Source organism: Rosa chinensis, chromosome 2, assembly GCF_002994745.2.
Source record: "Rosa chinensis cultivar Old Blush chromosome 2, RchiOBHm-V2, whole genome shotgun sequence".
Taxonomy (NCBI): domain Eukaryota; kingdom Viridiplantae; phylum Streptophyta; class Magnoliopsida; order Rosales; family Rosaceae; genus Rosa; species Rosa chinensis.
In genome coordinates, this window is record NC_037089.1 from 15,270,975 (window position 1) to 15,415,153 (window position 144,179).

The 144,179-nt window shown below is 40.0% G+C and overlaps 5 protein-coding genes and 2 long non-coding RNA genes across 13 annotated transcripts; 4 read left to right on the top strand and 3 right to left on the bottom strand.

Moving 5' to 3' along the window:
• The first annotated feature begins 2,485 nt into the window (after positions 1–2,485).
• On the top strand, positions 2,486–7,427 carry LOC112190201 (salicylic acid-binding protein 2). Its single transcript, XM_024329624.2, has 3 exons — positions 2,486–2,987; positions 6,753–6,878; positions 6,981–7,427. Exons 1-3 carry the CDS (start codon positions 2,523–2,525, stop codon positions 7,251–7,253), a joined length of 864 nt encoding a protein of 287 aa, XP_024185392.1. The 5' UTR covers positions 2,486–2,522; the 3' UTR covers positions 7,254–7,427.
• Positions 7,428–9,012: 1,585 nt separating this feature from the next.
• LOC121051405 lies at positions 9,013–9,962 on the top strand. Its single transcript, XM_040513720.1, has 2 exons — positions 9,013–9,197; positions 9,293–9,962. The coding sequence occupies exon 2, from the start codon at positions 9,362–9,364 to the stop codon at positions 9,860–9,862; it is 501 nt and encodes a 166-aa protein (XP_040369654.1). The 5' UTR covers positions 9,013–9,197; positions 9,293–9,361; the 3' UTR covers positions 9,863–9,962.
• Positions 9,963–22,313: 12,351 nt separating this feature from the next.
• Positions 22,314–75,394, top strand: LOC112183555. 3 transcript variants are annotated; one of them, XR_005807451.1, is made up of 5 exons: positions 22,314–22,586; positions 22,681–22,813; positions 23,018–24,773; positions 74,506–74,565; positions 75,024–75,394. It is a non-coding gene; the product is annotated as an uncharacterized LOC112183555 (long non-coding RNA). The 3 variants fall into 3 exon arrangements; XR_005807450.1 differs by having other exon boundaries at positions 22,685–22,813; XR_005807452.1 differs by having other exon boundaries at positions 22,685–22,813; positions 23,107–24,773.
• On the bottom strand, positions 25,887–30,512 carry LOC112183554. 4 transcript variants are annotated; one of them, XR_005807449.1, is made up of 7 exons: positions 30,176–30,502; positions 29,889–29,938; positions 28,947–29,201; positions 27,544–27,618; positions 26,855–26,901; positions 26,269–26,750; positions 25,887–26,134 (listed from the first exon to the last, which is right to left on the bottom strand). It is a non-coding gene; the product is annotated as an uncharacterized LOC112183554 (long non-coding RNA). The 4 variants fall into 4 exon arrangements; XR_005807447.1 differs by having other exon boundaries at positions 26,855–27,618; positions 30,176–30,510; XR_005807448.1 differs by having other exon boundaries at positions 26,269–26,901; positions 30,176–30,506.
• Positions 75,395–109,561: 34,167 nt separating the features above from the next.
• Positions 109,562–110,908, bottom strand: LOC112189829 (methylesterase 10). Its single transcript, XM_024329187.2, has 3 exons — positions 110,501–110,908; positions 110,155–110,295; positions 109,562–110,027 (listed from the first exon to the last, which is right to left on the bottom strand). The coding sequence occupies exons 1-3, from the start codon at positions 110,864–110,866 to the stop codon at positions 109,752–109,754; spliced, it is 783 nt and encodes a 260-aa protein (XP_024184955.1). The 5' UTR covers positions 110,867–110,908; the 3' UTR covers positions 109,562–109,751.
• Positions 110,909–119,940: 9,032 nt separating this feature from the next.
• LOC112190736 (autophagy-related protein 101) lies at positions 119,941–123,645 on the bottom strand. 2 transcript variants are annotated; one of them, XM_024330214.2, is made up of 7 exons: positions 123,422–123,645; positions 123,290–123,326; positions 122,551–122,636; positions 122,092–122,187; positions 121,689–121,854; positions 121,434–121,599; positions 119,941–120,336 (listed from the first exon to the last, which is right to left on the bottom strand). In XM_024330214.2, the coding sequence occupies exons 1-7, from the start codon at positions 123,452–123,454 to the stop codon at positions 120,261–120,263; spliced, it is 660 nt and encodes a 219-aa protein (XP_024185982.1). In that variant the 5' UTR covers positions 123,455–123,645; the 3' UTR covers positions 119,941–120,260. The 2 variants fall into 2 exon arrangements, with proteins under 2 accessions (XP_024185982.1, XP_024185983.1); XM_024330215.2 differs by having other exon boundaries at positions 119,941–120,396.
• Positions 123,646–133,700: 10,055 nt separating this feature from the next.
• LOC112190550 (dof zinc finger protein DOF3.4) lies at positions 133,701–135,242 on the top strand. Its single transcript, XM_024329984.2, has one exon. The coding sequence runs from the start codon at positions 133,985–133,987 to the stop codon at positions 134,960–134,962; it is 978 nt and encodes a 325-aa protein (XP_024185752.1). The 5' UTR covers positions 133,701–133,984; the 3' UTR covers positions 134,963–135,242.
• Positions 135,243–144,179: the final 8,937 nt, after the last annotated feature.

Genomic DNA, 144,179 nt, shown 5'->3' on the forward strand with positions numbered 1-144,179 from the left:
TTATAGCATAAATTCTAGATTGAAAATTCAACCTTTCATTTCTTAACCTTCTGTAGCAACATAAATTCTGAAATCCCGACGAGTTCGTAAACACCCTATGCAGATCTGGTCGCCCTCCTCCTACTGGTGTTTCCCATTGATCTACCGCGGATATCATCAACGATCTATTCGACGCTTAACATCAATCTTTAAGACGCTTGTTATGTTCTTCTGATATTTCAACTTCTTTTTCTTTGAGGTTCGCCTTGAGGAAGGCATGGCCTAACCGTTGGCTTGGCTAACCTTAAAGGGAGGTGTTACTCCTATCGCTGATGCTGATGGTGAGGTCTAGCTACAGATCAGTTGTCCAGCTTCTGTTGGTGGCGCAATGTTGCCTGGCAGGTCCCAGTCTCGATGTTTACAATTGTCGGGGTTGCAATGGACGTAGATGATGGTGGTGGCCAAGTGCTGAGACTGGGTGCCCTGATCTTGGTTGTCCAGATCAGTGTGGTGGGTGATTAGTTTGGCCTGGCTTTAGGCCCATATCTGAGCCTAGTTTTGGTGTGTCTCAGCCACCGGGAGAGTAGTCTCCGGTCATATTCAAGGGCAAGGAAGAGAAGATTGTGCTTGGGTCATTGGGCCTTAGTTTGAATGTGGTGGGCTATCCAAGTGCAAGCTTCAAACAGTGGACTGGTGGCTTGGGCTTGTTTTAGGCTTATTGCATTTCGTGACCTTTTGGATCTTACATTTGTGGGAGGCTTTTTGCAAGCTACTAGTATTTTCGTACACCAATTGAGGTCTCTAAGCGAGCTTAATTGTTCAGTTGTTTCGAGTCATGTATTATTCACTAGGTTACGATATTCTCTTGTTTGTCTCTTGTTTAGAATAAGTGAGTTCATTTTGTTTGCTATGAGAATTACCTATCAATTTGTATGGCGGCTTGTGCCTTAACAAACTCTAGTACAAGTCAATAATTGATGGACATGCCTTCTAGTCATGGATAAGTAATGAAATTATCTATTCTTTCAACAACAAAAAAATTCTAAAATCCCTAATAATTAAATTCTAAACACACTAAAATTGTTCCAAGCAATAACTCATAATTAAACCTCCACAGGTCATAAAAGATTTCAAATCAGAAAATTTCACGCATTAACTCCTAATCAAACACCCACAAAGTCATAATAAATTTCAAACCAGAAAATTCTCTTTCCAAACATAATACTACCCGGAACAAAAAAATAAATAAATGAAAAAAAAAAAAATAGGGATAGGTTATTACAAGAGTCCTCTATTCATGTGAGATACTAGGGTTTAGCAGAGTGAGGCAACATCAGAAGTTTCGACTGAAGGCGCAAGTTGACATAGCGACGGCAAGGCTTCTCGTTATGGGGCGTGGTACCACAGGCTGCTGGGCGTGAGTGCTTATGCAGGTACAAATCAAAGGTGAAGGATCGATCTTTGGTTTTGGTGCAATCAGACTTGTTGTCGAGTCAAGGTTGAGCAGCGGCATTCCAAGGAGGCATATGAGGTTACACCGACTTGAGCTTTTCGGTCTTGGTCGAGCAACGAGCAGCATGTTGTAGTTGCCATCTTGGAGGTGCGGCGCATGGTTTGGTGTTGGTTCTCGTCGGTAGATCCAAATTGACCTGCAAGTCGAGCAGTCCTGGTTTCATGCTTGGGCAGCGGACCATGCAGTGTTGGAAGGGAAGGTTGCCGGAGATGATGTCGATGCCATCATAGGTGGGTTGATAGCGACGTAAAACTTCTAACAGCCTTCTAGCCTAGGCTTGGGTTTTTAGCTTTGGCCCTGGGCTGTGTGGGTTCAATCTTTTATGGGCCCAATTGCATGGGTCTAATTCTATTCCAATTGGGCCAGTTTGGAGGGTGCCTTGACACCCTGATTCATTACTTAGTGTCTTAGGCTGGCCTGGCCGAGAGTTTGACCTCCTTGGGTGATGGTGGGCCTTTAAGGTCTTTAAGATGTCAGTCGTAATTCAGATCATGCTTCTACGAAATTGGTAATTATCTTGAGTTGGACTGGAGAAAACGGTTTATGGATGAGGATTAACTCCAATTTGTTTGCTGGGAAGTAGCTTTCTTTTAGTACCACAATTGCGTGCTTGGCGGATGAGGGGCTAGAAGTTGATTTTTCCTCAGAAGACACGGAGTTGTTCTTTGTTTATGCGTTTGCTTTACAAAGCGGGCTCAAATTGACTTGTAATGAGTTTATTAATTAGATAAGAGCTTGGTCGTTACCTCGTTATTTTTCTGTTTTTAAGTGTATGTTAGACCCTGACAAATCAGGAGGGTGAATAATACATGATGCTGATCGATGAAATTTATGCCACGTGCAAATCAGGAGAGAAGGTTTCTAACTTTGCTACGCTAAAGTTTAGCCCTACTGTACTGCTGAACCAAATTTACAGTAAATGTACTCTTTCAAATGTCAAACTCAGTACGTGGCCTTAGTCTTTATGATTTCTCGAGTACATTGTCTATAAAACCCAGGGTGAAACTAATAGATGGAAAGCAATTAAAAAATGGAGCGGATAAGATCTGTGAAGGAAGTTGTGTATTTTCTTATATTTCTTAACTTGGTAGCAAGTTGCAGTCCTATTAGCGCAGCTTCTTCTTCCCAGATCCCAGCTGGGAAGAAGCACTTTGTGTTAATTCATGGAGCCGGACACGGAGCGTGGTCTTGGTACAAGGTGGCGACTTTACTGAAACACTCGGGTCATAATGTAACGGCTCTGGACTTGGGAGCATCTGGAATCAACCCGATCCAGGTTCAGCAACTCCCTTCGCTCTCCGACTACGTTGAACCGCTGACGAAGCTCATGGTGTCTCTGCCACCAAAGGAGAGGGTTATTCTGGTGTCTCACAGCATGACTGGAGCTACAATAGCAGTTTTCATGGAGAGGTTCCCTGAGAAAATTGCGGCAGCCGTGTATGTCTCTGCCTTTATGTCGGGTCCTACTCTCAATTACTCCACCATTTTTACAGAGGTAATGAGTTTCACACTGGCACATGTATCCAACCCTCAGTTCTTTTCTTAGCTAATGACGATTTTTATAAAGATGATTATGAGAACCCTTATTAGTATATGTCTCTGCCTTTAGTTCTCTTCTGCTATTGCAAACTTTAGTCTCCCTTCAACTAGTACTATCGTTTGGTGAGACTCGCCTCCAAATTATGTTGCTTCTCTTTACAATTGAAATTTTAAGGGGATTCTTAGTTTTCGTTTTCGGTAGAATGTTTTTATTTGGATTTTTTTTTTTTTTTTGAAAGGTCGGCTTTCTTTTTTAGGGGTACGGTTTCATGTTTCCTAGTCATTTTTTCTTTCTTATTCTTAATAAATTTAGGGGGATGGATAAAATTTGGCTTTTCTCATTTAAAAAAAAATGATTATGAGAATAATAAACTAGCCAAACAATATTGGAATTTGTTTAATTTTTTGAAAGTCCATGTTCAGAAAAGACATATAAACAAATTAATAATGATTTAAAACTAATTTTTTTTTCTTTTTAAATAAAGATGATCAAAGTGTTTCACTCCTGCCCTCATGGTAACTTAAACTCATGACTTCATATATAGGTAGTAGGTGCTCTAACCACTGAGCTAAGGGGAGCAAAAAAATTACAAAAACAATTTTCTTTTTTGAGAATAACAAAAAAAAATTTGTGGGGTTTGTAGACTGAAAAAATCTCATTCAATTTTGCTCTTCCTCTTTGCTTTGTGGAATGAAGACATTAATTTTGGTAGGAGGAGAGATCAATATTTACAATTAAATTAAAATTAAATATTCAACTTACAAAAAAATTTATGTGGGAGTAGTAAAAGGCAGAAGCAAAGAGATTTGAAAGTCATTGGGGTGATGGAGTCACATATTTCGGAGATGGGGGCACATATATTAATGTACGAAATATAATAAAGGGAAAACGTCACAAACAGTACCTCAACTTAAAGTCATTCTACACTTTGGTACCTCATCTTCTAAATATATCACTTTGATACTTCAACTTATTATTTATGCATAAGATTCATACACGCCATTAATAACACCGTTAACTCAAGTGTCATGTAGCTTTCTGTCATGGGTATTTTCGTCAATTTATATTTTCCCACCAAAAATCTCATGTTATTTGCCATTTAATAAAAAATCACTCCGTTAATTCATATTTATTTTTATTAAAAAACAAAAACACAACAAACATCTTTCTTCATTGCCGATGAAACCAAATAACCATGGATCTATATTTAAAGAGTAAGCAAATAACTACAACAACCATAAATACTAAAAGTTTCAAGCAATTTCTACAACTCTACTAGAGACAATCTGCTATGATTGGTATTGAAATTGATTATGCATAATGAATTGAACAAACATTTTTCCTTCTTTGTCTAAAGAGTTCTTCAATTAAAAGGGGAAAGACTCAAACCCTAAACTTGAAAGAAAACTAGTATCTACCCAACAAATTACATTTGAAGAGCTAAAATAAGATGCTATAGAATCAACAATTAATAAAGCTAGCAGACAATTTGATCTTATCCAAATCACTCTCTATTTGTGAATTAGCAGGCTCAAAACGATAAATCTCTCACCTCTTCTCATTTTAATTATTATGTTTCCTGTGATCATAACAATAAGTCAAAATTTCTAGTACAATAACTTAAATTGATCTTCCATAAATCCAAATATAATATTTTCCTTGATGACAGATTTATTTTCAGCAAAAAGAAAGGAATTTTAGATCATCTCCCATGGAATTTTTTGTGGGAAAACATAAATTGATGAAAATACCCATAGCAAAAAGCTACATAACACTTGAGTTAACGGTGTTATTAACGGCATGTATGAATCTTATGCATAAATAATAAGTTGAGGTATCAAAGTGATATATTTAGAAGATGAGGTACCAAAGTGTAGAATGACTTTAAATTTGGGTACTGTTTGTGACTTTTTCCCTATAATAAAATAATAATCGTAGATGATTATGGCTCGCTCTGGTCCCAATCGCCACTGATACAACTAGATGATAATACATACTGATTATACGTACGAACACATTATAAATATTTTTAGATTGCTTTTGGGCTTATATCTAAACTTATATGCACTTTGTGAATACAACAACAAAACAAAACAGGCACATACTCTAATGCATGATATCAAAGTATAGGCAAAATACCTTCAGTATATTGACTTTGTTATAATTCATATCTGGAGAGAGGCTAACTTCGTTGCGGATGCTCTAGCGATTCTTGGTCAAAAGGTTGATGTTGCTAGTTGGCATGATAAGCTTTCCTTAAGTGTTCTTTCTGTTTTTTGTTTTGATCTCTATTAGTAAAGTTGAAATAGGGGTTTTATTTTATAATTTTTCTTTTTTCATCGAAAACAAAAACAAAATAGGCACGGTAATTGAAAAATACAAAATAGGCACTATAATCTGTGAAGGGATGAATCTCACATACCCTACAGGCCTACGTGGTGTCAGGTCCATTAGTGATGTGTTTGGTTTACGATAATTTTATCTAATTTGTTATTTTCATTATTATCTATTAAAAATGTGATCACCGATTAGTAAGACGCATGTTTAAACTAGATACAAACAAAAACAAAAGTGAGAATTATTACCCCCACCTAACTTGTAGTCGTAGTTAATACCAATGTTTTAAATATTGGTATTTTATATATATCGGTACTTTGAAAAAATGAGATATTAGAAATATCGGGGATATAGGGTAACAAAATGTCGTTTTTGAAAAAAGTCAATTTATTAGAAATTTAGAACTACAAATAAATACATATGAATATCAACTTCATCTACATCCAAAAAGAGACTCTATGCGGTTGAAAAGCCGCTCGCTGGTCTACGAAAATGCAATAATCAAACCAAGACATATATATGACCCATATAGTACAAAATGTAATGATGAACATGATAGTTATAGATCTCTACACTCACAGACTATACAGTAGCTTCGTTATTCCTCACTTTTTGAAGATACATAGACAAAATTTAATATTCCGTACTCTGCACTCTCTTTCCTCATGTCATCCATATATGGTTCCTTAACTTCCTTCTGCAATGTCATTTGGCCTCATTTGAATAATTGAACCTTTATGACTTTATCTTCTTTCTTTTGTTCAACTACAGAGTTACAAACTACATACAGAGTTACAGACATAGTCACAGACTACACAGTACCAAATCTCTCCTCACACAGATTTGCATTTAGACTTTTAGAGAATTACTTCTCACCCAAAATCGCCTTGAGAGTATTTCTCCTCACCTAGATTCGCCCTGAGGAGATTTTTTTTCCTCATCTAGATTCGCCTTGAGGGGATTTTCTACTCACCTAGATTCACCTTGAGGGGATTTTCTACTCACCTAGATTCACCTTGAGGGGATTTCTCTTCACTCATATTTGTCTTTAGGAGATCTCTCTTCACACAGATTTTCATTTAGAGAATTATTGAGTTTTTTTTAATTTTTGCCTCAAATTTTACAGATATTTCTTCACTTTATCGGGGTTATATCACAAATATCTAATATATCAGGGATATTTGACGATGTCGGAGAAATTTAGCAGAAACGGTAAAAGATAAGATATTTACCCCCTAGATATATCGGTCTGTCAAAAAAATGAGATATCGGGGGAGATATCAGAAATACCTCAGATATTTAAAACCTTGGTTAATACTTAATACTATCTCCAATGTAGGGATATAGCTAGTTTAAAAATAATTACTTGTCGGAAATGTGCAGATAAACAAACGATTGGATTATATGGATTCTGAATATAGATATGATAACGGGACCAACAATTCTGCAACCTCCTTTCGCTTTGGGCCTAAGGTCTTGGCAGCAAGCTTATACCAGCTATCTCCAGAGGTAATTAGTCTTGATTATAGAGTGCCTAACTGCATTCAACTCTTAATTTATCTAATTAGCTTTCATTTGATTGATGCATGTGAATGTATTATTGATGGACAGGATTTAACACTAGGATTGTCGTTGGTGAGATTTTCTCCTCTATACAACTACGATCTTATAAAACTCACTGAGGAGAAATATGGATCGGTTCCGAGAATATTCATCGCGGCAGATCAAGACCATGCAATAGTTTTAGACGTGCAAAATTTCATGATCAAGAATAATCCACCAAATGAAGTGAAAGTGATCAATGGTGCTGATCACATGGTCATGCTCTCTAGACCCGTGGAGCTCTTCTCCCACCTCCAGAACATTGCTGAGAAATATTCTTAAGAAGGAGCATCTTGCAAACTACCACAAGCCCATAATTTCCTAAGAAAATAAAACCATTAGCTAGGTTGGTCTCAATTCTTATATATATCCAAGAGTTTGTATACCAATTAGCAAAGTGCCATTTCAACAAAATGATAAGAGTGTGTGAAATATCATAGTGGGCAATTAATGGATATATCATCTTGCAAAATACCCAATCTAAATGCTAAAAGGCCTATTATAGGCTATGTTTGGGGGGGTTTTTTTGCTCCCCTGCTTATAAGCATAAGAGCATCATGTGTTTGGTGATTGAGCTTATTCTCAGGCTTTGAAAAAAGCTGCCCTAGCTTCTATCTAAAAGCAGAAGCTGACTCCCCCCAGCTTTTAGAAGCCAGAAGCTCGGTCGGTACTGTAGCAGTAGTTACTGTTCATTAATGAATTTTTAAAAATCATGTTTTGTATCCTCCGTTGGCTGAAACAATTACAGCCATCTGCCACCCACCCTCTATCAGTCTCTCGATCCCATCTCCCATCTCCCATCTCCCTCTGCTCGATCCCATCTCCCATCTCCCTCTGCTCTCTCCCATCTCCCTCTGCTCTCTCCCATCTCCACTCTCCCCCATCTCCCTCTGCTCTCTCCCATCTCCACTCTCCCCCATCTCCCTCTGCTCTCTCCCATCTCCCATCTCCCTCTGCTCGATCTCCTCTGCTCGAACTCCGCTCGATCTCCTCTGCTCGATCTCCCTCTGTTCGATCTCCCTCTCACAGAACCCATCCAATCACAAAACGCATCTCGGCCTCACTTGCATATGAAATTGAAGCCTCAATCAAGCAATTTTTGAATCAAGCAAGTCAGTCTCTCTCCCTCTACTTCGTTCTAATTGTTGTTATTTTCGTAGTTCTTGTTAAATTCGTAGTTCTGCTTCGTTCTATTGTTGTTCTAATTGTTGTTATAATTGTTGTTATTTTCGTAGTTCTTGTTATTTTCGTAGTTCTTGTTATAATTGTTTGTCATAACCACTTAACCAGAATAGCAGCCAACCAGAACAAGTCATACTAACATCATCATACTTGAATTTCCACTATATGATTAGTTCCGATAATAGACTACAATCCTCTTTCTGCTTTAATGGACTAAAATTCTAATTGGGTGTAATGAATTTGATGCCAGATTCTAGAAGGTTACATCAAGTATAAACATTTTGGTTTTGTTTTGCTGTGTACATTGGGACTTTATTTACTTTTGAATTTTGATTGTGTTTTGAGGTGCTAGCTGTATGCAAGTGTTTCTTAATTTTGCTTGAAATCCTTGAATGTCGTTGACTGGCAGAGCTTAAGAATTTAGTTGTGAGTTGTGAATTATGACTGTATGAGATAGTTAGCAAAAACCTTAGAAGGAACCAAGAAAAACAGAACAGATGGACGTGGTACTATTAGCTTTGTTGTTTGTTTCAGCTGTACAAATGGTTGGGGCTGTTCAATCTACTTTATTCATTTTCTTATAGCTGCCTTTTTTTCTTTGTATGTTGTTGATGTTTATGTTTTCTTATCACTGCTTTAGTTTCTTGTTATTGCATCTAAAGCTTATCTTCATATCATTGATTATGCATTGGGGTTGGTACTAAAGCTTGAACTGTAAATTTTTGGCGTTTTTATCTGTGCTAGATGGCTGTTTGGAATGATGGTTTAGTTGATGTTTTTTGTGACTTATGTATCAAGGAGGTGGATAACAATAATCGTCCACATACTCATTTTAATCCGGAGGGATGACTGAATATAATCAATAATTTTTCTAAAGAAACGAGCAAAGAATATACTAGAAAACAACTGAAAAATAAATGGGATTCCCTCAAAGATCATTGGAAATTATGGAAAGAATTGAAGGGAAAAGAGACCGGTCTTGGGTGGGATCACAGGCATCAAACTATAGATGCATCCGATGAGTGGTGGCGCCTCAAGATTGAGGTATGTAAATCAATTTAATTATTTTGGTTAACAATTTTACTTCAATTGAGATACATTGAACATTGTTTGATTTATTTATTTATTTTTTTGTCTAGAAAAACAAGGAATATGGAAAGTTAAAGAAAAAGGGAATTGCACCCGATTTTGAAGACAAGTTGGATAAGATGTTCATGGGTATTTCAGCCACTGGTCAGCATGCATATTCACCATCTTCTGCACTATCTATCCCTAGAAGTCCACAGCAAGGTAACAATGAGGTGAACCTTGAAGGTAGTGGTGACTCTGAGGACAATGATGATTTGGCCCCCACTACGCCCAAAAGAAAAAGAAATGAGAGAGCTGAGAAAGGTAAAGGAGTAGTACCAAAAAAAGAAAAGGTGGGAGGTGCTGCTCATTTGGCTAAACAAATTAATCGAATGTGTGAGGCAATTGAGAGTAGGAGCACAGCAACTTCCATGATCAATAAAAGTGTAGAAGGTGGAGGCACCAGTATTAAGGACGTGATGAAGGATGTCACCTCATTGCCTGGTATCGAGCAGGGTAATAGGTTGTGGTTTTTTGCCACTCGACTGTTTTTAAGTCAAGAGAAGAGAGAGATGTATTTCACTATGGAAGATCCTAATGTGAGGTTGGAGTGGCTGAAATTTGAGATGAACGAAAATTAAGCTTATCTTGTCTTTGGTTAAGCTTATGTTATGTTTGAAGTTTGAAGTTTGTTGTTTGTTTCAGCATTGTTTTTAATTATGAGAATTGAATGTGATTACTTGTTTTTCATCATGTGGATTATAAAAATGGAATTTGGTGAATTATTTTCATTACTGCTTGTTAATGATTTAGTTTATATTTATCATATTTACATTTAAATTTGCAGGTTTTGGATTGAAATATGAACAATTCCGAAGTAGATGAAGTGGAGGAGGAGATATTCTTACGAAGTGTACAATTTAATGCTTTGCTCATTCAACATTATTACATGAACTATGTTTATAAAACTCCTTGCATGGTATCTTCTCAAACAGGTAATAAGTGGATAATGGAAGTATTACAAGGGAATGACAGTCGGTGTTACAATGCATTTAGAATGCAAAAGGAAGTATTTTATCGTTTATGTAGTGATTTGGAAGTTCAATTTGGGGTGTTGGGTTCAAATAGAACAAGTCATATTGAAGTTATGGGAATGCTATTGTGGTGCCTAGGACAGGGATGTGGAATTAGGTTAGTAGCAGAACGATTTCAACATTCTAATGAAACCGTTTCTAGATATTTAGGACAAGCACTAGATCATGTGTGTAAACTAGGTAAACATATAATGAGGCCTTCGGAGAATGAATTTAATGGTGTTGCATCAGAGATCATGAGGGATAACAGATACATGCCTCATTTTAAGGTATTTGTCATACGTTACTAGTAAATTATTTCACAATTTAGTTACTTGTATTAATTGACAAATAACATCATTATTTACAGGATTGCGTCGGTGCTATCGACGGAGTGCATATTCCGGCTTCTATAGCTCCTGAAAAACAAATACCGTACATTGGTAGAAAAGGAATACCAACACAAAATGTTATGGTAACATGTAATTTCAATATGCAATTTATCTATGTATGTGCGGGATGGGAAGGGTCTGATCATGATACGAGAGTGTTTCTATCAGTACTTCGAGATCCCGAAATGAATTTTCCTAAACCTCCACCAGGTAACTATATTTATTTATAGTTATTTTTAGATCAAATTTTATGATGCTTTGAATGAAGTTTTGTTAAAATTTGACATTTCTTTATTTTACAGGAAAATATTATGTTGTAGATTCCGGATAGCCTCAAATGAATGGGTTTTTGGGACCTTACAAAGGTCCGAGACAACATTTTCAACAATACCGTAGGCAAGAACCAGGAAATGAAAAAGAGGTATTTAACCAAGCACACTCTTCTCTTAGAAGCGTTATAGAACGCACATTTGGAGTTTGGAAAAAAAAGTGGAAGATTTTAAGGGACATGCAAGGTTATTCATTTGAAAAGCAAGTGAAGATTGTCATTGCTACCATGACACTTCATAATTATATACGGAGACATGCACATGGTGATAGACATTTTGTCCGCAGTGAAGAAAGAGAAGGTTATGGGTCAAGTGGTGAGATAGAAATGGATGATGATGTAGAAGAAGAATATCATGGTCACGGTGCACAAGAAATGGAAGCAATAAGAAATAGCATTACTCAAAGTTTGATGAATGCGCGTAATAACGTGAACATTTGATGTGAACTAGAAACCATGATTTATAATAATATAGTCACCATGATTTATAATCATATTGTCCCATATTAATCAAATAGTCACCATGCTTTATAAAAATTCAAAGTTAACAAAAATTAATACGGACATAATAAAGATTAAAAATAATAACAAGATCATTTGAACAACATTGTTTTATATACAATTAATTAAGGCAAAATAATCTCTCATGTCCAATTTGGTCATTCCACAAATAAAAAGCACAAGCCAGTTTGATTTACCAAACACTTTGCCACTGCTTCTGCCACTGACAGCTCTTATAAAAAGCCAGTTTACCAAACACTCAGCAGCTTTGCTTTTCAGCCACTTATTCTCAAAAATAAGCAGAAGCCAGCTTTTCTGAAAAGCCCAGCCCTACCAAACATAGCCTATATACTCCAACCACAATTTCCATTTCAGCCGGAATGCCGTAATGGAATCTTTTCTAGCTATATACACGTCAAAATATAGTGTTCCTTTTCAACCAAAGGAATTATGAGACCTAGCTATTCTCTTGACATATAGTAAACATTCTTTTTAATTTATGGAAAATTCTTCAATGCACCAGTAGTGCAAGCTAGTGAAGCAGCAAATCCAGCAAATCTCAGCCGGTAATATTTATAGGTAAACTTTTTTTAATAACAAAAACAAGGTAATTGATGTTATCTAACCATCCATTTATATTGGTGTAAGTGCACGTCAGTGCACTGAATACTTTCTTATCTGAAAATTCATCTCTGCATTGACAGTGTAAATGACCCAGCACTTATAAGTAATGCCGTCTCAATGCAAATGGAGACCTAAGGCTAAATTTAAAAGGAGTCTTCCTATTAGGAATTAAAATTTTATATTTTTAAGTTTCTAAATACCTTTTAAAATGAAAAATTACTAATTCAGAGTTTTTAAACATAGGGAAGTATGATTTGATGAAAACAAATGTTTGCATATGTGAATTCAAACTGGAAGTGAACAAAAATTAGAGAATTGAGAAGAAAAAGAAAATAGTATTCTAGAAGTGAAACGAGGAAAGCCTAGGCCGTTCTCTGTTTTGTAGAACTAGGTGGTTGATAAAAGAAAAAACAAAAATGAAAACAACTAATATTCAAGAACCTGTAATATTCTAATTTGAAGACTTATAGGGATGTGTTCATCCTGTGAAGAGGCATCTCTATGATGATTTGGGCCCTACTTTTTTCTTTTTGGGTGTTCTATTTTAAAAATTACTTGAGCCTTCAATTCAGGCTTAGGCTTTTTATCATGTGAGGCTTAAGACGACCACCTTGCTCGCCTTGAGTTTGGGTCGGCCTTGTGTAGAATGGTATTCTTTTCATTCTAATAATTTTTCTTTTTTTTCTAGATGTATTGCTTTACATCTTTAAAGTGCTATTTCGAACCATGCATGTAGTAAATAAAATCGAGTAAATTCAATGCTTCAGAATAAAATCTGAAATTTATTAGTAAATCAACGATAATCCAATCAAGGTCTTGTTCAGAAATCTAATTTATCAAACCATTATTGAAATAAACTTTAAGACCAAGTAGTAGTCTAATTAAAAATGAGGCATTATGCCTTCACAACTGTTTTTGGAAAATAAAGCAGATCAGTCAAGATTGAGAGCATCCATTGACTTAGCAAGTTCCTCTTTACCATTGAAGTCTGCAATTGTAAGGTTGACGTCTAGGTCATGACCTCCTTCTTCCATATAGTGAGCCTCTTGTTCTTTAGACTCTCTATACCACTTGTAATTGGCTACTACTCTGTTGTTTGCTTGGCAGTTCTTGTACCAATACCCAATGAATCCACACCTATAGCATGGTTCATTGTCAACTCTTTCCTTTTGCATCTTGTTTCCACGATCCCCATGTCCCTTTCCACGTGGTGCATTGTTGTCACGTGGGTAGGGATCAGCACGTCTAAACCCCCTTGCATTGGAGTTATTTCCACCTTTCATTTTTCCATAATTAGCCCTGGGAATTTTCTTTGTCCTAGTAGGCCTGGCATTGTTGTTCAAGAGAACCTCATTATGTCTTTCAGCCACTTGCAGTAGGCTGATCAGCTTATTGAAGGTTGTGATTCTTTTGTTGTCATACTCCAGCCTATACTAGTCCGCTAGTATAAGCGCTGAAGTAGGAAAAGTGGAAAGAGTCTTTGTAGATCATATCATCTTCTGTGATTTCCCTTCCACAGAAATTGAGACGTGCCTTTAGGCGCAACATGTCCTTGTTAAAGTCATTGACCCTTTTGTAGTCAAGCAAGTGGATTTCATTCCACTGAACGGCCAGTTCTGGGAGCAAAGTGTCATGAATGTTCCCAAAACGTCCCTTAAGGGCATCCCACAGTTCTTTGGGTGTCTTCAACTGAAGGTACTCCCAGCGTAAGCTAGGATTAATATGTTGCCTCAGAAATATTAAAGCATTTGCTTTCACCTTATTAGATAGTTCATCATCTTTGGGGTCGGTAATGGTGGCAGTGCAGTCTTTTGCCACAAAGGCAATTTCCACATCGGAAACCCAACGGTGGTACTCAAGTCCTTCTGAGTCCAAAATGTCAAACTCAGGTCTAGTTGGATTAGCCATCTACATAAAACATGAGAAGAGATAAATTACGCAGTCATAAAGACATCCACGTAAATTATTTTCCAAACGTATGAATTAGATTTCAAGACCAAGATTCGTAATGGTCACATTTTTTTTCGATGCTATGTGAAAATACTTTATCACAGTAAGTGTGTGTATAATGCGCATGTATAATGGCAAAATGGAATTTTATATGTTGTATTACAAAAATAACTATAACACATTTAATAATAAATAAAACATAGCATATATAAAAATAAACTACATGACATGCTCAAATAGCACAAATATACAACAAAATATATGCTACATATATCATGCGTAAAAATAAAATATAAATAATAGCATAATATAAAGGCATCATTAGGAATAATTATATAAACGTGAATAAAAATCACAAAACATGCTCAAAATTTCATAAATATATAACAAAATATAAACAATAAAATATATAATCATATTTAAAGATAATTATATAAAGCATAAATAACAAGACATGCTTTAAATGGTAAAAATTATCTAACTAAACAAACTCAATAACAAAATATAATAAACAATAAGGTATAAAGCATGCTTAAAAAAATATAAAATATAAGTAAAATTCACATGCTTGATTAAAAAAACATACTTGATTTCGAGAAAACAAAACGATCCTAGCGTACGCGTGTGTTGATGCAGGCGGCGTAACGATGTTTTTGGCTTGAGAAAAAACTCGGCCGCTTGCTTTTTTTTTTTCAATAGTGGGTCGGAGTTTTTTTTTTTTTTTTTTTTTTGTCCCTTCTCTTTTTTTCTGTTTTTTTTTCCTGTTAATTTGGGCCGCGTTTTTACTTTGGCCCGGTCACCCCTTTTTTTCTGTTTTTTTTTTCCTCTCTTTTGGCGTCTTCTTCTTCCTTCTGGGTTTGTTTCAAGCTTTGTCAGCCCGTGGGTGAGTGCTGCAGCGATGGGTGTTTTGCAGGGAGGCTGAGGCCCGTGTGGGTTGGTAGGGACGGGGGATGAGTGGGCTGAAATTCTGGCAAATCTGGGCAGGTTTTGTCTAGGTCTGTTGACAAGGTGGTTTCGGCTGTCGGAGCACCAGGTCGTCTGGCTTGAAGCCTTTGGATATGTCGGCGAGTCAATCTGGGAGAAGACATCGGGTCTAAGGGTGTGGGGTTTGAGATAATGATGTCGGGGTCTCTGGGATGCGGCGTTGAAGGTTCAGCGGTCTGAATGCAGAAGCAGGAGGCCGGTCTGGGGCGAAGGGTTGCTGGCAGAAGATGAAGGCCGGTGAAGGGGAGAGGACCTGTGAGGCAGTGCCGGTGGAGATGCTGTTGTGACTGGCCTAGGGAATTTTTTATTTTTTTTTATTGGCGGCGGCAGAAGAGAAAAAAAATTTCTCCACGGTTTTGGGTTTTTTTTTTCAAAGCTAAAATTTTCTTTCTCTTGGCTTATTTTCTCTGAGCGTGCTGATAACGTGTTAAAGTAAAATGACAATTGGAATTGGTCTTCTCATTTCATAGTCCCTTTATATATGGATAGAATTACAACGGAAATATCGATTACATTAATGATACTAAATGCTGATTGAGCTGTGATTGTAATTCCTTGATTCCCTCCTCGTCAGTTGCTTTGACGAATGCACATAATGTGTTTTTCCTTTAACAAAAATGTATTTAATGCAATCTAGCTATTCATTCATGTTGGTGCAAGTGCACGTAGATATTTTGAATACTCCCCCAAAATCATATAGTTAACTAATCCTAGCCTGCGAGATGCACCATGATTAATATACACACACACACACACACACACACACACACACACACACACACACACACACACACACACTAATATTGAAATAAACCTAGAAAATGGTTCAACCTAATTGGTGCAAATTTCTTCTATCAAAACGTACTATACAACTATCTAAGTGATAAGTCATATTTTCAATAAAATTGTGATTGTCAGTGTACTTAGTCCATGTAAATTACGTTTCAAGACAAATTTATGTCATTTTCTTTAGTTTCTATGTACTCTTATATTTTTTTGTATTTATATAAGGGGTTGTGACCACTTACCCAATTTTAATCTAAAAATTGTCCACTTATTACTCCACTAAGAGTTTTTTAACCTCATTTACCCAATCCAATAGTCTTTGACAGTATTGCCCTCATACTCTCTCTCTCTCTCTCTCTCTCTCTCTCTCTCTCTCTCTCTCTCTCTCTCTCTCTCTCTCTCTCTCTCTCTCTCTCTCTCTCTCTCTCTCTCTCTCTCTCTCTCTCTCTCCCTCCTCTGCTTCCCGAGCCCATCGCTGGAGCCCTGCATACTAGCCACCGGCGCTGGTCCTCCTCACCGTCCCAGTCAGCGACGACTCTCCTCCTCCGCAGCAGTCCACGGCTCGGCTTCCCTCGTGGTTCGATTAGGTTGCTATTGATGATCACGGAGCCGAAATCGCCGCTGTTGCCGTCCTCGTCTTCGAAGTAGTTAAGGGAGGCGCCGCCGCCGAAGTCCTTGGGAGGAGTTTGAGGAGCGAAGGGAGGGAGGATCTGGATCTGGATTCATTCGCTTCTTTCGGTTCATCAAAATCAGCAGAGAAACGATGCCGTAGAGCAAGCAGTGACTGGAGAACTCCGACAAGATGGTGCCACTGGAGGTGAGCAAAGCGCCATGAAATCAAGTAGCCGCACATCAATGTCTAGTTCGAAATCAAGCAGCCGCACATCCAAAGCTCCATAATGTCGTCTGTATTGGACGGCGTCGTTCTGTTTTTTTTTGCTAAATTTGGCAGAAGGCTTATAAGGAAAGAAGAAAGAATAATGAAAAAAAAAAAGTTTTATTGAGTAGTTATACATCTCTATTGTCGGGCAATAATATGATTATTGGGAGGCAATAATGAGTATTGGTGGACAATCATATGCATATAAATTGATCAATTGTGCATGTAGTGTATTCGTTTTGGTTTTGGGAGTTTATGCAAATTACTGGAGGGCAATAATATGATTATTGGGGGGCAATAATATGATTATTGGGGACAATAATATGATTACTGGGGGCAATAATATGGTTACTGGGTATTATTAGGGAGCAATAAATTCATACACCAGAATCCGGTCACCAGTCCAGTAGCCTGATTCCGGTGACCGGAGTCCTGATTCGGGTCATCGGTTGTCGGATTCCGGTCGCCAGAGTCCAGTCACCTGCCGTCGGCGTCGGATCACTAGTCGCCGGAGTCCGCCACCGGAGTCAAGCAAGGTCTCTCATGATTTCTTTCTCAAAGTGACAAAGAAGGAGATGGCAAAATTGTCCCAAAAATAAATAAAAATGAATTAAAAAAAAATACATAATTGGGTATTAGGGAAATAATCTTAGAGTGTTTGGGTAAGTGGGCAATCTCTTAGAGTATTTAGGTAAGTGGGCAATTTTTAAGCTAAAATTGGGTAAATAATCATTTCCCCTTTATATAAGCAGCCTGATTAATAAAATTATTATTTTTACGTAAAAACAAAAATAAACAAATAAAAAGGCACGCTTGCTCACTTTCCTATCTTTGTGCTAATATTAGGTGGCCTCCAACCCTAGGCTAAGGGGTTGGTATAGCCCAAAAAACACCATTTTCCATCTCCAACCCAAGGCTATGCTATAACAAAAATTGATTTGGGGGGCTAAAAGGGCCAAGGGTTGATCTAAACATAGCCCTTTGTTTAGCCATTGGGCTTATTCTTCGTGGGACCACGCTGGTGGCCCAAAATTCTGATCAACAAAACCAATGGCTGAAATTAAAGGGCAAACAATAAAATAACATGATATTTAAACTTATAGTCATAAGGGTTGGAGATGGTAGAAATTATAGCCCTCACTATTTACATGAATAGTGATTATCGAGGGCTAAAATTTAGCATGGGGGCTATTTAACCCCCCATAGCTGGGGATGGCCTTACATCCAAGTTTCAAGTTCCAACCACATTTTTCTTTATGTGCATTTTTATTGGAGGCCGCCTAATTATGTGTAAAGTAGGTACCGTCCTGCCAGCCAGAAATTCTGATCATGGTGAAAATGATGAAAACCTAAGCTAAAGAACCAAGGAAGAAGACGAAGAAGAAAAGAGAGAAAATAGATATTGATACATTGAGAATAGTAATTGTACAGGCTCTAACAACTTTTTTAAGAGATTACAGAAGATGATCACAATTAGCCTTTTATACTTTCTTCCTAACTAATATCTCTAACTCTCCATTGGATTGCAACATGTGTCACAATGAAAGCCTCTATTGACTTAACATCACCCCTCAAGCCAGTGCTTCGTGTACTAAGTACTAGATTGCAGCAGAGGGATAATTGTGCCGTGTAAAGTCCTTTGATATAAAAGGGCCAGCAAACGGACCAAGAACAAGCTAACCAGGATGAATGACGGGAAGTAATTGCCTCCAATCCATAGGATGACAATGTTGCCTACAATTCATGAGATTTATGTTTGGAGGAGAAGAGAGCAGACTAGTGTCTGATGTCGGCAGAGCTACTATTTTCTTAAGTGCTTCTGCAAAAGAGAGTGACTAGGAATTGACAATGAAGTTGCATGAGCAACTTGCAGAGAAGTGACAACTTGTGACTGAGAAGAATTGTTATCTGCCAAGGCAAGACAGAAACTTGGTTGAGTGGAAATGGAAGCAGACAAAGCTTAGTTGTTGTAGAAGTTGTTGGTTGAAAAGCATTAGGATTTCCAATGTAATTAACCATCTTAAGTGCAAACGTGCACCTTGAGCTTGGATGTTGTTATGTGGAGCAGAAGCTAGCCCAGGTAATCCAAAACTATTGAAAAGGCTTGGCTTGTTAAAACCATTTAAGGGTCTAGAACCATTTGTAACCTTTACCCAACTGATCGAGTAGAACTAAAATTGAATGTATTTGTGTGTCTACTCCTCTGAGTAAAACCGTTAGTGATGCTTGTAAACTAATTTTGATCATCAAGTGTACTATATGCCCCATTAGACCCAGAATTAGATAACCGGACTTCATGAGTTGGTGCAGTACTGCAGTATTCTCATAGCTACTGATTATTCACATTCTATTCATGTAATTGTATTTAAAACACGAGAATTAAGCTAATCTCCAAACTAATTATTATGTAATTAATCTATTTTTATTTATGTATAGGAAATAAGCGGAATTTGGGAAATCAAGATAAAATGGTGTAAAAGTTGAGCAAATTGGAGTCCCGACAAAGACACGAAATGGTCAATGCCGATCAATATCAACAAAAGTGTGTTACCCAACATCATGACGGGTGCAAGGAATAATTACGGCTTATGGAAAAGAAAAGAAAAAAAGGGTAAAAGAAGAAGAAGTAAAAAGTGATTGTTTGATTAATTAATCAATATTGATTGATTAATTAAACATGATGTTGCACGTTTAGCCTAGTTAATGGGCTCAAAATTTAATTAAACATTGTGGTTTGGTTAAGATGGAAACCCACGTGCCAACAACCATATCACTTTAACACTTTCTCTTCTTTTCCTTTTTCACTCTAGCCAGTCACACGCTGACACCTCACCATACCTTATCTATCATTCTTTCTTCTTTGTAGGCCAAGGCACGGGTCGGGACTGCATGTCATTTTACTAGCCCCGGGACCAAGCCCGTTTTATTCGGGCCGGGCTCAAATAAAGTTTTCCAGTTATAGGGACCGTGAAGGCCCGGACCGTAATTGAATGGGCCGGTCCTGCCGGGTTTTCGGGCTCAAAAGTCCAATGTTGACATTCTTCATTTTCTTCACAATTTCATCAGGTTTCTGATCTTCTGGGTTCTTTTAAACATCATACACATCAGTGTCAAAAACTAAGGTACAAAATGAAGAGAATAACATCCAAACTTCATAGCTTGTTCAAAGTTCAAAGTACAAACAAATGAAGTTTCAAAGTTTAAATTCAAACCGTATGAATGAAGAATTGAAGAAGTGAAGTTTCCAACTTGGAGAGTTCAAACTTCAAAGTTTAAATAAAATCAACTAAAGAACTAAAGTAATAATCGAATTATAGACCAGATGAAGTTCCAAACCAAATAGGCAAATAAATTATTTCTGACCAAGTAAAAAATAAAGTTTGAAACCAAATTAGTTTGCTTCCAAGCCTCTAGCTGCCGCCATCAAATGGTGTCCAGCAAGCCATGTTCATCCTACAACCATTTTACATTATGCAGATCACATTATTAGTCAACCATCTCACATCATTATGCATACTTATTAAACAAAAGAGCAAATACAACAATACCAAATAGTCAAATAGATGCCCACATGAAAGTGACAGAGCAGAAGCTGAAAACCAAAGCTCATAAACAAGAAAAACATAGAAACAACCAAAAATAAATATCAATCACCGCCCTCAGATTGGCTGGAAGCTACCACCAACTCGTCCCCACAAACTGCAGCTGCTTCGGGTTCCATTGCCAAAGACCGAGAGGCTTCTGGTTAGTTTTCGAAGAAGGCTTGGGGTTTCGAGTTAGTAATCGAAGAAAGCCAGAAGGAATTGAGGGCTAGGGATTGTTGGGTTTCTGGAAATTGGGGTTTTCGAATTCGAAATTGGGAAATCTAGGAATTCGAGTAGGTTTGAGCAGATCGAAGAAGGGCAGAAGGGATTGAGGGCTAGGGATTGCTACGTTTCTGGAAATTGGGGTTTTTGAATTCGAAATCGGGAAACCTCCCGAGCTGGATTCGAGGCTTCGAGCTGCTAAAGGAAACTGGATAAGTGAAGCCGTGAAGGGTTCTTGTTGCGAAGGGAATCGGAAAAGTGAAGAAGTGATTCAACTGAAGAAGGCTGCAGATTCAATATTTAGGAAATGGTCGGGGTTGCGTTTGGCGGTTTGGGAAAGGATTGAGGTCAATTTCCAGAAAAAGGCTGTGATTTTGAAGTCTCTTAGTTGAGGCAGTATAGGGTTATAATGTTATATGACTTCGGGCTTTTCTTCGGGTTTTCAGCTGTTTGAATTACAAGGCCAGGGACCGGCCCGTTTAAATGCAAATGGTTCGGGCTTTATTTTTTTGTGTTTTTTTTTTCCTCAAAGCCCAGCCCGGACCTGAAGGTCCAGATCGATTCGGTCCGGGTTTTCGGGCTAAAATGCCCAGGCCTACTTCTTTGTAACAGCACCACACAATTAAAAAGGGTCTGAGCCCATTCTTAGAAGGGGAAGAAACATACGACGCTGCACCACCAAAACAGAGGCAGCCCTTTAGGTTGCTCTCTTTCCCATCCTTCTCCATTTTTCATATTTTCTTTAGTTCTATTTTAGAAATTTGAAGGATTACTCGCCCAAAATCTTCAAGGATTCATCAAAGGCTTCATTCTCTATAAGATTCAAGACTTAGGTAATTGTGGGAGTTGTGGGAGTTGTAATTCAAGACTAATCATGCTAGCTTTTTAGCAATTTGTGACTATTCTTGTTTTCTCCTACACTTCTCTTCTTTTTTGTATTTGAATTTTATAATTTTGATGTATATGATTATGGGTTGTGAGTAATTTTCTTGTTGGTGGTTAGGGTTGTGTGCCCTAATCCAAATTTTGTGTAAAAGTTGTTTAGTTTAATGTAATGATGCAATTTTAATATGATGGATGCTTATATCAATTATTGTTGGGTTGAAATGCATGTCGAGGAGCGTAGTCAACTCTAGAGTGTGTATTTTGAGCATGTCTAGGACGGAGTTAGAGACTTGACCCCCTCTAATTCCCAAGCTAGAAACCTTCAATTTCGTATTTGAGGGGTTATAAGCATGGTCATTTACACATGTTGCGTGATTGCACGGGTGGGTCGCTTAGTAGTCTAATTCCTCGATCTCTAGGCCTCTTGATGTGAATTAGGGACCCTTGAACTGGCTTTAATTCATGTCAAGTGAATTCCTACGACCCTTGAACCGGAGTACACTACATCAATAAACTTATCAGACGACAAAACGATTGTTTTTTGTTGTCTAAATAATTTTTAACGACATAATGAAAAAATTCTATTATCTGAATATAGTGTATATCATGGTAAATCAGTTTTCTGAAAAATGTTCTATTTCAGACAATAGATTTCTATTGTGCATTACATTGAGATTGATTTAGTTTTGGTTGTTTGGGTTTTTTTTTTTTTTTTTCTTGAAAGGAACTGTTTGGAAAGGGTTATGTTTCAAACAACAGATTTCTGTTATGCATTGAACTGACTTTGGTTTTTTTTCCCCTCCTTTCAGTTTGGTTTTTGGCACAACGTAAAGATATATCCGTCTAACACTTAATGAAATTTTGGCCCGACAAATTTATCAAACTGAAAGAAACCTAAAAACCTTCTCTCAACTCGCTCTCACTCTCAAACCCATCTCCTCTCTTGCTCTCGCTTTCATTCTCGCACCCAACAGAAATCTTCGAACTGAAAACCCAATCCATCATCAATTTCTTCGAATCTGACATGGAAACTGAAAACCCAGAATCATCTCAACCATCTCACCTCACAAAATAGAAAACCCCATTCTAGCCAAACGATGTCTGTCTCAATCTCAATTCGTATCTTGGTCTCAGTCTGAGTTCGCATCTATCACTGGTAATCCCCTTGGTTAAGTGTTAATTGATTTAGGTTTTTGTTGGATTGGGTATTTTGGGTTTTCTCAATTAAATGTTCATCTCACTTTGCCTAGCTAGGCGATTGCATTGGGTAGCAGCACAAGCGATTCAGGCTGAGGCTGTTATCTCTTTAATCCAAAATAGGAAGAGGAAAGTTCAAGGGCAAGCCCACGGGTCACTACGACTTCTCCACTCACGAAGAGATGGGTATTCAATCTCTCTTTCATTCTTTCACTTTTTCCTCTATTTCTATATCTATTTGCAAGGTCTCAGTTGCTTGGTGTTTTCTCTACTCACGAAGAGATGGGTATTCAATAGATGAATTTGCAAATGTTTTGCGTATTCTAATTTTGAATTTGGGGTCTTCATCTAAAAGTTCGTACTTCTTTCACTGAAATTTTGTTCCTTTAGTGAAGTTTGGTCCAGTAAAGCAGTGAAGATAAGTTATAGGCTTCTGGTAGTGATTTGGCTTGAAATCTGATAGTGATTTCGATTTGCAGCAGTCAATTTGAAGGTATTGGAGTTCGATTCGTAGTAGGTCATTTGAAGGTATGATTCCAATTGATTTCATTATAAATCTGGGTTTGAGTTGTTCCGTTCTGACAATCATATAGAGTAAGTGTCTATGCTTTTTTGGGGAATCTTTGTGGGGTATTCCAACTGCTATCCTTTCACTGATGAATGGGAAACCTCCGATCTATATGAAGTTCCTCCTTCTGCCAATGAAAAAGTCGAAAATGTTTTATCTGGTCATTAGAGTATATCATTATAAATTTAGTTGCTGGGTTGATTTTCAGGTGATTGTGTTTATAGTGCAAGTGATTGTGTTTAGTTGCTGGGTTGGATTTCATTTAGAATTTGTCAACAGTATGGTTGTTGGCAATGTATGAACTGTTTTGATTGTAAGGAAAACTTGATTAAGTTTTGATAATTGAATTGTGGAGAGCATGAACTGTTGGTAATGTAGCCATTAAGAGTTTAATATACTCGCCGGAGTTTGATCGTGAGTATTAGCTTTTGCTCACATGTATTAGGAGAATCCATGATTGGGAATGCTTGTCATTTGGCCTTTTCTATTTTGTTAAGAAACTGAAAATAAAATAATTTTAACAACTTGCATCATCCTGCTCCAGCCAAAAGTAAAAGCAGTTTCAATGTTGGGAAATCACTTGTTGGAACAACATAGTGGACATCATTGTTAGGTCCCCCATCAAATCGTTTATCGTATTCAGCTGTGCTTTGAAATGGTGTCATTCAATGGTCTTTTTGAATTGCGATTAGATTGTGGATTTTGATTTAGCCATAAGTTGCAAAGCTGGGTTTCCAAGTTTTGAAAATAGCCCTTAGAAAAGATGGGTTGGTGGAGGAACTTTATGTTGACCTTGCTTTCTAGTTTTAGTACTATTTCAATGTCTGTGTCTTCTTAATTAAAGTTTTTGTGATTGAATTGGGTTGGTGCAAGTTCCCCTTCTTGGTGGAGCATTTTGCGCATGTACTTGGCATTTCTTTTATAACACCGAGTCTCTTGAGGTAAGATCATGTTTAGTGCAGCCGTAACTGTGGTCAGAAAGTCTACAAGGAAATATTTTCCTAGTCTCTTGCTTGCATGATGGCCGTTGTCCTCTTGTTCTCTCTTTCTCTAGTGTCTCTTTCTCTCTCTCCCTTTGAAAGATATGACGGCCTTGAAGGCATGTGTGAATTTGTTCTATTAGAGAGACTGTTACTCAACATAGTTATTATGGAAGAGATCAAGAAAAGGCCAATATGGGTAGGCATGGAATAATTGCATATTTGCTTTATATGTATTTTCTGTCCTGCTTGTTTTTGTGCATCACATGCATTACTCAACTCCCTGGTTGGTTGTTTTTATGCATCACATGCTTCCTTATGTATTAGTTATTGTGTGTCTTGGTTTCTTTATGTGGGTTGATGATGAAACTCAGCAGTGACTACTACTGCAACGTGGATTTCAGTGTTTTGTAATGCTGTGTTTGTGGAAGTATGTGTATATGTTCATTCACTTTGGATTAATTTTTACTGTTTTCTGTCAATTCAGATTATCCACAATGAAAGGCTTATTAGTTAGCTCAAAGTGAGATCTGCTATTGGTCATAATCAGCGTCCTCATCATAGTTCTTCTTCAATCTTCTTCTATTAGTACTAACAAGTACATATACTACTCTACTACTACTCCTACTCCATTTCTTTATATCAACTGGTAATTTTTTTTTTTTAAATTAACAGTACCATATAATTTATTATTTATATGGTACATATTTTCCTATGTTGATCTCTGTGATGCATTTTAAAACTAGTTTCTGCCCAAAATATTTGGGGTTTGTATTTTATTCTTGCATGTTAATTAATTATATATTCTGGTGGGATCTGGTATCATAAATTTCATATATATATATATATATATATATATATATATATATATATATATATATATCGACCTAACTGGCTAATTTGCATAAATGGTTAATTTAATAATAAACAAAACAATTCATACAAAATGGGTTTGGAAGTTGTTAGTTGCCTTTTCTTTTGCTATTCGATCACTTTATAGATTGGTCTTTGATCATCCCCTTTATTTCTCCAGTTCTTTATTAAGTAAATAGTTATTTTTCTATATTCTAATAGATATGCAAGTTGTTTGATCTCTTTGCACTACTAGAAAAATGATCTTTTACGGCCCACAAAGAACGCCGTAAAAGACAAATTACGGCACACAAAAAAGCGCCGTAAATGGGCATGTCGTAAAAGACCAAACTCTTTTACGGCGTGTTTAGAGAAAGCCGTAAAAGACCCCGCCTGCACGCCGTGAAAGGCAAATAAGAGCGCCGTAAAAGAGTTTCAGAGAATTTGAATTTCGATTTTGAAATATAAAAACGCGCCGTAATTGACCAAAAAAGTGCGCCGTAAATGATCTCAGAAGCACGCCGTGATTGATCTTAGAAGCACGCTGTAAAAGACAAAAATGGCGCGCCGTAAAAGAGTCCTATAAATTATTTATTTCGATTTTGAAATATAAAAGTATGCCGTAATTGACATCAAAAGCACGCCGTAATTGACATCAGAAGCATGTCGTAACTGATCTTAAAAGCACGCCGTGATTGACTAGCAAGCAGGCCGTAAATGTGGGTCCTGTTTACATAAATGTTTTTGAAAATTTGTGGCGGGTAATATTTGCGCCGAATTTTTTTTTCCTGTAAATTTTGCAATACCATTTCAAAATCTAAATAAAACTACACAAGCTTTTGAGATAAGAATGTAGATAATAAACTGGAAGTATGAAATTACTAAATGTAAATTAATTGCCAATAGCAATTCAATACTGTATAGAATTGAAACAACTTAATACCAACAAATTATCATCACAATGGATGCCAGAATAGAAAACATTCTAGATTACTAGAGAGCATCTTAGATTAGAATTGTCTTTGTTCATTGCAAAAGATAAATCTATAGTGATCCATGGTTTGACCTTTTAAACATCTTCATACTATGCATGGTGCCAATTTTTACCTGCATAACCAAAACAAACACAAAAAGAGCAATGAAATGTAGCCTGTCATATTTGTTTTTCATTCAAGGAAAAAACATGCAGCTAAAGTTCTAATTTAGCAATTAATGTATCATAAGAAAATAGAAGCAATTACCTCCAAAATGCCTAATTCACTTTGATGTACTTGATAGGCCATGCAATCATACTTCCTGTGGATGCATAAAGTTTACTAAACTCGCTTGTTGGGCGATACAAGGCTATATCATGAAAAACTTCATGCACCGATACTTTCCAACAATCATGGCCAAGAGGCACATGATGCACCTCAACTTCTGGATCTTTTGATATAATACTAGCACTTGCAACAACCACTTCTTCTTTAGCAAACCAACTTAACAACTGTACTTGTTTCCCCAAACCTGTCTTCTGGACCTTTTTGGGGTTATCTTGTTGCTTCTTTCCATTAAAACTTTGCTGAATTGGCCTGCCATTTTCTGTCTCATTATAAGAACTTCTAACACTTGCATCTTTCTGTTTGCTCTGTGCTATATCACTACCAGTACTTCTAACAGTTGGATTTTCTTTACGTTTTCTATTTCCAATCTCAGTAACATATTGTTGTGCACTAGTGTGTTCCTTTAGTGAAAATCCAAAAAAAAAAAAAAACAGTCAATAATCTAACTACATGTATCAAAAAGAGGTGAGATATGTACTGTATCAAAAAGAGGTGAGATATGTACTGTATTAGCTCATGTCCTCCAATGGCCTTCTTGGCTGTTCCTGAATCCTGACTCATTTTTGTATCAGTATTATAGAATCAAAAGCTTTCTGCAAGTGGCTTACTTGTGACTAGCTTACTTACATGAGAACGTGAAAACTGAATTATGTTTTTTGGTAAGTAAAAATATTAGGCTCGTCCTCAACTGCTTATATACCAGAGCTCTCTACTTGTAACAAGTGCCAACTTCCAACCATTATTTGATAATAAAAAAATAATAAAAAATCTCATATTCTCTAGAGTTGAGAACCAGCTGGGCAGTCAAGTTACTAGATTTATCGCCAATATAGTTAGCTGACTTAGCTCAGTTTACCTGTGATGATCAAAATTAAGCCGATAAAGCTAGAAAGCAAACAGATTGTAGCTTGTTCTTCCTACAATACGTACACCTTCAAGCTAATGAGTTTACATTCCAAATTAATCTACTGAACGACAATTCATCTTGAGAATCAGATATCCAATCCAGCAATGTGTTTAACTTCTCAACTAATCACATTAGATCATGTTGGCATTATTTATATACAATGCCTGCACACATACAAAATTCTAACACCCCTCAAATAAAGAGTATCAATTTAAATTATGGCTATATTATATAGGTTTCAACCTTGAAACCAACATCATACAATAATTGGAATTAGAAAAGCTTACTATATATCTGGATCAAAGAAAAAGACATGCTCCTTGCCATTAGGAAGTGACCTAAAAAGTTTGGATTCCCTTTTCCTGCACAAGCATATTTCGACTCAGACAACTCTCGTCGAATAGAAGAAGAAAGATTAGATTAATGAACGACTTGCCACAGTTTTGAACCATGGTTGACCCACATAACCAAATTTGTCGGAAATTGTTATTTGCAGTTATCTGGCTATATATATGGGAGAAACAATCTGAAAGATGAATTAATCTGGGTGTTTGGATGTAAAAATTTAGGGGGTATACGAACTTTCCAACTATGCTTTCAAAAATTCCAACCATAAACAATTAAACAGCAACAATTAGATACAAAATTCAAGTGGTCAGCTATGAATGTTGAGGTAAACTATGTGTCATTAGTCAACCATATCATGTGTGAAATAATATAGAGTCCTTGGGTAGCTAAGGAATCTCACATTTCCATAAAACAGTTGCAGTTATTTGATATGGAGGCAGTGATATCTCTGAGAAATATTTAGATCAAAGAATCCAATTGACATTTGATAGCCAATAATAGGTTTATAAATTCACGTCACTCGAGTATAGAATGGTACCTAAGCAGTGCATGGATTGGTCTGTGATGCTCCTGGCTTAAGGATCAAGAGTTGCAATTTTATTGCACAGAATTGTTCATGTCCAGGATACATACTAATCAGTATAATTTGGGACAAGGTCTAACATTGGCCATGGTTTTTTGTGACACTTTCAATGTTTTCAAGGTTCTTTGCCTATCTTAAGGTCTCAGTGAACTACACAAACTACAACTCTTGTTGAGGCCAAACAAATGAAATCAAACAGTAATAAACATCAAATGAAACTCCAAGCCATACAAAATCCGAAAGGTTAATCTGAAAAAGGATGCATGCCTCGAGTGTTTGCACAAAAGATTCGAAATTGGAGACAGAGAAGTAGATATGGTGGCCTCTGGGAAGGTGGCTCGGGTCAGTAATCGGTGACGTGGTGTTGCATGGTCCTTCAGGAAGCTGGTAAGTTTGGTTCCTCTCAATAAGGTGCATAGAAACTACTCAGTGCAAATTCAGCCATATCAAATTCAATTCCCAAAAGTTTGTTAATAAGCCTATCTTAAAGACATGCAATCATCAGATAAAAGCTTAGCCATCTCCAATTAGCAAAGAAACCCCAAATTGCTACCGAAATCCCCAAACTTCAGCCTCATACATGACACATCTAATCAAAATATCACAAATTATCACAACCAAAAACAAAACTGAAGCTTATCCTATAAATTTTCATACAGTTACACAATTTTGTTCCCATACAAAATAAATCACCACATATTCATACAGATTCAACCATATAATTAAGCGTTGGAAAATTAAATTGGAAGAGGGACTTACCAAAGCAGCGGATGCAGGTCACTCTTGTTGTTGTTGTTGTCGGCCTGACACGATATGCGTCAAGTCTTGAACACAAGTGATATGAAATAGAGAATCTTATTGTAGGATCTAGATTCTTTTCACAACAATTTACAAAACTGTCTTTTGGCTCCAGTCCTATACAATCTGCAGTCCCCAAACACAAAGTTACAGAAAATCCTTCTTCACCATACTTCCCGACAATACCAGCCTTCTTGGTTCTCTTTGTCTGTATAGCTAATCAGGAATCAAGGCATCAGACCCACGAGCATCTCAATGGTTTAGAAAAATAAAAGAAAAAACAATAGCAGCATCGATAAAAGCTGCTTCTATCCAGGATTCAGTTTAATTGCGATGTCATAATCACAGAAACAAAAACTGCAGATTGTAAAAAATAGAGGTCCACCTCCACTTTCTTTTCAGAAGCCGAATAATAGAAAGACAAGGCACTAATCACAGAAACTACATGATAATTTGAATATGACAACCGAAAACAATAAAATTACATCGAATTTCCCTTTTCAATTCCCCTGTGAACTTAGTATGAAACTACATAAAACTGAGAAAAGAACGAAAACCCTGTATAACCCACATGAAGTTCTATTTATTAAGGTTTATACGTAGCTAGATGCTGTACATTTGAAACGGTTTGCAAACTACACACAATGAGTCATTTACTTCAAAGCTTGGTATAAATGAGCAGCAACAGTTCAATCAAGCAATTTATTAGTAAAAGAATACCGAGATTTCAAGTCAATCTCTTCAAATGGAATACAGAGAAATCTATAAATGCAAAATCAGTACTAATAACAAAAGTACGGGATCTTTGGATTGCAATAGTTAAAATTGAGAAATTAAACAACGTAATTTGAACCAAACCGCTAGATTCAAAGGAGAGTACAAATTAAGTAGTGTGGTACTCACTCAAGCCACGGCTACAGAGGGTCATCTCATCAATTGCTTGATTCAACCGCCTAACCATTGAAAACAAAAACAAATCAAAATGAAAACTAAATGGGCATACATACTATAGACAAAACAAGCGAATGAAGATGAATTTTCGAGAAGAGGACCTCCGTTGTTCAAAGAGGGACTTCTTGAGTTGGTTATCAGTTTGAGATTTGAGAGCGTCGTTTAAGATTTCAACAAAATCAAACAATAGAGAACAAAAATTTCCAATTATTGCAAGGAAGAACATATAGGAATCATACCCAGAAATAAGCGGTGGCCATTCTTGAAATTGTGCAATAACTTTTCTAGATCTAGCGGTGGATATCGGTGCAATCGTCTTGAGCAAGTTCGATTCTTCTGCAATCTTGTAGATTCGGCCGCTCTTCAACTCTTCTCAATGTAGATTAGGAGCAAAGCGTCTTCCGCCGCTCGTTCTTGCCTTTTCTCTCATCTCAGTTCTTTCTTCTTTTTTTTTTTTTTAAGAAACAGACATCCGATAAAACATATTCACTTATATATCAAGTTAGTATTTGGGAAAGCTGGGAAAACTGGAAGGAGGGAAAAGCTAAAAATTTTCCCGCTAATCGCAAAATTCACGAACTCATTTACGGCGTTTTCACAAACATGTCGTAAAAGACTCTAGATTACTCATTTAAGGCCTGCATACTGTGCAAGCCGTGAATGAAAAGAGATATTTACAGCGTATTCCAAAAGCATGCCGTAAATGAACTAATTCATACATCATTTACGGCCCACATAGAAGTGTGCCGTAATTGATACTCATTTACGGCGCACATTGAATGCACGCCGTAAAATGTGCGTCGTAAATGATCAATTTTCTGGTAGTGTTGGCATGTATTATAGAACCAGTACAATACTGCTGTCGAAATTTGGCTAGACAACATATGTATATTTACTTCCACGCACACCATATTATATAGGGGTAATTCCCGCATACCCAAAAATCCTTGGTATTTTTCCCAACTGCCCAACACTTTGGTATTTCACTATTGACAAAAGACAAAGACTAACATGGATAGTTTTAACAAACAAATGTCCTTTGTATCCTATGTTGACCTTAGATTCTTCTACCGTTCTATTCAGTCAAAAGGAAACAATAAAAAACATTAAAACAAAAACAAGACTAGCCTTCAACATGCCACATTTCGCCTAACGACTTCCTGTCTAAACGGCTACTCACAGGGCGGAATCACTGCTGCTTGTCCTAATTTTTCTGTTTTAAAACTGATTCTTTTGGCTGAACAGTAAAGCTTTAGAACTTTAGCTTTCCATGGGATGCATGCATTCGAATATTAAACTTTGACATAGTAACTTATGCATGATAAAGATGAATATGAAATGTAAAGATAATGACATAAATATTTTATAAGTTAAAGAAGTGGGTGAACATCCATCTGAATTTATTTATTCAAATATACATACAAACTTTGAACAGTCAGAGCCTCATTCTCAGGTAAACAGCAAAAGCTGTTTAGCTATCCATAAGAATGAGACCAGTTACTTACTTGTAATGGAAGCACACTACTTCACACCTGGATAGGAAAGGAAGCACACTGCTATTCTACTATTTTTATTATCAGAGGAGTTTTTCTAATCTAAACTTCGAATGCCTTCTAAGAGAAGCTGAAGCTCCTTATATAGGGAGCGGAACTCAAACTAGAATTCAAAATACAAAAATGTACAGGACAACTCTGTGACTTCTGCTTTTCGTAGTGCTCCTGCTGGTGGAGGTCGGTCAGGGAAAAGCAAAAGGAAAAAGTGAAATGTTTTTCACTTAACCTTTTCTTTTTGAAAAGGAAAAAGCAAAAATAGCTTTAGAAAAGTCTAAAGTTCTACAGTTGCTATTTTGGTGCTGATTCTTCACCTGTAGCTTCACATGTTCTCGTCCGTTTCAGAATGGTGGCCAAAGACAAAGGAGTTGTTGTCTGTCTGGGCCATGCGAGTTGTTGTTGCATTATCCTCGACGTCTGTATCAACATACATCTTGTAGTGGTTGTCATTTTCAAGCTTTTCCACCCAACGCATGCATGCCATTGTCGAGTCTATCTCTTTTCTGGTTAGAGATAGGAATATATCGCTGCTGACTACGTCAGGATGATCGTAAGCAGTGATAATTGTCTTTTCTCCTGCTGCCAGGAATGTGTTGTTGACGTCTTCAGAGATGATCTTTTTGATGTAGTCAAGAGCCATGGCCTTCATCCAGGGAATGCTAGAATTTGGTTGGCCGTTGTATGCTACACAGGCTGGTTGAAGATATCTTCTTTGAATAATTCTCACATAATGATATGGAGGAATATATTCAACTTCACCATCTGTCTTCTGGATCCATTCAGGAGGTGTGGATCTGAACTTCAGACGAAGCATACCGTTGTCTTTTCTGATGTTCTTGACCGTATTGACAATAATAGGCGGCAAGCCTCTTAGATCATCATTAGTTTTAGTCCATAAATTATGGACAAAACCATTTTCAACAAGCCATAGCTTGTGTTCTTGAGGATGTTCACTCTGAACATTTACCAGGTATCTTCCAACATATGGTCCTGAGACAATAAAGAGGGTTGGAGGAACTAGGTTTTCAGGATTGTGCCTTCCTATCAGATCATGGAATTCATACCAATCTGATTCATTGAGTGCTATGATAGGGACCCTAGCACTTTCTGGACTTTCAAGGAAGGATAGTTTTTCTTTCCTTACAGCACTCTGCTGTGTATGAAGCTCTTCACCTTGTGGTCTACCATTCTCGTAGAGTTCTTCAGCTAATGCAAACAGAGCTGGGAACATTAATCCACTGCTTCTTTCTTGAAAGGCAAATAAGAGATTATCCAGGATTGCCTTCTGGTGATACGCTAGTCTCCTGCCAGTTCTGAACACAGGAGTATCAAAAGTTCTTAATTCGTAATTAAAAACATTTATAACTCCACTAGGAGTTGGTCTGCTTTTTGGCAAAGCAGCAGCCGTCAACGGTCTTGATGTGCCTTTACCGTCTGCCGTTTGAGACGGGCTAGCCAATCCTTTACCCTGGGATTGATCAGTTGAGGCCAAGCCTTTTGAGCTTAGCAGAAACCTTTTAAGGATTTTCTCCTTGGTTTCTTTTGGATCTTCTTCAGATTCCTGTTCTTTCCCAGTCCTTCTGCTTCTGGGATTACGACCTTCGTCGTCTTCTCTTTGGCTGAACATTGCCAGTTCTCTGGTCAATGCGTCTGGAAGATAGTTCTTGTTTCCTGCAATTAATTCAACAGTATAATCATATTGGTTAAGAAACAATTGCCAGTTGGCTAATCTTCCTCTATCAGCAGCTTTGTCAAGTTTAAAATTTTTAAAATTCTTTACTCTAGCACAATCGGTGCGGACAGTAAAGGTTTTTCCCAGATAAGCTGGAGAATTTAAAATTGTTTTCTTGACAGCTAAAATCTCTTTTTCCCCTGTGGGATAATTCAGTTCTGCAGGGCTGAACTTGCCACTACAAAATTTGCAGATCTTTTCAATGTTAGTTCCAGGCGCTCTCGCCAGAACAACACCGGACCAGTAATTATCACTCGCATCTGTCTGGAGGATAATTTCATCATTCTCTTCTGGTTGTTGAAGAGGAGGGAGGTTCTTGCAGAGGTTTTTTATCTGCTTCACGATCTTTTCATCGTATTCTGTGAAGTTCCATTTCCTTTTGGAACTTGTCTTGGGAGATAACATTGCTGTTAACCCTGAGATTCTAGGGATGAAATTTCTCCCATAATTTATGACACCAAGGAATCTCTCTAGACTCTTAGCATCAGGAATTTTGTCTGGGAACTTCCAGATCTTTTCAAGGATGTGAGGTTGGAGCTTTATGACTCCATTCTTGATGTTTATTCCTAGGAAATCAACTTCATCGAGGATAAAGAAGATTTTCTTCTCACCTAGGATAATTCCATGCTGGACTATCAGCTTTGCTACCTCGTGGAGGTGCTTCATGTGTTCTTCTCTGTTTTTGGAGAAGACCAGGATGTCATCTATGTAGACGACGCAGAACTCCGCTACATGCTTGAAGATGTTGTCCATCTTTCTTTGAAAGATTGAGGGAGCTTGCTTGAGACCAAAAGGCATTACTAGCCACTCGTAATGACCTTGTGGTGTTCCAAATGCAGTGAGAGGTACACTCTCAGGATGCATCTTGACCTGCCAGAAACCCGACTTTGCATCGAATTTCGAAAAGACTTTAGCTCCTCTGAGCTGGTTGATCAGGACTCTAACTTGAGCGATCTGATATCCGTCTTTGACAGTCTTCTTATTGACATCTCTATAGTCAATAACCATTCTAGCTTTTCCTCTTAGATTCTCTGCATGATTTCTCACGTAGAATGCTGGAGCATGATGAGGGCTAGTGGAAGGTTGAATTAATCTCTTCTTCAGGAGATCTTCAATATCACTTCTGAATTCTTTCTGATCTTCCTCTTTGTACTGAGGAATGGCTTTGACATGGCAGATAGCATTCATGTCATGCAATCTCAATTCACAGACCACTGGGTCTTTTTCCCAAAACTTTTGAGGATTTGTATCCACATTCTGCTCGAGTAGTTTCTTGATTTTTTCAAGAGTGGGAATTTGCTGAGACTCAAGCTTATTCTGAAAGTGCTTGAGGTTGTGTTCATGGATGAAACTAGCTTCTTCATCTTCACTGGCTTCTTCTTCTTCTTCTGAAGATTCTTCAACAAGCAGTTCTTCTTGTTGTTTGATTTGGAGTATGGGTTGAAATTTGGGTTTGTAGGGGGTAAGATCACCACTATTCTGTTGCGATCTCTGATACTGAGTAGTAAAACCGGGACCGGTCACACTGAATGCATGTGGGAGGCGGTCAGCCCAGAACACCCGTTCTCCTTTTCTGAAGCCTATCGCTTCTTCATCCTGAATGAATCTTTGTTGGAGAATAAAATCATTGCCCAACAAGAAATCAGATCCTTGGCCTTCAGATTGCCAAACATTCTGGATGATAAATGTTCCTCCACCAATGGTGATATGAACATTTTTTGCTACTTTCTTCATGGTGAGATGGCTTCCATCGAATGTAACACCAGTAGCTGTCTTTTTCTTGTCTTCGTTCCAGAGTTCTTCTGGAATTGCAAATCTCTTTGCAACAGTAAAGCCTGATCCATTATCTACAAAAGCATGTAGATGATATTTCCTGTGATCAGGGAACTTGAGTCCGATCTCTATGTAGTTGCTGTATCTACTTGTAGAGACGGCTTTCGATTGGTGAGGCTCATTTTCTTGAGCTTGTTCCGTTGGAATGAACGGTTTACATTCTTCTGGAACATTTTCCTGAGTGGGTGATTTGTCATCATCATCCCAATCTGTAGGAGTTATCTCTTTGCTGTCTGGATTACTGAACCAGGGGGGAGGATCATATCTGACTTTGTAATCAAACTTGCCGGAAGGTTGGCCAAGTAGATCCCATGTACCAGTATCCGCAGCTATCTCTTGCCTTTCTAAGAGATGAACCTTTTCTGGTATTTCAACCAGTTCAATATCTTCATCGATTGTTTCTTCACCGATGATTTCTTCCTTTATTTCTGAGGAAGAAGGTTGTTCCATAGTCGTTTCTTGGACTACAGTTGTTGCAACATTCTTTGTTTGTTCCATGGTTTCCTGGAACAGAGTTTCAACTTCTTTCGCTTTTTTCTCAGCGAAATACTCTTCATATTCTTGCTCAACCCATTGGCTGACAAGACCATTCTTGGTTTTTCTTCTTGCTTCAGCTATGAAGCATTCTTTGTGATACGTCTTTTTAGACTCTTCACAGAACATAGGGAGACCATTCTTCTCGTGACATAAGCAGTAGTCACAGACGAATGAACCAGGGTTCACCTGATAAGAAGACACGAAGGATTCTGTCTTGCTTTCTTCCCAGTTTTTGACTTTCAAAACGTTCATTTGTCTGGATTCGAAGTACTCTGCTTCAGAATCTATCTCAGACTCTTCTGATGAACTTTCTTCTTCTTCAGACCAGGCAGAATAGACTGACCTGTCGTCATCTTCATCATCAGAATAGGCTATTTCGTAGCCTTTCATGTTTGCTACCTCTACTATTTGCTCATATTCTTCAAAGAGAGCTTTAGTAGATCTGTTACCCTTTTCCGGGCATTCATTGGCATAGTGCCCTTCAGCTTTACACAACCAACATCTGCAAGCTTTCTTGCTAGGTTGTTTATGCTGCTGAGTATTCTTCTTTTTCTTGAAGAATTTCTTTTTTGGATCTTCATCCTGTTGCTTTTTGTAATTGGAACTTCTCTTGAATTTCCAATTCTTCTTCTGATTACTCTTTTTAAATTTTTTAGAGTAATATTTTTCTTTTTTCTTCTTTCTGTGGAATTTGGAGTCATGGCATCCCCAGTTTGTGGGCATATCCAGTATTCCGTAACAGAAATTTTCAACTCCTTTGAGTTGTTTCTTGGCTATCTTAGCTCTAAGATTGGCTTTGCATTGCTCTTTCAGTAATTGCCGGATTCTGTCGGCAATCCCTCCAACTGAAAATCTTTCAATTGGTTTTTCAGCTATGCTTTCTCTCACAGCTGTTCTCCATGGTTCAGGGAGTTTTCTGTGCAACAGATTAACTAGATCAGTATTTTCTAGTTCACCAATTGTACAGTAGTACTCTTGAAACTCATTCAAGTATTCTTCGAAATATCTCATGTCACAGATTTTAAGAGCATAGATATTCGATTTTGCCGTTTCTTTGGCCTTTTCACTCAGATTTGAAAGATCTCCACAGAATTGATCGTACAGGGGTACTGCAAAATCATACGGAGACTTTGAATTTTTTTATCTCTTCAAGCCAGTCTCTTCCTCTGGTAGTTTCCTTGAAAGATAGGTAGTACTTTTTTGCTACTCCGGTGAGAGTAGTTTCATAGTACACCTGCAAATCTGGTGCTTCAAATTTTCCAAGGGTCAGTGCAGAAGCCATCATCAGGCTATCTACCCATTGGTCAATGGTTTTTCTTTTGTCTAGACTCTTGTCTAGATTCAACCAGATGCCGTAGTTCGTGATTGGAACTCTTGGCAGATTGTCCTCGGGGACGAATCTTTGAGAATTTCTTTCTCCTTTTTTACCCGTGGGGGCTTTCTGAACTGGGAGTTTCATTTCCCTTGTTTCTTTTTTTATGAAAGTTCTGGAGCTTCCTCCTTCTTCCATTTCAACATCTTGGTAAGGAAAGACTTTTCTTGTCTTTCTGCATTTGAATTCTTTCATTTCCTCGATTAGTTTTTCTAATCGTTCAGGACTTTCACAATTCTCAGCTTCTTTGTAAAGATCATAGAGCTTCTCAGCTCTGAGCATATGGACTGGTCTGCATAGATCAGCTTCTAGATCTTCTTCTGATATTGGTTCTTCAATAGTGGGTTTTGTACCACTGACACCGGCTTCTCTGGTGCTGTAGCTTCTTCTCAGAAGACTGCTGTTTATCCTGATGTTTTCAGGACAGACATCACTTTTCCTGTGATCTTCAAAGTTGAGGCTGATTTCTCCAGTGCGTCTACTCTCGTAGATCTTTGCTTTTGCTCTTTCCGGCAGCTTTTTTGGACCGGACAGTTTCCATTCAAGAGGAAAAGTTACTTCATTCCAAGCAACCTTGTGAATCTGCTGTGAATGGTTCTTTTGGTTGGTGAGGAATCCAGTAGTGAGACCAGGGATGTTGGAGATCCTTGTCTTTGGTTCCACTGTGGTGCTCATCAGTTTGTAGTATACTCTGTATACTATTGCCAATTCTTGCATTTCTTCTTTCATTGAGATCCCGTCTGTCTTGACTCTCAGTCTGAGGCAGTGGGCTGCATCTTTCAAGCTGGTTGAAAAGTTGGGGAAGCAGTTGAAATATGCTACCTGGTTGCATAGTGATGCTTCTAGAGTCCCAAACAGACTAGCTTGGAAGTCTGTCAGTCTGTTGTCTTGCAGGACACATAGGACTGAACAGTTGATGCCTTCTCTTGCCAATAGTTTTATGCCGACTTGGACTGCTCCAATGTGCATAAATTGGTATTGCTTTGCTTGTGCTCTGGCAACTTCAGCAGGGGTGATCATCAAGAGATCTGTTTCTCCTGTTGTTGAGGGGGTTGTGAATTCAAGTATTTTGAAATGATGGCTGTCCATCAGGTCAAATGTTCCCCGTCGGTAGATCTGTTTGAAATCTAGCTTTGGAATTGAGGAGTTTTTTACCTCATGCTCGATTTCATTGTATTCAAATTCTTCAGAATTTAGGAGTTGAACTCCTTTCTTTTTCCAAAGATGCTTAACATCTTCATTTCTCTTTTTTCTGTATTTCCCGGATTTTCATACCGGATACTAGACTGACTAGTAGATGGTTCCAGAAAAATCATGTTAGGAACACGATTTGAGTCTGGTTTCTCTAATGGTTTGAACCCATTAGTCTTCTTTTTTACTGTAGGCAATTTCTTGTCCTTCAGTATAGTTTCCAGCGTTTTTTGCTGTTCTTTGATTTTTCTACTGACACTTGTCAGTCTTTCTTCTTCCGTTTTTGGAAGATCTTTGATATAATCCAGTTTGTTTTCCAATCTTTCTAATTGGTGGATTATAGCAGGTATTGTTTCTAGTGTCGACTGACATCTAGATATTTCTAGTAACATCTTCTGATATTTCTCATCAGAAGCTTTTAGTAGAGAATTTATTTTCTCTAGTAACAATTCGGACATTGTCCCCATTAAGGAGGGGTTCTCCTTTGAGCCTTTTACAAGCTCTGATACCAGTGATGTGCGGATCTAACCAATGCTCAAATAATTCAGAGGTTTTTGTTCCTCTTCCAGAACATATAGGAGATTTTCTATCTCTTCTTCTATTTTATAGATTCTAGTCTGAAGTCTATAAATAATATCCCAGTAATTGGGAGATTCTCTATCAAGGCTGTCTCGATAGGTTTTTAATTTTCTCAGTTTTTCTCTCTCTTTCTGCAGTTCTTTAGTAGTATGTTTGCATATAGCAACAAGCTCAAGTCTGTCTACAATTGAAATTATGAATAGTAAATTGTACTGTTTACCTTTCGAATTAGAGGATGACTGTCAGCTTCATACATATATTCAAATGAAACAAACTCTGATGGGCCCACCACGTTTCTAAAACAACATATATAAATTTATGAAAGAGACATATGCAGATGCAGACTCTAACAGACCAAAACAACAAAGGGGTACTAATGGTAGGGATTTTGAAAAGACGGGTAGGTAGGAAAGAAAGTGAGAAAAAGTTGTGTAAAAGGGAACAAAAATAATACACTGGGGTGTATGAGAAGTATTTTCCCAAATTTGGGGTGTATGAGCATTAACCCTATTATATATGTACAATCCGAATCGAAATACTTTGCTACATGTCTAATAAAAGAGGCACAGAGAAAAGCCAGCTTGCTTTATATTATAATAATTAAGTTGGTACAAGTTCTTTATGACATTACCAATTTATCATGCAAATATTTAAAGCTTTCCGCCCAAATTATTGGTCATCCGATATATCTAAACATGTTCTTGTATGCAGGTCTATTTGATACTTGACGATTCAGTCTTGCTGGAGAGCTTCAAGAAACAAACAAGAAGGTGAGATTATTTGATCTACCCTACAATCTTTCCTCATTTATCTTTTTTCAAGTTAAAGATAAGTGACTTAAATCATAAATTGACTTTGTCTAAAATAAATTTAGGAATTATGAGAGCATGTAGTGTTTTTAATTTGCTTTTTCTAAAATGGTCTTCTTTGCTAACAAAGAATATTAATAATCTTGATAGATCTGGGAAATGTATAATTCCAGGAAAGTATGCAACTGAAAAATATATGGTATGCAAAATGTGTTGAAGTTCCTAACATATCTGTATTTTCCTCTTAGTTTAAGTATATATCAAAATAACCACTGCAAGTGGCCTAGTGGTTCTTGCCTAGTTAGGTGTGCTCCCCAACCTAGGTTCGAACCCCGAAGCTGTCAAAGTGGCCAGGCACTGTGGTGCAATGTACAGTTGGAGCATTTCACATGCGCCGAAGGGGTTTATCTTGGGCCTAGGAAGCCTTTGGGTTCCCCTTGACAAAGTCAAAAAAAGTATATATCAAAATCTACAATGCGAACAAGAATAAGAAAGGGAGCAAATTAATCCAGTGGAAAAATCTTGCTGTAAGTTGATAAAGGGATTTGAAGTATCTCAGCCTCGTAATGTTTTACGTAGTAAGTAGTTCTTCTGATATGGTGCCTTGTGTTATTTTCAGGGCATTCCTGAGCAAAATGGTGGCAAGAGTTGGATCATGCGTTACATGAAGGAGATTGACAGGACCCGCCCCGAATTTCACCCTGAAATCCGAGGTGGCCCTGTGGGGCCCACCTTAGGAATAACTCTACTGAAAATTCAGCAGAGTCACCCCTAAAAATGGACTACCCAAAACCTGTAGAATTACATTCACACTTCTAATAAACCATCATTATTCTTCTGGAGCCACCCGGCTCCCCGAAACACAACAACTCCACAATAAGTAACTGAAATCCAAAAAATAACATATTCTTAATTACACCAAAGTAACTTCCAAAATTTAAGATATTTAACCCACAGGTTATCAGAGCAATCAAAAAAAAGAAAAAGAAAATAAAAATACAGGTAGGTTCAACAGTTTACCTACAATGAAAACAATAGCAGCAGATGCTATGCCTCGAATCCTACTATGCCGAACCAGCTACTCTGCAGACTGGGCAAAAGAAACCGAAGGGCCCAGGGGGAAAGTACATAAAAACGTTAGCGTGAGTGGACAAAAGTAAGTAATTGTAAAGAAAATGGACTTTATGCTTTCCCACATTTATTCCTTTAAAAATCTCGATGCATGCAAGAATGGTAAAACATTTATCTTTAAAAATCGAGAACCTCGAAAAGACAAGCCAGGGAAATCGGACTAGCCCCGCTAGTGAAAATAATATAATAAATAAGGGAAGATGATAGCCATACGAGTGAGCCTCCCAGGCTAAAGTACTCCCATATACTCTCGTATACCCTTACGCCACTATGGGTGGCGATTAGGATACTGGGCTTCAGTATTACTGTCACAAAGATAGTAACCAGTGCTACAAAGGCGGACGGGCTTCCGTGATCCCATCACGTCGCCACAAAGGCGGACTCAATGCTAGCATGATAAAATCACCCCAAAGTATGGTACAAGAAAACATATTCGAAAATCCAGTAAATCCATAAATACATAAGGCTTCCCCATCTCTCGCAAATGAATTTCCAACGACGTGTCCCACACGCCAAGATAATCTCAAGTTCAAAATAAATAGGTGAGAAATAATAATAAAACATAATCTCCATAAACCCAAACAAAACCACTTCCAAAATCATCATCAAGGCATTCCCAATGCCAAAACCAAAAGTCGATAAATAAATAAGAAAATATAACTCCATCGAAATCCCATTTCGAAAATCCTTTAAAAATCTCAAATCAATGAATAAAAACATAATTAAATAGTATAATTCCGGAAATCACCTCAGAAATAAATAATTTGTCAAATAATAGTATAAATCATAACCAACTTCGGAAACAAATCATTATTGAAACTAATTCCACGAGATAAAGCGAAATCAATCTCCGAAATTAAATCATATGCATGAAATGTAATATGATAAATAACTAGAGCTTTACTTTAAGAAATAAATGCATGCATCATTATTTAAAAACAAAAGTCCACTCACAGTATACGGCTAACGTGGTATCAAAGCGTAAGGATCCTCGTCGAGTGATGAGTCAGTACCTTGTCCTGTACACAATTATATTCCGTAAACAACAATTCGATAAATGAACACGATTAAAAACAAATCCCGAAAATCCCACGTTAATCCAACATCTCCATTTCTTTCCGGATTCAAGCCAAAATTCACCATTAATATCCATCCGTCGATTAAAGCATTCCATAGCGGAATAAGGGAAATCTGAAGGTCGAATTCCCACAAATCGACAACCGAAACTCCCAAACTTCGGAAATTCACAATCAATGTTAAACTTCTCCCAAAATTCACCAAAATCACATATTCAACCTCCAAAACAATTATAGAATTTAATTAGCTAAAAATCACAATTAAAAAGCTGCCCTACGCACCGCCGCCACCGCCACCAGCTCCAATGGCCACCAAACTTTGGTAGCAGCACTTACTCAACAGACCCAACAACTTTCTCAACTATGACAAAGTCAGAAAATGAGTAGAAGTACCTCAGCAATTAACGAGAAGTTTGAACCCGATTTGTGAATAGTGACCCCAAACTTCAAACAATCAATTCTTCCTCCACGCTTCAATTCTCGGCAAAAGCTTTGGAGAGGATGCGCGCTCTTCGTCTCAATGCGCTCCTAATGGACCTGATTTCACCGCCGGAAGTGGCCGCAAAATGGGGAATTTCACCGGAGACCAAACTGCTACAATAACGGTTTTGGCCAAAATTGATGGTTTTCTGGCCAAATCATCATGACCCACGGCCACAGCCGTGTAGAGGAGGAGGAAGCGGTCCTAGCCCACCCGGTTTTGCGTCGATTGGTCGCCAAATGGCGAAGAAATCCAAGAAAGAAAAACGGAGGCCAACGCGGAGGAGAGGAAGAAAGAGAGAGAAAGCACAGGGGAGAGGAGAGAGAAGGAGAAAGAAAAGTTACCCGGCCCAACATTAAAAATTCAAATATATAGTACTTACCATGAACATTAACTTTTGTTTTTCACTTATAACTTTTGCATACGAACTCCAATTTTTACGAACCACATATGCACGCTCTCGGTTTAACGTTCTCTACAACTTTCATGAAAGAAATTTTCTCAAATTTTGACCCAAACAAAAAGTCAACTTTTAGGGCCACAAAAAGTATCAAAACAAGTAAAAAGTGAAAGTAATTGTCGTTTACCGTCCAAATGACTAGTAAATGGTTAAATTTAGGTTCGGGACATTACAGAGATAGTGGAAGACACGAATTTGGAGTTTGCTATTAAGGTATTTCAGCAGCTTCCAATGCCATAATATACTTTATTCCATGGTTAGATGAATATAATCTTCATATATCATATATACTATGGTTTTTTTTTTTAGTTTTTTTTTTTAGCAAAGGGATAGAAGAATAAATCTTGTTTACACAGAAACGAATATTGATGAAGTTCGGGCTGAATGGGAAAAGCATGTTATGAAGTTTGCACAAGTGTAGTGCACACAAAGAGGGTCTGTGGTATATGCATAGTTAGGGCTAGCTGTTTTTGTGCATATTGACATTGAATGCATAGCTAGATTATGGACGGTTTTTTTGCCCAACCAATATGATCGACTTTTGCCTTATCGATCATATTTTGACCTCCTAACAGATTACTCAACTTTTAGGATGGATTGATGGTAATGTTGAATGAATATTGATGTAGTTTGCTGGCTGATTTAAATGAAATGGCTTTTGACTTGTTATAGCTGGATGTTGTTATTGTGCTTGCCTGTCAACACAGGTTTTTCAATATATGTTGCAGTTACAATACAACTCATACAACATAAATACCCAAAGAAGCTGACGTTGCACCAAACATCAGACAACAGAAAGGCCTGGTTATAAGACAAATCATACAACATAAAAACCAAATCAAGCTGATGTTGAACAAAACATCAAACAACAAATATATGTGGTTATAAGACAACTGAGATAAAATAAATAACCAAGAAAATTATACTATACCTACCATCAAACAACAGAATTTAACCAAATATCTGTTATTTGAAACAACAGAAGACCACAGAAGAAACAGGCCATCTATATTCTTTATGACAACCAGACAACATAAAACCACAAAATCCATTGCTCAAAGTTAATTACCACAACAAAATGTACAAACCAATGTTGTTAAAGCAAACTCAGAACGACTACATCGACATATATCTGTGGTGTGAAACTCAGTCAGACAACAGCACAACTCAAGAATCTCTTTACTCACACGATTTAATTATGTCGTTTGAATATAAAAAAAACAATAGAACATAATAAATATATGTTGTCCACAATTGATTTACACAACAGAAAATAACCAAGATAGATCAAAACTCTATATATTCACGCCACAGATTTCTATCGTGTTAACTAAATACATACGATAGAGTTTTATGAATGGATGTTGTCCAGAATCTTTTATAACAACATATTTCTGTCGTTTGATTACATATTCAACCTCAAAAAGTCATAATTCGGCATATCTCGACACAATCAGACAACAGATTATTGGCCAGCCTATGTTGTTTGAGTGAAATATAGATCACGGGTAATATCTGTCATCTGAAGGCCTAAGAGATATCAGGCTACTAGACAACAGAAATTTTCTAAATCAGACAACAGTCATCGGCTGTTGTCTGATGAGTTTATTGACATGGTGGTAGGAATACCATGAAAGGAAATTTCGGTCCTTGAGCCTTGAACCACCTTGGATACGACTACCGCCAAAGTAGGAGATTTGCATCTACATCAGATTAGCTTTTCCACACATAATATTTGAGTGAAGGAACCTCCCTAGCACCCGACATTGCCATCTATTCGGTTTACACTTTTATTAATTTCTTTGTATTTTTACTAATTGCTTTACATTTCATTACATTTTGTTAATCGAAACTCATCTCTCATGATAAAGTAATCTGGGATTCACATCCAAAACCAATTGGCAATGGATGGAGTGGCTCAAACCCTTATAAACCCATAGGCAAGGTCCCATTTTTCCCATGTGGGATGTATATATTCTCAACATGCCCCCGCACGTGTGGCAAATTTTTAAGCCATACACGTGGACAACTTTGGGTGACGTGGAGCCCGTGTGGCCGCGAGACATGCACACTTGGGTAACCTGCTCTGATACCATGTAGAAATTGAAATTGATTTCCCTTTTGATACTGAGCTATTACATTCTATGCATTATATAGTTGTGAGTATTGACCGTTACAAGAATCAATAAGATTGCATTGACAACAGAATCAAAACTGAAGCATAATCTTAGGAAACCGATAAAGTGGCAGTAGACAAACTAGAGGAGATTCTGGGAGTGATTGAAGGAACAGATTGATAATGTATAACAGCCCCCCTCAAACTTGGCGGTCCTGGACGGACAAGTTTTCAGAAAAGAGAAGATGGCGGGACTTGTGAAGTGGCATAGTGAGTAAATCTGCCGGCTGATCCTTGGATGGGCAGAGACGGACGAACTTGGGTAGCAGACGGCGACCGAGAAGACTCCAGGCCGGATGCGTCGGCTGGGGCCGATGGTGGAGATCTTGGGCTGGAGGCAGTGTGAGGCGATGAAGGAACACGCAAGGAAGACAGCGTGAGCTCTGTTGGGTTGGTGTTAGTAGAAGATGGTAATGGGCTCGGCAAGTGGGGCAAAGCGATGCTTGGGAAGTACTGCGGTAAAGATAGCGGCAACCCTGACAGCAGAGGAGACAGGGTGAAGACGTGGATTAGTGAGCAACTAGTTCATGGTAGATAGTGAAAGTCTATGTCAACATGCTGTGTTCTAGTTGGGAGAGATAATAGAGAAGAAGTAGACAAACACAGTGGCTGAAAACACATAGAAGAACCAAACTTAATTTGTGTACCAGTGGAACTGAAAAATGGAAGAATAGAGAGAGATTTGAGTTTGGTTAAGGAGGAGGAAAGACAATAGTCACACATGCATAGAAGGGAAGAAAAAGAGGTAAAGCAGGGCAAAACCCACAAGAGATTGATAGAAAAGGCAAAAAAAAAAGGCAGTCAGCTTGGAAGTGAGATGACGAGAACTATGCCTTGGAAGACTGAAATATGTTGGCTGGGTTTGGCATAGAGGTTTGAACAAATCGGGACAGAAAACAAAAGCATGGAAAAGAGAGACTCAGCCAAAGTAATAGCAAGAGAAGAGCAAGAAAGAGTTGGCAAGCATGGGAAGAAGAAATTGGAAACAAAGGAAAAGGAAAGATGTGGGGAGAAGGAAAAAAAAAGAGAGGAGGGAATAACTATTAAAACAGATACGAAGTTGATGGCAGAACAATGATTGATGAGAGAAACTCAGAACTAAGGGAAGAGAAGAAGCAGATACGAAGTTGATGAGAGAGAGAGATGCCATTACAGAAGAGCGACAGATGAAGAAGAAAGATGCAGTGATGCTGATGTAGAAGAGAAAATTGCTGTTGTATAATCAAAAAGTGAAAGAAGATCGTGGTTGCTATGCAGCAAGAGGTGGAAGAGAGAGCAAGGAGAGAAAATCATTGTCTAGAAGATGGAGAGTGCTTGGAGCCTTGGACGCAAAAAGAAGAGCTTGATCATCAGGAAACAACAAATTATTGCCAATGAGTGGTATGAGAGGCTTTAGGAGAGAGAGTAATATGTTGAGAGAAGGGAGGGTGCCATGAAGGGGAATCAGATAGCCAAGAGTTCTAACTGAATGATATTTTCTTTTGTAGAGAAATGAAAAAGAGGTAGTTTGTAGGAGCAGAGGGAGTGAGAGAGCAAATGAACAGAAGAAGATGGTTGCTATTCTCCAAACAAAAATCTAAGCTTAATTGGAAGGAAGCTATGGAGGAGAAGGGTTGTTGGGATACGGTGGGGAATTGAAACATGTTGCTTCTGCCATGATGGTGCTAGAAAAGATAACAAGAGTGTGAAGAAGAAAGGAAACTGACTTGAATTGAAAACTGAACTAAGAAGAAGGATTCAGAGTGCTACAATCGGTTTTAGACCCGTGGGTGTATGGAGAAATTTTTCTCCATACACCCAGGGAGAGTTTTGGAGTTCACAGGATCAAGAGCTGTTAGGCAGATTGCTCCTACTCATTTGTGCATATCCACCACTAGGCTTTTAGTTTTGATTAGGCTTTGGTGAAAACCAAAGCCAAGCATTGCTAAGGCTTGGAGCCTTAGATTAGCCTTTTTATTTGTTTTATTACCTTTATTTGCTTAGTGACTTTAGTTTCGACTACCCAAGGATTGTGGGTTAGCCACAAATTCCTATGGTATAATAATTTTGGGCTTAATATTTTCCTATCTTGACACGATTCGTACGCTTGCGAGAGTTTATGCATCAAGTCAGCTAGCAACCATTCCAATATGTCCATTTGCTTGAGTAGAATTTGCCTAAGGTATTCTGTATTGATGGCTTGTGGCCGAATAGCCGAGCTTCTTGCAAATTCGAGACTCAATGTATGAGCTTGATGCTAGATTCTGAGGTATTGAATTTCTATGGTGGCACTTAGAAGCTTAATATTCAGGTTTATCACAGATTTGGCACACAATATACCTATTGTTGTTGTAGCATGGTCTAGGTTTGTGATTGAAACTTCTATCATTGTGGCCATTGAAGTTTATGTTGTAGTTGGACTTGTTGTATCCCTCATCTAAGTATCCCGGATTGAAATTGTAACCATCATCAGGATAGTGAGATAAAACCCTCATTTTAACTATAATTGCCATTAGGATAAGATACTCCACTATTTTGCTCCATAAAACCACCATTGTGTTGAGCAAAGTTTCTTAATTGAGTTGAAAAACCATGACAATTCTGTTGTTGAGAGAATGCATCAAAGGACTATGACATACTAGGCTGATGTACATATCCACTAGTATTGACTTGAGAGAAGCCACCATATATATAGAAAAGGTGCAGGATTAAAGGATGTGTTGTGACTAGGAACAAACCTCCATTCTGAGCCATAAAACCATATGCAGACTACTGTAGGTTATTAACTGACATTTGATTCATTCTGGTGAATGATGTGGGCTTGAAACCATTTTGTGGAGTAAAGACATGTGGTGCTTGAGCATTATTCATCATAAATGCAGACTGAGATATACCAAGACTTGGATTTTCTGCACCATTAAGCACATGAAGGATGCTATGATAATATCCATTACGCATCCTATTAATATGATCCATCTGAGGAGATGATGTCCCTGTACTTGGTATCCCATATTGCATACTTTGAGAATAATTGGCAAGACTATTTTTTGCAATCATAGTAGCAAGAGAGGATAGTGACGAAGCTTTATGCTTTTAATTCAATCTCATACTCTGCAGATAATAACAAAGACCTAACTTCCGATCCATTCCAATATCATTTTTCTCTTTGATAATCTATATGTATGACCATATTCAATAGGGAGACCAGCAAGGATCAAAACTTTAACATCTTGATCATTCATTGTAACTCATGCTGCAGTCAATTTGTTTCTAACAGATTTGAAGTGCAACAAGTATTTATCTATCGAATCTGAGCCCTTTTTAATGTTTTGCATTGTAGACTTTAATTGCATAACATGAAATTCTGAGATTGTACCATACCTTTGCTTAAGAGTAGCCCATACCTCCTTCGAAGTTTGACATCAAATAATGAGAGTAAGTGCGTCAGCAGAAAGTGTGGTTGTAATTATGGAGATAGTTAAACTATCTTATTGCAGCCATTTTGCAAAAGCTTTAGATGAGTTGGTGGTGAGTGAACCATCTTCAGCAATAAAAAATTGAGGTGGACATGGAAATGAACCATCCACAAACTTCAATATGCCATGACCACAAAGGTAATGCTACATTAGGAACAGCCATGTAGGGTAGTTTGTTTCATTGAGAGACGAACCCAAACTATGTTGCTATAGGTTAAAGATGCCATTGATTGTGAGCAAAACGAAGACTTTCTTGACATCGACTAGTAACAGAAGAGTATTTATGACGAAAGATTGATGTAATTGATCTTGTGACTTTGGCTTGTAATTGTAGAGCGAACTGAAAAATTGATTCTTGATTTTGATGAAGAAAATCTCGATCTTGGTAGTTGCACAACAACAATGAAAAAGTAAAAGTAATCTTGGTATTTTGACTGGTAATTGTACATAAATGATGAAGAAGATGCAATTTCTAGGGTTCTTGATCTAGTAATTTGGGAATTTCTGTTGGTAATCAAACAAAAAAGGAAAGTTGCAGCAGAAAGAAGAGAGATAAACACTGGTCAGGCCGTCATGGGCTCTAATACCATGCTAGAAAGTCTGATCATGGTGAAAATGATGAAAACTGAAGCTGAAGAACTACGGAAGAAGACGAAGAAGAGAACAGAGAAAACTGATACTGATATATTGAGAATAGTAATTGTACAAGCTCTAACAACTTTTTAAAGGGATTACAGAAGATGATCACAATTAGCCTTTTATACTTCCTTCTAGGCCTCGTCAACGGGCCGGGCCGATTCATAGCGAGCTTAGGCCAGGCCTTACTATATTTTTAAATAATGCCGGGCCGGGCTTTATTGTAAATCAAATGATCTAAGCCCATCCATATAAAGAGGGCCTTGCGGGCTTTTTCAGGACGGGCCTTGTGGGCTTTATTTATAATAAATATTTAAAGACACTAATTTTTTTATAAATCTATATTTATATATCATACATTCCAAAGAGCAACCTTTATCAATTCAAAGAAAATAGGAAAACCAACCGTTGGATGTGATTATTACAATAAATTATGTGTGTGGTTAAAAAATTAGTCAATTTCACCATAGTTTCAAACCCGATCGGACTGGTCAACTGTAATCATTTGTACGTTTTCTTGGTTGACCGATGACGTGACGATCGCGAAACGTGCTTATTTTTTTACATCATGTTTGTAAATATTTCATCGAAGGATGTGCGTGGACATAAGATAAAAATTTCAATTTTAATTACAAATACGTTGGTCTATATCAATTTGCCTCCTAAAGTTGTATAACTTATACATTACATTTAAATTGTTGAGCATCATTCTAAAGCAAACATGAAGTGGAAAATGAATTCAGAGAAACCAACCGCTCGATGGAGAGATTGTAATGTTTTATGGTGGTTGTAAAAATTTCAGCCAACTTAGTTCTCGTTTCGAATTCGATCAACTAGGTCAAACTTAGTTAATCCTATAAACCTATATTTATATATCATACACTCTAAAAAGCAACCTCTATCAATTCAAAGAAAATGGAAAAACCAACCGTTGGATATGATTATTACAATAAATTATGAGTGTGGTAAAAAATTTAGCCAATTTCACCATATTTTCAAATCCGATCGAATTTGTCAACCGTTGTCACTTGTACGTTTTTTAGTTGACCGATGGGATAACGACTGCGAAACGTGCTTATTTTTTCACATCACGTCTGTAAATATTCCATAGATGGATGTGCGTGAACATAAGATAAAAATTTCAATTTTAATTACAAAGACATTGGCCTAGACCAATTTGCCTCCTAAAGTTGTATTGACTTATACATTGCATTTAAATTGTTGAGGTTCATTCTAAAACAACCATGAAATGGAAAATGAATTCGTAGAAATCAACCTCTCGATAGAGAGATTGTAATGTTCTATGGTGGTTGTAGAAAATCTAGCCAATTTGGTTCTCATTTCGAATTCGATCTGCTAGGTCAAACTTAGTTACTCTTATAAACCTATATTTATATATCATACACTCCAAATGGCAACCTCTATCAATTCAAATAAAATGGAAAAACCGACCGTTGGATGAGATTATTATAATAAATTATAAGTGTGGTAAAAAATTTAGCTAATTTCACCATATTTTCAAATCCGATCGAATCGGTTAACCATAGTCATGACATATAGAATATATATGTACATATTCTATATAGAAGTATGAGAACGTCCAATTTCACCATAAGCCAAATTACAACAAATTCACACTCACAAAAAGAGACACACACACACATATAATGATGATGTGACACACTGAAGATTTCCAAATATATGTGCTAGGCCGTCTAGACATAAACTTGTAAAAGATGTTGCAGATTCCAGTCAAAGCTGAACTGTCTTCACTTAAATTGCCATAACTTCTTCTAGAAAAGTCGAAATCATAAAACGTAAAATTCTTCAGAAACTAGACACATGGGGCTTTCCGTATATATAGGGTACAACTCCTAATTCTATCCTAGTTGTTCCTAGTAATTCAGCGAATTTTAACATGAACTTCTAAAAGATGTTGCGGATTCCTATCCAAGCAGAACTGCCTTCACTTAAATTGCTATAACTCCTTCTACAAAAGTCAGAATCGCAAACCGTAAAATTCTTCAGAAACTAGACACATGGAGATTTCCTTGCATATAGGGTACATATCTTAATTCCATCCGAGCAGCTCCCAGTAATTCAGCGAATTTAGGTGTTCTGCACAACAGTTTTTGTGTTGAAGATTCTTGTTCAAGCAGAACTACCTTCACTTAAATTGTTATAAATCCTTCAAGAAAATTCGGAATCACAAACTGTAAAATTCCTCAGAAACTAGACACCTGGGGCTTTCTATGAATAAAGGGTATAGCTCTTAGTCACATCCGAGCTGTTCCCAGTAATTCAGCAAAGTTAGGTGTTTGCACAACAGTTTCTGTGTTGTAGATTCTCGTTCAAGCTGAACTGCCTTCACTTAAATTGCCATAACTCCTTCTAGAAAAGTCAGAATCACAAACTGTAAAATTCGTCAAAAACTAGATACATGAGGCTTTCCATACTTATAGGGATAGCTCCTAATTCCATCCGAGTAGTTCCCAGTAATTCAGTGAAGTTAGGTGTTTTGCACAACAGTTTATGTGTTATTTATATAATATTTTTTGTTTGCGGGCTTTTATGGGCAGGGCTTTGCGAGCTTTTGGCTGGCCCGGCTGCGTATCAAACCCCTAAACCAAGCCCGGTCCTCTACCCACCTGGCCGGGCCTATGGTGGGCTTTTTGACGGGCCGGCGGGCCTTCATCGGCCCACTTGATCCGCAGGCTTTTTGATGAGGCCTACTTTCTTCCTAATTAATTTCTCTAATTTTTTAAAGAGATCACAATCAAGGCTTGAGGGCAACCACACCAGCTCCATTTCTAAAATATATATATATATATATATATATATATATATATGTCTCTCTCTAACTCTCTATTGGATTGCAACACATGTCACATTTAAAGGCTCTATTGACTTAACTTGATAAAGTAATTTGGGATTCATATCCAAAACCAATTGGCAACGAATGGAGCGGCTCAAACCCTTATAAATTCATAAGCAAAGTTATATTTTTTCAATGTGGGAGTTATATTTATACACATTCTCAACACACCCCCGCACCTGTGGCGATTTCTCAAGTCATACATGTGGACAAGTTATATTGGGTGACGGTGAGCGCATGTGGCCATTGCTAAAACCAAACACGTAGGTAAACCCGCTCTGATATCATGATAAAGTAAGTTTGGGTTCACATCCAAAACCAATTGGCAATGGATGGAGTGGCCCAAACTCTTATAAACTCATAAGCAAAGTTATATTTTTTCAACGTGGGAGTTATATTTATATACACTGTCAAAACTGTCAACATTGAAAACAAAAGGCAGATACAATTATGAATAAACCCACGTTTAATTTTCTTACCGAGCTTCATATCCCACCCATATGGTTAGACTGACTTATGGGACCTATCACCTATATATGTCTCACTTTTTTTTTCATTATTCTTCAGAATTCAGCTATAAAGATTCCTTGGTCGACCTAGATTGCTGCACTCGATCTTTGTTACAAATAGAAGGAAGATAGTAGAATGGGTGGTTATTCTTTCGTTCCTATCCAACTTCATCATATGTTGTGCTTGTAACTATCAACTTCACCACATTTTGTGAATCATTATACATCTAATTCATTTCACTTTGTCTGTTGGGTCATTGTTCACAATCATCCACCACTGGAATTCTTCCTTCATTGCCGCATCTTCTTCACACACCACATAAACTCTCTTCAGCAACCCGAATTTCGCTTCTGTTAGCAGGCATTCCTTGCTCAACTCTTCCATGAACATCCCAGATGACCTCATCAACAGTTTGGCTAGTTCCAGATCCTGCTTCAAACATAAATATATCAATACACGTCTCTAAGATAAGAAAATATGCGCAATGTTATTCTCACACCCAGTTTTGTCTTTGGTTTTATATATAATCAATAGCACTCTTTTCCACTTGCCTCTAATTTACAGTTCTGGTACAGTTTGACAACCGTATGTTGAGAATATATACAGTTTTTTCTGATATTTCATTACACCCATTCTGTGGTGTATATAAACAGATTACAATCGTACTATAATTATTGTGTACTACTATACTACACAACATATACAAGGTAAGTAGTTACAATAATATATTCCTTTGTTAGTCTAATCCTAATAGGGAACTATGACTCACACTAACACTTCCCCTCAAGTTGGCGCATATACATCAACCATGCCCAACTTGCTTAGTGAGTCATAAAACGCCGTCCTGGAAACTCCATTGGTAAGTACATCTACAAGTTGCTCTTCAATTGGAACAAAAGGAAAACTAATAATTTTGGCATCTAGTTTCTCCTTTATAAAGTGACAATCAACCTCCACATGCTTAGTACGATCATGTTGTACTGGATTATGTGATAAGATTGGGCTGCCTTGTTGTCACAATACAACTGCATGGTACTCTTGAGTTTGAAACCCAAATCACGTAACAAATTTCTCAGCCACAGCAATTCACACACTCCGTGAGCCATACCCCTAACTCAGCCTCAGCATTAGATCGTGCCACAACTTTCTGTTTCTTACTCTTCCATGTAACCAAATTACCTCCCACAAAGGTAAAGTAACCCGATGTTGACCTCCTGTCTGTAATGTTTCCAGCCCAATCTACATCTGTGAAGCCACAAACCTCAAGAATGTTGTTGTGTTTAGAAAATAGTACTCCCCTTCCTGGAGCTGACTTTAAGTACTTCAAAATTCGCATAACAGCATCCATGTGACTCTCACTCGGGTTATGCATGAACTGACTCACCACACTCACTGCATATGCAACATCTGGTCTAGTATGAGCCAAATAAATCAAGTGCCCAACCAACCTCTGATAGCGAGCTCGATCAGTAGGTACCTGATCTGGATACTCAGCTAAACAATGGTTATGCTCAATAGGAGTATCAATAGGTCTACAATCCAACAAACCTGTCTCTGTCAGCAAGTCAATAACGTATTTCCTCTGGCACAGATACATTCCTTCTCTCCCCCTGGCTACCTCAATTCCTAAGTACTTAAGTTCACCTAAGTCCTTCATCTCAAACTCAGAGGCTAGCTGTCTCTGCAGTCTATCTATCTCAACTGTATCATTGCCAGTGATTACCATATCATCCACATAAATAATTAGAGTTGTTACCTTCCCTTGTTGATGCTTAAGGAACAAGGTATGGTCTGAGTTGCTCTGTCTGTAACCAACCTTCCGCATGAACTGTGAAAATCTTCCAAACCAAGCACGAGGTGACTGTTTAATACCATACAGAGATTTTCTCAATCTGCATACAAAATCACTAGGAGAAGTAACTACATACCCAGGTGGAAGGCTCATTTACACTTCCTTGGCTAACTCTCCATGAAGAAATGCATTCTTGCCATCAAACTGTCGGAGTGGCCAGTTTAAACTAGCAGCGAATGAGAGCAGAACCTGAATAGTGTTCATCTTGGCGACAGGAGCAAACATTTCATTGTAGTCTATACCATACGTCTGAGTAAACCCCTTTACTAAAAGGCGTGCTTTGTACCGATTCATTGATCCATCTACATTATGCTTCATGGTAAACACCCAACGACAACCTACAGCCTTCTTGCCTTGTGGTGGAGGCACAAGTTGCCAAGTATTGCTCTTCTACAACGCCTTCATCTCTTCCTCCATTGCCTTCCTCCACTTTAGATCCCCCAATGCATCCTGCACTTTGTAGGTACTGATACAGCAGATATTTGATTCACAAAAGATTCATGTGACTTAGACAACCTCCTAGTGGACATATAATTGGCTACTGGGTATTTTGATTTGGCAGTAAGAGTAGGTTCATATCTTTTGGCTGATTGACCCCGAGTAGTCCTATTTGGTAACACATATTGCCCAACATTAGACTCATTACTACTAGTACTAGTGGGTGGACATATCTCAAATGAGTGATCTTCAGTACCAGGAAGCTGTGGGTCAGGGGTAGAAGCAATGGTAGGAGGGACAGTTGTGTCTTCAACATTATTTTCAGCTATAGAGACTGGTGCTTTGATGTTTGGAGTTATATCTTCAACATCATTTTCGGCCATAGAAACTGGTGCTTGGATATTCGGAGCTTCTGCTTCTGGAGGCGGCAAGCTAATGCTCTCAACTGGATCCGTCAAAATACCACCTGCTTCTTCTAATCCTTCTGATTTCTCCCCCTTTCCATGATACAGCTCTTCAAAAAATGAATTCTCCCCCTGAAGAGCTGTATTTGAAGAGGAAAAATAACTCATGTCCTCAAAGAAAGTAACATCCATAGTGATATAGTACTTCCTGGTAGGTGGATGAAAGCACTTGTACCCTTTCTGATACCCTCCGTAGCCAACAAATGCACACTTAAGTGCCCGGGCATCCAATTTAGACCTCTAGTTCTTAAGAACATGGACAAAAGCAACACAACCAAAGACACGAGCTGGAGGATTATGAAATGAAGGTAAGGAGACATGAGATGCAAGAACCTGTAATAGAATTTTTCCCTGAAGGAAACTAGATGGAAGACGATTGATAAGATAGGAGGAAGCATACGCAGCATCGCCCCAAAGATACTTAGGCATATGGGCACTAAAGAGAAGGGCACGAGCCATATCAAGTAAATGACGGTTTTTCCTTTCAGACACTCCATTTTGTTCAGGTGTTTGTGGACATGTGGTTTGGTGAAAAATCCCATGGGTGTTAAAAAACTCTTGGAAAACATGATTAACATATTTCCCCCCATTGTCAGAACGAAGGATTTTAATGGTGCTATGGTATTGTGTTTGAACGAGAGTACGAAAAGTTTGAAAAGCTGGAAAGACTTCATCTTTGGTTTTAAGAAGAGCAACCCATGACAATCTCGTACAATCATCAATAAACAACACAAAATATCGCTGTTGATGCTCAAGTCCGGCGGTAGCCGAATCCTTGTTTAACGTGGGTCCGGTGGGCGGACCGTTACTCCGAGGATTAGATGATCTCCGTTTACTGCAACATGAGAGACAGGGCTTCAGAGGGAGACCGCGTTGGGCGGTCTTCACTTCTCCGATGCCTAAGTCAGTCACTGTATATGTGCAGCATAACAATAAATGAGTAGTAATTGCGTAATTAATGAGGAGAGAGGAGAGAACCTTTTATAGGTGAGGAAGAGGTTGGTCTTCTTCTTGTTTCCGATGTGGGACTGATGTGCTTCAATTCCCAGCATCTGGAGCTTCTGATGCTATCTTGACTCGGCGCGTCAGCGGTGATCTGGGGGCGGTCCAGGGCTCAAGCGGTAGCCTGCCTGGCCGTGCCTTCGCAGGTCACCCCTTTGGTGGGAGTCGGTACCTCTGGAGGTACAATGAGCGTGGCTCATTATAGCTAATTATGCTCGTTCTGGCACATGTAGGTACAAGTCCCCCAAGTCCCCAGTCAAGGAGGGCAATCTTGGTTGGGGAGTTGATCGACGGTGTGATGCGTTACTTCCGCTAGACTTGCAACAGCATAATTAGCGTCAGTGCGTTGTCAACCATGGATTTACTGAGCGAACACTTTATACCCTTCCGGGTGGGCCCCTGCTAAGCCCGCTAGGGAGTCCCCACTCCCTAGCCAAGACGGACCTCCGGATGGTCGGCAAGTTGTTTGTTGAGGGGAAGCTGCGCGGAGCAGAAGGTGTTGGGTAGCGAACCCAATCTTAGTACCCAAGTGACGGGGGTCAACGTACTTGATCAGGGTCATCGTAGACTGTTGACAAGTCCTCGTGTCCCGTAGGGACTATCTGACCGTAACGCCGCGTGGCGGTTGTTGTCAGAGTGAGGCGTAGCCTCGGGATTCCCCTCTGGCGGATACCCCCCGCTGGATGTAGCAGGAAACAGCGTCGCGTAGACGTGTTCGGCGGTGGTTACTGAGCGGAGTTGCGCTCAGCAACGGACGGGGTTTGCAAGATGGAGGGGGTTATGCCGGCAGTGTCACGTATAGTTGAGGCTGCCCCTTGCAAATTGACAAGTGGAAGTTTTGCTAGTGGGGATTCGCTCAGCGGACTTCGATACTTGGAAGATGACAAGTGAGAAGTTCCGCTAGCAGGGTTTCGCTCAGCGGTGACTTCAACACTTGGAAAGTGACAAGTGAGAAGTTCCGCTAGCGGGGTTTCGCTCAGCGGTGACTTCGACACTTAGAAAGTGACAAGTGAGAAGTTCCGCTAGCGGGGTTCCGCTCAGCGGTGACTTCGACACTTGGAAAGTGACAAGTGAGAAGTTCCACTACCGGGGTTCCGCTCAGTGGACTTCGGCACTTGGAAAGTGACAAGTGAGAAGTTCCGCTAGCGGGGTTCCGCTCAGCGGACTTCGGCACTTGGAAAGTGACAAGTGAGAAGTTCCGCTAGCGGGGTTCCGTTCAGTGGACTTCGCCGACGATTGGCGCCTTCCTTCCAAAAGTAGCGGCTTCTACCTGACGCTTATTCTGATGGTGGTTGACACGTGGCGAACCCCTAAAGGGTTAGCGTGCGGAGGTGTGTCTCCTCCGCCTAGCCGTCTCCTCACCATTAATGTCGAGTAATGATGGATTTCGTAACCGAGGCGATCCCTCTGTTGATTCGGAGAGTAACTGTAGTTGTGGGACACGTGTACGGCTGACAGTTGATGTCGTTTTTCAATGGACGGCGTAGGACTGTTTGACGTTGACATAAAAGGGGGGGGAAGTTGGCATATTTGACACTGCTCTAAACTTTGAACTGTGCTTCGTCGTCTTCAAGCTTTCTGCGTCTGAGATTGGGGAAGAAGGTTGAGGTGATATTGCCGAGTTTTCGTACGTGGAAGAACCGACGACCTGCGGCTCCGAAGACAAGTGCTCACACTGCTGTCAGAGATTCCATCATTGAGGTTGGTATTCTGACTTATATTCCTGTTTCATTGGATGTCTGCCATGGTGATTTTTTGGGTTTTGGGTATTTCTGTGGTATGTTCTTTGATGTCCTGTGAGGGCGTGAGTGGGTTTGGGGTTGGGTTGCTGTGTTTGACAGAATTGGGATTTTTTGGGATTTTCTAGATGGTCGAATCTGGGTTTGAGGGCGTTTGTTCTTGTTTTGGTATCTTCTGGGTTGAGTGTTGTTGATGTTCTTGGGCACTGACTGATATAGGGATAGGTTAGATCTTGTGTGAGCTAACTGATTTGGGTTTTAGGGTTTTGGGATGGCCGGCGTCATAGAGATTTTGAGCAGTGAGGATTCCGGATCTGAAATGTCGTTCAGCGCGGCGGATAGAAATTTTATTGACTCGTTGCGTCCGTCTGCCCGTAAAGGAACCTCACTGCCAGAACCGCTAGAGGTCGAGCCGCTACAGACCATACCGTGGGACGTAGTTATGGGTCGCGCATCTCGTCCGGATAGTTCTAGGGCGGGGGAGGCTGCCGCTGCTCATACTATGCACGAAGAGCGCCTAGAAAGCAATAGTGCCGCCAGCGGTTCCGCTGGGGGGGGGGGGGGAGGTGTAGCGGAGGAGGATACGGAGTCGGCTTGGGTGTTTGAGGACGGCACCCCTGTTGACGAGGCGGGAGGTAGGATGACTGCTCTTGCCTCAACCGGCTGAAGCGGGTGTTCCGGTTGCCCGGCGTGGTGAAGCAGCGTCCTCTGACGGTAGAGGAGAAGGCTTCGATCCTGCCAATGGGCCACCCCGCGGTGCACGAGGCTATATTCTGCGAGGGAGTGACCTTCCCGCTGGTGCCCAACCTACAGACCCTGGTGTGCGAGTTCGGCATCGCCTTTGGGAAAGTATGCCCCAACATGTGGCGGTTACTGCTGGCGCTGAACTCGTTGTGGCGGTTGTCTGGTTGCAAAGGACCGACCGTGGCAGAGGTATTACACTTCTACGAACTGGTGTACGTGAAGCGCCAGGGTTGTAGAGGGCAAGTAAACCTTAGTAGTCGCCAAGGAGCGCCCAGCTGATCGAGAAACTGAGGGACTCAATGTCATACTGGAGGGGTTCCTTCTGCATTTCCACGGTGGGGTGGGAGTACCAAGCGGGGTCTAACGAGGGGGAGCCGACGTTTAGAATTAAGTCAGAGTTTCAGCCCATCCGAGGTTGTTTGCCGTTTCCGCTGAACACGATTGGCTGGGTTTCTGTGTTTTTTTTTTTTTTTTTTTTTTGTACTCTGTACTGATAATGACCTTTTTTGTGCAGCGGGGTTGCGGCACAACCTAACTCGTGAGGAAGAGTATTGCGTAACACACATCAGGGGTTGCTTGCGGAATCGCAACTTGCTGGACTTCCGTCTCCTTACCGGGTGGGAGTTGTTGGTAGCTCAACAGCTGACGCGTGCTGTTGGTAAGTACTGTCCGCCGTATCGCACCTTTTGTGAGGTTGCCTCATGCTAACCGGCCTGCCATTATATATTTTTTGTAGAGACTCCACTGGGAAACAAGGCGAGCCGTGACACTTTTGCAAAAGCTATGGACCGTACTGAGATCGACAATTTCCTGGAAGCCATGTATGCGTCTGGGCTGGCGGCTCAGAAGACGGTGGTGAACCCGGAGACGCTTGCGCTGAGCCCATCAGAGGTTCCGGTGGTGCTGCCAATGCCGCACCAATCTCACCTTGGTGGTGACGGGTTGCCTGCTGTTCAGGCGGGGACCGGCGAGGCGAGCAAGGCGGCGCGGCGGAAAGAGAGAGCGCCGGCAATACGGCGTGGGGTGCCGAAGAAGGCGGTGCGCCCAACTGAGGGTGTGACCATAGCGGGGTTGGAGTCGCTGACGGGGGGTTCGAGGCCTGCTGGGAGCACGCGGGCGCTTCAGCGAAAACGCAGTCAACTCGACTGGGGCGGAGAAGAGGAGGAAGTGGAGATAACCGGGCCCGCGAGCAGCCGAAGAAATGCTGATTTGGCAAAAGCGGAGGGTACGAGCGGACTGGACTCATTTGCCGCTTACGCCGAGTTTCTGAATGATGGTGAACGGGAGTTCCTGTATCACCTTTGCGAGCGGCTGGGGTTCGGCGGCCTGGAGGGGATTGTTCGGTCGACCGCCGTTAGCGAATCGTCCTTCAGCACAGCCTTTGGGCACGTCGCTGTTGGGCTCCATGAGATGTTCCAGGCGACATCAAAATAGCCTCTGGTTGAGCGGGAGCTCAGGGAGGAGGTGGCAGGCCTACAGAGGGAATTGGGGAAGGCCCAGGAAAAGTTGGCTGACGTCGAGCGACGCTTGACAAAGGCCAACTGCGATGCGGCAGACGCCCGTGGCAAGCTGAACGTTGCCATTGAGCGGCACTTGGAGCGGAACGAACAGTTCGCCAAGTTGGAGCAAGACATGTCCCTGCTGCGGGATCGGGTGGCCGCCAAGGATAAGAAGGTTGAGATCCTTCAGCGGGAGTCCGCCGCCAAACAGGCCGAGGTTAAGCTGCTAGAGGGTGAAGTCGCTCTCCTGGAGGCTGAGGGGAGCCGTGCTACAGCCGCTGCTGTTGAGTCATACAAGCAGTCAGTGGAGTATAAGAAGGCGCTGACCGAAGCAGCGAAGGTTGGTGCCCTGGCCAATGTGGAGATGCTGCAGCAAAAGGGCGCCACCCACTGGGCGAAAGCGTCGATGCCGGTCGTGCATCGAACTAAGGAAGCTCCGCCGACAACAAGTACCGCTCCCACTGCCGCCCCTGGTCATGTTGAAGGAGCCTGCTCGGGTCGCGGGGAGAGTGGCGGGCTTCTAGAGGGCGACCCACACTGGGACGGATGGCACAATAGAGACCCCCAGTCCCACAGCCCGAGGGTCCGACCAGACGAGCCATTCCCATCCGCCGCAGGCCGCCAGTGGAAATGCTGAAGGTAGCGGAGCCGACCTCGCCAACCCTGCCAACCCCGCCAACCCCTAAAAATAGGAGTAGGAAAGTTTTTGTAGCCGCTGAGGCATAAATATTTTATGTAATTCTCTTTGGGATATAAATGAAATTTTGGAACCTAAGCTCCTATACTCTGTTTTTTTTTTTCTTTTGTTTGTGATGATGTGTGTACCGCTAGGGGTCTTGACAATTTCGTTTTTGGCCATGAATGAAACATTAAAGGAATTAAAATTGGTCCAAGTGCAAAATGTAGCCGACGTAGTCCGCTGACTGGCGTTGCCAGTTGCCCCCAGTGCTAGACTTGGTAACAATGGTTTGAATAATTCCTCGTTTCATTGATAGCTATCTGAACAGCGTTTACAAAAGCGGGGTCGTACCCATTGGGTATCTTCCCTTAGCTAAATATTGAACAAAAATTTAGCTAAGTCAAGATGCTCTTGGGTAGCGGTATGACTATTTGTAGTAATACCGAAGGTGTTCGGTATTCCAAGGGTGGGTCGTTGTGACGTCATCCTTGTCCATTAAGTAGAAGGTGCCTAGGCTAACGACCTCTACAATTTTGTATGGACCTTCCCAAGTTGGGCGGAGTTATGTTGGCGGTGGTATGACTTCTTTCATTACCCAGTCCCCCAGTTGGAGGTTGCGGGCTTTGACCCTAGCGTTGTAGAAACGTGATACCAGCCGCTTGTTCTGGAGATTGCGCAAATGGGCTGCGTCTCGCTTTTCCTCTAGTAGATCCCTGTCGAGGTTAACGCTGTCGCTGTTGGTCTCGGGGCAGTAGCCTTCTACCCTAGCGGTTGGTTGGGTTACCTCGATAAGTAGGACAGCCTCGGTTCCGAACATCATACAAAAGGGGGTTTCACCTGTGGCGGAAGTTGGGGTTGTTCTGATGGCCCATAGAACTTCCGGGAGCTTCTCCGCCCACAAACCCTTGGCCTTGTCGAGCTTCTTCTGTAACAGTTTCTTGATTATCTTGTTTGCCGCTTTGACCTTGCCGTTGGTTTGGGGGTGGACGACCGATGCAAAACGCATCTTGGTGCCCAGGTTGGCGGTGAAAGAGATGAGTTCCTTATTGTTGAACTGTGTGTCGTTGTCTGTGATGATTGCATGCGGGACACCGTAGCGGTAGTAGATGTTCTTCCAGAGGAAGTGAATTACCTTGGCGGTAGTTATTGCCGTCAAAGGCTCCGCCTCTATCCATTTGCTGTTGTAGTCGATGGCGACAATGATGTGTTTGAACTGACCTTTGGCGGTTTGGAATTTTCCCATCAAGTCCAGGCCCCACGTTGAGTGAATCCAGGGACTGACGATAACCGACGAGGTTCCGCAGGGGCATGGGGAAGATCAGCATATTGTTGGCATTTGTGACCAGATTTTGATATCCACCGGGCGTCATCACCAAGCGTAGGCCAAAAGTAGCCTTGTCGCATTGTGCGATTAGCCAAGGATCTGGCCCCTGAATGATTTCCGCATTCCCCGCCATGTATTATTGCCAGCACGACCTGTCCCTCCTCTGGGGTTAGACAGCGGAGGATGGGATGAGTGAATCCTTGGCGGTAAAGTTTGTCACTCTGCATGTTATAACGGGTTGCTCTCCGCTGGAGCTGTCGCGCCTTGATCTTGTCCTCTGGCAATGTCCCGTTGCGCTTGTACTGAATAATTTCGTCCATCCAACTAGGATTGGCCTCAATGTTAAAGATCTCTGCCGGGGTTTTTGTGATACTTGGCCTGTCCAGAAACTCTACTCTTGTGTCCGCTGGCCTCTGGTGTGGCTGGGCGGTTGCCAGTGAATCAGCCTTGGCGTTCTTTTCCCTGGGGATTTGTGTGATGGTGTGGAACTTGAATTTTTTGAGCAGCGTCTTGGCGTACCCTAAGTATGCTGCAAACTGCTGGTCCTTGGCCTGAAAGTTGTCGTTGAACTGGTTAACGACCAACTGAGTGTCGCTGAAGATGTACACTGTCGGCCCCTGAATCAATGGCGAGGAGTAGGCCGGCAATGAGTGCCTCATATTCCGCCATGTTGTTAGAAGCCTTGAAGTTGAATTTCAACGCGTATTCGACGTTAAGCCCCCCTGTTCCTGTTAAGATGATTCCGGCGCCGCTGGCCTTGGCGGAAGCGGAACCGTCCACGTGTAGGTTCCAGTTTGATTGTTGGGGAGCCGGCTCCTCGGCCGTAACTATTTTCGTTTCGGGCGGTACATCGATCTTGGTTTCGGGCTGACGCTCGGTGAGCTCAGCAATGAAGTCTGCCACCGCCTGGCCCTTCATGGTGGTTCGTGGTTTGTAATCTATGTCAAACTCGCTGAGCTCAATGGCCCACTTGCTGAGGTGCCCCGAATGTTCAGGGTTCTGCATTACTTGTCTCAGCGATTGATTGGTTAACACATGGATTGTATGGGCTTGGAAGTACTGGCGGAGGCGTCTGGCGACAACGATGAGTGCGAGGGCAAGCTGCTCCAATGGAGGATACCGTGTTTCTGCTCCGTTCATGCCCCTACCGGCATAGAAAACCGGGAGCTCGTCCTGGCCTTCCCGCCGGACGATGGCGCAGCTCACCGCTGACTGAGATACCGCTAGGTAAATGTACAATGTTTCTCCTTGGACAGGAATGGAGAGGAGTGGAACTGCCGCCAGGTATTCCTTCAGGCCTTAGAACGCCGCCTGGCACTCTGGGTTCCAATCGATGACCTTCTTGTGGGTTGTTTTAAGGACTTTGAAAAATGGGGCACACCTGTCGGTCAGTCTGGAGATGAATCGAGACAAGGCGGTTAGCTTGCCCTGGAGGCATTGGACGTGCACCTTCCACTCCTGGTCCTTCAAGTTGAGGATGGCCTGCACCTTGTTAGGGTTGGCCTCGATGCCTCGCTCACTGACAATATACCCCAGAAACTTGCTGGCGGTGACGCCAAAGAAAAATTTTTCTGGGTTGAGGCGCATACCATAGGTCAGGAGGATGGCTACTATGATTTTTAGGTTTGCCACATGTCCGCTGGCTTTTATACTTTTGACCAGCATGTCGTCTACGTAGACCTCGATTATCTTGCCCAGATGTTCCGCGAACATGGCGTTCATCAATCGCTGATAGGTTGCCCCTGCGTTCTTCAAACCGAAAGGCATCATATTGTAACAGTACAGGCCTTTGTCGGTAGTGAAGGTGGTGCACTCCTGGTCGTCGGGATGCATCCTGATCTGGTTATAGCAGGAGAACGCATCCATCATGTTGAGGAGCTCATGTCCAGCGGTTGCATCGACGAGTTGATCGATACGGGGTAGGGGGAAGCTGTCTTTCGGGCATGCTTTGTTAAGGTTTTTGAAGTCGACGCACATCCTCCACCTGCCGCTAGCCTTTTTGACCATAACCAGGTTGGAAATCCGCTGGGGATAGATAACTTGGCGGATGAACCCAATGCCCTGGAGCTTGGCAACCTCCTCTCTTATAGCACGGTACTTTTCTTCGTCGAAGGCTCTGCGTTTCTGTTTGATAGGGTAGAAGGATGGTTTGATGCTCAACTTGTGTGAGATGATTTCAGGGGAGATACCTGGCATGTCTGCATATGACCAGGCAAAGACCGTAGCGTTGTCGCGTAGGAACTGAGTGAGCTCCTCCGCCAGCTCTGGGTCTGATTGAGCGCCTATGCGGACTGTCCGCTCAGGGTGCTCGTCCGAGATGCTGACAACCCTCAGTGATGTTTCTGGGTTGACCGGCTCCTTCCTTACGTACTTCTTTTCATCCTTCCTGGGGTCCTCAAAAATGTTTGGTGGCGGTGCCTGACTGCCTACCGCTAGGATCTCATAGCGGCGGGTTGATTGTGCTATAGTAGTAGAATAACACTCGCGTGCCAACTGTTGACTTCCCCTGACACAGCCTGTGTCGTTGGGTGTGGGGAACTTCATGAGCAGCATGTACCCGGCGATGATGCACTTGAGTTTGTTGAGCGCTAGCCGACCAATGATGGCGTTGTATGAGCTGAAACAATCGACAACTATGAACTCCGAATGTATTTTAGCCATACATGGACTAGTACCGATAACTAGCCGCATATAGTCAGAGCCCAGCGGTTGCGTGACGTCACCAGAGAAGCTGAGCAGTGGTTCATGATCTTGGAGCAATTTTTTGTTCCGCTTAAGGTCGTTGTAACAACCACTGAATATAACGTTGACAGCGGACCCGCTATCAACCAGGATTCTTCCTACTGACATTTTGCCCAGAATAGCGTCAATCAAGAAGGGATCGTCATGGGGCAGATGTACTCCGCGTTCCTCCTCCTCTGAGAAGGTAATAGGTTCCCAACCAGACCTTGGGAGTTTGGCGGATCTTTCGTAGCGGATGTTGCAGACTTCCTTTAGGTGATTAGCTCGCGCATAATGCTTTCTGGCTCTGTGAGACATGTTGGTGATTGGAGCACCTCCGTCGATTGTGTTGATGCGGCCCATGGGCTCAATGTCGGCGATCACAGGTGGCGGTTGGCGCACCTTGAATTGCTCCAGCTTGCCATCACGGTACAAGGTCTCAATGGCTGTTTTGAGGGCGTTGCAGCTGTTGGTATTATGACCGCTGTCCTCGTGGTATTTGCACCACCTGCCGGTGTTTCTTGGCTTTCCCGTTTTTGGGTATTTTCCCAGGGGCGGCGGTGGGATCTGATCCTTGCACTGATTGTATATTTCTTCATACGAGGCTGTGAGGACTGTAAACACTGCGTACCGCTGAGAAGACTCCGTATGTTTGTTGCGGTTGTCCCCATGGGATGGGCGGTTCCCCTTGTAGTGTTGGTCCTTCTGTCTCTTGTTTTGGTACTGGCCCTGCTGCCTCTCCCTCTTCTTGTCAGTTGGCGGTGTGGAGGTTTTGTTAGCGGTCCCCTGCTAACTGGAAGAGGGTTGTGTCGACTTTGCTAATGTCGCTGGTGGCGGTGGGGTCTCTCCATATGTGATGAATTCTGCTTGGGCATGAATGACCGCCTCACTCATGAGGTGGTCATAGACCGCATTTGGATGATTGTAGTTGAGGTGATAGAGAAATGACCCTTTGAGGAGTCTCTGGTTAAAAGCCGCCGAAGCCATTGTTTTATCAAGATCACGGCACTGAGATGCTGCCGCTCGCCACCTTGTGACAAATGCCTTCAGTGTCTCCTCCATACCCTGCTTGACGTTGAACAGTTGGCTTGTATTGTGGTGTCCGGCAGACAGTAGGATGAACCGGGAAAGGAAAGCGTGCGATAATGCCTGGAATGAGTCAATGGATCCCGGCGGGCACTCGAATAACCAATTCATTGCCTCATTGTCCAGCGTTTCGCTGAAAAAGTGGCACAGGGTGGCGTCATCGAATCCCTTGTTGTTGGTGACTTTCTTGAAGGTGTCCATATGGATGAAGGGATCAGTCTTACCGCTGTAATGCAAAATTTTTGGGGTCTTTGCATACGCCAGTCTGACGGCCAGCAAAATTGCAGCGGTAAATGGTCCTGGCCTGGACGCGAAAAGTGGATTTGAAGTTGGCGCTGGGGTGCCTGATTCCGCCCGGATTAACCTTTGTTCCAACTGCTGCATCCTTTCCAGTATTTGAGCTGTTGCATCGCCGGCGGGGTCTAGCCGGGTACTCCGCTGAACTGATCCTCGCCTAGGAGCGGGTGGGTTTCCCTCTGTTCTTGCCCGAGGTCTCGAGCGGTGGGTGTGCAGTGATGACTCTGCCTCCTGTTCCAGCATTAGCTAGGGTACAGGGGGTGGTCCCATTCCCGCTAGCTCTGGTGGGTGCAGGGGGACATGCAGATGCACGACTGGTGCTGGTACCAATGCTCCGGTACCAGGTCGGCTGTGCCTGGTGCTTCGTGATTGCTCGCTTCGCGCCTGGTTGGCGGTTGCTTCCAGCGTTTTCTTTAGCTCATCAAAGCGAGACACAAGCGTGGCCACTTGCCTTTGGGCCTCGGCCTTTTCCTTGCGCTCTTGTTCAAGCTCTCTATTTGCTTTGTGAAGATCCGCCAGTGCCAGCTCATATAGAGAGGCGAGGTCTTGGCCTGGCGGGCGGCTGCTACTTGGGTTTATCTCACCACCGAGGTTGACCGGGGTGGTGAATAACGCGCGGTTGATGCCTACCGCTAGGTTGGTGGGTTGGGGAATGGCGGATTGATCTGCCTGCTCTTCAGCGTTCCCCCCGCTATCGTTAGTCATGGTGATTGTGGCGGGATGACCTTTTGTTCAAGGATTCCCACAGACGGCGCCAATGTCGATGCTCAAGTCCGGCGGTAGCCGAATCCTTGTTTAACGCGGGTCCGGTGGGCTGACAGTTACTCCGAGGATTAGATGATCTCCGTTTACTGCAACACGAGAGACAGGGCGTCAGAGGGAGACCGCGTTGGGCGGTCTTCACTTCTCCGATGCCTAAGCCAGTCACTGTATATGTGCAGCATAACAATAAATGAGTAGTAATTGCGTAATTAATGAGGAGAGAGGAGAGAACCTTTTATAGGTGAGGAAGAGGTTGGTCTTCTTCTTGTTTCTGATGTGGGACTGATATGCTTCGATTCCCAGCGTCTGGAGCTTCTGATGCTATCTTGACGCGGCGCGTCAGCGGTGATCTGGGGGCGGTCCAGGGCTCAAGCGGTAGCCTGCCTGGCCGTGCCTTCGCAGGTCACCCCTTTGGTGAGAGTCGGTACCTCTGGCGGTACAATGACCTTGGCTCATTATAGCTAATTATGCTCATTCTGGCACATGTAGGTACAATCGCATACCCGATACAGTGGGCTCTCTAGAAGGTCCCCAAACATCAGAATGAATCAACTCAAAAGGAATAACACTTTTATGAGACACTCTAGGAGAATAAGTAGCACGATGACTCTTGGCCAAAACACATGTTTCACAACGTAAAACAGACTCATTCACACCAATAAACAGAGTAGGCATGGTTGTTTTCATAAGACTAAAAGAAGGATGCCCTAAACGGTGATGCCACAACCAAATTTCACTTATCTTATCAAAATTCGAAGTCAAAGCGACTCGGGACTGTGCTCCTGGTTTCTCTCTTGCGTATGTCTGATCCAGATGGAACAACTTGCCCCTTAGATACCCCCGACCGACTATTTCCCTGGTGAGAAGATCCTGAAAAATCACATACATAGGATTAAAGGTTACGGAGCATTTAGACTCAATATTCAACTGTGGAATAGATATCAAGTAATGAGACAATTCAGGTACATATAACACGTTATAAAGCTCTAAAGTGGGAGTAATACGCACTGACCCTGACCCTAACACAGGAAAAGCCTCACCATTGGCATTGGTGACATAGGACACTGGTGAGGAAAACAAGTCAGTAAAATACGATTTATCATAAGTCATATGATCGGAGGCACCAGAATCAATAATCCATGTATCAGAACCAACAAAGTTAGAAACCTTTAAAGCCATACCAATCTTCCCACAACCAGCTATAGAGGCCGTAGGAGCAGCCCTACCTACAGTATGATGATCATGTCCTTCTACGCCATAGAAGTCGGGTTCTTGAATTAACTGAACCGCAGCTACCTTTGCCTTAGGACGATAACCTTTCTTTTTGGGGTGCCCATTCAGTTTCCAACAAGTCTCTGGAACATGTCCAAGGTCATTGCAATAAGAGCATTGAGGACGAGGGCGGTTGGTGAAGCCTTGTGGGATAGAAACCTCAACCTTCTGGACCTCATGGATCTTGGAACTCTGACCTTCACTGTCATCACCACCCATTGCCATAGTACAATAGCAAACAACACACAAATCCCAAAGTATGCAGCGGAAAGAATATATATACATCCCACATGGGAAAAATAGGACCTTGCCTATGAGTTTATAAGGGTTTGGGCCACTCCATCCATTGTCATAGTACAATAACAAATAACACACAAATCCCAAAGTATCCAGCGGAAAGAAGAAGAACAGGAGGCTCCAAAAATACTAATTTTTTTTTTTTTGGAACCTGTTCTATGGGCTGACTGAGGTTGACCGAGTGAGGCGAGTTGACCGAGTGAGCCAAATTGGAACGGTGAGCTGGGTTAGGAGGGACGCCGACTTAGGCGGGTGACCGAAGAAGAGAGGACGCCGACGGAGAAGAGAGGACGCAGACGGTCTGATTTGTGACGCCGGTCTGAACGGAGGACGCCAACAATCTGGGCGACGTTGGCCGAAGAACGTTGTTGGCTAGACTGCAACTGGACTGGGCTGCGATGAATTGGACTGAAAAGAGTGACGGCGGTCTCTGAAGACGAAGCCGATCGAAGATGAGTGCCGGTGATGTTGGACTAAAGGTGAAGTCAACCGGATTGACTAAAGAATGAGACGACCCAACTAGAGAAGAGGCGACCCGACCGGAGATGGAGCAGACCCGGTCTGATAGAGCGACAGGTATGAACTTGCAGTGACGCCGGACGCAGGTCTGGATCCTTGGGCCAGTCACGACCTGGAGTTATGGAGGTCTGGAAAAGGAGACGAATCAAATCTGGAATGGATGAAGGATGACGCCGTCACTTAGAGAGAAGTGGACTGATGACGACGCCGATCTAGAAAGATGAAGGCTGACGTCAGATTGGAGATAACACCCAAACAAATGGGATTAAAAATATTTTCCTCTAATTAAGAGAAAAATGGAGAAAGAACAAAGAGACAAAGTCCTTTTCGGATCTTTGCTCTGATACCAAGTCAAATAGAACAAGGTTGAGAGAATGAAAATTTTCTGATATTTCATTACACTCATTCTGTGGTGTATATAAACAGATTACAATCATACTACAACGTACTACAACTATTGTGTACTACTATACTACACAACATATACAAGGTAAGTAGTTACAACAATATATTCCCTTGTTAGTCTATTCCTAATAGGGAACTATGACTCACACTAACACCGTATACTTTGGACCCAAAACAACTGAAGTAATTGCTGGATTTTCTGTGTTTTTATCAAATGTAGACTAGTTATCCAATAAGGATTCCACTGAGGTCGAATCGTCTCCTCCCAACTTCAAAACATTACTGAGAAATATCTTATGAAGTAGCTTCTTGCAACCTGCTATAATATTATAGTTTTCTTATATTAGAAAATAGAGAAAATTTTACAAACAGTACCCCAAAAAAAGATCATTCATCATTTTGGTACGCACAATTCTTGGCTACGACAGGCGTATGTTACGCCGAAGACGCCTGTTAACGGAGGGGCACTTACGTCAATTCCACGTTCATGTTAAATGAGTTTTAACTTAGCCACCTCCCTCTCACGTGCCCTTCAATGGGCTTCATCTTCTTCGACCGGATTTATCCGTTGTCTCTGCAACCTTGCTTGGAAGAGGACCACTGGATATAAAAAACCCAGCCAAAGCAACTAGTATGCGGCTCGAACCTGGAAAAGCCACCACATCATTTATGTGCCCTTACCACCTCTTCAATGCTTGTAGCTGGTTCTGATTTCCTTCAATCATTTATAATTTGTTAACTGATATCATAAGACAAGCCGGAAAAGCCATTGGCACCGATCTAGTTTCTCCCATCGAGACTTGTTTGAACTAATTCAAAGCCTCTTTATTAAAACTTGCACCACCACCCACATCTTGGTTTTATGCTTCAAGACGTTTGAGAAGGCTTGAGCTAAGCTACAGTGAGGTTTTGATTATGTCTAGCCCAGGAGGCTTGTCTATTCGCACACCATATGAAATTGTGAGTTTGAAAACTATCTAATAACATCAATGTTTCATATAGTCTATCTCATCGATTTGTTATGTACTTCTGCATGAGTTTATTTGATTTGTGATACAGAGAAAAAAGAAGGTTGGTGGGCATCAAGAATTCTTGTTCACAATCCTCAACAAGAATGCAGGCCTGGGTCAAGAACTGGATCACGGGGCTGATCCGAACTCCTCCCAGAACTTCTCGTTCTCTCTAATCTCCTCCTCAGTTGGGTTTCCTTTCTTCTCATTAATCGGGTCGGAGATTCTTGTCCACTTCTGGAGTGTGTCTGTAATCAGGTAGGTTCTTTGAATTCCTAGAAGAATTGCTCCAGCATCTGGGTGTAGTGCTCAGGCTTCTTAGGCTCGGGTTCGGATTTTGGGTCAGGTTTTTTGGCAAATTTGAAGGGGTTCTAGAGGCTGAGAGAGGCGAATTAGGGGATAGGGGTTTTGGGGAAGAATCAGTCGGCGAGGGAGAGGAGGTTGATGGGTGGGAGTGGGTTTGGGGGTTTTCGGAACCAGCCCTTAATAAGAGCTTATTATAAATGATCCTCTCATCGTGCTCTACGTCTTGCATTGATTAGTTTTCAAATTTGGTTGAAGTTTGGAAGAATTGGTGCTTGGAGTGGTTTCGGCAACCGCCGAAATACCTTTTCACGGCGGCTCCTTTCTTCGCTTTCATAAGATATTTTGACCATCTTCATGAATTTTGACTCACCATCTTGATTGGGAAAAATTAGTAATTGGCTTCTATACATCTTGATCACATCAGGCAGATTAGGAATGATAAAAAGTTGTTAATCAGATGGGAAGAAACCGGTTCCATGGAAGTACAGCCTTGGAATTCGAAACTGGACAGCAACATCTGTAACCCTAGTAAAGAAACCTGATGCGTAACGAAGTAATTTTACTGATAACAGTCGTTATCCGTGGAATTACATCGTTGCCCACCTCTTTCAAAACTTGTGGACAGGAATGACCCACTCATCAGGGCCCCACTTCGGCACAGTGTACGCCCTACGTAGCCCAGATGCACCCTTTTGGTACATCATATTCAAAAGAGAAAAATGCACCATCAGTGCCTCAACTCTTGTGCACCGGCCAAGTTGATACTCGGACTCTCAATTGTATCAATGTGATACCTGAACCCATATTTTGCTATCAACGAGATACTTCTGTCACATTTCACTGACGGATCCGTCAGATGTCTGACGTGACAAATATGTGAACCCCAAAAATGCCATGAAATGACTTAAATGACCCTAGACTCTACCACACCTTGATTTCCCGCCATTTTCCATAGGGGATGACCACCATTCCCTCCGTCGTCATTTTCCAGAACTGCCTGCCTCTTTGACCTCCACTACCTTAGCTCTAAGTTTAAGCATACAAAATGTTCAATGCGATTTTGATTTCAGCTCAATCCAAAGTTCCAAACTTTACTAAAGCAATGCTCCATTAAACCAAAACCCAGTTCTCTAATCACAGCCAAAACTCAACAAATTGCCAAAACCCGGTTCTCCAATCATAACCAAAACCCAACAAATTGTACACAAACCTTCAACAGGGTACGAAGCAAATTAATGAGGGAAAGTGAGGTTGAAGAAGATAAAGAAAAGGGCCCAGAATGCAGATGGCCATGCTTCTGGTAGTGATTTGGCTTGAAATCTGGTAGTGATTTCTATTCGCAGCAGTCAATTTGAAGGTATTGGAGTTTGATTCGCAGCAGGCCATTTGAAGGTATGATTCCAATTGATTTCATTATAAATCTGGGTTTGAGTTGTTCCTTTTGGACAATCATATAGAGTAAGTTTCTATGCTTTTCTAGGGAATCTTTGTGGGGTATTCCAGCTACTATCCTTTCACTGATGAATGGGAAACCTCCGATCTATATGAAGTTCCTCCTTCTACCAATGAAAAAGTCGAAAAAGTTTTATCTGGTCATTAGAGTATATCATTATAAATTTAGTTGCTGGGTTGATTTTCAGGTGATTGTGTTTATAGTGCAAGTGATTGTGTTTAGTTTCTGGGTTGGATTTCATTTAGAATTTGTCAACAGTATGATTGTTGGTAATGTATGAACTGTTTTGATTGTAAGGAAAACTTGATTAAGTTTTGATAATTGAGTTGTGGAGAGCATGAACTGTTGGTAATGTAGCCATTAAGAGTTTAATATACTCGTCGGAGTTTGATCATGAGTATTAGCTTTTGCTCACATGTATTAGGAGAATCCATGATTGGGAGTGCTTGTCATTTGGCCTTTTCTATTTTGTTAAGAAACTGAAAATAAAATAATTTTAACAACTGGCATCATCCTACTCCAGCCAAAAGTAAAAGCAGTTTCAATGCTGGGAAATCACTTGTTGGAACAACATAGTGGACATCATTGTTAGGTCCCCCATCAAATCTTTGATCATATTCAGCTGTGCTTTGAAATGGTGTCATTCAATGGTCTTTTTGAATTGCGATTAGATTGTGGATTTTGATTTAGCCATAAGTTGCAAAGCTGGGTTTCCAAGTTTTGAAAATAGCCCTTAGAAAAGATAGGTTGGTGGAGGTACTTTATGTTGACCTTGCTTTCTAGTTTTAGTACTATTTCACTGTCTGTGTCTTCTTAATTAAAGTTTTTGTGATTGAATTGGGTTAGTGCAAGTTCCCCTTCTTGGTGGAGCATTCTGAGCATGTACTTGGCATTTCTTTTATTACACTGAGTCTCTTGAGGTAAGATCATGTTTAGTGCAGCCGTAACTGTGGTCACAGAGTCTACAAGGAAATATTTGCCTAGTCTCTTGCCTGCCTGATGGCCGCTGTCCTCTTGTTCTCTCCTTCTCTAGTGTCTCTTTCTCTCTCTCCCTTTGAAAGATATGACGGCCTTGAAGGCATGTGTGAATTTGTTCTATTAGAGAGACTGTTACTCAACATAATTATTATGGAAGAGATCAAGAAAAGGCCAATATGGGTGGGCATGGAATAATTGCAGATTTTGCTTCATATCTATTTTCTGTCCTGCTTGTTTTTATGCATCACATGCATTACTCAACTCCCTGGTTGGTTGTTTTTATGCATTACATGCTTCCTCATATATTAGTTGTTGTGTGTCTTGGTTTCTTTTTGTGGGTTGATGGTGAAACTCAAGAATGACTACTACTGCAACGTGGATTTTAGTGTTTTGTAATGCTGTGTTTGTGGAAGTATGTGTATATGTTCATTCACTTTGGATTAATTTTTACTGTTTTCTATCAATTCAGATTATCCACAATGAAAAGCTTATTAGTCAGCCCAAAGTGAGATCTGCTATTGGTCATAATCAGCATCCTCATCATAGATCTTCTTCGATCTTCTTTAGTACTAACAAGTACGTACACTACTCTACTACTACTCCTACTCCATTTCTTTATATTAACCGGTAAATTTTTTTTTTAAATTAACAGTACCATATAATTTATGATTTATATGGTACATATTTTCCTATGTTGATCTCTGTGATGCATTTTAAAACTAGTTTCTGCCCAAAATATTTGGGGTTTGTATTTTTTTCTTGCATGTTAATTAATTATATATTCTGGTGGGATCTGGTATCATAAATTTCATATATATATTGACCTAACTGGCTAATTTGCATAAATGATTAATTTAATAATAAACAAAACAATGCATACAAAATGGGTTTGGAAGTTGTTAGTTGCCTTTTCTTTTGCTATTCGATCACCTTATAGATTGGTCTTTGATCATCCCCTTTATTTCTCTAGTTCTTTATTAAGTAAATAGCTATTTTTCTATATTCTAATAGATATGCAGGTTGTTTGATCTCTTTAGCATGTATTATAGAACCAGTACAATACTGCTGTCGAACTTTGGTTAGACAACATGTGTATATTTACTTCCACGCACACCATATTATATATGTACAATCCGAATCGAAATACTTTGCTACATGTCTAATAAAAGATGCATAGAGAAAAGCCAGCTTGCCTTATATTATAATAATTAAGTTGGTACAAGTTCTTTCTGACATTACCAATTTATCATGCAAATATTTAAAGCTTTCAGCCCAAATTATTGGCCATCCGATATATCTTAACGTGTTCTTGTATGAAGGTCTATTTAATACTTGATGAATTCAGTCTTGCTGGAGAGCTTCAAGAAACAAACAAGAAGGTGAGATTATTTGATCTACCCTACAATCTTTCCTCATTTATCTTTTTTCAAGTTAAAGATATAACTGACTTAAATCATAAATTGACTTTGTCTAAAATAAATTCAGGAATTATGAGAGCATGTAGTGTTTTTAATTTTCTTTGTCTAAAATGGTCTTCTTTGCTAACAAAGAATATTAATAATCTTGATAGATATGGGAAATGTATAATTCCAGGAAAGTATGCAACTGAAAAATATATGGTATGCAAAATGTGTTAAAGATCCTAACAGATCTGTATTTTCCTCTTAGTTTAATTATATATCAAAATCTACAATGCAAACAAGAATAAGAAAGGGAGGAAATTAATCTAGTGGAAAAATTTTGCTGTAAGTTGATAGAGGGATTTGAAGTATCTCAACCTCTTAATGTTTTATGTAGTAAGTAGTTCTTCTGATATGGTGCCTTGTGTTATTTTCAGGGCATTCCTGAGCAAAATGGTGGCAAGAGTTGTGGTTATTGGATCATGCGTTACATGAAGGAAATTGACAGGACTCGCCCTGAATTTTACCCTGAATTCCGAGGTGGCCTTGTGGGGCCCACCTTAGGAATAACTCTACCGAAAATTCAGCAGAGTCACCCCTAAAATGGACTACCCAAAACCTGTAGAATTACATTCACACTTCTAATAAACCATCATTATTCTTCTGGAGCCACCCTGCTCCCCGAAACACAACAACTCCACAATAAGTAACTGAAATCCGAAAAATAACATATTCTTAATTACACCAAAGTAACTTCCAAACTTTAAGATACTTAACCCATAGGTTATCAGAGCAATAAAAAAAAAAATACAGGTAGGTTCAACAGTTAACCTATAATGAAAACAACAACAGCAGATGCTATGTCTCAAATCCTACTATGCTGAACCAGCTACTCTGTAGACTAAGCAAAAGAAACCGAAGGGCCCAGGGGGAAAGTACATAAAAACGTTAGCGTTAGTGGACAAAAATAAGTAATTGTAAAGAAAATGGACTTTATGCTTTCCCACATTTATTCCTTTAAAAATCTCGATGCATGCAACAATGGTAAAACATTTATCTTTAAAAATCGAGAACCTCGTAAAGACAAGTCAGCCTCGTTGGTTAAGGGAAATCGGACTAGCCCCGCTAGTCAAAATAATATAATAAATAGGGGAAGATGATAGTCATACGAGTGAGCCTCCCAGGCTTGGATGATAGCCTCCCAAGCTGAAGTACTCCCATATACTCCCGTATATACCCTTACGCCACAATGTGTGGCGATTAGGATACTGGGCTTCAGTATTACTGTCACAAAGACAGTAACCAGCGCCACAAAGGCGGACGGGCTTCCGTGATCCCATCACATCGCCACAAAGGTGGACTCAATGCTAGCATGATAAAATCACCCCAAAGTATGGCACAAGAAAACATATTCGAAAATCCAGTAAATCCATAAATACATAAGGCTTCACCATCTCTCGCAAATGAATTTCCAACGACGTGTCCCACACGCCAAAATAATCTCAAGTTCAAAATAAATAGGCAAGAAATAATAATAAAACATAATCTCCGTAAACCGAAACAAAACTACTTCCAAAATCATCATCAAGACATTCCCAATGCCAAAACCAAAAGTCGATAAATAAATATGAAAATATAACTCCATCGAAATCCCATTTCGAAAATCCTTTAAAAATCTCAAATCGACGAATAGAAATATAATTAAACAGTATAATTCCGGAAATCACCTCGGAAATCCATAATTCGTCAAATAATATTATAAATCATAACCAACTTCGGAAACAAATCATTATTGAAAGTAATTTCACGAGATAAAGCGAAATCAATCTCTGAAATTAAATCATATACTTGAAATGTAATATGATAGATAACTAGAGCTTTACTTTAAGAAATAAATGCATGCATCATTAATTAAAAACGAAAGTCCACTCATAGTATACGGCTAACGTGGTATCCAAGCGTAAGGATCCTCGTCGAGTGATGAGTCAGTACCTCGTTCTATACACAATTATATTCCGTAAACAACAATTCGATAAATGAATACGATTCAAAACAAATCCGGAAAACTCCATGTAATCCAACATCTCCATTTCTTTCTGGATTCAAGCCAAAGTTCACCATTAATATCCATCCATCGATTAAAGCATTCCATAGCGGAATAAGGGAAATCTGAAGGTCGGATTCCCATAAATCGACAACCGAAACTCCTAAACTTCGGAAATTCACAATCAATGTTAAACTTCTCCCAAAATTCACCAAAATCACATATTCAACCTCCAAAACAATTATAGAATTTAATTAGCTAAAAATCACAATTAAAAAGCTGCCCTACGCATTGCCATCGCCACCGCCACCAGCTCCAATGGTCACCAAACTTTGATAGCAGCACCTACCCAACAACTTTCTCAACTATGACAAAGTTAGAAAATGAGTAGAAGTACCTCAACAATTAAGGAGAAGTTTGAACCCAATTTGTGAATAGTGACCCCAAACTTCAAACCATCAATTCTTCCTCCACGCTTCAATTCTCGGCAAAAGCTTTGGGGAGGATGCTCTTCGTCTCAATGCGCTCCTAATGGAGCTGATTTCACCGCCGGAAGTGGCCGCAAAATGGAGAATTTCACCGGAGACCAAACTGCTACAGTAACGATTTTGGCCAAAATTGATGGTTTTCCGGCCAAATTTTCGTGACCCACGGCCACAGCCGTGTAGAGGAGGAGGAGGCGGTCCTAGCCCACCCAGTTTTGCGTCGATTGGTCGCTAAATGGCGAAGAAATCCAAGAAAGAAGAACGGAAGCCGACGCTGAGGAGAGGAAGAAAGAGAGAGAAAGCACGGGGGAGAGGAGAGAGAAGGAGAAAGAAAAGTTACCCGGCCCAACAGTAAAAATTCAAATATCTATACTTACCATGAACAGTAACTTCATTTTTTGCTTATAACTTTCGTATACGAACTCCGATTTTTACTAACCACATATGCACGCGCTCAGATTAACGTCCTCTACAACTTTCATGAAGGAAACTTTCTCAAATTTTGACCCAAACAAAAAGTCAACTTTTAGGGCCACTAAAAGTATCGAAACAAGTAAAAAGTGAAAGTAATTGTCATTTACCGTCCAAATGACTAGTAAATGGATAAATTTAGGTCCGGGACGTTACAGAGATAGTCGAAGACACGAATTTGGAGTTTGCTATTAAGGTATTTCAACAGCTTCCAATGCATTAATATACTTTATTCCATGGTTAGATGAATATAATCTTCATATATCATAGTTTTTGTTTTTTTTGTTTTTTTGTTTTTTTTTTTTTTGCAGTGGGATAGAAGAACAAATCTTGTTTACACAGAAAAGAATATTGATGAAGTTCGGGCTGAATGGGCAAAGCATGTTATGAAGTTTGCACAAGTGTAGTGCACACAAAGAGGGTCTGTGGTATATGCATAGTTAGAGCTAGCTGTTTTTGTGCATATTGACATTGAATGCATAGCTAGATTATGGAGGGTTTTTTTGCCTAACTAATATGATCGACTTTTGCCTTTATCGATCATATTTTGACCTCTTAACAGATTACTCAACTTTTAGGATGGATTGATGATAATGTTGAATGAATATTGATGTAGTTTGCTGGCTGATTTAAATGAAATGGCTTTTGACTTGTTATAGCTGGATGTTGTTATTGTGTTTGCCTGTCAACACATGTTTTTCAATATATGTTGCGGTTACAATACAACTCATACAACATAAATACCCAAAAAAGCTGACGTTGCACCAAACATCTGACAACAGAAAGGCCTGGTTATAAGACAAATCATACAATATAAAAACCAAATCAAGCTGATGTAGAACAAAACATCAAACAACAGATATCTGTGGTTATAAGACAACTGAGATAAAATAAATAACCAAGAAAATTATACTATACCTACCATCAAACAACAGAATTTAACCAAATATCTGTTGTCTGAAACAACAGAAGACCACAGAAGAAACAGGCCATCTATATTCCTTATGACAACAGAAAACCACAAAATTCATTGCTCAAAGTTAATTACCAAAACAAAACGTACAAACCAATGTTGTTAAAGCAAACTCAGAATGACTACATCGACATATATCTGTGGTGTGAAACTCAGTCAGACAACAGCACAACTCAAGAATCTCTTTACTCACACGATTTAATTATGTCGTTTGAATAAAAAAAAAACAATAGAACATAATAAATATATGTTGTCCACAATTGATTTACACAACAGAAAATAACCAAGATAGATCAAAACTCTATATATTCACGCCACAGATTTCTATCGTGTTAACTAAATACATACGATAGAGTTTTATGAATGGATGTTGTCCAGAATCTTTTATAACAACATATTTCTGTCTTTTGATTACATATTCAAACTCAAAAAGTCATAATTCGGCATATCTCGACACAATCAAACAACAGATTATTGGCCAGCCTATGTTGTTTGAGTGAAATATAGATCACGGGTAATATCTGTCATCTGAAGGCCTAAGAGATATCAGGCTACTAGACAACAGAAATTTTCTAAATCAGACAACAGTCATCGGCTGTTGTCTGATGAGTTTATTGACATGGTGGTAGGAATACCATGAAAGGGAATTTCGGTCCTTGAGCCTTGAACCACCTTGGATACGACTACCGCCAAAGTAGGAGATTTGCATCTACATTAGATTAGCTTCCCACACATAAGATTTGAGTGAAGGAACCTCCCTAGCACCTGACATTCCCATCTATTCGGTTTACACTTTTATTAATTTTGCATTTTTATTAATTGCTTTACATTTCATTACATTTTGTTAATCTAAAATCATCTCTCAAAATATTGAACTCCCACTCATTTGTGCATATCCACCACTAGGCTCTTAGTTTTGATTAGGCTTTGGTGAAAACCAAAGCTGAGCATTGCTAAGGCTTGGTGCCTTAGATTAGCCTTTTTATTTGTTTTATTTCCTTTATTTGCTTAGTGACTTTAGTTTCGACTACCCAAGGATTGTGAGTTAGCCACTAATTCCCATAATATAATAATTTTGGGTTTAATATTTCCCTATCTTGACATGATTCGTACGCTTGCGAGAGTTTATGCATCAAGTCAGCTAGCAACCATTCCAATATGTCCATTTGCTTGAGTAGAATTTGCCTATGGTATTCTGTATCGATGGCTTGTGGCCGAATAGCTGGGCTTCTTCCAAATTCGAGACTCAATGTATGAGCTTGATGCTAGATTCTGAGGTAGTGAATTTCTATGGTGGCACTTAGAAGCTGAATGCCCAGGTTTATCACAGATTTGGCACACAATATACCTATTGTTGTTTTAGCATGGTCTAGGTTTGTGATTGAAACTTCCATCATTGTGGCCATTGAAGTTTATGTTGTAGTTGGACTTGTTGTATCCCTCATCGAGTATCCCGGATTGAAATTGAAACCATCATCAGGATAGTGAGATAAACCCTCATTTTAACTATAATTGCCATTAGGATAAGATACTCCACTATTCTGCTCCATAAAATCACCATTGTACTGAGCAAAGTTTCTTAATTGAGTTGAAAAACCATGACAATTTTGTTGTTGAGAGAATGCATCAAAGGACTATGACATACTTGGCTGATATACATATCCACTAGTATTGACTTGAGAGAATCCACCATACATAAAAGGTGCAGGATTAAAGGATGTGTTGTGGCTAGGAACAAAACCTCCATTCTAAGCCATAAAACTAGATGCAGACTGCAGTAGGTTATTAACTGACATTTAATTCATTCTTGTGAATGATGTGGGCTTGAAACCATTTTGTGGAGTAAAGACATGTGGTGCTTGAGCATTATTCATCATAAATGCAGACTGAGATATACCAAGACTTGGATTTTCTGCACCATTAAGCACATGAAGGATACTATGATAATATCCATTATGCATCCTATTAATATGATCCATCGGAGGAGATGATGTCCCTGTACTTGGTATCCCATATTACATACTTTGAGAAGAATTGGCAAGACTATTTTGTGCAATCATAGTAGCAAGAGAGGATAATGACGAAGCTTTATGCTTTAATTCAATCTCATACTCTGCAAATAATAACAAAGACCTAACTTCTGATCCATTCCAATATCATTTTTCTCTTTGATAATCTATCTGTATGACCATATTCAATAGGGAGACCAGCAAGAATCAAAACTTTAATATCTTGATCATTCATTGTAACTCCTGCTGTAGTCAATTTGTCTCTAACAGATTTGAAGTGCAACAAGTATTTATCTATCGAATCTGAGCCCTTTTTAATCTTTTGCATTGTAGACTTTAATTACATAACATGAAATTCTGGTTGTAATTATGGAGATAGTTAAACTATCTTGTTGCAGCCATTTTGCAAAAGCTTTAAATGAGTTAGTGGTGAGTGAGCCATCTTCAGCAATAAGAAATTGAGGTGGACATGGAAATGAATCATCCACAAACTTCAATATGCCATGACCACGAAGGTAATGCTGCACTAGGAACAGCCATGTAGGGTAGTTTGCTTTATTGAGAGATGAACCGAAACTGTGTTGCTATAGGTTGAAGATGCCATTGATTGTGAGCAAAACAAAGACTTTCTTGACATCGACTAGTAAAACAAGAGTATTTATGACGAAAGATTGATGTAATTGATCTTCTAACTTTGGCTTGTAATTGTAGAGCAAACTAAAAAATTGATTCTTGATTTTGATGAAGACAATCTCGATCTTGATAGTTGCACAACAACAATGAAAAAGTCAAAGTAATCTTGGTATTTTGACTGGTAATTGTACATTAATGATGAAGAAAATACAATTTCTAGGGTTCTTGATCTGGTAATTTGGGAATTTCTGTTGGTAATCAAACAAAAAAGGAAAGTTGCAGCAGAAAGAAGCGAGATGAACACTGGTCAGGCCGCCATGGGCTCTGATACCAAGCTAGAAAGTCTGATCATGGTGAAAATGTTGAAAACTGAAGCTGAAGAACTAAGGAAGAAGACGAAGAAGAGAACAGAGAAAACTGATACTGATATATTGAGAATAGTAATTGTACAGGCTCTAACAACTTTTTTAAGGGATTACAGAAGATGATCACAATTAGCCTTTTATACTTTTTTCTGGCCTCGTCAACGGATCGGGTCGGGCCCGGCCCGGCCCATTTATAGCTGGCTTAGGCCAGGCCTTACTATATTTTTAAATAATGCCGAGCCGGGCTTTATTGTAAATCAAATTATCCAAGCCCGTCCATATAAAGCAGGCCTTGTGGGTTTTTTCGGGACGGGCCTTGTGGGTTTTTTCGGGACGGGCCTTGTGGGCTTTATTTATAATAAATATTTAAAGACACTAATTTTCTTATAAATCTATATTTATATATCATACATTCCAAAGAGCAACCTCTATCAATTCAAAGAAAATGGGAAAACCGACTGTTGGATGTGATTATTATAATAAATTATGCGTGTGGTTAAAAATTTAGTCAATTTCTCCATAGTTTCAAACCCGATTAGACTGGTCAACTGTAATCATTTGTACTTTTTCTTGGTTGACCGATTGTGAGCCGCGGAAAAATGTATCGAGCTTAACGGAGATCGTACGCGAAATTATTCAACGATCTCAATCAATGTCAAGATGCTTGAGGAAATTTTCAGAAATTTTTCTAAAGTGAAATCCTCAATTTAGGAGTTGGATAATAAAGTACACATCACGACGAGTTCGTGGAAATTTTTGGGGAATTTTCTGGATACCCGAGCCATTTATAGCTATTTTTCGAAGTTGCGGAATTTTAGAAAATAAATTAAAGAAATAGGATTTTCTGCCGTGCAATCCTGGCCATTGATCTATCCACCGCTTCATCTTAGTCCTTGATTACAATTTTGGTTTAGGTATATAATGCCCTTGATCAGATCAAGGACAGAGATTGAATCAAAAAACACGAGAGAGAGAGAGAGAGCTGGGAGCTCTGACCCGGCAAGTGACCCGATCGGAACTTCCACATCCGGCCATCCCACGATCGCGCGAGGCCACAAATAGCTTTGTCTAGGCATCGTCTACCTCCCTGTACCCTCTGATAGCCCATGCATCGACTGTGAATGAAGAATCGACGGCTGGAAGCTCCGAGACTTCTCCGGCGAGTTCCGTAATTTCCGGCAACTCCGGTCACCGTCTAGGCTTCTTGGGGTATGAAACCTCACCTCCTCGTCATTCTCTCTACGTTTATGTAATTATTTTTCAAATTGGATTGAGTTTTGATGGTTTGCATTCTGGGTTCGTCTCGAGTCCGTCGCGGTTCCTCGATGCCGGCGACTTTCTCGGCTTTCCTTGGCTTGTTCCGGCCTCGAATGCAATTGTAGACAAGGAATTTAGCAATTGGCTAGGTAGATCATGTCAACACCCTCAGTTCATCACAAACCCAGTTTCGACAATGAGCTCGGGAAGCTGAGTTTGGGTTGGTTCAAGGGATTTCCTATTTCGAAGGTATAATCTCGAACTAGATTCTTGTGTTGGTGATCAGAAATTATGCTACTGAGCTTGGTTTGATATGATAAAGTTGAAGGCTCTGTTATCGAATTGGTTATGTTGTCTAGAATTTTGATTATTTGAGTTGATGTCTACTGTGGGCTATGTCAATTGTAAAGGGTTGCTTACGGTGAATGTGTTTTGAAAATGGTGAATGTTGTCGGTCGACGTTTTGCAAGGTTTCCCATCGCAATTAGTATTGAAATGATTATGTTGATTTGAATTGGAAGAGATTATATTTTCAGTTAAGGAGAAAAGTTAGGGTTGGGTGCCCTTAATAGTTTTGGGCACACCTTGTGTGAAATGGATGTAAGTAAAGAAAGGAAAATAGCATATTGGGTGGCCTTAGTCAATTTTGGGTACACCTAATATGTTTGAAATTAAGTCGTTGCTTGATTTACTTCAACATAGTCGTAATTGGTCGATATCGTAATTTCAAGTAAAATGTTCGGTAATTTGGGTTAATTATCGAACCTATTACGGTTGGTCAAACAATGGTCAACCTGGTCAACTCCTGGTCAAACCAGGAAAAGTTGTCGAGATTTAATATAATTGTTCAAAAGATATTAACTATCGAAATGTTGGAACTCAGGACTCCAGTTACCCGAGAAACTGAAGGTTCGCGACTCTAGGAGTACGTGAGAGAAAGCATTGGAATCTAGGTAGGGGATTCGGGACTCTCCTCGGTTAGTAGTTTTCTTATCTATTGTTATTAAAATGATGCATGTTAAGTGGTACGGTTTGGTTAAGTTAAAATGCAACGCATACTAACCAAATCATGAGAAATGTGATGGCTTGAGGGCGAAAGGGGCACTGACTTCCTTGGGTTCGATCCCCAAAACCTCCAGAGGGTTAGTTACGCCGGTCGTCCGGGTATTCCGATTTTAATGACGGGCCCGATATGTGTGTGTAGTTAGGTAGTGGACGCTCTCGCTACACTTACCGGGTGATAAATTAATTTGAGGTAAGGTCGTGTAGTGGGTCTATGGTACCGGCCATCAGGTAATATTTGGATTTGGCGCCGTGTTTATTTAAGTATCATGCATCAGTTTTCAAGTTGAAAAACATTAAAGTTTTCCATTCCTTTAAAATATTTGGTTTAAGCATGTTTTCATACTAGGATCCCAAATATATATTTAGTGGTTTCAAACCTAGTCGTGGTAGAGTTCCTGTAAGAGCAGCGAGGATGAAAGCTCACCCCTACAACAGTGTGGATGCAGGTATTGTGCACTGGTGACGAAAAATAGCGGACAGAGCTGGGTGTGCAGAACAAGTTCGGTAAATTTTGTCATTTAGACCTTGTTCTAAATTCTATTTCTCGAACTTCGTATTCCGAGACTTGTTGATAGTTAGCCTTGTGTCAATTTTGGTTGAGTTCTCATTTCTTTGAAGTTCGTACCTCGTGTGTGAGAATTCATTTCAAGTTCTAGATGAATGAAATAAATTTTAGCAACTCAAGGATTTTCACCTCAAAAATATTTGTAGCTTCCGCTGTGTTTATACGAAAAGTTTTCAAACAAAATGCCTAGTGGTTCTCTAGAATGTAAATCGAGAGTTTAGTTTATGTTTTAGAGGCTCGCGGCACTGTGACGTGCTTAAGCTAGTGAGGTGCAGCTTGGGGCGTTACACCGATGGTGTGACGATCGCAAAACATGCTTATTTTTTACATCATGTTTGTAAATATTTCATCGATGGATGTGCGTGGACATAAGATAAAAATTTCAATTTTAATTACAAATACGTTGGTCTATAAAGTTGTATAACTTATACATTGCATTTAAATTGTTGAGGTTCATTCTAGAGCAAACATGAAGTGAAAAATGAATTCGGAGAAACCAACCGCTCGATGGAGAGATTGTAATGTTTTATGGTGGTTGTAAAAATTTCAGCCAATTTAGTTCTCGTTTCGAATTCGATCAACTAGGTCAAACTTAGTTACTCTTATAAACCTATATTTATATATCGTACACTCTAAAAAGCAACCTCTATCAATTCAAAGAAAATGGAAAAATCAACCATTGGATATGATTATTACAATAAATTATGAGTGTGGTGTTGTAGAGAATTGGATAATTGTATTGTATTCATTTCACCATTAGGTTTATATAGGGTTACATCATGTATAAAAAAGGCAATACATAATAGCTATACTAATCAATCGCACATTACAAGTATGTCAATCGCATACATTACGAGTCTGTCAATCGCATACATTACGAGTCTGTCAATCTCATACATTAAGCAATACCTATTGCATGAATAATCATTACTATTTACAACACTCCCCCTTGGATATTCCATGTCAATAGTGTTGCCTCTGCTATGTGCTTCTAAGTTGCCTCGTCAAAAACTTTGCCAAGTAATAAAAACCCTGTGGAAAAAAACAACATTGGTCGAAGGAGAAAAATAGCACAACGTGCGTGAATGTGGAGTAGTCGACATCCTTCCACGCTCCCCCTTGTGCCGCTCAAACTTGGTGATGACGTTTTGATCGTTGCCTCACTAAAAACCTTGCCAGGTAACAAAAACCATGTGGGACAAAAATAACCCTGGTCGAAAGGTAAAAAGAGCACAACACATCCTTCACTCTTCGAGATCGAACATGTAGACATCATACCTCCTCCTGATGTCAAGGTCTCCCCCTGATTTCTACAATTATGGGAGTTCAGATAACTTTCTTGATCCGATGCTCTTCACATGTTTCTCGAAGGTGGATTTAGGTAACGACTTGGTAAACAAGTCCGCTACATCATCCTCTGAACGGATTTGATTCACTTCAATATTTAGAAGTGTTTGTTGTTGCTGATTGTAAAAGAACTTAGGCGATATATGCTTGGTGTTGTTGCCCTTGATGAAATCTAACTTCATTTGCTCAATACAAGCTGCATTATCTTCATAAATGCATGTAGATTCATTAGTGGTAGACTTCAAACCACAAGTTCCTCAAATGTGTCCAACTACAGACCTTAGCCATATGCATTCAAGCACAGCTTCATGTAAAGCAATAATCTCTGCGTGATTTGAGGAAGTAGTAACAAGGGTCTGTTTTGTAGACCTCCAAGATATCGCAGTGCTTCCCATGGTAAAGACATAACCCGTTTGGGAGCGACCTTTGTGAGGGTCAGAGAGATACCATGCATCAGCAAAACCCATCAAGACATCGTTGTCATTTTGATGGAAGGGAGGAGGAGCACGGAAGGTGGCATTTTGCCTTGTGGAGTCCGATCCCACACTTTCGTTATTTCATTTCTCTCTGTAGGGATATAACAAGCCCATATCAATCTTACCTCTCAAGTATCGAAAGATTGTCTTTATGCCAATCTAATGGCGGCGTGTTGGCGCAGAACTGTGTCGAGCTAACAAGTTCACTGCCAATGAGATGTCTGGTCTTGTGCATTGAGCTAAGTACAATACTGCACCTATTGCACTTAGGTTCATGTCATCGACATAAACTGCTACAATTGCAAATCCGGAACTTGTCCTCTTTATAAACACGCATGGGCATATTTCATTGTTGACATATCCCTTCCTAATCAAGTAGCCACTTAGACGGTTATACCACATCTGTCCGGATTGTTTCAATCCATATAGTGAGCGTCTCAATCTTATTGAAAATGTGCTCCGTGGTTTAGAGCCACTTGACTTGGGTAATTGAAGTCCATTTGGAACCTTCGTATATATCTCTAAATCTAGATCCCCATAGAGATATATTGTAACCACATCCATAAGCTGCATGTCAAGTTTTTCGGAAACTACCAAACTGACAAGGTAGCGGAATGTTATAACGTCCATTACGGGAAAATATGTCTCCTCGCAGTCGATTCCAGGGCGTTGTGAGAAACCTTGTGCCACAAGGCGGGCTTTGTATCTAACAACCTCATTTTTCTCATTACGCTTTCTAACAAAGACTCATTTATGGTCAATAGGCTTTATACTTGGGGGTGTCAACGTTATAGGCCCAAATACCTGTCTCTTTGTTTGTGAATCCAATTTAACCTGGATCGCATCTTTCCATTTAGGTCAGTCTGCTCTTTGTTGACATTCCTCAATGAGGCGAGGTTCGATATCATCGTGTTCTATAATTCCTTGAGCAATAGAATATGCAAACACATCATTAAGGATAATAGAATCTCGATTCAACGTCTCATGTACACTAGTGTAATTCATGGAGATATCCCTATTCCCTGGAATTGGTTCTAACATTGGAGCGTCCCCCAATGATGTCTCTTAGACATAACCATAATCTGGAATATCTTCATGAGACGGGTTATTTATGTCAATGATTAATGGATCTCTCTGTGCCAAACTCGCTTTCTTTCTCAGGCGAGAATCCGTCGAACCTTTGGGCCTCCCATGTTTCCTTGCTAGGAGCCCAGCCTGAGCCACATTGCCATCACTATTAGTGGTGGAGGCGCCAGGCCCAATACCCCTAGGGGTGGCGCCATGTCCATGATTTTTAGGGACATCAATCCTTGCAGGCACGTTTGCAGCAGGTATATGTGATCTTGTCACTTTAGCGATATTAGAAAACGCATTAGGCATAGAGTCTGCTACGTTCTGAAGATCGAGAATTCTCCGCACTTCAATTTCAGACTGTGCTGTTTGGGGATCAAGATGAGACAAAGTGGGTACAGACCACGACAATTCCTATCGTTCCTGTTGAACATTATTGTTCCTATCTCCCCCTAACGACATGAAGGCTGTCTCATCAAAGTGACAATCCGCAAATCTAGCGGTAAATAGATCGCCTGTCAAGGGTTCTAAGTAGCGGATAATGGTTGGAGAGTCATATCCAACATAAATGCCTAATCATCTTTGAGGACCCATTTTAGTGCGCTGTGGAGGCGCAATTGGCACATAAACTGTACACCCAAATATGCGTAAGTGTGAGACATCAGGCTCATATCCAGTAACCATCTGGGACACAGAAAAGGGTTGAGTGGCAGTAGGCCTCAGGCGAATGAGCACAGCTGCATGCAATATTGCATAGCCCCAAGCAGAAACAGGGAGATTGGTGCGTATAACCAATGCTCTAGCGACCATTCGAAGTCTTTTAATGACAGCTTTTTTGAGACCATTTTGGCTGTGAACATGAGGAACAGGGTGTTCAACCTCAATCCCAATGGACATGCAATAGTCATCAAACGTTTTTGATGTAAACTCTCCAGCATTGTTAAGACGAATTGACTTAATGGGATGATCAGGATGGTGAGCCCTTAATTTAATGATTTGTGCCAGGAGTTTAGCAAATGCAGCATTTCTTGTGGACAATAGCATGCCATGTGACCATCGTATCTATGCATCAACCAACACCATAAAATATCTAAATGGTCTGCAAGTTGGTTGAATAGGTCCACAAATATCACCTTGAATTCTTTGTAAGAATGGAATATTTTCTTTAGTATCATTTGCATAGGACGGTCTCGATCCTCATTTTGCTAAAGAACAGGCTTTGCAAAACAAAAGATGGGCTTTAGAAGCAACCAGTGAAGTATCTGGTTGAGCCACGAAGTCACAATTGACTTTAGAAGTAGAAAAAGGAACCAAGGAGGTATTGGTGGCATCAATACCACTTTTGGGCCGCAGGGGGTAGGCGGCGCCAGCCCTACCTTGGACCGAATTTTGGTTCTGACTTCTTTTCATTTTGAAAAATGGATGTCCATGTGAAGTATTTAATATACGGATCATCATATCAAGACCTTGGTGTCCCAAACGGTCATGCCAAAGCCTATATGTGTCAGAATCCCATAAGTCATCTCTCATGACATGGTTGGATTCAATAATTCAAATAGTGGTTGCATACAACCCACTAGATCGACACATAAGTTTCTCTAATACTCGTTTATGTCTGTAGTCATTAGAGGTGATGCAAAGGAACTCTTATCCATTCTCACAATGTGTTTCCACATGAAAACCATTGGCTCTTATATCTTTAAAACTTAATAGGGTCCTTCCGGCCCTAGGAGCATATAGAGCTTCGGTGACATTAATACTTGTGCCATTTGGCAACATAAATTGAGTTGGTCCTCGACCATGAATCAATTGTGATGGTCCAGCCATCGTAGTCACAAAAGATCGACTAGGCGTCATCCATAGAAATAGTTGCCTATGTCGCAATATAGTATGTCTGGTGCCACTATCAACAAGGCATTCCAACTTTCCAGGAAACATATTGAAAAATAATAAAGTTTGGAATTAAAACATGTCCATGACATCGAATAATAATACGATACTTTATTAATAAAGATAGCCAATGATTACATCAAATGTCCCAAAAAGTCTAATCTAAAATAAAATCAAACTAAGACACATTGTAGTCACTCTATCCGTTTGGTAACTGCAGTCAAATATGACCAAGAAAGTAGAGAGAGATGTTGGTGGTGCGAGGCTCTCTTAAGTACCATTAATCTCAATGACTTTCCTAGACATCATAATTCATTGGGTGCACCGCATAAGAAAGAGTTTAATACAATTGTCATTTATTGACTAAGGCATATTGCCATTACAAAACTTCTTGGAAAATAGAAGAACTAATCTAATCAAAGTCTGTGGCATCCTTGTACACTTCATCATCAGCTTTGAAGTCCTCTATGGTGAGACGGATGTCTCCACCATTTTCTTCTTCTTCTGCAAGATACACTTCTTGCTCCCTCAAGTCCCTGTATGCCCTATATCTTGAAGCTAGTTGCTCACTTGCCTTGCATTGCTTGAACCAATGCTCACTTGATCCACATCGATGACACATGTCATTGTGGTTGCCTCCCTTTAACTGAGGTGCACATTGTGGGCGTTCCCTATGAGGGTTGGTGCCACCACCACGACCCATGACGCCTCCACCACGAGTCATGGCGCCACCACCATAACTAGGGATACCACGACCACCTCTCCCACGCATGGCATTGCCACCACCTGTATCTGCACCAAACCTGCAGTTTCCTTCCTTGTTAGGGCGGTTATATGGACCCATACGTCCTTCATATCCCTTATTCTTACGGTTCCGCTCCTTGCGCCCTCTTTTGGGTGCATTATAATTCGCCTCATAAATGCTTTTAGTTCCAATGGGCCTTGAATTATAATTTCTCACGAGTATGTTATCATGTTTCTCAGCTTCAGATATGAGATTAATAAGCTGATGAAACCTCGTGATCCGTCCAGCATTGACTTCAGTGCAGTATTGCTTTGATACCACAATGGCTGAAACGGGGAAGGTGGAGAGAGTCTTCTCAATTAGCTCTTGCTTTGTGACAGGTTGTCCATAAAACCTCAACATGGACTATAGGCGAAGAGCTTCTGAATTATATTCAGCAACAGACTTGAAATCAGCAAAGCGCAGATTGTTCCATTGAACCTTCAAGTCAGGGAGGAAGGAATCTTGGACATTGCCAAAGCGCTCTTCTAGCGCTACCCATAGCTCTCTTGCATCCTTGATCGACATATACTCCAATCTGAGTGCCTTGTCCATATGGCGTCGCATCAAGATAACTGCTTGAGCATGCTTTGTAAGTGTTCGCACGAACACACGATCCGGGTTAGGTGCCTGGATTATGGGTAATATTCCCTTTGAAGTGAGGTGGTTCTCAACATTGGTTACCCAACTGTGGTAATCTGAGCCTGTTGAGTCAAGCATGGGAAAGTCAAGTCTAGGTTCATTCGACATACTGAAAATAAGAAGAGAAGATATATTAGTTTCGGATCTAAACTTCCACGAAAACTAAAATAATAAGATTTTTGAGCTATGCCGCCAAGAAAACAATTTCCAAGAATCTCTTTTGGATTAGACCAAACAATAATGTTTTAATATGGTCACAATTTAATGCTTACGGGCGCTCTTAGTCCAAGCATTATGAACACTTTTAGTTCATACGAACACTCTTAGTTCGTTAAACGTGAATCCCCACAATTCCTCTTTATTAAATAATCGAACCTATGTTCGTATATTGAAAATCCTGCAGAAAATAAATGAATTTAAAAGACAAGAAACCAGGAACTGTAATCTTTAAAACTTACTTGTTGAAATTTGGAGCAGATTCGCTTCTGAACAGCTCCCACTTTGAATGGTGTACAGATCTCAAAACGACTCCAATATGGCTGAAATTTGGAGGTCAGATATAAGAGGAAGAGGTGAACAACTTTGATGAAAGAAGGAATTTGATCTGAGGTCCCGATCAAGACCTTTCGGGGCTTGTAAACAGGCTGATCTGCACATGAACGAGCATGTTGTTGTGCTGCAGGGGCAGCAGGAGTTCGACGATGCTGCAGGGGTAGTAGGAAGCACACGGGTGCTCAAGGGCTGTAGGAGCAGCGCACGGTATGGCTAGCAAGGGCTAGGAGCTTGCGACAGTTTTTGGTGAAAGAAATTTTGGGTGTTAGGGTTTTTTTCTGGCTAGGATTTAGGTTAGAGTATCATGCTGAAAACGTGTTGTAGAGAATTGGATAATTGTATTGTATTTATCTCACCATGAGGTTTATATAGGGTTATATCATGTATACAAAATGCAACACATAATAGCTATATTAATCAATCACACATTACAAGTATGTCAATCGCATACATTACTAGTCTGTCAATAGCATACATTACGAGTCTGTCAATAGCATACATTAAGCAATGCCTATTGCATGAATACTCATTATCATTTACAACATGTGGTAAAAAAATTTAGCCAATTTCACCATATTTTCAAATCCGATCGAATTTGTCAACCGTTGTCACTTGTATGTTTTTTTAGTTGACCGATGGCATAACGACCGCGAAACGTGCTTATTTAGCTAATTTCACCATATTTTCGAATCCGATCTAATGGGTCAACCGTAGTCATGACATGTAGAATATATATATATATATACATATTTTATATAAAAGTATGAGAACGTCCAATTTAACCATAAGTCAAATTACAACAAATTCACATTCACACAAAGAGACACACACACACACATATAATGATGATGTGGCACACTAAAGATTTCCAAATATATGTGCTGGGCCTTCTAGACATAAACTTGTCAAAGATGTTGCAGATTCCCATCAAACCTGAACTGCCTTCACTTAAATTGCCATAACTTCTTCTAGAAAAGTTGGAATCACAAAGCGTAAAATTCTTCAGAAACTAGACACATGGGGCTTTCCGCGTATATAGGGTACATCTCCTAATTCTATCTGAGTTGTTTCTAGTAATTCAGCGTAGTTCAATTCTAGACATGAACTTCTAAAAGATGTTGCAGATTCCCTTCCAAGCAGAACTGTCTTCACTTAAATTGCTATAACTCCTTCTATAAAAGTCAGAATCACAAACCGTAAAATTTCTCAGAAACTAGACACATGGGGATTTCCTTGCATATAGGGTACAGCTCTTAATTCCATCCGAGCAGTTCCCAGTAATTCAGTGAATTTAGGTGTTCTGCACAACAGTTTTTGTGTTGCAGATTCTCGTTCAAGCAGAACTACCTTCACTTAAATTGTTATAAATCCTACTAGAAAAGTCAGAATCACAAATTGTAAAATTTCTCAGAAACTAGACACATGGGACTTTCTGTGAATAAAGGGTACAACTCTTAATTACATCCGAGCTTTTCCCAGTAATTCAGCGAAGTTAGGTGTTCTGCACAACAATTTTTGTGTTATAGATTCTCATTCAAGCTGAACTATCTTCACTTAAATTGCCATAACTCCTTCTAGAAAAGTCAAAATCACAAACCGTAAAATTCGTCAAAAACTAGATACATGAGGGTTTCCGTGCATATAGGGATAGCTCCTAATTACATCCGAGCAGTTCCCAGTAATTCAGCGAAGTTATGTGTTTTTGTGTTATTTATATAATATTTTTTGTTTGAGGGCTTTTACGAGCCGGGCTTAGCGGGCTTTTAGCTGGCCCGGCTGGGTAGGGCTTTTGGCCCTCCGGGCCTTTGGCCCTCCGGGCCTACAAGCCTTCATCGGCCCACTTGATCCGCAGGCTTTTTGATGAGGCCTATTTTCTTCCTAAAACACATGTCACAATTAAAGGCTCTATTGATTTAACTTGATAAAGTAATTTGGGGTTCACATCCAAAACCAATTGGCAATGAATGAAGTGGCTCAAACCCTTATAAATTCATAAGCAAAGTTATATTTTTTCAATGTGGGAGTTATATTTATACACATTCTCAACACACCCCCGCACCTGTGGCGATTTTTCAAGTCATACATGTGGACAAGTTATATTGGGTGACGGTGAGTACATTGCTAAAACCAAACACGTAGGTAACCCGCTCTGATATCATGATAAAGTAAGTTTGGGTTCACATCCAAAACTAATTGGCAATGGATAGAGTTGCTCAAACTCTTATAAACTCATAAGCAACGTTATATTTTTTCAACGTGGGAATTATATTTATATACATTGTCAAAACTGCCAACATTGAAAACAAAAGGCAAATACAATTATGAATAAACCCGCGTTTAATTTTCTTACCGAGCTTCATATCCCACCCATATGGTTAGACCGACTTATGGGACCTATCACCTATGTCTCACTTTTTTTTCATTATACTTCAGAATTCAGCTGTAAAGATTCCTTGGTCGACCTAGATTGCTGCACTCGATCTTTGTTACAAATAGAAGGAAGATAGCAGAATGGGTGGTTATTCTTTCGTTCCTATCCAACTTCATCATATGTTGTGCTTGTAACTATCAACTTCACCACATTTTGTGAATCATTATGCGTCTAATTCATTTCACTTTGTCTGTTGGGTCATTGTTCACAATCTTCCACCGCTGGAATTCTTCCTTCATTGCCGCATCTTCTTCACACACCACATAAACTCTCTTCACCAACCCGAATTTCGATTCTGTTAGCAGGCATTCCTTGCTCAACTCTTCCATGAACATCCCAGATGACCTCATCAACAGTTTGGCTAGTTCCAGATCCTGCTTCAAACATAAATATATTAATACACGTCACTAAGATAAGAAAACATGAGCAATGCTATTCTCACACCCAGTTTTGTCTTTGGTTTTATATATAATCAATAGCACTCTTTTCCACTTGCCTCTAATTTACAGTTATGGTACAGTTTGACAACCGTATACTTTGGACCCAAAAACAACTGAAGTAATTGCTGGATTTTCTGTGTTTTTGTCAAATGTAGACTGGTTATCCAATAAGGATTCCGCTGAGGTCGAATCGTCTCCTCCCAACTTCAGAACATTACTGAGAAATATCTTAAGAAGTAGCTTCTTGCAACCTGCTATAATATTATAATTTTATTATATTAGAAAATAGAGAAAATTTTACAAACAGCACCCCAAAAAAGATCATTCATCATTTTGGTACGCACAATTCTTGTCTAAGCCAAGCGTATGTTACGCCGAAGACACCTGTTAACGGAGGGGCACTTACGTCAATTCCACGTCCATGTTAAATGAGTTTTAACTGAGCCACCTCCCTCTCACGTGCCCTTCAATGGGCTTCATCTTCTTTGATCGGATTTATCCGTTGTCTCTGCAACCTTACTCGGAAGAGGACCACTGGATATAAAAAACCCAGCCAAAGCAACTAGTACGCGACTCGAACCTGGAAAAGCCACCACATCATTTACGTGCCCTTACCACCGCGTCAATGCTTGTGGCTGGTTCTGATTTCCTTCAATCATTTATAATTTGTTGACTGGTATCATAAGACAAGCCGAAAAAGCCATTGCCACCGATCTAGTTTCTCCCATCGAGACTTGTTTGAACAAATTCAAAGCCTCTTTATTAAAACTTGCACCACCACCCACATCTTGGTTTTATGCTTCAAGACGGTTGAGAAGGCTCGAGCTAAGCTGCAGTGAGGTTTTGATTATGTCTAGCCCAGGAGGCTTGTCTGTTCGAACACCATCTGAGATTGAGAGTTTGAAAACTATCTGATAACATCAATGTTTCATATAGTCTATCTCATCGATTTGTTATGTACTTATGCATGAGTTTATTTGATTTGTGATATAGAGAAAGAAGAAGGTTGGTGGGCATCAAGAATTCTTGTTCAAGATCCTCAACAAGAATGCAGGCCCGGGTCAAGAACTTGATCACTAGGTTGTTCCAAACTCCTCCCAGAATTTCTCGTTCTCTCTAATCTCCTCCTCAGTTGGGTTTTCTTTCTTCTCCATAATCGGGTCGGAGATTCTTGTCCACTTCTGGAGTATGTCTGTAATCGGGTAGGTTCTTTGCATTCCTAGAAGAATTGCTCCAGCATCTGGGTGTATTGTTCGGGCTTCTCAGGCTCGGGTTCAGATTTTGGGTTAGGTTTTTTGGCGGATTTGAAAGGGTTCGAGAGGCTGAGGGAGGCAAATTTGGGGGTCGGGGTTTTGGGGAAGAATGAGTTGGCGAGGGAGAGGAGGTTGATGGGTGGGAGTGGGGCCCTTAACAAGAGTTTATTAGAAATGATGCTCTCATCGTGCTCTACGTCTTTCATCGATTGGTTTTCAAATTTGGTTGAAGTTTGGAAGAATTGGTACTTGGAGTGGTTTCGGCCACCGCCGAAATACCTTTTCACGGCAGCTCCTTTCTTCGCTTTCAAAAGATATTTTGACCATCTTCATGAATTTTGACTCACCATCTTGATTGGGAAAAATTAGTAATTGGCTTCTATACATCTTGATCACATCAGGCAAATTAGGAATGATAAAAAGTTGTTAATCAGATGGGAAGAAACCGGTTCCATGGAAGTACAACCTTGGAATTCGAAACTTGACAGCAACATCTGTAGCCCCAGTAAAGAAACCTGATGCGTAACGGAGTAATTTTACTGATAACAGTTGTTATTCGTGGAATTACATCGCTGCCCTCCTCTTTCAAAACTTGTGGACAGGAACGACCCACGCATCCGGGCCCCACTTCAGCGTAGCCCAAACGCACCCTTTTGGTACATCATATTCAAAAACTGTTACATTAGTACCCAGGGCCGACCCTGTGAATTTTGAGGCCGAAGACGAATAGAATTTCAAAGCTCAAATAAAATACTTAAATAAATTTAAAATTAAAATTTCATAGCATCACTGAAATATTACTCGTCTTGCATTTTTAAATGCAAATGTGCTAATCAAACTTACATAATCAAATTTTCTAATAATATATTTTTCAATAGATATCATAGCCTACAACTCAATCTCTCTTGTGACATAGTAGACTAAATGTAAGATTTAATTAATTTCAACTTACAAATTGTGCGACCAAACCTCTTGTTCAATAATCATTCCAAGTATGAAGTACCCAAGTTAAATCAATATTTTCATCGTTTTCTTTTTGAATGAATAAATGCTTTTACCGCAAAAGCACATTTTTATTCTCTTTTTCAATTTTTCTGCGGTCTTATTCTTCTTATTAATTTTATTTTTTCTTTTCGGCTGGTCACGTGGGCTGCCCCCTACAACACAAATTTCTTTTCTAATTTATGTTTAATTACTTTTTTAGGTTGGGAGGTTACGTGCATGTGCTACTTGTTTCCGTTTCTTCATCTTTTTTCTTTTTTTTTTGATTGGGCAATGTATTTGTTGAAGGAAAATCAAGTTTAGTGTGCCTTATCAAACTAGGAATAGGAATAGGAGAGAAGGTTCTAGATTTCCCAATCCTACACGGATTGGTATTCCTTGTAACATTAGATTATGCACTTTGTAATCCCTATATATAGGGCTCCTATTCTCTATAATGAAATACACTTCTCTCATCAATCTCTCTCAATACCAATATACTTAAACACGTTATCAGCACGAGCCCTAAACCACAATAGCCAAAAAGCCAAAAAGCCGAAAAGAATTTCATATCGCCAAAACTGCCGCAGCCCCTAGCCCGTGCTAGCATCGCTGCAGCCTGCCCCGCGTGCGCCCCTGCGCATACTGCTGCCACCGAAGCATCCTTGCACCTAGCCCCTTGCTAGCCCGCTGCTCCTGCAGCCCTTTCGGCCTGCATACCTGCCAGCGCGCCCCCGCGCTCAATTCGCTGCCTTGCAGCCCCGCGCCCGTGCGTCCACCCTACGCTGCCCCTGCAGCGTCCCTGCTTCCCCGCGCACACCTGCGCACGCTGCTGCCCCGCCTACGCACCCGTGCACCTGCAGCCCTACACCACTACTGCTGCCCCTGCAGTTTGCCTCCGCTACTCCTGCACCACTACTACCACCGCAGCCCCTGCTGCCCCGCATTCGCTGCACGCTTCTACTCGGATTGCTTCGCTCCATCACGCCTGCATCGACACGCGCGTGATCCAAAACCAAAAAGTAAGTATCCAAAAGCGTAAGTTTTAAAGTTCCTAAATTGAAATTTCTTCTTTTCTCGGGGACTTAAAAACCTCCCTTCTTCTTCATCCCACCTTTCTTATAACGTGGGTTCGATCATTAAAAAGCGGAATCGTGGGGATTCACGCAATTAACGAACTAAGAGCGTTCGTAAGACTTCGGACTAAGAGCGTCCGCAAGCATCGATTTATGACCTTATAAACATCATTGTTTCGGTCTAATCCAATTTTCTTGGAAATCGATTTCTTGGTAGCATAGCTCGGAAATCTTAATATTTAGTTGTTGTGGAAGTTTTAAACTCCGAAACTAATATATTTCTTCTTCTTATTTCAGGATGTCGAAGCTTGACTTTCCTGCACTTACCTCAACTGGCTCGGAATATCATAGTTGGGCCACGGATGTTGAGCACCACCTCACTTCAAAAGGGATCCTACCCTTAATTCAAGCTCCTAATCCTACTCTCATATTTGAGCGTACGGCTACGAACAATGCCACCGCCCTCATCTTGATGAGGCGCCACATGGATAAATCACTCCGACTGGAGTACATGGCAATCAAGGATGCTAGAGAATTATGGGTCGCGCTAGAAGAGCGATTTGGTAATATCAAGGATACCCTCCTCCCTGACTTGAAAGTTCAATGGGGCAATCTACGATTCGCCGACTTCAAGTCTGTAGCTGAATATAATTCAGAAGTTCTACGCCTCAAAACCATGTTGGGGTTCTGTGGACAACCCGTCACAGAGCAAGAACTAATTGAGAAAACTCTCTCCACCTTCCCCGTCTCAGCAATTTTGCTCTCAAAGCAATATCGAACAGAATTCGATACTAGACGGATCACGAGATTTCATCAGCTCATTACTATTATGTCTGTAGCTGAAAAACATGATAATATCCTCGTGAAGAATTATAATTCAAGGCCTATCGGAACTAAGAGCGTTCATGAGGCGAATTATAATAATGCACCCAAAGGAGGGCGCAAGGAGCGGAGCCCTAAGAATAAGGGACACAACGGACGTTCTGGTCCATATAACCGCCCTACAAAGGAAGGTACTCGTCAGAATGAAGGACAATCACGTGGCAATACATGGCAACGTGGGAGAGGAGGCCGTGGGGCTCCAGGACATGGAGGAACCACCCAGGGCCGTGGGAATGGCGCCAACTCCTATGGGGGACGCCACCCAAGTGCAAACAATGCACCTCAATTAAAGGGAGGAAATCACAATGACATGTGTCATCGATGTGGATCTAGTGAGCACTGGTTCAAACAATGCAACGCAAGCAAACAATTGGCTGCGCATTACAAGGCATTTAGAGACTTCAGAGAGCATGAAGCCAATTTTGCCGAAAATATAGAAGAAGATGGTGATGATGCCGACGTCAATCTCACCATAGCGGACTTCAAATCTGACAATGAATTGCACAAGGATGCTGCAGATTTTGATTAGTATAGTCCTTTACTTTTCCAAGAATTATGTAATGGCTATTATGCCTTAAATCAATAAAATGACTTATTGTATTAACTCTTTCCCTCTAGGCGTACTCAAGAGTACTTGTGATGTCTAGGCAAGGTTTGATCTGAGAGAACGGTTTTAAAAGTGAGCAACGCTCCACCAAAATCTCGCCTTACCTTACCTGGTCACAACTAAATTGAAATTACCGAAAGGATTGAGTGACTACGATTTGTCTACGGTTTGATTTTTATATTGGATTAGATTCTGGTCAAGAAACTTTGATGTAATCATTGGCTATCATTAATAAAGTATCGACTTATTTTATTCAAATGTCTTGGACATATTCTCAATTCGAACTTTATTATTTTTCAGTATGTTTCCCGGAGAGCTCGAATGCCTCGTGGATAGTGCCACTACACATACCATCCTTCGAAACAGGCAGCTATTCCTATGGATGGCGCCTACTCGATCTTCTGTGACTACGATGGCTGGACCATCTCAATTGATTCATGGTCGAGGACCAGCTCAATTTATGTTGCCTAATGGCACTACTTTGAATGTCACCGAAGCTCTTTATGCTCCTAGGGCAGGAAGAACCCTACTGAGCTTCAAAGATATAAGAGCCAATGGTTTTCATGTGGAAACACATTGTGAGAATGGACAAGAGTTCCTTTGCATCACCTCTAATGACTACGGACATAAACGAGTCTTAGAGAAACTTATGTGTCGCTCTAGTGGGTTGTATGCAACCACTATTCGAGTCATTGAATCCAACCATGTCATGAGAGATGATTTATGGGATTCCGACACATATAGGCTTTGGCACGACCGTTTGGGACACCCAGGTCGTGACATGATGATCCGTATATTAAAGACTTCACACGGACATCCCTTTTTCAGAACGAAAAGAAGTAAAACTCGGTTTTTGGACACCGAAGGAGCCCCTGCGCCTCATGGCGCCGTTCACCCCCAAATCCGGCCATCCTTGGCCGGCGCCGCCTTCCCCCTGCGGCCTCAGGGTGGCATTGACGCCACCAAGGCTCCTTTGTCTCCGACTTTTACTTCTAAAGTCACTTGTGACTTCATGGCTCAACCAAAATCCTTATTGGTTATTTCTAAAGCCCATTATTCGTTCTGCAAAGCCTGCTCTTTAGCAAAGTTAGGATCGAGACCATCCTATGCAAAGGACACCAAAGAAAATATACCATTCTTGCAAAGAATCCAAGGTGATATTTGTGGACCTATTCAACCATCATGCGGACCATTTCGATATTTTATGGTATTGGTTGATGCATCGACACGCTGGTCACATGTCATGTTATTGTCCACAAGGAACGCTGCATTTGCTAAACTCCTAGCACAAATAATTAAGTTAAGGGCTCACCACCCTGATCATCCTATTAAGTCTATAAGATTAGACAATGCTGGAGAGTTTACATCAAAGACTTTTGATGATTATTGCATGTCCATTGGGATTGATGTTGAACATCCTGTTCCTCATGTTCACACCCAAAATGGTCTCGCAGAAGCCGCCATTAAACGACTACAAATGGTCGCTAGGGCATTGGTAATGCGCACCAATCTCCCTATTTCTGCTTGGGGCTATGCAATATTGCATGCAGCTGTGCTTATTCGTCTGAGGCCCACTGCCACTCAACCCTTTTCTGCGTCCCAGATGGTGACTGGGTATGAGCCTAATGTCTCACACTTACGCATATTTGGGTGTGCAGTTTATGTGCCAATTGCGCCTCCACAGCGCACCAAAATGGGTCCTCAACGACGATTAGGCGTTTACGTTGGTTATGATTCTCCAACGATCATCCGCTACATAGAACCCTTGACAGGCGATCTCTTTACCGCAAGATTTGCGGATTGTCACTTCGATGAGACAGTCTTCCCATCGTTAGGGGGAGATAAGAACACCAATGTTCAACAGGAACGACCGGAATTGTCGTGGTCTGTCCCCACTCTGTCTCATCTTGATCCCCGAACCGCACAGTCCGAAATTGAAGTGCGGAGAATTCTCGATCTTCAGAACGTAGCAGAATCGATGCCTGATGCGTTTTCTGATATCGCTAAAGTGACGAGATCACACATACCTGCTGCAAACGTGCCTGCAAGGATTGATGTCCCTAAAAGTAGAGGACATGACGCCAACTCTAGAGTGCATGAGCATGGCGCCAACGCCCCATCTCTCAATGATGGTGACGTTATGGCTAGGCCCACGGCTCCTGCCAGGAAGCGCGGGAGGCCCATAGGTTCGATGGATTCTCGCCCAAGAAAGAAAGCGAGTTTGGCACAGAATAATCCATTAATCATCGATATAAATAATCCATCTCATGAGAATATTCCGGATTATGGTTATGTCCAAGAGACATCATTGGGGGACTCTCCAATGTCAGAACCAACTCCAGAGAATAGAGAGATCTCCATAAATTACACTAGTGTACATGAGATGATGGATAGAAATTCTATGGCAATTGATGATGCATTTGCATATCATATTGCGAAAGGGATTATAGAATATGATGATATCGAACCTCGCTCTGTTGAAGAATGTCAACGAAGAGCAGATTGGCCTAAATGGAAAGATGCGATCCAGGTTGAATTGGATTCACTAACAAAGAGACAGGTATTTGGGCCTGTAACGCAGACACCCCCAAGTGTAAAGCCTGTTGGCCATAAATGGGTCTTTGTTAGAAAGCGTAATGAGAAAAATGAGGTGGTAAGATATAAAGCCCGCCTTGTGGCGCAAGGTTTCTCACAACGCCCTGGAATCGACTACGAGGAGACATATTCTCCCGTAATGGACGTTATAACGTTCCGCTACCTTGTCAGTTTGGTAGTTTCCGAAAAACTTGACATGCAGCTTATGGATGTGGTTACAGCATATCTCTATGGGGATCTAGATTCAGAGATATATATGAAGGTTCCAGATGGACTTCAATTACCCAAATCAAGTGGCTCTAAACCACGGAGCGCGTTTTCAATAAGATTAAAACGCTCACTATATGGATTAAAACAATCTGGACGGATGTGGTATAACCGTCTAAGTGACTACTTGATTGGGAAGGGATATATTAACAATGAAATATGCCCATGCGTGTTCATTAAAAGAACAAGTTCCGGATTTGCAATCGTAGCAGTTTATGTCGATGACATGAACCTAATTGGAACTCTAGATGAGTTAAAGGAAACTGCTAATTACTTGAAATCCGAATTTGAGATGAAAGATCTTGGGAAAACACGGTTTTGTCTCGGTTTAGAACTCGAGCACCGTAGTGATGGGATTTTGATCCATCAGTCTGCATATACTCAGAAAATACTAAGGCGCTTTAATGAAGATAAAGCAAAGCCTGTGAGTACTCCCATGATCGGCCGTAGTCTTGAGCCCGGAAAAGATCCGTTTCGTCCAAAGGATGAGGACGAAGAAGCATTAGAGGCCGAAGTGCCTTATTTAAGTGCAATAGGCGCATTATTGTACTTAGCTCAATGCACAAGACCGGATATCTCATTCGCAGTGAACTTGTTAGCTCGACATAGCTCTGCGCCAACACGCCGCCATTGGATTGGTGTAAAGACCATCTTTCGATACCTAAGAGGTACGATTGATATGGGCCTATTCTATCCCTACAGAGAGAAAAGGAATGACGGAAAATTGGGATCGGACCCCAAAAGGCAAAACGCCCCCGTCCATGGAATGGCCGCCGGCCATGTTGCCGGCGCCGGCGCCGCCGCCGCTCATGGTGGCCGGCGTCCTCCTATCTCCCTCCATCAAAACGACAATGATGTCTTGATGGGTTTTGCTGATGCAGGGTACCTCTCTGACCCTCACAAAGGTCGCTCCCAAACAGGTTATGTCTTTACCATGGGAAGCACTGCGATATCTTGGAGGTCTACGAAACAGACCCTTGTTGCTACTTCCTCAAATCATGCAGAGATTATTGCTCTACATGAAGCTGTTCGTGAATGTGTATGGCTAAGGTCTGTAATTCGACACATTCAAGGAAGTTGTGGTTTGAAGTCTACCACAGATGAACCTACATGCATTTATGAGGATAATGCAGCTTGTATTGAACAAATGAAGTTAGGTTTCATCAAGGGCGACAACACCAAGCATATATCGCCTAAGTTCTTTTATAATCAGCAACAACAATCACTTCTAAAGATTGAAGTGAATCAAATCCGATCAGAGGATAATGTAGCGGACTTATTCACTAAGTCGTTACCTAAATCCACCTTCGAGAAACATGTGAAGAGCATCGGATTAAGGAAACTATCCGAACTCCCACGATTATAGCAATCAGGGGGAGATATCGACATCAGGGGGAGTTATGATGTCTACATGTTCAATCTCGAAGAGTGAAGGACGTGTTGTGCTCTTTTTGTCCTTCGACCAGGATTATTTTTGTCCCACAGGGTTTTTGTTACCTGGCAAGGTTTTTAACGAGGCAACGGATGAAGCGTCACCACCAAGTTTGAGCGGCACAAGGGGGAGTGTTGAAGGAAAATCAAGTTTAGTGTGCCTTATCAAACTAGGAATAGGAATAGGAGAGAAGGTTCTAGATTTCCCAATCCTACACGGATTGGTATTCCTTGTAACATTAGATTATGCACTTTGTAATCCCTATATATAGGGCTCCTATTCTCTATAATGAAATACACTTCTCTCATCAATCTCTCTCAATACCAATATACTTAAACAGTATTAATATTTTCGAGGCCCACAAAATTAGAGACTTTATGCCTGAGTTTAGGCGAAGGCCGGCCCTATTGGTTAACTCAACATTTAAATTCAACACAATTTTCATACTCTCCGCTTATAACGGCGTCAGCCCTAAGTTATTTAAAAGGCAATTTCATTTTTTTATAATTCAAATCAAAGAAACAGATCTCACAAGCCATATATAATCTCTTTAATAAGCCATACATCTTTCATGAACTGGACAAACAAGATTTAGATCCAAAACCACATATTTCATGAATTCGGAGACTGGTGTGACTATGGAATTAAATTGCAATGAAGAAACCAAAAGATGAGAAAGAGAGAAACCCAGACCACTCTATTTCGTGATCTGCTATTTTATGGTTGAACTCATTTACTCCCTCAACAACGAACACCAGTGATATTGGAGATTGGAGATTGAAGATACCGGCAGGATTGATCTGTAATCAAACTAATCACCCACTGGGCTTCGCTAATCAAAGGTTGGCGAACTCACCGGTGGCGGCGGTGTCACCGGAATATGTTTAGCAGTCAAGCGACATAGAAGAGCACCTCAGAATTAATTTCTCTCTCCTCACCTTTATCTCTGCGTCTTAGTCTTCTAGAAAACCCATAAAGGTGGTTGTTGTAAGTGTACTTGTGAGGTATGACTTATGAGAGGGGGAAGAAGAGCAGCTCGGAGATAGCGAAGCTGCTTGTATCTTGTGAACTAAGGCCCCGTTTAGATGGCAGGAAATCATGGTATAGAATGGAAATTAATTTCACTTTTCATTTAGAGATGTCGTTTGGTTATAATTAGAGATTGGAAAAGAAATCAAAAATGAGATTTGACTAGAAATTGACTCCCTCATAAAGCCTGAATTGAATTATCAAGGGGTGGTATTCTAATTCCATTTCCCACCATCAAAGGCAAAATTACATGAATTATCCCTCTAAAAAATTTATATTCTCTCGCAAACATTCTTTATAAGTTAATGTCATATTTGTACTTTAATTAGTAGAAGTGTGTTATTGAAAATTATAATTTTATATTTCATTCGTATGACTTACCAACCAGTAAATAGGAATGGAAAATAAATTTCATAATTTAATTTTCAGTAATGTTCCAAACACCCACATGGAAATACCAACACCTATTCCATTCCATATCGGTTTGGAAAAGAAAATAAATCATTTTCCTATTTTAATATTCCTGCCAACCAAACGGGGCCTAAGAGAAAGTATACTCTTTGTGGAAATGAGATTGCAGCCAAAAAAAAAAAAAAAGTGGATTAAAAAAAGAGATGGAATTGCCCATGGAAATAAGTCACTTGGTAATGGAGTTTTAATGTTAAGGTACTAATGTGATAATTTTCCAATTTAAGGTATGAAAATGATGATTAAATTTTATTTCGGATACTATTTGAAAATTTTTCTCTAGAAAATAAAATAAATTAGGGTGCAACTTCTTATATTCAAAAGTATATATGTATACCCATTTCAAAAAAAAAAACTATATATGTATACCAATTAGCAAAGTGGCATTTCAACAAAATGATGAGGTTGTGTAAAATTTCATCTTGCAAATATGATAGCCTTATCTTTATGCTATTAGCCCTAGTTATATACTCCAACCACATGATTTGGAACTCATCTGGCATCTCCATGATAATTACCTCAAAAATCCTACCCCATCTCCGATCCTTCTCCTTGGAAAATTTTCTACCCTGTTAACAGAGCCGGCCTTGAATCTAGGCGAACTAGACTCAGGCCTAGGGCCTCTAATTTTGTGGGCCTTAAATGTATTATTACGTTGTCCAGCCAGAGAAAAAACAAAAAGACGCGAATAGAAGCAGAAAGAACTACCACGTAACCTAACCCAGGGGCACAACCTAAAAAAGTAATTAAATATAGGGGTTTTGTCCATTTACCCCATTTCTAGGGATTTTTTTCCCACTTACCCCATTAAGTTTTTTTAATTCTCTCTTACCCAATACACTCTAAGGGAGTCTTCCCTAATACCCCATTAAGATTTTTTTTTGTTTTTAATTTTTTTTTAATACCATTTTACCCATCACCCCTTTGTTATTTAGAGAGAGATAGAGAAAATGGAAGAGAGAGAAACCATAGGAGACTTCGCCGGAGCCTTTCACCGGCCGCAGGAATCCGGTCACCGGCGGCCGGAATCAGGTCACCAGCGGCCGGAATCTGGCCAACTTTCGCCGGAATCCGATCACCGGTCACCGGCTGCAGCCCACCGGAATTTGCTGAAAATCTCACCGAAAAGTTTTTTTTTTGCCCCCAATAGACATCTATTGCCCCCTAATAGAGGAGCAATAGACGTCTATTGCCCCCTAATAGACGTCTATTGCCCTCTAATAGACATTTATTGTCCCCCAATTGACAACTATCAGCCGTGTATTGCCCCCCAGTAGACGTCTATTGCCCCCCAATAGACGACTATCAGCCATGTATTGCCTCCCAGTAGACGTCTATTGCTCCCCAATAGATGTTTAGATTACCGAAATGGTAATTAATCTTCCTAAAACTACACAAATAAAACTTTGATTAAAGAAAAAAAACGAGGAGATTACATCAATTCAAAACGTCTATTGCCCCCCAATAGATGTCTATTACCCCCCAATAGAACTTTCCGTAGCCGGAATGAAAACTAATTTTCCTAAAATTAGACATTTTTTTTTTCTTTCCTTCTGTACTCATTACCAAAAAAAAAACATTGATTTGGGCACCCAGAAAATGATCTGGGCACCCACCTATCTCTCAAGCGGAGGTCGAATTGGGCACCAGATTGCAGGGACATGGGCGGGTGTGCTGGAGGTCGAACTGGACAATTGGACGGTGCCCATGTTGAGAGAAGAGATTGCCTAACTTGATTAAACCTCTGAGAAGCTCCTGCACTAGAAGCCGACGAGCTTGACCTGAAACCAGTGTTGGGAAGGAAGGCTAACTTCGACGCCGGCGACGCTAGATCTCAGACTCCACGACCTTCACTATCGGCCTCGCTGGAGACGGCTTCCAATACGACAACGGCAGGGAAGCTGATCATAGAGGTCGGACCTCGAATTTTTCTCGCCGGGTTCGGAATCCGGCAGGGGGGAGAGTGAGAGAGAGAGAGAGAAGCTGATCGTAGAGGTCGAATTCGAAATCCGGCAGGAGAGAGAGAGGGAGAGAGAGAGAGAGAGAGAGAGAGAGAGAGAGAGAGAGAGAGAGAGAGAGAGAAGCTAATTGTAGTGGTCGGATTCGGAATCCGGCAGGGGAGAGAGATAGGGCTGTGAATCATGACTGGAGAGAGGGGAGAGAGATTTGCATGGCAATATTGTAGTTTAATAATTAAGCTGAGGGTATATGTGTTATTTCTCTTTAAATTGTGTTAATGGGAATAAAAATCTTTTGTTGGGGTAAATGGGATAATTTTCTCTCATTTTGGTGCTTTGGGTCAAGGACTCTTAAATATAAGTTAGAAAAGTAAAAGTTAAACATATGTGCTTGCCCACGTGACCAGCCCAAACGAAACCGAAAAATATAGGAAGAAGAAGAAGGCGGCAGAAAAATTAAAAAAGAATTAAAAATGTGTTTTGCAGTAAAAGCATTTATTCATTCAAAAAGAAAACAATGAAAATATTGATTTAACTTGAGTATTTGGAATGACTTTTGAACAAGAGGTTTTGTCGCACAATTTGTAAGTTGAGATTAATTAAATCTTACTTTCGGTCTACTATGTCACAAGAGAGATTGAGTGGTAGGCTATGATATCTATTGAAAAATATATTATTGAAAAATTTGATGGGAAAAATTTCACCAACGGTGTCTGGACAATTATGGAACTTTCAGAATGATACCTGAACTTACAAAGTTATCAATGTGATACCTGGACTCATTTTTTCGTATCAACGTCGTACCTACGACCAATTTCCGTCACTGAGCCGTTAAATTTTGCACGTGCATCGCACGTGAGTCACTTAATGAAGACAAAATGACTGATTTACCTTCAAAAGTTTTTTTTTTCTTTTCTTTCTTTCTTTCTTTCTTCTTTTTCTTTTTTGGTTTCTTCTTCCCCTGATTTGAATCATCAAGATTCAAAATCATCTTGCTCGTCTGATTCCCATCGCCGCTGTGTCTCAATCAGCCTTCATGCACCGTAGATGTTTCTGGTTCCCCCCACTTCAAATCCTACAGCAAATTGAAATTGTGCACTGAGGCTTCGCCGTTCACTCCGAGTTCATCCCCGCCGCCGCCGCCGATGACTTAGCCACCACCACTCTCGTTCTTTCCTTCGACCCCCTTTTATACACCATTGATTAGAAACTCAGACCCCGCCAGCCCTCCACTCTCAAATCACAGCTCCAATCTCCGTCGTTCCCGACATGCAAAACACCTCCACACCATCCTCACCTGCAACTTCATCGGTCTAGCCGACAACTTCGGCCTCTAACCCAACTTCGATCAGAGGCAATTGTAGGCCAGAGAATTGATAGTGAAAGCAGAGGCTGACGATGCCGACGGAGGTCCGGAAAACAAGGATGTAGAGGGTTAGGTTGCCCATTGCTGAAGAGGACGAGGATGAAGAAGAAGAGGACCATGAGGAAGAAAGAGGGTTTTGCCGGAGATTGAGAAAGAAAATGGGCTCGATGGGCTCGGCGGTGGTGTTGGTTGAACTGATCGACCGGTGTGGTCTGGTGTTGGTTGCGGTGGTGTTGGCAAGGAGAGAAGGAGAGAATAAAGAAACCGAAGAAGAAGAAGAAGAAAGAAAGAAAAGAAAAGAAATAGAAAGAAAGAAAAGAAAAGGGAAAAAAAAAACTTTTGAGGGTAAATCGGTCCTTTTGTCTTCATTAAGTGACTCACGTGCGATGCACGTGCAAAATTTAACAGCTCCGTGACAGAAATTGGTCGTAGGTACTACGTTGATATGAAAAAATGAGTCCAGGTATCACATTGATAACTTTGTAAGGTTAAGTATCATTCTGAAAGTCCCCTAAGTGTCCAGACACCGTTGGTGAATTTTTCCCAAATTTGATTGTGTAAGTTTGATTAGCATATTTGCATTTAAAAATGCAAGATGGGTAATATTTCAATGATGCTATGAAATTTTAATTTTATATTTATCTAAGTATTTTATTTTAGCTTTGAAATTCTATTTGCCTTGGGCCTCTAAATTCATAGGGCCGACCCTACCTATTAAAGTTTTGTGTTTATCTTAGAAGCAAGTTACTATTACGGTGCACTGCTATCCTATACTGGATTATTCAATATGCATAAATAGGGAAAATTTCACAAATGGTCACTCAAGTATGACTCATTCGACACTTTGGTCACTCAATTTTCAGATATATCACTTTAGTCACTCAACGATTACTCTGTCAATCACTTTGGTCACCAAATGAGCATTTTGTTTCACTTTAATCACTTCTCCCAATCATTTCAATTCAGATTTCTCAATTTTTCACAATTGGTTGGACGAAAATATTCTTAATATTGTGGCAAATAATTTTTTTACGATGAAAAAAATTATCAAAGTAACTAAAGTGAATAACAGAGATAAAGTTAAGTAACCAAAGTGATATATTTAAAAAGTGAGTAATCAAAGTGCTGAATAGTTAAAAATTGAGTGATCATTTGCAATATTCTCCCGCATAAATATAGGGTCGAGTAAAGTCCACGGAAATCACATTCCCGGACAAATTAACCACCCTTCATCATCTTTGTGCATGTATATGTGGACGGTACCCAATCATATTTGTGTCCAATTCTGTCCCATCAACATTGAAAACAAAAGGCAGATACAATTATGAATAAAACCCCCCATTTAAATTTTCTTACACAAAGCTTCAAATCCCACATGGTTGGATCGACCGATGGGACCAAGGGATATGGCTGGCTTCAATAATTGTTTAGCACAGACCTTCTCAAGTGTTAAATTCAGATAATAGATATAGAAGAACGTAGCATGGAGATGTACGTAGCGCATTAGCATAGGGCAAATCTTGAGTGGCCATTCATTCGTTCCTATCTACTTCCATCATGATTTGCAAGCATCAACTTGATAAAGTTTGTCATTTATTACACGTAGCAATCATTCACCACACTAAAAAAAGGTGGATCAGTTTATTAATAGTTTGAAGAACACATGTAACATCACCTAAATACGAGATCCAATAGATTTAAATATCTGTTGTTGAAGGTTTCGTACACACTAATTAACTTAATTAGGAAAATTACTCCGCAACTTCACATAAGCATTGGCATAGTTCTTGGGGCTTTGATAGCATGACCATATGACCAGCACCCCTAATTAATTTCACTCCGTCTGTCGGACCATTGCTCTTAATCATCCACCGTTGGAAGTCTTCCTCCATCACCTCATCTTCTTCGCAGACCACATAAACTCTCTTCACCGACCCGAATTTCGCTTCTGTTAGCCGACACTTCTTGCTCAATTCTTCTATGAACATCCCAGATGGCCTTAGCAACAGTTTAGCTAGTTCCAGGTCCTGCATCGAACTAAATATATCAAAATCTACACATCAATAAGATAAAACGTACGCAATGTTGTTATTTTCACTCTCAGTTTTGTCTTCACTGCGGAAAAATAATAGCTAATAGCAGTTTTTCACTTGCCTCTGACTTGCAGTTCTGGTACAGTTTGGCCGCCATGTACTTTGGACCAAACATAACAGAAGTAATTGCCGGATTTTCTGTGTTATTGTCGAATGTAAATTGGTTATCCAACAAGGATTCCGCTGAGGTCCTCTTCAAGTACTTTGTTTCCATCCCACAAAAGAAAGAACACAAACAGCATTAGTTCTGAAGCCAAATATATAACATTATATAAAGAACTATCTAATGTTCAATCGAAAATTGTGAACGTCTCTTAAGCATAAACAAATAGTAACATAAGAGTGCAGAATGACAATTTGTGAGTAAGATTAACAGCGGTGGAATAAAGACAGCAGCTTTTTCTTACTTCTTGTATGAGAGTTCCTGGTGGAGAACTGTAATGAGGCAAATAGGCTGTGACAAAGACTGCAATCAAAATCTTCTGAGAAAACCTCTCCATGGCTAGAGATATAGGAAGGCCACCGTAGCTATGCCCAACCAGTATGACCTTCTCATCATGAGGAATAGAAGCCATGAACTCCATCAATGGCTTGGCATAATCCCAAATTGAAGCGATCTCGTTCACCTGCTTGGAGTTGATCCCAGAAGCACCAAGGTCCAGAGCAGTGACACGGTGACCAGCGCCCCGGAGTAGGGCGATGCTTTTGTACCAACACCATGCTCCATGGCAAGTTCCATGAACCAGAACAAAGTGTTTTTGGTTCTCATCCATTTACCTGTGCTGTGTTTTTTGCCTTGTAGATAGTCAGCTTAGAATGAGTGGATATATATACAAAAAGCTAGAGCAGAAGAGAGACAAAAAAAAAAAACATTTAAAATTGGAGCAACGTAGTTCGGGTTTGGAAAAAACAGAGGCAGCTCCTTTGCTTATCCGGTTGAGCTCTCCCGTCAATGACGGTTACCAGCCTCATTGGCGAGCGAAGAGTGTGGCCAGATGGGCTTGTTTTCACTTGGTGGCGGGAGGTGATCAAGATTGGGGGCTGCGACAGGAGGCGTTTTCTTTTTCTCAGATGAAGACAACGGCGGATCGGTGTTCTGTTGCAGAAAGCTTGGGGAATCGAGGAGTGGTCATCTCGGTAAGATTGGAAGGCGTATTGATATTGGGTTGGTGTTGGGACGATGCTGGGTTGGAGAGTTTTTCCATCTGGGTTTATAGTGGAAGGAGATTTCAGAGATGGAGTTTCTCTCCAAGTTGGTTTTGTCCTTGGCTTAGATGTCAGATAATTGGGGTCGAGTTTACCAACCTCAATCCCAAATTTGTTGTGGCTGATTCTGTGAAGCTTGAGTCGATTTTGTGGAGAAGGAAAGTTGATTGTGGCAATTTATTTCTTTGTTTTTTTTAGGCTTTTAGTCTTTAGTTCGTGGTTAGGATTAATAAGTCCCTCCTCTCTTGAGCGAGGGTTTGGGTGTTTTAGTGGAGTGTCGATGCCATTGTTATGGTGTCATGGTCATTCTGCTGTGTCATGGTCTGGTCTTTTGTCGATGCTTTCTGGTTATCAACATGGTGGTGAATCACCCTTACACAGGGTCTAGCTGTTTTGGGATGTGGTTTCCGAACGGGTGAAACCAGTTCATCTTAATGTTGGTGGCTGGGTTGTATCGGTACAGGTTTGGTTGTTACTCATTGTAGCTCGCGAGTATGGGCGTAAAATTTGGTTAGGGGTTGGGCCTTTTTGGCTCATGGAAGTCACTCATATTGACGGTCTCATAACTATGGATCCAATGCTTTGTAATCTGTTTGGTTATTAATAGAATTTTCATCTTCTCAAAAAAATAAAAAATAAAAAGACAAACATATATGGGAAGAATCGTGGGTGGATTTATTTCCGAACTTCCCATATTGCATTGTCCATTTTGTCCTATTCCTTTCTACTCAGAATAGGAACTCCAAAATTGAATGATTGCATTCTCTTTCTTCTTTTTTTTTTTTTTTTTTTCACTCGGAATGGCAAGACTGCGCATTCAAATGGAAATTTTTCAAATGTGTATTAAAATGAAATCCAGCTTTTTGTCTTTCAGGGGGGTGTATTATATTTGGATTTGTGCAGACTTTTTTTAATCGACAGACTTTTTGAAAAGTCCACAGACTCTTTAAAAACTTGATAGACTGCTATTGATTTCTTAAAACCATTGATTTTAGCAACAGATTTTTTATTGATTTTTGAAAATCTATATACTTTATTATGAATGACTTGTATAGATTTTCTAGTAAATAAAAATAAAACACAAAGAATACAACTAATGCAATCCAAATGAAAAGCAAGATAATAACTCGTTGCCTCTTCAATGGTCAAGTATCTTCTAGTATAACTTGACTCAAATGAATGACTATTACTTTGTCTAGCTATTTTGTTCTCATTTCTAATCTCCCAATCAACTTAAAGATACAATACATATCACTTGATGCTTATGGTTAATTATTCTCATCAATTTTGTTTTCACCTATTAACAGATATCATAAAAATATTGATCAATGTCTTGATCTATAATCAATCAATCGAAATTCAATTGTTCAAGCTTTCCTTGAACCATGATATAAATTCAAATCGATGAGAATAATTAATTAATAAAACAAAACCTAGTATTTTATAGCAACACTATTCAAGGTTTTAGGGGTAGACCATAATATTTGGGTCATAGGGTTTCATAAATCATTTTTTATTGCTACTAGGGTTTCAAGTATCACAATTGAACAAAAAAAAAATCACATTCAACAACTACAATGAACATGTTGGGTATCAAAAACTATTGATATCATGAAAAATTAGAGAAAAGATAAGAAGAAACAAGAAAGAGAGATGATAGATAACCAACTTCAATTCTTAGCGCAGAGAGAGAACTTTGATAGATTTAAAAAAAAAAAAAAAAAAAAATATTTGATAGACTTTTTCAAATCTTTGGTCTGGTGGCTAGAAAATTATTGGAATTTGGTATGTATAGTTAACACTACAAAGTCCATGATTATCCTTGATTTTCTAATTCCATAAGTATAAATGAAATTTTGAATACCTCTGAACTTTTATTGATTTTTAAAACTCCTAATTGAATACCCCTAGATTTTGGTGGAATTCATAAAGTCTTTAAAAATCCTAATCGAATACCCCAAGATTTTCATGGACTACTAAAAGTGTATATTGAATACACCCAGACTTTTAAATTCTATAGATTTCTTAAAAAGTTCCACTAACTCCATATACAATACACCCCCCTCAGAAGCCAAATAAAGAGCCCGGACTTTCAAAAAAAAAAAAAAAGGAAAAAAAAAAAGAATATGAACGGAGCCTCCAATTATGATATTTAAACATCCGCATGTACTTTTTTTCCACAAGTGAAGTTGAAGCGTCCGCTTACAAACTGGAAATCAAACTCTCTAGAGCTTTTTTTATGCAATTACAAATTTGAGAGATTCTTAAATAGGATAGACGTCCCGCGTGCTTAGTAGGACTGACCAATCAGTGCATATGCACAATGTTCTAAAAAACGGCCTAGGCGCTCGGCGATAAAGAACCGATCGGATTTTGGCCTAGGCGTTGCCCTTAGGCGCTGGGCTACTAGGAGTCCGCCTAGGCGGGCTAGGAGGGGACTAGGCGATCCTTGTTAGGATTCAAACTATGAAAGAAGAAAATTTGCAGAGAAATACTGGAAACGCAGAAAGTAGTTTTTAATTCATTTTCAGAAATGCCTGTCAAAATGGTTGTAGGTACATAATATAGTTGTGATGTTGTCCCCTACAATCCAGCTGATCAACACGTGGCTGCAAGGACCACAACAGATGGACTAGTCATCATGGTCTACTACCTTGACAAAATACTAGTGGGTTAGCTAGACTAAATGGGAATTAAATAAGGTTAAGCTGCAACAAGTGCTCCCCAAGTGCTCTCTCGCTCCCCCCCCCCCCCCCCGAGTAAAAGCCTGTCCTCAGGCGCAAAAAGCTGGAAATTTGGCAGCAATAACTCGTGCATCCTCCCAGGTTGCATCTTCTTCTGGCATCCCATGCCATTGAATCAGCCAGGTCATGATCTGGTGACCCTTCTTTGTTCTGAACCCCATGTCAAGGACCTTCAATGGCTTCCAGGATATGTCACCCTCCAGATCGAATTGTGGCAGAATGGAAGATATGGGGATGCCATCTCCAATTCGCTTCTTACGTAGAGAGACGTGGAAGACCGGGTGAACTTTGGAATTTGCTGGGAGGTGAAGGCGGTAAGCCACAGCTCCGATCCATTCCACAATCTGAAATGGTCCATAATATCTAGGTGAGAGTTTATTTGAACTACGTTTAGCCAATGACTTCTGTCTGTAGGGGTGAATCTTCAAGAAAACCCAATCACCTACTATGAATTCCCTCTTTGTTTGTTTTTTATCCTCAAATTGTTTCATTCTGTTATGGGCAAGTGCCATATGTGATTTGAGGCTGAGAAGCAAGTTATCTCAATTTTGCAGAGCCTTATCGACTGAGTGCATCTTTGTGGTACCTGGGATGTACTTCAAAACAGATGGAGGGGGCTTCCCATATAATGCTTCAAAAGGTGTCATTTTGATTGTTGAGTGGAAAGATGTATTATGCCAAAATTCTGCCCAATGTATCAGATCCTTCCAAGAAGAAGGCTTATCAAAGACGAAAGATCGCAGGTAATGTTCAAGGGAACGGTTGACTACCTCTGATTGGCCATCGGACTGGGGGTAGTAAGCCGAGCTGTGGCAAAGCTGAGTGCCTTGGAGTTTGAAGAAGCTTGTTCAGAAATGGCTCAAAAAAATCGGGTCTCTGTCACTGACAATTCTCTTAGGCAACCCATGAAGTCGAAACACCTCTTTCATGAAAGTTTCTGCGATTTGAGATGCTATAAATGGATGAGTGACAGGGATGAAGTGGGCATACTTAGAAAGACGATCCACAACTACCATTATGGCATTGGAGCCTTTTGAATCTGGTAATCCTTCAACAAAGTCCATTGAAATATCTTCCCAAGTATCTTTTGGTATTGCCAGGGGTTGTAAGAGTCCTGGTGGATGGATTGATTCGTATTTTTGTCTTTGACATTGATCACAAGAAGCTACAAAGAGTTTGGTTTGTTTCCTCATTCCCGGCCAAGCGAAGTTGCGAGATAGACGAGCTAGAGTTCTCAAGTAGCCGAAGTGGCTTGCTTAAGGTGAAGCATGGAACTCGTGGAGGATTTTGGCTCGCCAGTTAGAAGAAGCAGGTACATAGATTCAGTTTTTATACATTAACCGGCCATGAAGAATGGAAAAGTTGGACTTTGTTTTCAATCCTTGGTTTAGAGCCTGAATGATGGAGTTGGCTTCTGAGTCGTTGAGGCAAGCCTTGTCAATAAGCTGAATGCTATCGAAGAGAGGGGCTGTGACAGTCTGAATAGCCATTAGCTCATGTTGGCGTGACAAAATGTCAGGTACCTTGTTCAACGTTCCTGCCTTGTATTCGATAGTGTAATTGTACCCCATGAGCTTTGCTAGCCATTTATGTTGTGCTGGTGTTGAGATTCTTTGATCCAAGAGGTGCTTTAGTGTTTGATGATCAGTTTTGATAATAAAAGAGTTCCCCAGAAGATAAGGTCTCCACTTGTCGATGGAGAACATAATTGCTAGCATCTCTCGATCATAGGTGGATAATGCTTGTTGCTTGTCTGACAATGCTCTGCTAAAAAATGATACTGGGTGTTTATCTTGAGTAAGGACTGAACCTATTCCTTTCGCACTCACATCTGTCTCGATTGTGAATGACTTTGTAAAGTCAGGTAGTGCTAGTACCGGTGTTGTGGTGACTGCCAGTTTGAGATTCGAAAAAGACTCTTCTGACTTTGGAGACCAGTGGAACTTGTCATGCTTCAACATTTCTGTCAATGGTTGTGCAATGGAACCGAAGTGACGAACAAATCGACGATAATACCCAGCAAGGCCTAAAAACCCCCCTCAAGCCTTTAACAGTTGTTGGTTTGGGCCAATCCATAATGCATTGTACCTTGGCCGGGTCCACAGACACCCCATTTTCATCAATCACATGGCCTAAGTACTGCACACTGGGCTTTGCAAAAGAACACTTTTGGAGTTTGATTTTGAGCTCATGGGCTCGTAACAGCTGAAATACAGTCTCAAGATGCAAAATATGATCCTGCAAATTAGAACTATAGATTAAAATGTCATCAAAGAAAACCAAAACGAACTTACGGAGTAAAGGTCGGAAAATGTGGTTCATTAAGGCCTGAAACGTGGATGGGGCATTAGAAAGCCCAAATGGTATAACCATAAATTCAAAGTGCCCATCATGAGATCTAAATACGGTTTTTTCAATATCATCCTTGTGCATTCTCACTTGATGGTATCCGAACCGTAGATCCAACTTGGTAAAGTATTTTGCTCCGTGTAATTCATCAAGCAATTCATCAACCACGGGAATAGGGAAGCGGTCTTTGACCGTTATGGCATTTAGGTTTCGATAATCAACACAAAAATGCCATGTACCTTCTTTCTTTTTCACTAGAAGGACAGGGGATGAATATGGGCTTGAACTAGGCCGGATGATACCAGCAGTCAGCATTTCCTTGATTTGATTTTCCAGCTCCTCTTCTTGGGAATGAGGATAACGATAGGGCCGCACGTTCATAGGCCCAAAATTGGGCATGAGTGTTATCCTGTGATCGATGGGCCTTGATGGTGGGAGCCCTGATGGATGAGCAAACAAGTCCTGCTAATCTTGGAGCAAAGCCTGGACACATTGAGGTTGGGCCGAGAACTCTCTGCAACTGGGTTGGGCCAATGAATAGGGGAGTGGGTCCAATTGCTCTGAATTGACCAAAGTAAGTATATCTGACCGGTCACTATGTTGTTTCCCCAACGTAATCCCTTGCAGAGAGTAGCCTTTGCCATCAACCGCGAAGAACATAATCTTCTCAGCAAATTGCCACCCAATGAAACCCAATTGATCTAACCACTGAGCTCCAAGAACTAAGTCACACCCAGCCACTGGTAATAGAAGGAAATTGTCAGTGAACGAGTATCCTTGCATCGATACGGTCACCCGGGATACTGCACCAGTGGGGGTGAGGGTTTGGCATGATGCTGAGGAAAAACACATATGGGGGCTCTGATGGATGGGAAGTTTCAATTTCTGAGCAATAGCTGGGTTAAGGAAGTTCATGGCCGAGCCACAGTCAATGAAAACCCGAATAGGAGTGCCATCTATTGAACCAATTAGGCGCATCATCTCACCTAGTTTGGTTTGGGTAATGGCATGGAGAGGGAGGAAAGCCTCTGCATCAATAGGTGGGTCCTCCAACCCTACGACGACGTCGTGGAATTCAGAAGAGTCTTCTATAGAATCAGGGGTTGGGGCCTCCAGTAGAGCCATGAACGGCTTTTTGCAGACATGATACTTGGTATATGGCTCATTGTAGGTGTAGCAGAGGCCTTTTTCTCGTCGGTCGCGCTGCTCAGCCGTCGACCATCTTTTGGATGGACCAGCAGGTTTACCGGTCACTGTGTTCGAATTTGGGTGGGTTAAAGAATATGTGTGCTGGGTTGTTGGAGTGGGGCCTGGGTTCATGGCTCGAATTGGACTATAGTGTGGACCATTTGGTGGTATGGCTGTGTACGCCCACGGTGAAGGCCTAAAATTACGGCTCACGGCAGCACGTTGGTCTTTGACTTTCGCCTCGTATCACCTGGCAAGGCGGTGGGCATGGGAAAGCGAGCGAAGCTCCATAGCCATTACATCGTGACGAATCTCATATTTCAGGCCACAGAGAAAAATATGTAGCAGGTGCTCGTCGGACCATTCCAGAGCATGGCATGAGTTTTGTAAACTCATTGATGAACTCATCCACTGAATTTTCTTGTTACAGGTAGGTGAGCTGTGATTTGAGATCAGCGGTGCTGCGGGCGCCAAAGTGTTCTAGGAAGGCTGTTAGGAACTGATCCCAGGTTGGGTGTGGGTGACACTGCTCAAAAGCGTTCATCCACACTGAAGCAACTGGCCCAAAGTGGGAGGATATTATGGTGACTCGTTCGTGCAGGGGAATCCGGTTGACCCGCAAGTAACGTTCAGCCATGGCGATCCAGTCCATGGCATCCTCACTAGTGAAACGGGGTAGGTCGATTTGGGGAGGTTTAAAAGTGTGGTATGTGTGAGGTTGGGTTGTTTGTTGGGGTTTGTAAGGGGGTAAGGGGTGGAGTATGAGGGGATGTGATTGTGGGTCAGTAGTGCTGGTGATGGTGGAATAAGTGGTCGAGTTTGAGGGGCCGGCGGTGTAGTAGAACCCAGGAGGAGGTAGGGAAGGGTGAATCTGAGGGTGTGGGTATGACTAAGAATATTGGGGTTGTGGTAAAGGGGTCAGAGAAGATGGAGTGGAATGTGGAAGAGAAGTGAGGGTGGTGGTTGGTGGTAGAGTGGTGGGGGTATCGGTGCCTAGAGGCAGCTGAGGGAAGCTAGAGGCACCGCTTGCCGGAGTAGAGATGGGGGAAGGTGAGTTCAAGGACCCAAAAGTGATTTGTGGGGAGCTAGAGACAGAGCTAGCTGGAGGTTGTTGACTATGAACCAAGGAGACCACCACTGTGTTTTGCAAGGCTGCAAACTAGGCAGACATCCGATTTTGAAAGGTTTCGAAGGAGTGGTGAAGGTCCTCATTCTGATTTTGGAGGAAATCTATGGTGTTTTGAAAGTTGAGGGCTTGGGTATCGGATTCGTTGGAGGAAGAAGAGGGTTGATCTATTGGTGGGGGAGGTGGAGGTGGTGGCTCGACGAGGGCGGAGGAGAAAAAGGACTGAAGGGGTGGGGTTTTGCAGGCCACGGAGGGTCATGGCTTTGATACCAGTTGTTAGGATTCAAACTATGCAAGGAAGATAAAGAAGAAAATTTGCAGAGAAATACTGGAAACGCAGAAAGTAGTTTTTAATTCATTTTCAGAGATGCCTGTCAAAATGGTTGTAGGTACATAATATAGTTGTGATGTTGTCCTCTACAATCCAGCTGATCAACACGTGGCTGCAAGGACCACAACAGATGGACTAGTCATCGTGGTCTACTACCTTGACAAAATACTAGTGGGTTAGCTAGACTAAATGGGAATTAATAAGGTTGAGCTGCAACAGTCCTGAACCCTAATTTATTCTATATTTTGACTATTTTTATATTTATAATTAATTTTTAGACTTTAAATATTTTTATTTATATTATTATAGGTCACAAAAATAATTAAAAAAATAAAAAAATAAAAACGGCATAGTCCCCGGGTCACCGCCACCCGACTAGCGCCTAGCATTTTTTAGAACCTTGCATATACAGGATATTTACTTTAATAAATTAAGAATAATTTCGGAACACAATGAAAAAAATTTCTAAGTTTTGATTGAGCAATCCCACGTGGTAGTAGTACATTTGCCTTATGTAAGAATTTTTCTACAAATCCAATCGTATATTTTTCGAACTCATTTATGTCCGAGAAATATCAGTCTGGGAGAAAACTCTCACTTCGAAAAAATTATGATAACAAGAGAATGGTCCCCAAGATTTGGTCTTCGATGGAATATTTTGGGTCTAATTTTGCCAACTTAGAAAAGGTGGGAACTGGTGCGGGTCATCTGAAGCCCAATTGAAATCAACAATTTGGTTTGAGCAGGTTGTCCCAGTTGAAAACTTGAAATCAAACTGCTGGTAAATAGGTTGTGTTGGTGTGCTAATGTAATCTGAATCCAGTAAAAATTGGCACGTCGAAGCCAAACATTACGAGTAGGTTGTCAATGATCAGTGATAGGGCAAATCCATAATTACCTAAATCAAACAAAGTATCAACATTCATTTTCCTGATTGATTAAACTTGTGCCAGATCCGGTATATACAAGACAAGGGATGTGCCAGAAACAATAAAGATAACTAGAAAGTATGGTATGAAGGAAATATATTTACATAGTTACAGACAAAGGAATCACTTGGAACCACTTCTTTACAGAGAAACAAACCTTGCATTGACTGCTAGTCTTTGCAGAAGGTTACCAACTTAGGACACGCATGCACCTTCCGAGTCATTATGAACATAAGAATTTATTCACCTTCAGAAGCAGATCAGAGAAATGCCATAGCACACAAACTCAGATAATCAGCTAAGCATGGTTGGATGGCCAGTCTGCAGCATCCTCTTGATCATGTCCATCCCAAATGCGGAGTCCGAGGAACTGACCAATGGCATCACAATATTAACTCAGCAGTCTAATCATGAGCTTCAGAGAAACTTCCTAAACAGTCATAACATTGACAACAACAAGAACTTCTTGTCAACAAAACAAGAGCTAGATGCTCAGAGTAGTCGATCATATTTAGCTAACCAGAAGGAGTGAAGGACATTATTCTTAATATGACCAAGGATAAAGATTACAAGGACCTACTCATTAAGCAGACACTAGCATGCCACTACCATTACATAAGCATGGTGGTTTGGGCAGGTGGGAAACAAAGGTAAAGTGGTATGCGAGACCAGTGTCTTTACACCAGGCTTGAAGATGTAAAACTTATGGTTGGAGAATAAGTTATAAATCTCATTTTTATTCCCAATTTTACCAAATTAGATAAACCAATTTGTCTTGATCTTTTTGAACAAAATACTTCACTAATGCTGGTCATATGCTCTAATCCTCTGTTTCTCTGGGTTGGCTAAAGAGACTGACATGTTTCCAAGAATCAGTCATTTTTTTTTCCTTTTATTTATATGCTGGCATACACATAAACAAGTGTATAAAGTATGTATTAAACATGTATTTGCTCAACATATCCAGACCCGACAAGATGCAACCTGAATAAGCATCCTAAAGTGAAAGCAACCAAGATTACCGAATTGAGCTTCCTCTATACAAGGCAAAAAATCGAACATCATTCATTTTCCACACCACTAACAAAAACTTTAAAACGTTTAGATAAACCTAGGAATAATGATGTTTAGATACACCTGGGATAATCAAGTGTGAGAAGCCAACGAAAAGAGAAGTTGGATTGCACCTTTTACACTGATAAGACTACATTCTATTTTGAGAAGGAGAAATAAAAGGCTTTTTTGCACCAGGATATTTCCCAGTAAAATCTTTTTTTTAAATTTATGACATCCCAAAAACCACCAACATGAATTTTCATTAAAAGTCTACACTGTTACAGTGCCTAAGGATGAGTAGCTTTACTTGCCTTTGAAAATCTTTAGGTACTATATTTTCACTCCAATGGAAGATGTTAGCTATATAGGACCTGGTTAAAAAATATATCTAAAAGTAAAATGAGAACCAACCTTGGGATAGTTATTTCATACGGGAAAGAGACTACACCCTCAAGATTCGGTATGGGGGGAACGTGATCTTTCTTCTCATTCACAAATTTCACTATTTGAAACAAAACTTCATGAAGAGTTGCTTCAAGTGCAGCTCTGCGAGCAACCCTCTCCTCTGATGCACTTTCTGGAGTCATAGGTCAAACAAATAAAACAGTTAGGATCAGATGCCTTAGAGAAAGTGAAGCTTCAAACAGTGCACAATAGTAAGTGTACCTCCTGGATCAACTACAACTTTGGAGTGATGAGATTTGGTAGAATGTGCTTTTGGGTTTTGGGCCACATTCAAATTGATATACCACTGTTCCCAATACAGCCGCTCTGTTTTGTTAGTGAACCAAGATGGCTGTTTGTTTTTTACTTCAAAGAAAGACAAGCAGACCTACATCACAAATATATGGCAGTTAATTAGGACATGTCTACAAATTATATATATTCATAATGCTGAAAAACTTTCACTGAACAATGAAATAATATAACAGGATACTTTTGGGTGAGAATTGAGAAATCAAGCATGGAGGCAAAAGTTCAAAACGAAAAATCATCAGTTCTACCAAAAATAAAATCTAGTTGCAAATCGAGTGATTACTTAAGCAACTAGCAAGTACAGATGGCAAACCTGACTTTTCTTGTTCGGGTGTTTCTCTACCCAACTAATGAATTGCTCAATCTTTTCATCTATTTTCTTTTCAAGTTCCAGATCTCCACATTGCACCTATATAAGAGGAAGGTTTAAATGGAATAACACATATCAAAGACTAAGATCAAACCAATGTAAGCCTTTAGAATGCCAAAAGTTGATACCATTCTACATAGGGCAACAAATTGGATGCTACAATTATTGGTCAAATAAGCTAGAATTCAGGTGCCATCAGGACTGCAGCAGAATTTCAAGTCAGAATTGGCAGTGTCTTCAAAACACCCTTGAACTAAATGTGGATTTTCGTTGGTAGTTCAATGCATTATTCAGACAAAGGGAATGCAAGTAATGATACGCTCAAGAAAAGAAAATGATTCAAAATTAACTGCTCAGTACAAAACCAAGGCAGCCAAACTTTTGGAGAATGTAAACACTTACATATGTTATTTCAAAAAGTTCCAAATCAACATCTTTCGGCCGCACGAGACCTAAAGCTCGATTGAACACAATTGTGTGAAGTATGCCTGCAGCCATGTTCAAAGTGCTGTAACTTCATGTGAAAAAAAAAAAAACAAATAATATCATACTGGATTCAGTGCAGGTCAATAACCATAGGCAATCCCATGATAGAAAATACAATCGCATACAAACCATGACCGAACTCCATACAGCAGAAATCATGGCTTTAAAGACCAAAAACTGCCACATACTCTATTGCTCAAGCCATGCTTAACTGAGCAATACGAACCAACCAATAAAAAACTTTCACATTGAAACCAATTCTTTGATGATGTTTTTCTTGTATTCAATTCTCAATCCCGTTTATTGTAAAACTTAACAAAGCGCATAAAAAAATTTCAAGTCCTTAAGTAACATCATACACGATCAAACATGATTGCAAACCGAAACAAAAACTCACTGTCATCACAAAATGATAACTTTAGCCATTGCAAACCCAACCAAAATTGAACAAGAATCTACTCTCCCCAAATTTCAACAAACCTTATATACAGATACTTCAACATTTCCAATCTCTGTATCCCACAAAGCAATCAAACCTAAACACATATCTCATTTAAATTGTTCAAGAAAGCTCCACTAAAATTTTTAATCTCCACAGATTATTTAAAATAAAAATAAAAAAACTAGGAAAGGTTCAATCTTATCGGAAACTTACAGCGCAGAACTTCACGTATCTCAAAGTGCTCGACTTCCTGGAAAAACCAGCAAAATTTCAATTTCTTTAGGCAGAAACTAATTACTTGAATCAAAATTGTGCTGTTCAGATTGAGATGATGATGAAGCATACCAATTCTTTGAGTTGGCAAACTTCGCAGTTCATGATGAAGATAAGGAATTGGAAATTCGGAGTGATTACGAAGCCCTAGCTTCCGGCGGATTGGTGTCGATGGCGGTGGTGAATAGAACGGCACCGTTTTTGATCGCAAGTTGAAGTAATCGAGTCTTTGACTGACTGACCCTTTCACTGTAAGAATCCTAATTGGCTCTAACTTCGCGGGTGAGAGATCCCGGAGACGATGATGTATGCTTTATATGTGGGCCTTCTCACATTGGGCTGAAGCCTTCTCATATTGGGCCTTAAATCTTCGTTATGGGCCGTTTTTATATGGACCGAAACTTGTCATTTCACATCTACAAGCTTTTATGAACATGCGTAAGAACTCATATATCTTGTGACTAGTTATTCGTCATTTGTACTCTAATCATAATGTGACTAGTTATGTCAACAACAAGAAGTAAAAGTTTCTCGGTATCGTTTTATTTATAGGATGTCCTCTAAGGGACAACGTTAAAAAGAAATTCGTTTGTCCAAAAATATGTACAAAACTCTAGTTAGTTTCAAGCAATTTGCGATGTGTGTCTGCTAGCTCCTAGGTTTGTTCAGCATGTCTTCTAAATTATTCTTGATTATTAAACTTGTATTTTAAAAGAAAAATTATAGCTTTCCGAATAAAAGTTTGATATCTTGGATCAACTGTCCTTATAGCATATGTATTTTTGGGAATAAGACCAATCTATGTTTGTGTTCTTTTATCTCTGTCGTTGACAAAATTTGCTATCAGAGAGTACTGGCATGTCAACCTCAAATTATAAAGTTTGAAAGGGAATGACCTGAGAAAAACCAACCGTATACTCTTCATTTGTGTGCCTCTAACTAGTAGAAAGTGATACAACCTCATTCTTGTTATGATCCGTAAAGTCTTCCGTCTATTATAGAAAATGACAGAATCCGAATTCAGTCTTGTAGGAGAGAAAGAAAAAAACAAATAAATTAATTTATCTATACTATTATTAAGAGAAGACAGTTTGTCAGCTAAAACATAAAAATTTTACCAAAATATCCCTTAAATATTAAAAAAAATTTGAACTGAAATATTTGAGAAAAACAAAATGGTCAATTGGCAAATAAAATAAAAACAAAAAAAATTTAACAAAAAAAATCAAAAATCAAAAACAAAATATATGCAGCAATTTTCTCCACAATTTGTTAAATAACTTCCCACGTAATTATTCACACCCATATAGTGTGTTTGGAGTCTAGTATATATTAAAAAATGACACGCTTATGGAATTAATGAACAGGCACACCGGCCATTACCTTATTTTTAGATGAGAAAAATTGTCCTACGGACGTTTTCAAATTCTTAATGTACATGATGTTCGGGGCAGTTGAATATCAATGTAGATGATGTCGGGGAGTCCAACAAGGTACAAGTCTTGTCCTAATTAAGAAAGACTGTGATGACAATTACAACTAACAGCAATATATATTTGAGATGGAGTTGAATGATTAAGGTAATCTGCAATGTAATCTCAGTGCTGCCGTCTAGATTTGGACTGGTGTGGAGTACCTAAAGCTATAACTCATTAGTTTATTCAATGGCATATCTCAGTCTTGCATTAGGTGGCACTAATTGAAGTTGTGAAAAGAATATATACGTAGACAATTATGTTTTGGATCTTTTGCTAGAACGAAAAACAAAAGGTGATTCTTAGTATAATTTTATACATATCAATTTACCAACTACATATTATCATAATGCATGATTTCAGTTGCAGGAGCTAGGAATTTAGGGAAGCCCTAGTAATTTTGCATGATTATGATGTTTAATTGGTTTCGGGTGATTTTAGCGGTGATCAATCCACACTATTGATGCATGCTTTTTTTTATCAAATGTACAGACACACACATTATATACAAAATGTCAATCTCAGTAGCCTAGCAGCTGTAGATTTTTGATTAATTAATCTGCAGATCAACTGTGATGTTCAATTCTATATATATTTCTTCTTGTGTGGGAGCTGTTGGAGTCGATCTACCTAATCAATGTAATCATAAGTTCATAGGTGGAGAACATATTCTAGTGTATGCCAATTCAGTTAATCACATAACCAAACTGTTTTTCAAATTTGTATTCATCTGTTTTTTGATGAATTTGTATTCATCGATCTATTTGATATATATGGTATTAGTCTTTTTCATGGGATGGGATCATTGAACCAATCTGTTTCTGGGCTCCATATATATCTGTCAATTTCAATAGAGAATAATTCAGGCCTTGGCCTTACCACACCACTCGGCTTAGCTGAATACTTAAATGTCCTATATAACCAGGGCCCGGCTTCTCAATAATTTTACTTACATTAATTCTAACAGATTATGCTAATTCCAAGAAAGTATTATCATTGAGGCTAATTAACCTCATAATAAGTCAATATAACTGAATAAAAAACAAGTAAAGCCCGCCTTAGTTTCCACCGAAACATGTCATCTAATGCAAAGTTATCTTCTAGATCTGATGACAATATGCTATTAATCCAGTATTGATCAAAAGAGAAATGATCGACATATCGTTAGGTTTTAGTATCAATATATGCATGTGTGGCCTGAACCGATCTCAATCTGCATTACAATTAGAACCACTAGAATTAGTAGTTCTTAACCAAATCTCAGTCCTGTTATATACAATTGAACCAGGTATAATGTCCCCCCCATGTGTTCTGCAGTTTCAGTAATGATCAAAGCTTTGAGTAAGTTCACCCGTTGGGCACCAGGTCACCCACTATTCACTACTTTTTAGTGTTAATTTCCATCATCTGGGTCACAAGCAGAGTTTTCATGGTGACCTGGGTCACCAGGTCACGATGGTGATCCAGAAAGTGACTCCGGGTGACCCAAGGCATGAAATACACTGTGCTCTTGACTCAGAGAGTGAAATTAACACTAAAAAGTAGTGAATAGTTGGTAACCTTATGATCCAACGGGTGAACTTGCTCTTATGAGCAGCCGTACTAGCCCTCTTTCAAGAAACATATACAATTGAACCAGGATTTGCTGTTGTATATATCATCCTATGTATTATCTATAAGCACCAAGCTAGCTATCTAACTCTTTGAGGATTGGTTATCATGACTCCCACTGTTGTTAGTTCCACAGACGCACATGCATGCAAAACCTTGTGCAAGGGACATGATCTACACTATCTCTGCAACTCGGATTTTGTCCATTTTAGCTTTTGTCAGGTTTAAACCCTAGGTATTTCTAGCCTCCATTGGGTTCTGCTAGCTGATCGAGGAGACCTATAAAATTTGGTGGCATTATATCAATTTCAAGTTTAAACCCTAGGTATTTCTAGACTCCATTGGGTTCTGCTAGCTGATCGAGGAGACCTATAAAATTTGGTGGCATTATATCAATTTCAAGGTTGAGGGGCCCTTATATAGTGGGAATGTTTATGATTTTGAACTGTCTATCGCCTCCTTTCAAGGAATTTTGTGTCAACCTACTCTGGGTTTACCCTACAATTCTATGCTTCTTACAAAAATACAAAATATAGTTCCTTGTAGGATCCCGAGAGAGTAGTATGCAAACAAACCCTAATGACAAAATGATATTTAAGTGACATTGTACGTTGCCGTTGGTGATTGATTTCAATAGTCCATACTTTGTCCCTTTTTTCTGTGCTTGTGTGAATATTGATCTGGACCCCATCAAGAGACGTCGAGTAGATAGATATACAAGAAGAGACTCAATTACTTTTACATATTGCAAAATTAAGATCGAGATCGATCCTAGTAAGACTTCTTCATTATATTAGAGTATAACTATAACATGTAAGTAACATGTATGTAACATACATATTATATTATAATATGAATGACACGTATATATCGTCTTTGAATCTAACTACACATCAAACAACGTCTAAGAATTGTAGAATATGTTTACTTTCATATTCAAAACATGAAAGACATCTCCACTCATTATTAGACTCTGTTTGAAACTGCTTCTCAGAGAGTGCTTTTGTTACAAAGCATTTTCATTAGAAGCGATCTATTAAAAGCATATAGTTTGTTTTTTGTTATTAAAAAAAAAGTGTCAAGTCATTAAAGCAGTTGAAATGTTATTTCATGAAATACATGTTTATTGTCTTAAAAATCACTTGAAAGTGTTTCTAGAACTCAAAAACGTATATTTCTAATTTTCTTTTGTCCAAACATTGTGAAAAACACTTGTTAATCTGGAAGCGCTTATTAGTTTTAGAAGCAATCTCAAATAGAGCTAGTGATCTTAGGTTGTCATCTTCGAGGCTTTAGGTTCCTTTTTATGGGATTAATCTAAAAAGTGGGTGTGATAAGTAGTGTACTCTGTTTAGGGTGTGCTTGGATGTGTACTCTATGTAATGGTTCTTTATAACGGCCCCTCACAGACAGGTAATTATTGTATAGCTTGTTGAACTATTATATAAAGACTGATCTCATTTAACAAAAAAATAAACAAAAAAAGAAAAGAAAAGAAGTTTTACTACTATGAATATAAATCAACGTACTTATACATGAGATCGACGTATGAGATAAAATCCGCTAGTACATGTTTGATATTCGATCGAGGGGAAACTGTTGATTTTATTTTTTTTGTCGAAAGGACAAGAAGAAATTACAATGGGTAGGACTGGACCTACTTACAAGCTGCTTATGTGTGCGCATGTGAAGGAGAGATCGAGGTAGGGAGGGGGCCAGAATTATTGAAAGCACTTTAATCGGAATAGAACGAAACGCGCGAAAGGTAAGGTGCACAAGAAAAGCTGTATTGCTTCTTAAGGAGAGGACAGCCGTAGTTGGGTCTATACATTTAGAATGTGGAATTCCATATCACATCCCTTATATATTCCCTTCCCATCCCATGCATTATTCTCACTTCTCATGTCATATCAACCCCGTACATAAATAATTATACTGTACTCTCACAATTATGATATCTACATGATATGATTTATCTTTTCATTCCTTTAAATTTTCAGTTCCCGGCCTTTTACAAAGAAGAAGATCTGAAGATAGTTCAAGCTTATTGTTTTTTTCCTTAAATACATACAGTTAGGAATCTAAGTATACTTTCTGGCTACTTACTATAACAAATGTTGATATCAAGTTCTACAACTACAGACCCTAAAAACAAGACATTACGAAATAAGGTTGATAGTGTATATGATATATGGAACGGGCTTAATAGGAAAAACACGTTAAGTTAAATTACTGCAGCTCAAAACATAATTAGGCAATATATATATGTGTGTGTGTGTGTGGGCGCGTGTGTAGGCATACACACACATACAAGCAATGGAAGATTCTTAAACCTTATTCATATCCATATATCTGCAAGTTCGAACGACCTCACGATCAATGAATTAAAAGGCGCGCTTCAGGCGCACCTTGAACAATGTAGAGAGTAATTTGCCAGTTTCATTGTATCAGTTTTCATGTCTAGGCGGCGAGGCATTGAAGGTGCACCTACAAACTGTTGAAAGCCAAAAAAGCGCAGAAGAGGCATATGCGCAGGGATTTTGTATATTTTTTTTAATTTTTTAACAAGGTTAGCGGTTTGAGTTGAGTTTGAATTCTGAATCTGATCATATCAGTTGATTTTGAATTCTAAATCTGATGTGGCATCTATGGTTCAATTGTTGAGGATGGTTAGACTTCTGAGGCCATTTACTTTGGTTGTTGCCTTGCATTATTACCGTTTTGATAAATCTCCGATTATGACTTCTGTAATAGGGTCATACTAGAAATTGGTTCTGTCATGAAGTCATGTTTTGCCAAGGTAAATGGAAAGGTAGCAAGTGGTTTAGCTTTGTGGATAAAAAAGAAAACATGTTTATGGATTTTCATGTATTATGTTCTCTCTCTCTCTTAATATATATATATATATATATATATATATATATATATACGGAGGCGTTCCAAAGAGGACGTCCGCACTTTCGTTAAAGTGCGGACGGCGCTGCTGCAGCTCGGCTCGGGGCGCGACGGAGCAGCGAGGGTTGCCGGAAGGACGCCAGGGGTCGGGCGGAGCCGTCTGCAGTAGGTGGAGTCGCTGGCGACGTCGTTGGAGGGCTGCCCAGAAAACCTGCAGTTGCAGGTCGGGTTGCTGCCCAGAACCTGCAACCCCGACCTCCTCCGACCGTGAACACTGCCCAGAACAGTCCAAGATGCCTCCGGCCTCCCTCCTACAAGCCGCGCGCCGCCGCCGCTGCCTGGAACGCCTCCGCTGCATCGCCGTCCGCACTTTAGCGAAGTGCGGACGTCCGCTTCAGAACGGGCCTCTATATATATATATAATTTTTTATATCGTTCAAAACTTACGCCTATGCAGGGCTCTCTCGAAAACTCCTCGGATTGCACCTTAGCGTTTTAAAACATTGCTCACTATTAAAGCAAAATCATAACAAGTGAGAATCAATAACCAACCAAACTATTACCCTCAAAGCGAGTGTGCACCAAAATACATAGATCGATCGAGATACTAATTTCCGTGTGAGGAACTGAGGATCGAGATGCTAATTTCGGTTTGCGTTATCATCTGTGAGGATGAAATAGAACACTCATCCTACACGATTAGGCCATCCATTTGATTTTGGAAATATGAAATTAGTGGCTCCGGTCTTTTCATCTCAATTATTAGATTTTTACCATGCCATGTATACCAAGAACAAGAAGTACGAGCAAGAACCAAGTAGCTAGTGCAATATCGTATTTGATGATCAGATTTTAATACCGCAGGCAGTACTAATACATTTTATGTTTAGGGCATTAGTATATAATTACCTAGGGTTTTCTTTTTGGTAATAATATAACTTAGGGTTTGGATTTTGAGGGAGATTCGGCGCGAAGCGAATCTTAGATTGCATGGTGTTGAGAAAGCAACTGATTGGGATAGAGGGACTGAGAAAAACAGAGACTCTCAGAGAGTAATAGAGTGCCCGAGGATCGAGGAGGTAAAGCGACGACGACTGCCCCACTCAGAACCACAACCAACATTGACGGCGACCCTAATTACCTGCCCGGTCTGCCCGTGCTGCCCAACATGTGTACCTCAACGAACAAAGGCTAAAGCTCACGTCGTTTTCTGCTGCCCGCACGCTAAAGCCCATGTCGTCTTCGTCGTCGGTCAGTGACTCATGTCTGGTCTAAATACTCTGATCTGAGTCTCGCGCTCCGGACGGCACGCGCGGTCAGGTACGTGGACAGTACGAACGTCACCATCTGTTCACCAATAATTTCGAGGCTTCGGAAAGCAGACCGGGACCGGACCAGACCCTATTATATCTGTTTTCAATTTTTGAACCGATCGAGTCCCACTACTGGCAAAACCAACATGGGGTTTTCTTTTTTCATGTGGCCTGTGCTTTCCTTTTCCATTCATATTTCATTTTCCTCAGCACGAAAGTGTGTCACTGTGTTGGGATAATTGGGGACCTAGCTCATGCATGCAAGCTACATTAAGTTCTTCAAGCTTTGCACTTTCTCTAATTTCCAGTTCTGCAAATACTAGGACAAGTTTAATGCATGGGTACTCTTGGTTCATTCTCGTTCAGACGTTGGTCCAATTTGATCTAGTGCTTTGGTCAAAGAATTTGAAGGTTGATATATCAGTTTTGGACTTCTCTGGCTGTTCACAAGAGAACAGTACTATCCGATTTACTTTACTATCTACATAGCCATATCTTTCTTATCTGCTACTACAATTACTATGGATATCATGGTCTCTTCTTAAACAGCCTTTGATGTTTGAGTCCACAGTTTATTGCATGAGTTGACAGAATGTGAATGGGAAAGCATTCACCATCTATTTCTTGTAGTCGTAGTTTAAAATTAATTAACCTAGTATAGGACTATAGGGTTGTTTTAGTTCAATCCAAATAGGGCCTACCCGCTAACTAATCCATTCATATGCTTGACGGAGACAATTATAATTGTTTGGCTGCAAGACTTTTCCGTGGAAATAATTAATTAAGAGGGGAAATTGCCAAGAAATCAGTAATTACACATTAGCACCTCTATTATCTTGAAGCGTAAGGGATAAGATTTACCCTTCATGATAACAATTTTCAAATCAAGATCGATGGTGATTGAAAATTGGTTCCACAAATCTCAGACATGTAGACCCCTCAGAGTGTTATAATTTACTTCTTTTATTCTCTTAAGAATGTTCAATTATTTTGTATTAACTAACACGGTTCAAAGTGATTTGCATTCAAACCACAAGCTCATAGAAGTTAGCTTGTTCACACAATTAGAACATATATAATTGGTCCACATAAACCTGAATAGTTGCTCAATGAGCAGCTAAGTGATAAGATTGCATCAACTTGATTAATTTGCAATTTGTCTTATGCCAAGGTGATTAGGTGACACAGTGTTAATAGTTGCACGCCTAATTAATTAAGCCAGACCATTCAGTACTTACGTACATGACCTGATGACCAAGGCGCTAGGAGTCTATTTCAAAGCTTTTGCGAAATTTCGTACTTATTTTCTGACTATGTGAACCGATTTAGCTGGTCAAGAATGTGTCAATGCCTTAAGATTCAACGAAGATTGTATAACAAGACTTATAGGTGAGCTAAGTTCGTGATTTATTGTAATACGTACCTTATTGTAAGCTCTCTCATATTTGTGCTAGGTTAATTACTAGGTACAATAGCACAGTTAGAAACGTATCGATCTCCATGTCATATCTGCCTAGTGCATAACCACTTTAATACGCCCAAGGCAAGCCTAGATCGAAGTATTTCAAGTTAACCCAGCATGAACACTACCTGTATATATTAGTGAGTTTTGTTCCTGATAGCGAGATATGTATCTGCACACCAACTTATTTATTTGCATGATTATTGTTATATCTTATTTTCTCTCGACACTTCCTTATAATTTTCTAACACAAAGAGCAGAACAAGAGAACGTGCTGAAATTGAAGTGTGGATGCATGGTTGCCTTCGGTTACACTCATCATTAGAGTGCATATATATGTGATGTATCGAACTAGGGCTAGTTTTAGTCGTTCGATCACATGTACAGTTAAATGACTGATGCTCATTAATTAATGCCATTCTCACAGTCGATCCCAAGCTAATGAATAGTCAAAGTCATTCGCCCACGGGTGTGATCATATCGATGGATTATCATTGTTGGAACACACTAATGATGAGTGTTTCAAATGCAAATGAGAACTAAATTTGCTCATGCAGTACTTGATAGTAGACAACAAACCACACGATCGAATTATTGGTTAAATGTTTAATTAGGTTTTGAAAATGACTGGAATCAGTGTAAAACTCGATGGCTATCATATATATGTGCTCAGTGAATGTGGGTGTGGGGAAGGCAAAATTCAAGCCATAAGTTTCGGGCAGTAGTAGTGTAGTACTAATACTATTCGGCTTTAATAGTTGATGTAGGGACGTTGGCTTTACACGTAGTTCCATGTGATTAGCCCACTCCTCGAACCAGTAATGATGGTTTTCCAACAGCATCTTCAGGAAGGAAACACAAAAGACCCCCACACACAACAAAGATTATTCTTTTAGAAAACTTGATTGCTAGTATCATTATATATTCTCTTTACTACCTCCCACTTCTAGCAATATAGAATTGAAATTTTATATTGCCAATTGCCCTAAGCAAATCTTTTCTTGGTATATACAATGCAAAAGCGCTTCTGCACTAAGCTCACAGTCTAAAAAATTCGGATCAATTAAGCTCATTCAATTACGAACTCTAAATTATTTCCATAAAACAAATTTGGGTATTGGTCATTCAACCTCGGAGAAACACAGTAGCTGGTTCAAGTAGTATACACAGAGCATTTGCCCTAAATTTACCCTAATTAAAGTGGAAAAAGAAGAACAAAAGGTAAGAAGTGCAAGTTGATATAAAGGAAAGTTGATTTCCACCATAAATTTTAATGTTCCATCATCTGAGTATCTCACTGTGATTGGAATCATTAAGGAAATAATGTAGACTGGTCAGATAGTGCTATTTCTGCTCAGAGAAAAGATGGATCGGATGAGTAGGGTAGACCTGGAATTTGAGAAAAGACCATTACTTCCCTCCAAAAACCACCCACAACTGAATTCCAAATCCAAATACCACTTTGTATTATACATATATTTATGTATAGACTAAAGTTCTGATAATATACTTTCTTACACATGCATAGAGACCTATATATTAAAGCTTCCCCACTACCAGTCCTCCATTGAGTCCATTCTTTTAAACCCCAGAATATTTGGCCAGCCAAGGGATACACGTACTTAAGTCTTAAGTCACACAAGGCCAGCCGGCCAGGAAAGCCATTTTATTTGATACTCCACCTCACTCAATCCTCTCTTCACATAAATAGGCTAGCTAAGCTCACACATACTCTAAATACACAAAACAAAAACCACTTTCTCTCTTTTGCTAGCTTTCTCTCCACTAACTCAAAAAGACTCCATCTTTATTTGCTGCTTTTCTTGTTTTTGGATTGTTGTAGATCTACAAAGAAGAGATAATCATCAAAGATTAAGAGATGATCCAAGAACTGTTCGGAGGCGCAGGCTTTAATACAGGAGGAGTAGGAGGAGGAGGAGAGAGGAAAATCTCCATTTCTTCTTCTTCTACTTCTCTTTCGCCTTCACCGTCTCCTTCTTCTTCCACTACTACTACCACTACCGCTGCGGCCGCTGCAACAACGAATTCAGAGAACTTGAGATGCCCGAGATGCGATTCTGCCAACACCAAGTTCTGTTACTACAACAACTACAACCTCACGCAGCCCCGCCACTTCTGCAAGACTTGCCGCCGCTACTGGACCAAGGGAGGAGCCCTAAGGAATGTTCCGATTGGGGGTGGATGCCGGAAAAACAAGAATGGTACCATGTCAACATCGATAAGCAAGACAGCTGTGGCCGGGAAGTTGAAAACAATGGCGTCAGAGATCGGGAGGTCCGGGTTCGGACTCGGGTTTGATCACGAAGTGCAAGCAAGTCCGATACTGTGGGGTTCACCTCAGAATTCCCATATCCTAGCTCTACTAAGATCCAGCACTCCAAACCCTAACCCTAACCCTAATGTTCAACTGTGTACTAATTCGGTGAAGGAAGAGGGGGGAATGAATATGATTGGGTCCCACATGATGAGTGAGTCTTCTGGAGCTGGAAATGATGCAATGACAGCTCGGACCTTGGGGTTGGATCCGCTGAGTTCTTTCTGGAGAAACAACCAGAACGTTCAACCTCCACACCACCACCAACAACAGAATGGTAATTTCTTACTTGGGCATGAGGTTCAAAGCAACCAAGGAATTCAGGAACTATTTCAGAGGCTTAGATCATCCTCTTCATCAGGTAGTTATTATTCGCATGATCTTAATAATGGGGTTTCTTCATCTTCTACATCATCGATTTTGGAGGCGGCTCCGGCTGTTGGTGGTGAATTGGGTTATAACTGGAACCCAGCGTTTACTTGGTCCGATCAGCTCCCTACAACAAATGGTGCATACCCTTAAGTTAATAACTTCATAATTAAGCTTCTTCTTTGTCTACTTTAGCTAGTTAGCTAGGTTCTCAATCTTTCTTCTTTAATTAATGTTTTTTTTTTCTTTTCTTTTCGGGTTGTGTTTGTGTGTGGGTTGTGATACTGCTAATGCTTTAGCATTAGTCAGTATCCTACTGTTATTTTCTTCTTTTTATGTATGTGTGTTTTATGGTGTAAAGGGATATGAGGGTGTACCAATTAAGAACCAGAAAATTATATGAAAACGTTTGTTATTTGTTAATGGAGTACTATTTCTTGGTGCTATCACATTCTTTGGCATAAATTATCTGTTAGTGCAATAGTTCACATTATTTCTTGAGAGAAGTGCTGGATGATTCAATCTTTTTAGGTGGGTAATTGTAAATATGCAACCCAGCAGTACGTACATTCAGTTATCTTTGCCAACTCAAGTGAAATGTAAAAATTTTTCATTAATTGGTTCTGGGTAAGTAAAAATTGCAGAAATGGAACAATGTTTTTGGTTTGTTACATATTTGATAGATTAATAAATGGTAGTGGTGGGTGTTGTGGTGGAGGGCAGACGCATGAAGATGAAGAATCTCAGTGAGTAGTAGACTAGTAGTACTGTTTTGGTTGCTAGAAAGTAATGAATGAAGTGAAAAAAGCAGAGCCTTTGATTCTTACACAGTAGTCCGTCGTCAGAGGATTCCTCCTATACCAGCTGAGATGCTGCAGCCTTATCCAAACTTGTGCCTGCGCTACTTGCCTGCTTATCTGCAACAGTACTACTGCTGCCTGCTTATGCATCTTTATGTAAAGCCGGCTCTTTGTGTGCTCTCTCTCTCTCTGTGAAATGTTTCTTGCCTTCGATCGGTTGCATAGCACGAAGCTTTTGATGCTTTTATACGTTTCACATTTAGCCCTGATCGATGTTTGGCCGATTAAGCAAAAGGCAATGGAAAACTTTACAACAGCCTCCACTAAACAGGAATTAATCCTACGCATATAAAATGGAAATCCTTCAGTTTTTGGTGTTTAGAGAATCAGCTTGACTAAACTGAAGAAAGGAGTATTGTTACTCCAGCATAATATAATTCCACATTCTCCGTCTATTGTTCATTGTGTGAAATAGATCTTAATATTTAGATTTCTACAATTCTACATATTATCATAGTCTGACTATGGGCAATCCAGCATTTCAGCCAATAGCATCCCCCATGCACTTGCCTTGCGTTGATGTGTGTGTATATGAGATGTTTATGTGTAATCCTGGTTAAATACTTGCTGGTTATTGCTTAATAGAACTTATATATGGTGAGCGCTTAGCTCAGGCACCGGAGAGCATGCAGCTTCCTCAAAACTTGGCCTATTCTTAGAGTACGGAGATTGATTCTCTCTGACCTTCTCATGTTTAGATAAAAAGTCTTGCAATATTATGTATCTCTAGGCTTTTGAACAGCATTAATACATCCAAATAGGAAATTATTTCTTAGTAGAAATTTCTGGATTGCTTCCCTCAATGCAGTACGCATGTGCAAACTATAATAAGTTAGTTTTATGGTCATAATCATGTAGACATTATCATAGTCGAATGCAATTTCTCATAGCTAATTAGTAAAATTTCTCAAAAATTCGATGCTTCATGTTACATGACATTGTTTTTGACATAATGTCATCATAAAGTCGAATTTTTTAACCCGCGACTAGGGTCTAATTAGTACTTTATAATAAAATACGTAGAACCCCGATATTAATAAACTCGATTAAAGAATATTTTTTGATTGGTCCCGACTCGAGGACAACTTGTTAAATTAATAATTTGCTAAATTTATAAAATAGTACATTTAAAAAATTCATATAGGCCCAATGTAATATATAAATGAATAATTCCTTGATATTACGTAAAGCATTCGAGCAGTTGGCACTAAAGAATAAAAAAAATCTCAAGATTGACGGTTGTGAACTGCTTCACATAGTCCCAAACCGAGCCTGTTGAGACACATTATACTCTGACGAGGAAGGTACACTCTACGTTCTTAGGAAGGAACTGAAGTTTTCACTCTTCCCTCCCTAGTCTTGATAGTGCAACGTCCTGCCTCTATGTCTCTGTCATCGCATAATATGATTCGACTATGAGGCCTTAATAAATAATGACTCAATCATGGTTTGTTTCTTCTTGAAATTGATGTCACACCTTTTATTTCATTTATGACTTATCTTAACATGGTAAGAAGTTCTGGTGTGGTTTTCTCATGCTCCAATAAAAAATTATTCAATGTCATCACTGCTTTTAGAGCTTGCTTTCGCGAAACGGGCACCATGATACCATAATAGAACTATCATCTTCAAATTCATCATTTTGATCATTTCTCATGACCCTCTCAATTATCTGCTCCTCAGACAACAAAGCACATTGAACAAAATACAACAATATTTAAGAAAATAAAGAATATTTCAATAAATTAATAACTTATTAATTTATCGATTATTTAATATTCACTAAATTAATAGGATTTCCTTGGTTAGTTAAAAATATATTACTAATTATATCTCTCTAGCAAGGATTGGAGGCCTTCGAGCAATACGGAGCAACCTCGAGAGCGAAACCTAGGGTTTCCTGTGGCGGCGGTGACCGTGCAGTATCCAGACCAAATAGCAGTGAGATTGAGGCAGCAACAGAGAGGAGACAGTGGTGCAGTCCCTTGGTCGATGACGTAAGGTGCTCTGGTGTTCGGTGGCCCACTTTGAGGCCGTAAGGCTCCTGTTCGAAGCGGCATTCGGTTGAGGCGATAGAGGGTATGGGTCTGAGTGTTGTGGTGTCGTCCGTCGCAACGGTGGTAGAGGCAGTGGTTTTCGTCAGAGTTTTCAGCATCTAAGAAGGACGGCGGTCTGCGTCTTGAGGGAGGGCAGTTTGATTGTGATCTTTTGAGTCGAGGTATATGTCCAGGACTAGCGATGGTGGTGGATAGTGGCTGACCACTGGATTGTTGACGGGCGGAGGCTCCCTCGAGGGTCAGCGTTGCATCTCAATCTTAAGGGATGTGGGTGGATGCTGGGTTATTGGTCAATGGGCCGCTGCCTGCCGGGGTTGTAGTAATGCAGCCTAGCTAGTCTAGCCCACTATCTCTCTTTTCCTTTTGGACCAGACTTGGTGTGGGCCTTTGGGGAGTGATGTAGGCCTATGCTATTTTTGATTGAATTTGTCCCTATTTTGGGTGCTGGGATGTACATCCTTGAGGTCTTTAGGTGCCAAAGTTCCAAGGTAATGCTTTGATCAAAGATTGTGTAGGCATAGGTTGTTTTTTTTTTTTTTTCGAATAAGTGACCTTCACTCTATTTAGGGTTAGCCGGTTAGGGAGTTTCTTTTTTTCCTTGCAGTTACTTTAGAGTGTGTTTGGATGAGGGAAAAAATGATGGAATTTAATTGAAGTGAGGATTTCATAATTCCTACAAGCTAATTTCTCGTTTGGATTTATCAGATTGGAAATTTTAAATTTCTCTATGAAAAAAAACGAAGGAATTCATTATTTAAATTCCCCACTTCAATTTTCACCAAAATAGGTGTTATTTACGAATTCATTTGTAGGATTCAAGTTTCATTTCCAAAACAAGGCTTTTTTCTATTTTATTTTTTTATTTGTTTTAAACTTTCTTAATTTATTACATATTTGAAATTCTAAATAGATACAACCAAGTCCATTACCACCCCTATTTTTAGGAGAAGTCATTAATATAAACCTAGAGGATGGCTCCTCTAAACCCTAACCGAGTCTCCTGCTCCTCCGTTATTGCTTTTCAACGTCGATCACCATCAACTCCTCTGATCCTTGCAATCACCATCCTCCTATTTTATGGGCATGGGCTATGCGCTGGCATTTATGGTGACCTTCAATCGCCAATAATTCAACGACAATGCCAAAGCCTGGGGGAAAGCCTTTTTCTCTGTCGGCGACTGCACCGTTGATATTACTCACTTCTCTGAGAACATCAATCTCGATTTGACCAAGTACGGCCTCTACACCAACCTCCACATATTTCATGGGGGTGGCTTTGCTGCGGCTAATCTAGATTGCTCATTACGGACTAGAATCGACAGTCGCATTGCAGGCATCGATGAAGCCTACAATATATGCGCTTGTTTCGCTGGATACTACATCTCATGGACTCGTGAAGAACAATACTCGGGATGTGCTTTGGTCGAAGTGGTTCCAATCGTGGCCAGAGATGCAAAGAACACCGGATGTCTAGGTGCCCAGATCAGTGGTGTGGTTGGGTTGTACTCGGATTCCAATCGATGCCAAGTTCTTGATAACTTCAGTGGTGAGGGTGACGACGAGAGTACCTACAATTTGGCCAAAGTGGGTTGGACGATGGCTGTTGGGCTGGCCAAAATCTATGACAGAGGAGATGCAAATGGGGTGTCGACGGTCCGGCCTCTGGTGAAAGGTTGTGGGCATCTCTTCTTGGGGTGTCCATAGTAAATTGGAGTTCCTTGTTTTTGGGTTTTGCAAACCTTTGGGTCCAATAGTGGGCTTCTGGTTTCTGGACCCTTGGAATTTGGAAACTTTGGATCGGGAGGTCCATTTCGAGCTAGAGTGTTAGGGTGCCTTCTCTTTTCCAGCACCCGCGACTTGCGGATGTTGGCCAATATAGAGTGGTGTTGTTGACCACCAAATATTCCTGACCTAACTTGAAGGGTAAGGAAAAAATATAGGTAGGTGTGGTAGGGGCCTATATATTATGTCTTACTATTTTTCATAGTTTATAGGCCCACTTTAATAAGTGAGCGATTAGTTCGAATATAGATGGTCTGTCTCTATGTATCACAGTAGTTGTCTTACTACAACTTCTCGATCTGTCTAGTTGAAGGCAGCAGAAGGATATGTAATAGCCCTCTTGGTATGCGTTAATGAAATCCAAATTTCTTTAAAAAAAAATAAAAAAGATACAACCAAACAATAGAAATTGCAATTAATAGAATTTTAGATTGATGGAGTTAAAGATTCCATCATTTATAAATTCCTACGGATTTCATAATTTTCTCATCCAAACGCACCGTTAGACTTCTAGTTTTTTGGTTAATTAGGAGTGTTTGGCTACTCTGACAGTCAATATTGTGCTTGTACATACTTTTATTATGAGTGGTTTCACTAAAACCCTCTAGCTTGACACAGTGACATCGTTATTTAATGGAACCTGGTTCCGTTTCCCTAAAAAAAATAGGATTTCCTTGGTCCCAAAGCTATTAATTTAAAGAGGTTTAAATGTACTGTATATAATTTTTCTAAGGTAAAAATGAAAAATAAAAATTATAAAACTGTTAAAGGAAAAACACGTTATGTGCCTTCGTTAAAGTGATTAATGGAGAGGGAATCAAGGAATCAGTGATTACCATCAATCAGCGCAATTACGGATCAATCAGCATTTAGTATCATTAATGTAATCGATATTTCCATTGTAATTTTATCCCTATATAAAGGGACTATGAAATGAAATGAGTAGACCAATTCCAATTGTCATTTTACTTTAACACGTTATCAGCACGCTCAGAGAAAATAAGCCAAGAGAAAGAAAATTTTAGCTTCGAAAAAAAAAACCCAAAATCCTAGAGAAATTTTTTTTCTCTTCTGCCGCCACCAATAAAAAAAAAAAAAATCCCTAGGCCGGTCTCCAGCCTAGCAGTCCAGTCACAACAACATCTCCACCGGCGCTGCCGCACTGGTCCTTTCCCCTTCACCGACCTTCATCTTCTGCCAGCAACCCTTCACCCTAGACTGGCCTCTTGCTTCTGCATTCAGACCGCCGAACCTTTAACGCCGCATCCCAGAGACCCCGACATCATTATCTCAAACCCCGCACCCTCAGACCTGACGTCTTTTCCCAGATTGACTCCCCAGCAGATCCAAAGGCTTCAAGCCAGACGACCTGGTGCTCCGACAGCCGAAACCACCTCCTAAACAGACCTAGACGAAACCCGCCCAGATTTCCCAGAACTTCAGCCCACTCGTCCCCCGTCCCCAATAGCCCACACGGGCCCCAGCCTCCCTGCAAAACACCCATCGCTGCAGCACTCACCCACGGGCTGACAAAGCCTGAAACAAACCCAGAAGGAAGAAGAAGACGCGAAAAGAGAGAGAGAGAAAAAAAAAACAGAAAAAAGGGGTGACCAGGCCAAAGTAAAGACCCGGCCCAAATTAACAAAAAGAAAAAACAGAAAAAACAAAACAGGCCCAGAAAAAAAAAAAACAAAAGGCCCAAAAAAAAGAGAGAAGGGACAAAAAAAAAAAAACTCTGGCCCACTGTTGAAAAAACAAAAGGAAGCGGCCTAGTTTTTTTCTCAAGCCAAAAACATTGCTACGCACGCCTGCATCAACACGCGCGTGCGCTAGGATCGTTTTGTTTTCTCGAAATCAAGTATGTTTTTTTTATGATTTTAATCAAGCATGTGAATTTTATTTATATTTTCTATTTTTTTAAGCATGCTTTATACCTTATTGTTTATTATATTTTGTTATTGAGCATGGTTAGTTAGATAATTTTGATCATTTAAAGCATGTCTTGTTATTTATGCTTTATATGGTTATCTTTAAATATGATTATATATTTTATTATTTATATTTTATTTTTATGAATGATATATGTAGCATATATTTTGTTGTATATTTGTGCAATTTGAGCATGTCATGTAGTTTATTTTTATATATGCTATGTTTTATTTATTATTAAATGTGTTATAGTTATTTTTGTAATACAACATATAAAATTCCATTTTGCCATGATAATGAAAATTCATGCGCATTATACACACACTTATTGTGATAAAGCATTTTCACATAGCATAGAAAAAAATGTGACCATTACGAATCTTGGTCTTGAAATCGAATTCATACGTTTGGAAAATAATTTACGTGGATGTCTTTATGACTGCGTAATTTATATCTTCTCTTGTTTTATGTAGATGGCTGATCCAACTCGACCTGAGTTTGACATTTTGGACTCAGAAGGACTTGAGTACCACCGTTGGGTTTTCGATGTAGAAACTGCCTTTGTGGCAAAAGACTACACCGCCACCATTACCGACCCCAAAGATGATGAACTATCTAACAAGGTGAAAGCATATGCCTTAATGTTTCTGAGGCGACATATTGATCCTAGCCTATGCTGGGAGTACCTTCAGTTGAAGACACGCAAAGAATTGTGGGATGACCTTAAGGGACGTTTTGGGAACATTCATGATACTTTGCTCCCAGGACTGGTTGTTCAGTGGAATGGAATCCGCTTGCTTGACTATAAAAGGGTCAATGACTTCAACAAGGACATGTTGTGCTTCAAGGCACATCTCAATTTCTATGGAAGGGAAATCACAGGAGATGATATGATCTACAAGACTCTTTCCACCTTTCCTACTTCAGCGTTTATGCTAGAGGACCAGTATAGGCTGGAGTATGACAACAAAAGAATCACAACCTTCAATAAGTTGATCAGCCTACTGCAAGTGGCTGAGAGGCAAAATGATGATCTCTTGAACAACAATGCTAGGCCCACTGGGACAAAGAAAATTCCCGAGGCTAATTATGGAAAAATTAATAATAGGTGGAAAGAACTCCAATGCAAAGGGGTTCGGACGTGCTGATCCCTACCCACGTGGCAACAATACACCACGTGGAAAGGGACGTGGAGGTGATGGAAACAAGGTGCAAAAGGCACATAAGAACCCTTCAGTCAAACAGGATAGAGTTGGTGATGAACCATGCTATAGGTGTGGAATCATTGGGCATTGGTACAAGAACTGCCAAGCATGCAACATAGTTGCAGCCACTTACAAGAGATATAGGGAGTCTAAAGAACAAGAAACTCACTATATGGAAGAAGGAGGCCATGACCCAGATGTCAACCTCACAATTGTAGACCTCAATGGCAACAAGGGACTTGCTCAGTCAATGGATGCACTAGATTTTGACTGACCTGCTATTGTAGACCTCAATGGCAACAAGGAACTTGCTCAGTCAATGGATGCACTAGATTTTGACTGACCTGCTTTATCTATTTATTTTACAAAGACAAATGTGAAGGCATAATGCCTCATTTTTAATTAGACTATTACTTGGTCTTAAAGTTTATTTCAATAATGGTTTGGTGAATTAGATTTATGAACAAAGACCTTGATTTGATTATCGTTGGCTTATTAATAAATTTTGAATTTTATTCTGAAGCACTGAATTTATTCAAATTTATTTACTACACATATTTACATGGTTCGAAATTGCACTATAAATATGTAAAGCAATACATCTAGAAAAAGAAAAAATTATTTGGATGAAAAGATTATCATTCTACATAAATACAAATACTCTAAAGAATATGAGATACGCTCTGTATGTACCAAGAGCTAATCGAACCTTGTTAAGTATCAAAGATATTCATGCCAACGGTTATCATGTAAAAACACACTGTGAGAATGGAACTGAATACTTTTATATTACCTCTAATGAATGTGGAAGGAAACGCATTTTAGAGAAACTTATGAGTCAATCTAGTGAACTAAACCTCACTACGATTCAGATCATTGAATCCTAGATTGTCACCCATAATGAAATGTGGGACACTGACTCATACAGGCTTTGGCGTGATCGCCTAGGGCACCCGGTCGTGACATGATGATCTGTATTTTAACAAACTCATATGGACATCCCTTCTTTCGAGTGAAAAATAAAATGAGACAAAAATCCGTCACACTGCAAGGTGTCAGTTCTAGTACTGCTCAAATGTAGTCATTGCCTTCTGAAGTACCAGAAGCACTAGCTCCATCCCATTATGCCTCATTGACTATTTCAAAGGCACATCACTTGTTTTGCAAAGCCTGCTCTTTAGCCAAAATAGGATCGAGACCTTCCTATGCTAAAGGTATAAAATAAAACATTCCATTCTTACAAAGGATACAAGGAGATATATGTGGACCTATCCATCCAGAATGCGGACCATTCAAGTACTTTATGGTTCTGGTGGATGCTTCGACACACTGGTCACATGTCGCTTTATTGTCCACAAGAAATGCTGCAAAACTCCTAGCACAGATTATACGTTTAAGGGCTCACCACCCTGATCACCCTATCAAGACTATAAGGCTTGATAACGCTGGAGAGTTTACATCAAAAGTATTTGATGAATATTGCATGCCTATTGGGATCGATGTAGAGCATCCTGTACCCCATGTGCATACACAAAAC

Coding starts and splice junctions, on each gene's coding strand:
- LOC112190201 (XM_024329624.2), top strand. CDS start 2,523: ATGGAGCGGATAAGATCTGTGAAGGAAGTTGTGTATTTTCTTATATTT. Junction 2,988..6,752: donor ACTCCACCATTTTTACAGAG/GTAATGAGTTTC, acceptor GGAAATGTGCAG/ATAAACAAACGATTGGATTA. Junction 6,879..6,980: donor TATACCAGCTATCTCCAGAG/GTAATTAGTCTT, acceptor ATTGATGGACAG/GATTTAACACTAGGATTGTC.
- LOC112189829 (XM_024329187.2), bottom strand. CDS start 110,866: ATGGATGAGAACCAAAAACACTTTGTTCTGGTTCATGGAACTTGCCAT. Junction 110,296..110,500: donor CAGGAACTCTCATACAAGAA/GTAAGAAAAAGC, acceptor ATGGAAACAAAG/TACTTGAAGAGGACCTCAGC. Junction 110,028..110,154: donor ACCAGAACTGCAAGTCAGAG/GCAAGTGAAAAA, acceptor AGTTCGATGCAG/GACCTGGAACTAGCTAAACT.
- LOC112190550 (XM_024329984.2), top strand. CDS start 133,985: ATGATCCAAGAACTGTTCGGAGGCGCAGGCTTTAATACAGGAGGAGTA.
- LOC121051405 (XM_040513720.1), top strand. CDS start 9,362: ATGTTCATGGGTATTTCAGCCACTGGTCAGCATGCATATTCACCATCT.
- LOC112190736 (XM_024330214.2), bottom strand. CDS start 123,454: ATGAACTGCGAAGTTTGCCAACTCAAAGAATTG. Junction 121,855..122,091: donor ACCCGAACAAGAAAAGTCAG/GTTTGCCATCTG, acceptor TTTGTGATGTAG/GTCTGCTTGTCTTTCTTTGA. Junction 120,337..121,433: donor TATGAAATAACTATCCCAAG/GTTGGTTCTCAT, acceptor GCCATTGGTCAG/TTCCTCGGACTCCGCATTTG.